Source organism: Eublepharis macularius, chromosome 8 (assembly GCF_028583425.1).
Source record: "Eublepharis macularius isolate TG4126 chromosome 8, MPM_Emac_v1.0, whole genome shotgun sequence".
NCBI classification, from domain to species: Eukaryota; Metazoa; Chordata; class Lepidosauria; order Squamata; family Eublepharidae; genus Eublepharis; species Eublepharis macularius.
In genome coordinates, this window is record NC_072797.1 from 89784433 (window position 1) to 89906328 (window position 121896).

Below are 121896 nucleotides of genomic sequence, written 5' to 3' on the forward strand. Positions count from 1 at the left end.
ACTCATTCACACAGATCTCTTCTAAGGCTTCACACACAGTTAGCCTCCTTCACTAGACTCAATAGTTCTCTCACAAATACTTCAAATATAGGCAGCACACAGCTAGCCTCTCTTTCTCTGACTCTCATTCACAGAAATATTAAACCTGCTCAGGCAGCACACAGCTGGCCTCTCCCTGACTGAGTGTCCTTTCACAAACATGCTCAGTTCAGGTTCCACACAGGTTATATTTCTGTCATAAATACTTCAGTATACTCAGGCAGCACACAGCTAGCCTGCTTTCTTCTGACTGAAACCTTTCTCTCTGCACTCTCAGTCTAAACTGCATTCACTCCGCCCACACTCTCAGTCATCAACCAATCACATCACTCACTCTTCCCTCTCTCACCCCACTCCTCACCTAGCTCAAACCAAGCATTTAAAGACACATGCACACATTTACTTGGAATCATTACACTTACATTCCTAGAAAAGAATATTGAGGACATGGTCCTTCTAGGTCAAGTCCAAAAAAGCTGACCTAATAAATAAGAAGGATATGTAGTAAATAACAAACATGCCACTTGCTGCACCTATTCAATGTCACAAAATAGAATGTTACAAGAGTGTTTCAAGCAGTTGCAACAGCATGAATACTTACTACTTTTGAGATGCCATTTTGTAAATCTGGAAGACATATTTTTACAAGATCACATATCAGAACCAATTCACTTCATTCAGTCAGATCCAGATCCAAGTGCAGTGGAGTAGAGGCTAAGTGGTGCAACTTGACTTCTTTCTTCACTGAGTACATGTTGAAACAGTCACATAATGCCTTCAATGTGCACCCAGATCCTTAATTTTCATCCTGCAGCCACATTTTATCAAACCACTGATACATGTGACATAGTCCAAAAAAATGGTGGGAAGAGGAAAGCAAGTCACATGTGAGCCAAACATACAATGGACCTTATTCAAATATTATTTGCTAAAATGCATTACATGGAAGTATATTCTGTAGAAGTCAATGGACTGAAGTTCCACCTAAACCTGTGGGACTTTCTTAAAAGTAAAGCTGTAAAACAAAACAAAAGTTACGTATGTTTAAATCCAACTGAAATCAATGGGACACTGTTCATATAAACTGTACTCTCTGTTTTAAGTCCAGAGGTTTGTACTCTGTTTTGCATTTATTTAGAGCCAATACTATGAAATCTGTGGACAGAATTTCAGTATGCAAACAGATGCACCTGTACCATACAGAGAGGCAAGAGCCAGTGTGACATAGCCATCAAAGTGCTGGACTGGAACCAAGTCTATGTGTTGGTCGCAGACTGTAATAATAAACCTGTACCTGTACCAAGTCAGAGAAGCCCAGGTTCAAATCCACATTCAGCCACGGAACTGGCTGAGTGACCTTGGTCCAGCATTTACTATCAGCCCAGTCTACAGAGTTATTGTGAAGATAAAATGGGAAACAAACAACCATGAATGCTGCCTCAGATACTAGGAAGATAGAGTAACGACAACATTTGATTTATATATCGCCCTTCAGGACAACTCAGAGCGGTTTACAAAGTATGTTATTATTATCCCCACAACTATCACCCTGTGAGGTGGGTGGGGCTGAGAGAGCTCCAGAGAACTGTGACTAGCCCAAGGTCACCCAGCTGGCTTCAAGTGGAGGAGTGGGGAATCAAACCCACCTCTCCAGATTAGAGTCCCACGCTCTTAACCACTACACCAAACTGAGAAAGGTAATAGGTGTCTAGATTTGAGGCACCATATCCCCAAATATGTGCCACGTTATATTTTGCAGTACAAAACAGATCAATGACCTGAACTGGAACAACTCAAGGCAGCTGAGATTATAGAAGAATTTAAATTAGTATACTAATTGATAATGTTAAATGTATTTAATTTTGTCATGGTTAATTTTGTTCTTTCTGTTGTTTGCCCCCCAATCCTTCACTGATAGGCTACTGGGGGCCAAGGTGGCCATGGACCCCTATTCACTATGGGAATCTGGGGTCACCACCCTGTGTAGCAGTCAGACATGAGTTTTGTTTCTTTTTATTTTGTTTATGTTGTTTATAGTCCATCTTTCTCACTGAGAATCAAGGCGGATTACCCAGTGTAATTTAATACAATCAACAGCTGAGGCGTTTAATTACAATAGGACATAGATTGCAGAAATCTGAAAACAAGCAGAAATCTGGTACAAAGCTGAAACAATGCTGAAACAACACATAAGCAATTTGATATGATGTAATAAATGGCAATAACAGACAGTGCACAGTAGTAGAAACTACAGTCCCTGACCCTTTACCAAAGGATCTCCCTCAGCTCTTTCTTACAGCATGGCCCTGGTATCTGAATGAAAAAGCCCTCCTGAATAATTTAGTTTTGCATACTGTGCAGAAAAGCCAAGAGAGTGGGAGCTTTCCTGTCCTCTTTATACTGGCCATCCCACATGTACAGGCAACAGCCAATATTGCCTATTTGCAGGGTGGTTGTCTGCAGAAGGCCATGTTCAGATGAGCAAAGCTGCCATGGCGGAGCATATGGTGAGAGGTGGTCTCATAGATATGAGAGACCAAGGCCATGAAAGGCTTTGTATGTGATGGCCAAAACCTTGAAATGAACCTGGTAATGGGCAGCCAAGGAGTGACTGCAGAATGGGAGTAATGCTCACGCTCTGGCTAGCTTCTGATAATAATCAAGCCACAGTGTTCAGCACCAGCTGGAGTCTCTGACTTTAAGGGGAGACCTATGTAGAGTGTGTTACAGTAGTTAAATCTCCATGTTATCATGCCATGGATCCAAGTAACCACATTGGCCATGTCAAGATAGGGGGCCATCTTCTGGGCTAGACTGAGTTTGCAGAAGAAAAGTGCATTAACTTGCAATTTGCAACTGCATTAACTTGCTTCTCTAGCAGCACCACTGGGTCCAGATTCTCCTCTATTCCTGAGTGTGTGTGTTGCTTAATTTAGATTGGGGCTGTGGCATGCATGGAGAAAGGGCTTCAACATTCCCCCCCCCCAGACCATTTTCTAGACCTGAAATGGCCTAAAGAGGTGCTTTTTGGTCAGTTGGGGAAACCAATATGAATCAGGCACTGCACGTTTAGGAATGGAGGAAAACTTGCAACTCATATCTAAATGTTACAGTGGGGACCTCAGACTCAACTTATGTGCTTCATAATGTATGGATCAGCCATAATATTATTATGTTGGGGCTTTCATCTGGGCATCCCCTCTCCTCCCAATCCATCTATTTGTAGTTAATTGAAGAAAGACTAATTGCCACCTCTATAAGGCACCAACGAAATAATACTTAACAGAAAACTTTGCAAAACAAAGGATGGTTTCAAATTCCATATTTCTCGGATAGCATCTTTTTGCACTTGATCCATAAAGAAGTGTTTGTCAGGATATTGCTCCTGGTGAATGGGGTTCCATTTGGTCTGTGATCAAAATACAAGAAAACGTACTAGTGACATGGTACTTAAAATACTTCCACTATTCCGGATGTCAGTAGTTGCCATACATCAATGAAACAAGATGACCTTTTTACATACATATGTATTCTAACATATTATTACTAGATGACTTTTTGTGTTAAGCATGACGTTTATATTCTCTGTTTTTCCCTCTAAAATCATAACCCTCAATGAGTTATAGTGTCAGGAGGGACAAAACCAACAATCCAATACCTTCTACAATTGTGGTAATCGTTTTTATTTGCATTGTGTCTGTGCCTCCTTGGAGACAAATATATTCCTAGTGGAACTTTTTTTTAAAAAAATGTACTGGTAAAGGTAAATCCTGCAGGGGTAAACATTTGTAAACCAGGCGCTGGATGGAATGGGTAAACATTTCAGGAGAGAGAAAACTCTGGTCCCCTTTTCGCTTCATTCTACATTCAACCCTCTATTTGTTTTTCCAAGGGAAACTGCATTCCAGCACCTGGCCACCCTCATGTTTTGCAGTCCCTCCCCCCAAAATCTTTTGCTTCCCAAATGGATAAGAAAGGGAACTGAGGCTAAAACCAGCTGCGCATAAGATGAAAGAGGTTGTATGTTCTGTTAAGATGGGAGCTGCTTTCCAATGAACGTGGAGAGAAAGAGAGAGCTGGAGGAAGGAGGGCGGCAGAGGGCTGTTGTAGCCACTTTGTCAATTTCATGCCTGGAATCGACTTTCAGGGACCTTCTCGGGGAAGCTTTCCTGCCTGTTTACCCAGGAGGGGATGTGCTGATAGCACGTTACTTTGGTTTACTTTGCTTTCCTTGAGTTTATTGTAAAAAGGGTAAAGTTTTTCGGATCCATCACGTGACCCTGACAGGTCCTGCCTATTGAGAAAGCCAGACCACCCACATGGAGAGGACGATGGAGCGCTTAATAGAAACAGGCAGGCAATTGTGAGCCTTCGCTGCACTCTGCAGAATGCCAGCAACCTAGAAGGACTAATTTTTTTTTTTTACACTTTCTGTTCCTTTAGGAGACCCGGGGTGGGGTGGGGGGAGTGAAAGAAGAGGGGTTTGGAGGAAAGCAGAAAAGGATCAGGAAAAGGCAAGCCGATGTACTCCTATCAAAGTCCTCTGCCTCGGCGGCACTGAATGAAATTTACCAACTCCTCCAGCAGCTCACCCTGCCCCATCAAGGGGCTCAGGGGGGAGATGGTAAGTAAAAAAAAAAAAAAGATGCAAACACCCCCCCCCCCAAATGGTCTCTGATCCTAAAAGCGACAGAGAGAAGGGAGGTGGGTAGGTGCGTGGATGTGTGCCTGAAGTGAAGCAGAGACTGTGGCAGATGGCAAATCCTTTCGCGAAATGGCATTTGATTCAGTGGTGGGACCGGAGGGACCTGGGGGGGGGGGGGGACGTAACAGGAGGCAGGAAATCCAGGGCGGCTTTTGGGGGGGGGGGGAGAGAGAGAATATCCCTCGCATCGCTCTTGTCACTGTAAGCAGAGCACGCTCACACACACACGCAAGCCCGCTCATCTTTTTTCCGGCGGTGGTGAGGGCTGCCGCCGCTGGGGGTGGCAGAGATGGAATTGATCGGCGATAATTCACGTCCAGGGGGGTCTCTTGGATCCCATTTTCACGCTTGGAAGGGTCGCCACCCTGCCTTCCGCTAACCAGTCCCCCCTGGGCTACTACAGATTCCGAGCGAGGAAGTGTGCGAGAGAGAGGAGGGGAAAGGAAGGGGAAGGGAAGGAGGAGGGTTTGCTTGCTGGGATAGAAATTGCTGGGCGCCTCGTTGGATCCCCCCCACCCCGCCGCCTTAAGGAAAGGGAACCCTGAAGATACACCCGAGCAAGCTCTGCGTTTGCTGCCTACCCCCCCCCCCATATTAGCTTCATTTAAAGCGGCGAGTTTAAAAGGGAACCGAGCTAGACGAGTTTCCAAGCTGCATCTGAGCTCTCTGCCTGCAGCATTCGCCTGCTTTAGCTGGGGAGACTTTTACCTATTCCAGTTCCTTTAGAATGGGCTGAGACTACTCGAGAGCCCGCCGTTTGGTTTTTGGTTTTCTAAGGGATGCGATCCTGAGAACGTTTCCTTCTTACGAAGCAAGACCCATTCCAGACAACGGAACTGAGTTCCAAATAGATCTGCTGAGGACTGGGCTGAAAGATCTCTCTTGATTCAGACCCGCTCAGAGCATCTGAAGAAATTCATGAAAGCTTGTGCCAAAGTGAACCGGTGTTAGTCTTGGAAGTGCCACAAATATCCTGTTTATGTTGGCTGCGGGTCGTGAGTTCTTCGGAACCAGCCTTCTGCACCCTCAAGGACTTCGCAGCCCGGTGAACAGTAAGGAGTGCCAGTCCCAGTGAGCGGCAGTGATCTTTGGAGCTTCTTTTTTAGGAGAGAAAAAGGGTAGCACGTTTTATCATGGAACATGAAGGCAAACGTTGTGAGGTAGTAGAAATCCAGTTACTGAAAAGCTGGTCCTTACAGGTTCCTTGCATTTCTTTTATTTAATGTTGTTTCCCCTGCTCCCTATGACCAACCACAGGAAACATTTTACATAAAAGGGATTAATATTTAATATGCAGTGGTCATGTGGCCATGATGATTATTAGAAGGAGGAGGCAGAGTTGTAATAATACTACTGGTATTGCATCTGAGTTGCCCAAAGGGCCTTGGATGTTAAACATGCCTCACTTTTAGCAACTTGATCCAATTACGTTTGCCGGAAAGTCAATTCCATTATGTTCCAGAAGATTCTCAAGTATATGTGCATATGGTTGCAGTTTCAAGCATTTCTACTGTGAAAGAGGCCTTACAATTCAGTACTCCTTTGCTATATCCTCCCAACAGCCCCAAGCAACAGGTCATAATTCCTATTTTACAGATGGGATACTGAGGCCTACCATAATCAATAGAAAATTCAGTTTAAATCAGTAAGTCAGTCTGACTTCAAAATAACAGAGTTTTGTGTTATAGACAGTGGCTTCTCTTGAGCCACCCAGGGAGTTTTGTGAGTACTCTTTGGACTTGGAACCCAAATGTCCTCCTCCTGAGTCTTAGTCCAACTTCTCTGGTGTGGGTTGTTTGGGAACCATTCAAAAGCTGCTAAATACTGGACCTTCATAACCAAGCCTTGGCTGTGGTGCTGCCTGCCTGCCTTCTTGGCAGCTGATCCCACTATTAGGACAGGGAACTTTTGAAGACAGGCTTGTCTTCCATCCTTATTTTTTGCTTTTCCTCCAGCAAACTGCATGTCCATCACTTACAGGCGATGGTGTGTTCAGTGGGTTGTACTCACTTCCCTCAATGGAAGTTTTGTCTGTAAGAAATCTCCATAGGACAGTCTGATCTTTGTTCCTGGTGAAAGGCACAAAAAGAGAGATCCAGCCTAACCATTTCAAAGCTGTTCATCAATAAAACCTGGAGCCCATTTTGAGGTCTCTATCATCTTGGGTTGATGGACATAAGCACATTCCAAGGATGTTTTTCTTCAGAGCATTTTCCTGATTGGTCAGTTGAATTTCTGTGTTAGAGGGTTTTTTTAGTGAATTGTGGGATGGGGTGGCAATAAGCTAACAATGTTCTAGCAAAAGAGGGATTCCCAGACACCCTGGCTCATTTTTCAAGGGAGCAGTGCAAAGGACAGGAAGCAATGCCCCCCCCCCACACACACACACACTTTGTTTCTAATTGTTTTCATGCAGTAGATAGAAAACTGACAAGTCAGAATCACTAGGAATTAAAATATCTTGGTCCTCTCTGGTTTTGTCCTTAGACCCCCACCCACCCTCTCTCTCACACACACACTTTATTTTCTCTGCCTTTGCCCCAGTGTATAAAGCCCTATTGAGACATGTAGGCGTGATGTGTAAACCGGATTAGCAGTATGAAAGAAAGGCAGACACTGAGCCTGAATTGTTTTACTTTCTTTTCATTTCTCATGCTTATATCTCTAATAAATTTGTTGATCCAGCAGTAGGTCAGAGGGATTGTGTTGCTCAGCTCCCCCCTCCCTTTACAGCCAGATTCCATGGCAGAGATCCTGAAAATGAACCACCTGCCTTATTCCCAATGGGAGGATGGAGGGTGAGTAAGCAAGGCAAAGATGCTCTTCCCAGCAAAGGTGTTGCCTTCTGGTTGGTGAAACTTTAACCTTCTTCTTGTGGCACACTTCAGCAGAACAATGGATTTGATTGAGGGTTCTCAGGAGATACTAATGCCACTATCTCCTCCCTTCCAAAGGCTGTATTTGTATTATATAGAAGGAGATGATCAGATTCTAGATTGTACTACGACAGGCTGATGGAAGGGTGTCAGATGTTTGGATGTAAAAAGCTTTCTGCATGTAGTAAACCAGCATTTGGGAAATGTCCATGCTAAACTTTACTCCCTACGGCGGTGATTTACTACTTGAAGGGAGGTGGAGATAACAGGGGGAAAACTTTATATGTATTATTATCTGACCCCCAACTTGCTGTTCAAATGGTACCAAATTCAGCCACTACTCAGTCAGCCACCACGTTTTTTGCAATATATATACTGGCTCTGCATGTCAGTCAATTCAGAGTGTGCTGAGCTCTCTGCCTTAACTCATGTCAACTGATGAGGCCCAGTTTATACAACCAGAAGAGTCAAACCATAAGCTTTCTCTGCATTCACAGAGACTGCTCCAGGCAGTTCCATGTTTGAATAGTGTAACCTCCAAAAGAAAAATGTCCTTGTACATAAGAAAAAACAGGAGAGATGCGAGTAAAGCTAAACCCATCCCCGTGGCTTGCTGGGTTTCTAGATGCAGAAAGCTTAATGTTCAGGAGAACCAACAATATTCTTCCAGCTGGGGGTGGGGTAGAGGAACAGGATGCCAGAAGTGTTTATTTAAAGACCAAGTTTCTAGTAATCTTGGTGGCAAAGTCTGTAATCCTAATGACACTTCCCTGGAAGTAAACCCCATTGAAAAATATGGAACTTGCTCCTCAAATCAATCTGCATGTGTTGAAGTAGGTGGAGCTTTGCAGTTTGGTCTAGAAAGACACAGCCCAGAAATAGTTTGGTTCTGTTGGCCCTGCTGGTGTTGGTGAGCTGTGTAGAATTGCCAAGGCCTTTCCACCTGACTGCGCTCTCTCTCTCTGCCTGTTTCAGCCCTTCCCTTAGTGTTCATAAGTGACTGTCAGGATACAAGCGGCTGCTTAGCATCCGCTGAGCCATCATTGTTTAACATACACAGGAAAGTTCAAGGCCCCCTTTCATATAGGGAGGTCTGCATAATAATGTGGGCTCCCGAGAAAAATAGGTTTGGAAATCTAGTTGGTCTCGAAGGTGCAATTGGACCTGAATCTTGCTCTGTTCTCACAGCTTTGCTGTCAGGGTATGCATGTGTGTGTACGCACATGTGCACACAAAAGAAACAAGATTCTGAGCCATGCAAAACAATCCCTAAACAATAATATGTTTTTCTACAGGTTCCAGAGCTTATGTCAAAAACTTGTGATATGATCTTTTTTAAAGGCTCTAATGCCTCTGAGCATGCACAAAGCCTTTCTTCTTCTAATTACCAAGTTACTACAATCCAACCTTTAACTAACTAATCCAAATGTTAGGTCCAGGAGAAGCTTTGCAGGACTAGAAAGGTGGCTTCCAGAAAAGACTGAGACTGCTTCTTACAAATTAAAACAAATATTTACTGATCAAATAGGAGCAGAATATCAGATAATTTTAAAGGCCAAGTTTCTAGCCCTGGTGGTGATAAGACTCTTCTGTGGCACATGGGGGAAGACTTTGCCACCTGGTGGAGATGTGATGCCCCATGGCCACCTATGCCCTGGAGCAGTAGCGTTCAGACTTTCCAGACCCAGGGCTGCCTCAGATCCCAGCTCCAAGGGGATCCCGTTGGAATTGCTTCCTGTAGCATGTCTTCCTCCACTGTGACCACATGCCAAAGAAGACAGAGGTGTGGTATTGTGAAGCACAGCAGTGGGATCTTTTTGTTCAGGTGCAGCTTGGGAAAGTCTCCTTTTCCAGTATCCCCCTTCTACACCCATTCTTTCTCCTCCTCAATAAAAAAACCCTAGCAAGCAAGAACGGTGGTGGCCCCACACTGGCATGTAGCTCAGGGCGCCGGCCGCGGGTGGGGCGCGGGCATCCTTGCCCGGCGGCTTCAGCGCCTCCCCTCGCCCGGCCCTGGGGGGGGGGCAATTCCCATGCTCCTGGGCGCAGGGGGCGGCCACCCGGACGAAGCGGGGCTCCGCGGCCTCCTGGGGGCACGTCAGCCCGGCGCTCTCTGCGGGGCGGGCTGCCTGGGCTGCTGCGTCTCGGCGCGGCAGAGGCCTCCTTTGTGGCGCGCGGAGCAGCTCTCCATTAAAGGAGATCAGGAGTAATTAGCCGCATTATTTTGACAAGCTGGCTCGAGGAGCTCCCGAGGAGGGGCCGCGAAGGCAGGCGGGAGGGGCCGTGCCGAGGCTGCCTCCATTCACGCCGTCCGGGGGCCTTTCCCAAGGCCCGGCTTGCACTTTGCAAAGGGCCTCCCTGAACGCCGCGTCTGCCTCAGCCGCGAAGGATGCTGAAGGGGAGGCCGGCCAGACAAAGATGGGCAAGGAGGGCCCTGAAGGAAGCGATTCAGATCGCAGGAAGCTCTTAAGGGCGGGTGTTTTCAGAGAAGGATCTCAAAGTGCCGCGTACAGATCCTGTCATCTTAAAGTCCTATTCGACGCACGCTTGCGCTTTAAATCCGTGAAACGTTTCTTCCAAGTAAGCACGTTTACTTGGAAATATGACTTATTGGTTCGAATGAAACTTATTTTCAAACCGTTGGGATCCCCTTCCAACTTAAAGCACCTTTGCTCGCGAGGAAGTCCCAATGATCTGAATAAGTTCCCCTCCCCCTCAGGTACCCCCCCTCCCCAAAATCATCCCTAGGTTGAGGTCTACAACTCCGCTTCTGTAGCTGCCTTTCTCTCGAGCCCGACCGCTATCCCTCGAGCTGAGTATTGTCTCTACAGGCTGCCCAACGCCTCCTGGCTGAGGTCTTTTAACGCGCAATGCCAGGGGTTCAAGCTGGGACCTTTTCGCGAGCGAGGTCTGTCTACTGCCACTGAGCCCTGGTTTAAAGAGCCCTTTCCATCAAGTGCATTGGATTATAAACGCCGAGAGGCAGTCTCGTTAAGTGGCTGTAGAGCTGTATTGGCAGATCTCAGTTAGCCGAGTTTTCTGCTGTTGAAACGGTGCGCAGATTGGTTCTTTCACTGTCTCTTCTCCATGGGTCCCCGCTGGCCGACAGGGGAAAAGGAGGGCATCATTCGGTTTGTTGGGGGGGGGGGGGATGAGGAAGCTTCTGTACTTTATAAATGACAACGCCCTAATTTACCACGGAGCTTCATTTCGAGTAAACATGGGGGATCGGGTTGCGCGCCTCTCTGGTCTGCTCAAGGCAAAGGACACGAAGTTTTCCTAGTCAGTTACACAATCTTTCGCTGTTGCGCAGACGCAACTCTCCCCCCACCCCCACCCCCACCCCCGCCACTTAACACCGGGCAGGTGGTTTATTTCAATGTCGTTTCGTGTATGAATGTAACCGGATGCCCCAGGCTGCGCAACGTGCTTTATGATGTATGGCAAGGACAGATCGAACCGCTTTAAACGCCTGTATGGCTTTCTGGACGGTTAATACACGAGCGTTTATGCGCCGTAAACTAGAGGTTACGGTGCCAGAGGAGCTTTCAAAGGGCAGGCGGCTTCTGCCTTGCAAGATCTGAGAAGATCTGGAGTGCCAACAAGTCTTGGGAGGAAAGGCTGGCTAAGGAGAGCAGTCTGGGCGCCTGAGGCCTTGACATTCTTGCCACTCTCTTGGGCCACGTGGAAAGGCCACTGCGGGCCGGATCTGTCTCGCCTCTCGCCAGGGCCTCCGTCCGCACAGAAAAGCAGCTCTTGCTCAGATCCGCAAGATCCTCGTGGTTTGCTGGAGCTGGCAAGGCGCAGCCCATGTGCGCCGGGCATGCATATTCTAGGTAATAATGCTGACAGAGGTAAATAAAGAGGACAGATTGATTAGGAGCCGCCTGATCGCTGGCAGGACAGCAACAGCCCTCTTTGGCGTGCCTCAGCAATGAGGCAAATTGGGGGCATCCTCCACTTTGACCACCCAAGTCGAGACGAGACTTTTACACTGACACTTCTTCTCCTTGGGAAAAAAAATACAGAAACAAGACCAATTAGATCCCCGGGTAATTCATCTCTTGTGTATGAAATGAACCAGACCACAGGGGGAGGGGGGGCCAGAGCCAGGAGGATATTAAGATAGGGCTTGTTAAATTTGAGCCTCCAGAGTGAGCTTTGGAAACGGACCTCGGATAAGGGCTTTGCAAGGGGTGGGGGGTGGGGGTGGGGTGGGGGGGTCTGTAACGTGATTTTCAAAAAAAGTCCCAGTCAACAAAAGCTGCTTCGCTTTTAAAGCTCAACCCTGGCCATGTTTACTCTGCGGAAGGTTCCACTAAATCTGCACGACTTCCTTCCGAGATGGGACCAAGCTGTAAAGCAAAGCGGTGGACTTGCAGTCATATGTTTCTTTATATCAAAACTGATGTTGTATCCAATGGGCAAAGGCGAGAGAGGTAGAATGTCCGTGCACGTTGCAAAGGATCCGCTGATCCAGCACCATTTTAAGGCCCCATTGATGCACTCCCGTTGGGCTTCCCTCTTTCCTGCTTAACTTTGGCTTCGTGGTGCCCCAAGTGTCAGCGTCGTTTCAATGCAATGGCCATAATCCAAATCACAAGGGCGCACATTTGTCCCACAGAAACCAAGGGACGGTTTAGCCCAATCCTGGGCGTGCTCAGTGGAAACAAAGTCCCACTTTGCTGAAGATGAAATTTACTATCAGTTTACAAAGATTGTAGCCATAAACATGCCTAGCTCCGCGCTGGATGCAGTCGGTCTATAGGTGCAAGCCGTGTCGTGCTGGAATCCGTAGAAAGCCTTCCATTGAGCCATTGCACTGTATGTTGTAGTACAGGATCTAGCATCGCGCTTCGGCTTAGTGCTGGGACTAGCAGCAGAAACCAGGGAGTGCCAGTGGGCACTGCCTTCTCTCAGAGGCCCTAAGTGTACCAACAAAGTACAAAAAGGGTGCTATCCTAAACAGAGCGGCACCCTTCTAAGCCCACTGATTTCCATGGATTCGGAAGGGCATAACTGTCAGTCACTAATTCCGTGGCTGAACTGGGAAACTCACATGAGGGCTCTTGGAAAGGTTTGACGGCCATCCCTTCCTCCTTGTTCCTTGTGGACAAATACTCGGTTCCCCCTACAGCTCAAGATGCAGAACCACCCCCGTCTTCCGCCCCTGCACTTGTTTACTCGGGAGGAGGTCCTGCTGAGTTTGTTCGCAAGCAAGTGCGCGGGGTTGAGGACTGTCCCTTAGCTAGGATGTGCCAAGGTGATATTTTCAAGACTAATAATTGATCATCAGAAGGAGGAAATAGTCCATAGAGATTCCTGATGTTCAAAGTGCTTTAAAGAGCGAAACTCTCCCCTCCCCAGTACTTGCGTGTTATGTGCCGTCACGTCTCCCCCGACCTATGGCGAATAGAATGGATTCTAATCTGCCTCAGTGATTGTGAATATAAACCAGGCACGATCGTTGTCCAAAATGAATTCATATTAAAATGATTTTGTGATGTTAGGGCAACCCAGACAGACATAGGATGTGTATGGGGGGGGGGTTGAAAAGAAGCTTCCAGGCTGGGGGATTTGGTGACTTCTCGCGATCGGTAGAACAATAAATTAGAAAAGAAGCGCGGATCTTGGTGACATAAACACTCCCATTAGCCGTTTTTTAAGAAGATGGAAACATTATTACAAGAACCCTTTTCTCCCGGGGCTTCTGAAGGTACCAAAATCTTCCTGTTGTGTTACAGGGTATTATTGCCTTCCCTCATTGCGATTTTATTCGATAAAATCAAGCAAGGGAGCATGGTCAAGTTTTATCAAATCGTAAACAGAGGTAAGCATTTCTCACTACTCCAATGCATGTTTACGTACTGAGAATTTTAGTCCACATTTAATGACTAAGACCATGACAGTTATTGCAGCTCAGTACATTCAGAATAAAAGGCTTGGGTATACGCTCCGGGGGTCTAAATGCCATTTGCCACAATGTCTCCATCCGCCTTCTGTGACGCTCAGGTAGATCTTGTATTGTAAATTACGTTCACTTGCTAATTGAATTCCCTATCAACACTCCGGAGTAAATTGCTCGGCTTAACCCCGGGGGCCATTTCGGACCCGAGAAGGTGAATTATAGTGGGTAGCAATTAAAAAAATATTCATCAACAGCATGAATCAGTGGTAAGGCTTGCATCACGGAAAGAAATGGGTAGTTTCCGAGTAAACGCGATTCGGATCGGGGCTGCAGCGCTGCCATTCGTACATCAAAGGACTCGACCGCCTGCGGAATGTTTACAGCCATCATCTGCAAAGCCTTACAGCGAGGCTGCCCTAGAACTGGGGAAATGCAGTCATACGGCTATGACCGCAACGAGCGTAACTTTCTCCAGAGTGATCTAACCCGAGCCCCACGCGGATCGCGGTCTGAAACGCGATTCCCAGTTAGCTCTCCGTTCCAACGTAACGCTTCTCCTGGGACAGCGTTTGTAATTCGGAAGAGGTTCCCCCTCTTGGCAGGACTCGAGCGCGCGTTTCAGGAGAACGAGGCTTCCCTTTAACGCATCGCTCAAAGGGGGGGGGGCAGCCGGCCTCCGCCAGGGAACAGGCCTCCTTTTCACGAGCTCCCTCCGCCTCCCCGAGATGACATTTCCCAGCAGATCCGCAGAAGGCGCACGTGAATGGGGCAGGGGCGGCGACCCGCCCCCTCCGACTCTCCGGGCTGGGCTGCCGGAGCGAATCGCCACCCCCAAGACATTGCACTGAGCTGAATGGAAACGTTCCCCGCCGCCTCCCTATTGGCTAGCGGTATTCGACGCGGGCTCCTATTGGGTAACGTGAAAGGGAGAGACCTCCTTTAGGAATGTACTATGGCTTGTCTGGCATTTTTCTCTCCCGGGGAGAGGGTTGGAGCGCTCAGCGGCGTCCTTGCTTGTTGCTTACGGCTCTGCCTGGGCTTTCGTCACGAGACAGATTAATAGCTCCCCTTTCCTCTGCCGGCTTTGTGGAGTCGCCTTTTCGGCTTCTCGCACCAAGCGAAGGGGCGGCAGCTGCAGCGACGGATTCCCTGCAGAAGGAAAGCCCAGCCTCGCTTGCACGACCCAGAGCCAAGGAGCCGGTCACGTGAAATTCCCAGCCCACCTCCACGGCCTTCCCCTTTTCTCTGAATGTAAGGTTCCCCCCCCTCCTTTCCTCAATGAATACACAGAAGCGCTCTTCTTAAAGTAATACTCCCCTATTTCACCTTAACCGATATCAAACAAATGCAAGGGGGGGGGGCTGGGGAGAGGGGGGGAAATCAGCAAACTAGAGGAGGAGGGGTGGACGGCGGGCGCGCGGGGCAAAATGCTCTCGCACTCTTTCCAAGCGTGGTTGTTTTCTTTCCGCGGATTAATTTCAGCACGGGGGGGGGGCATATAAGCTGGGCGGGCACGCGCGCTATTTCACTCATTTAAGCACACTAACTGCAGCCTCGCGCATTTTTATGCATAAGGTTATACGTTGTTTTATTCAGTGGTGGTTGCTCTCAGGTAAGTGTGCTTCTGAGAAAAAAAAGAAAATAGACTTTGTGACTTACATGTATGGTAATAGAGATATTACCGCTCTACTAGATACTACACAATTTCATTACTCAAAGTCACTTTGATGTTGTAGCACATGCTCAGGCTCAGATCAATCGTGGCTACTTTTAAATACATGAACATAAAGAGCACGGCTGCCAAATCTGCAAAACGATCTTCCGTTTAAAAGTATCCGCCAGCTGCACTTTTTGCTTTTTTTCTTGTTTGTTAAGCTGGAATTTCGCTAGCGTTTAAGCGCGTAGTTTGGCTCTTCCAGGTTTTAAATCTGTTATTTCAAGTATTAAGGTTTCACTGTGGTCTTCGCTTAATGCAACTGGTTGTTTGCTTGTAAAGGCTTCTCTTTGCTTCAAAGAGAGAGAGAGAAAACTGGCTCTGTGCGCCGCAGTATCCACCACCCTGTCATTATCTGTGCAAGCCTGGGAATTCAGCTTGGACCTCCCAGGATTCGTTGCAGCTTGAGGCCAAAGTGCCTCCAGAAGGGCTTGCTTTTAAGGACTTAGGAAATCATTCAGTCTCTCTCTCTCCCCCTCTCCTTAAAAGGAATATGTGTGTGTGTGTGTGTGTGTGTGTGTTTGCATGTCGATCGCAAGGACATTCTGTGTGTATGTTTGTTTTAAAAGCCTCTTTCCCTCTCGCGCTTTCTCCTCTCTGTTAAAAACGTTCTTGAAAAGAAGGGGGAAAAGAGAAAGGAGGGGTGGGGGAAAAGAGAGAAGCATTCCTTAATGGAAGTACTGCATGCAAAGAAGGCTGGATCTCTTTAAGGCTCCCCTGAAGTTGGAGATGCACACACAAGGCTTGCCTGCCTGGGTGGTCTCTCTACTTTGGTGAGCTGTTGCTAAGCAGCTAATAATAGTCATGTTTGCTGAGTAATTTCTGCCCTCTTTGAGCCAATCGCAGCCCAGAAACCCAAGCCATCTGACAGCCCCAGGGGCGGGATTTCAGCTCTTTTTTCCCTCTCTCTCCCCTCTCTCCCTTTCACCCCTCCTCCTCCTCTTTATCCAAATGGAGAGAGTTCCTCCCCCCCCCCTTCATCTCATCTATTGAAGCAAGGGAGCTGCTGCTTGCTGCTGCATACACGCCGAGGAAGAAAGAGCGAGAGACACACGCAGCGAGAGGGGAGCCTGTAGAGACAGCTCCGCACCCAGACAGAATGGTACAGCACGCCGAGACGGAGCAGCAGCACTGAGATCAAGGCTCTCAGTCTCCAGCCCTCCTTCGCTCGGCTCGGCGAGAAGAGAGACCGACCGGGGGGAGCCTGGCTTTTCTTCAAGCGGCCGAAGGCTGAGGGGTCTGGAGAGCGATTCCAGCCGGAGGAGAAACGGTGGGGGGAAGGCGAGCCCGCTGAGCTGCCCCGGCCCCGCTCGCTCACGCATACTGGATGTGGGACGCGGCAGCGGCAGAGACCTCCAGATCCTCGCGAAATGTTGCAATGGAAGGCTCAAGGTCTGACTCGCCGGGAGCAGCCGCAGCAGCCGCAGCAGGAGCAGCCAACGCGGTATGAAGTGGTCTGTCAGCAGCAGCAGCAACAGAGAATCGCCTCCCAGCCAGACGTCCCCCGGTCCCCCTGGATCGCCCCGAAACAGCAGCCCCAGCGCGCTGGGGGGAGCCACGGCGGACCCACTCCCTGGGTCGCCAAAACAACAGCAGCTCCGGCTCTGCGGCGGCAACATGGCCTCAGCTGTTAATGCCTCGGAGCCGGAGAACAGCGGCGGCGAAGGAGGCGGCTGCAGGGAGCCAGATCGGCCGGGCAGAAGCGGCGGCAGGAGGCGGAGAAGGACCGGCGGGAACAGACGCGTCGCGCCGCCTGATCTGGAATATCTGCAGCGCCCGAGCTACTGCGATGCGGGGTTCGCCTTGGAGCAGATAGCGAAGGTGCCTGGTCGAGCTCTCGCTTCCTCGCCGCGATTTCTTTTTCTTTCAGGCAGGGCGTATTGGGAGGGGAGAGGAGGCGGTGGGAAGGGGCAGGATCGCCAGTAAAATGCTGGGAGAAAGTGAGGCTTGCGTGGAGGGGTTGCGTGTGGATGGCCGCGGCTCTTTAGCGGTGTTGAGGCAGCCCTCCTTCCTCCTGGCCGGGACAAACTTCTTTTGCTCTCTCCGCGTCTGTGCTTTCCTGTCCTATAGTTAAACTGACCCGGGATGGCTGCACTCTTTTGCTTTGTGTTCATTTCTCCTGTCCCCACTGGTGATCCCTGAGTATCCTCCCCTCATTCCCTTCAGCTTTGATTTCTGCCCAACTCTTGTAAAAATTTTGATTTCTGCCCAATTCTGTAATGCTTCATTCATCCTCCCCCCCTCCCCTTTCCACACATCTCAAGCCACACCGCAGCCTCTGCTCCCTCTAAGCGCGGTGCCTTCCCAAGGTAACGTTTCACCTCCAGCTGCAGAGAGGAGAGTGAAAGTTGTAAACAGATTGCTTCCTTCACTCTCCCCTGCTCCGATTCCGAGCGAACATCCCTTCAGAATCCTATCCCTCCAGGAAAGTCTCCAGGCTGGAAAAAGAGAGCTCCCAGTCGTTAGATTTGCTGAGAGTAGAAAATACTCAAAGTAAACAGCTTTGCTTTCCTTCGGTGATCGTATCGTTTCAGTGAGCAGAGAAGGATTTTTTTTAAAAAAGCTTTAGGAGAAAGCAAGAAATCCATGTGGCTGCCCTCTTCCGTTCACAAATATTGTCGTAACTTGCAGATGGCTGCTCTGCTTCCTAATTCCGATCGCACATTGCCTCCCAACCCTTTTGAAATGAATAAGTATTAAACAGATGATGTTAACTGCGTTGCTGACCACGTGAGGTCGTGCATTTTACTTGGGGGGGGGGCTCTAGAGATAGGGGAGGTCAAGGTGACAAGTACTTTCTTCTGGCAGTCTTCCAGAGCAAAAAGGGGGGCATTCTCTGTCCCCCGAAACGTTGCTTGACAGGTTGCGTTTAGATCTGCATGTTCGGATTTTGGAGCGTCGGACCCTATTAACTAGAAATATTTTATTTTGCAAATGGAATCAATAGGGAGCATTGGCTAAGGAGACGTTAATTCAATAAGGGAATGGGTACTGTCTGTCTCATTTATCCAGAGCTCCAGCTGTGATGTAGTCCCACAGCCTTGATTTATGAATAGGAGAGCCATTTGCAAAAAGACGTGTTCCACAGAGTTCCTTACTGAGTACCTGGGAGGGTGTGTGGGGACTGAGGGACACAATGTGCAGAGATGCCTACCCAGTGCCCAGGTCTGCCATGTTACTGTCACTGCTGTGATCCGATGTAAGCTGTAGTGCTTGTGAATGGTTATCTCTAGAGGGTGTTTGTGCTTTCATTTGGGATAGTTCTCACAAAACCACATGCAACAGCACACACACTACCACAGACCCTTGATTTATCAAACTTTCCTTGCATTTCAGGGAAAGGCTACTGGAAGAAAAGCACCATTGTGGCTGCGAGCAAAGTTTCAAAGACTGTTGTTTAAACTGGGCTGTTACATTCAAAAAAACTGCGGGAAATTTTTGGTGGTTGGCCTTCTGATATTCGGAGCTTTTGCTGTGGGATTAAGAGCAGCTAATCTCGAAACCAACGTGGAGGAGCTCTGGGTAGAAGGTAAGATTTGATCCTGATCCTTATTGCTTGGGGTGGGGGAGGGAGCAGGGGGGGAGAGATAATTTTCAGCTTTTGTTTTACATTTTTTTTCTTAGAAAGTCCTCCTTTCATCAAGGAGGAATGGTTGGTTTTTCTGCAGCTTTGGCTGGAGGCCAGGTGAAGTATACTGAGAGCTGTAATCCATTCTGGAGAGCAATGTGTTTGTGAGGTGCAACTGGAGGGAGAGGAGGAGGGCTGTGGTGTGGGGTGAAAAGAAGGGTGGCCCGTTGTGGTGGACTTGTTTTGAGGGGTACACAATCTCCCTCTGTCTCTGTCTGTGTGTCCTGTGAGAAGGAGATCATGGTGTCAGGGCAGGGGGGTAGTTGGGAGTTGACTATTTATTTCCTCTCAAGTGCATGAAAGAAAAGTCTGTCTGGAAAGTAGTCCACCCCCTTCGCCATTTTGTGTGTGTGTGTGTGTGTGTCCCTCAGCAGCAGGAACAGGAGGAACGTGATCGGCACAGCTCGGTAGGGCTGTGCTTGTGTGTGGTCCTGTTTTTTTGGATAGCTTTCAGCTTTGAGGGGAAAAAAATTGTCTCAAGGTAAAAAAAATGGAAATGTGAAGCGCAGACTGGAACGCATGTTGGAATGTTTGCAAAGCAGATTACTGGTCTCCCTGGGTGGGGACTCTGTTAATGGGGGGTGAGGGTGTTGCCTTTTATTCTTTTAAGGCACAAATGGATTTTAAAACGAAGTATAGAAGAGTTTTGTTTTTTTTAAAAAAAACAGTCTTTTGATTATGTCCTGTAGTTTTAATCAGTAGGGAAGAAATGGTTGCTTCACGTTAGGAATAAACTAAATATCTAAAATTTACTTTTGCAATCTAACTTTGCTAAGCAGATGTGGGGGGGTTTCTGTGACTGTGTGTTTATGATTTCTTAGCAGTTTCTGGATTTTGTATTTGATGTGAATAGAAATGCTCTGGAATGCATTGGAATACTGTATGCTTTCAAAAATTGTCTGATGATGTTTACTGAGAAGTATATTGCATTAACTTACTTCAAAGTAACTGTGCAGCCCTACTTTGTCTATTTGTTCCACTGAAGTGGCATTCTGGTGTTAACTTTGGTGATAACAGTGAAGTTCATCTGTATTTATTACAATTATATTTACTAACTGGTTCAACTCATAAATGACAACATGGAGGGCTCCATCCATTGCAGAGTGGTTGTATGTGTGTGCAGTAACCTCTACTGTATCACAAAAGCCCCCACACTCAGGCACCTCAGTCCAAATAAGAAACTGTCCATTCTTCCTGAAGGGTGAAGATGTGAGAGCTTAGATTATACTTTTGCGGATTAAAACAATAAATGTTATGCTAGCCTTAATAGAAAGAAGCTCTAAGATTTTTTAAAGATAAATTATCTTTGGTACGAATGAGTTTAAGGAGAGAAAACCTTGATGTGTATTCTTGCAATGACTATTGCAACAGATCAGGTGCTGTAAGGCCTATGCCTTAATTCTGAATTATCTACAGTGTCTAGTTAATAATGTAGGCCTCCTCCAAATAATAAGAATGCCAGAGCTAAATGTGGGTTTTGCAAAGCACAATGGCTAACACACAGGGTGGAAAAGGACATGAGGGGTTAGGAAGATTTTGTAATTGTTTAGGTATCCTATAGCAACCACAAGCCTTCCTGTATGAATGGCAGGTATTGGTTGAAGTCAGGGGGTCATGAACAGATTCTGTTTGTTTTTAATGACATGTGTTGCAGGATATATAAAAACATCCTGGGGATACGACCTTCAATGGGGATGTGTCAGATTATCCGTGTGTGAAATTGGGAACTCATATATGAAGAGGATTGATATCCAGATGGCAGTGTGCTCATGAAGGCCTTGCAGTCCATTGCCAGAAGCTGATTAATATGTTACAGTTATGACTAGTTTTTAGAAAGTACTCTGTGCTTTTTATTTAGACTCTTTCAGTGGAGCCTGTACAATCAATTCATTCAGTTCTTAGTTTACAGTAGGCTAGCCATCACTCTTAATCACATGCTAACATTCTGGTTCCAGCTTTTAAAGGCTATAGTCCTGCACCACCTATGTGTATGTTAACTCTAGTTGACTGTGATTGGGTTTACAGGCATGCAAGTGGATTTAGGTCTGAAGTCTTCTTTTTGTGGCTGGTTTACATAATCTGTCCTCCAAGATTGATGGTCCTATCTCTTACCACCTACTTTCCTGACAGTTTAATGCCCACAACTTTCTGATTATTGCAGTGGCAATTCCTCTGTGACTGAATGCATAATATAATATATGGCTCTTGGGAAAATAAAAATATGGTTTACAAAATAACTACTTGGTGTTCTTCTGCTGTGATGTCTTTTTTTGTTAGTATAGTATTATTCTATGGGAAGAAGATCCCCACTTTTTTCTAATGTCAGGGTTAGATGAAGTTCTCTGGATTTTTATTTTCTAGGTTATTTTCCTATTACTCTTGCAGTACTATCTTAAGCAAAGTTACACTTAAGACCATTGCCTTCAATGAAAAAGTGTCAGTCTTGTCATGATTACAATGTTAGCCATTGTAGCCTGTCCAATTTTCTTATTTATGCAGGTTATTAAATCTTAATATGACGCCTAGTTTAAAAAACGTAAGATGCTCATTTGTTTCCAGATTACACTGGGGAATGAAGGGAAGTAATTAAAACAAGCAAGCACTCCATTTAAGTTGGTTCCCATTCATTTTAGCCTGCTGGTACATGGACCACAAAAGCAAACATTGGGTAATATTGTGTGTTTAAACTGAAGACAGTATGTAATAGAAATAATCTGGGTAGGAAATGGTATGCTCTATAAGTTTATTAGATAAGTAATAGTTGAACATTCTACTCTACAGAGTGGAGTGGCCAACACTGTTATGGAAAGTATGGCATACATGCACTGGAAATTATAACATCCATGTTTGTTTCCAGATCTCTGCATTGACACATTATACATAGGAACATCTTGAGTGTAAGCCTCCTTCAGATGAATGGAAAAGCTTCTGCAATTCCCATTCTTTTCAACAGAACATATATTGGAGGTGTTCCCAGTGAATTGTGTCTGCAGTCTGAGTAACCATGCAACATGCCTTCTGTATTAAGATGAAATTAAGGAGGTTTTTGCTCAGAATGCCTTAATGAAGTTGGGTTTTTTTTACCACAGCACTTACAACCTAACTAGGCTGCAGATGTATATTATTGAGGATCACTTGTGGGGGGTTTGCTTGATGCACAGATGCTGCCTTGTAGCATTGGTCCTGCTAGCTTAGTATGGTCTGCTATGACTGGCAGCAGCTTTTCATGATCGTTGGCAGAGAAGGTCTTTCCCCAAACCTTCTACCTGAGATACTTTTGACCAGGGATGTCAGGATGAACTACGAAGGCTTCGTGTTGTGTTCCAACTTGTGCTCAACCACGGAGCCATAGTCCCTCCCTAAGTGAATTGTGTAGCAGTTTCTTATGCTTGTGGTGTGCCATACAAAGGAGGAGGCTCTCTTCTTCCCTTATAGTGAGATGGCTGAACTCCAAGTGGGAATGAGGAAACAGTAAATGTATTTCATAGAAGGAAGGAGGTACGATATACCTGAAAAGAGTTAACATACTCGAGCTTCTTCCCCTTTTGCTTCTTTGTAGTGTATGAAGCTGCTCTTTTGCCCTTAACAGCATTCTGCTCATTATGCATGAGTCCTGGAGTTGTTTCCATGGGACTATGAGGATATTCTGTAAATTCCTAATTACTTGGGAAGAAGAGGTTCTAATAGGCATGATAGTGGGAGTACAGAACTAGTGCTTCTTTGAGTTAATTGATAGAGGGATACATAGCATCATCTTACACACAAAAGAGTGTGGGGAATTTCATCCTCAAAGGCAGGCTAGCCCTGCTTAAGTGTAAAGGACTGTTACGGAATTAAGTGTAAGCTTGCAGTTATTTCCACAGACTGCAGAAGGACTAGTCTAAGATTGTAGTACTTGAGACACGCAGTTTGGGACGGTCTTAGTAAGGCACTGTTCAGCAACTGATCTGTCAGCGCAAGGGTTTAAGAAGACTGTGCAGGCTGGCGGGCCAAAACCTCCACTTCCTCCTTTCCCATGCAGGAGGGCTTATGAACAAGTCCTGTCACTGGAGCTGCTTACCCCACCCCTGCCCTGTTACCACTGGCTGAGTTCTTGAGAGGCAGGTGATACCCATCAAAAGCTAGCTTTGACCCTGGGGCTACCAGTTGTTGACTTTTACACTAAGATGACTTCAGTAGAGAAGCATATTGAGGAAAGCAGCCATTATCTCCCCCTCTCTCTTTTTCTTTCTTGCTCAGGAGTTTGAATATGTCAAACAGTATTAGCCAAATAAGGTGAATACTTCAAATGACTTAAAATAGATGTTCATGATTGTTGCAATAAAGACACTTTTATTTTTGTTGTTTAAGCTTTTTGAAAATTATTGCCTCTCAAGGAATTGTCAGTATTTATATTAGAATCCAGTCTGTTTTATGTAATGTCTGGTGGAATACTAGGGAACACAGTGTCAGAAGATATTACACTCTTTAAGACTGTTGCAAGTAAACTATAAACTTATAAAATCCCAACACAAACTTTCAAACTTCATTGTGAGAGTAAAGTTTGAATGAATTTTAAGATCATCCAGACTCCAAAGTGAATGATTAGCAGTGTATGTTTAAAGCTATTAGAGTTGAAATATTTATATAAGGCTCTGCAAAAACCCACCTGGTAGTCAAGTTCTCAGAAAAAGAAGCGGGTGAAGGGGATCAGAGACCAAAAGAAGCAGGGCTCAGAATCCTTCTTGTAATGTTCTTTTTCTGCTTTCTAACTTGTGCCAATACACTTTGACTTCTGTAAACCTGTTGGTACTGAGTGGCTTTCCTCTGGATCACATTTTGGTACAGAGCGATTTCCCCCTGAATCACTTCTTTGCAGTTAGCAGCATCTTGGAAGGAACATATATTACTTTTTTTTTCAACAAATGTTCTTGCTTTTAAAGTTGCCACTCAAAATATTTTACTTTTCTATCCCTGCATGTCCCAAAGTCACTAAACTTGTTCTGGTTGTCATACTTTCTAACCTCATAATCCAATGTTCCACATAAGTTTTCAAAAAAATTATTTAACTGGCCATCTTTCATTACATTTTCATTAGAAATGTTAATCTTAGAAGGGTTAATGCATATATTTTCTCTTTTAGACTATGGAAGACTTTATGTTAGAGAGCTCCAAATGTCACATTCAAAGGGTGCTGCTATAGTGGATCCATCTAGTTCAGCATCATGTCCCCCACATTAGCTGACCAGATGACCCACAAGGTTCCTCATAAGCAGAGGAACAGAGGGTAAAGCCTCCATCCCTTGTTGCCCCTCCCACTAACTGGCATTCAGAGGTATATTGCCTCTGAACATGAAGGCTGTATTTGCTATACTGATGAATAGCCATTGATGGATCTATCTTCTTATCCTTAAAAAAAACCCCAAATCTATCTATGTTATATGTTAGCAGATATCACTATATCCTGTTGTAGCAAATTCCACAATTTAGTTATATTTTGTGTGACCAATAATTTCCTTTTGGCTATCCCTGACCTGGTTAGCCTAGGCAAATCCAATCTTGTCAAATCTTGGAAGCTAAGCAGGGTCAGCCTTGATTAGTAGTTGGATGGGAACACCAAAGTTGCAGAGGCAGGCAATTACAAACTACCTCTGTTAGTCTTGAAAATCCCAGCAGGGGGCGCTATAGGTCAGCTATGACTTGATGGGAGCTTCCCACCACCACCAAATCTATGGCACATCAGCTGAATTGGGTGTTCTGGAATTCTATTTGAAATGGAGGACCACAGTACCTTCCCATGTGATGCTGAATTTTATAAGCCTCTGTCCCATTCCCCTTTATTCATCTTTCTGAGCTGAAAAGCCTGAGCCTTTTTTGGGGAACATTCCCACCCATGATTACTTTCATTGTCCTCTTCTGATCTCTTCTACTTCTATGATATAGTCCGAACTGGACACAGTATTCCAAATATGGCTGCATCATAGACATGTTCAAGGGCATTTGCTTTCATTATTCTCCAGTGTACTAATTTCACATATGCTCAAAATCCCTTCCTGTGCTAATTGTTCTACTCCTTTAGTAAGCGTACTTGTTGCTGTTGTTGCTGAGGAAAGTGTATCTATTAGTAAGCATAAAGTGAGTTAGAAATGAACCATGCCTTAGGTTTTAAAAAAAGAAATTATATTTTGAGCCAGGATTTTTGTTAAAATTTTTTTTTAAAGCTGACTCCATTGTAAAAGTCAGGATGGGCAGCAAGGTGCTAAAATAATAAAACAAACAAAAGGAACTAGGAGTCTTACACTGGACATGAATCAGCAGTGTGGTGTGTTAGCTAAAAAGGCAAATGCGATTTTAGGCCTTATCAGCTGTAGTGCCCAGATGGTATCCATTTACTCTGCTCCGGTTAGACTTCACTTGGAGTACTCTGTTCCATTTGGGGCACTACAGTATAAGAAGGATGTTGATAAGCTGGACTGTGACCAAAGGAAGGCAACAAAGATGGTGAAGGTTCTGGAGACCATGTCCTATGAGGAAAGGTTGAAAGAGCTAGGTATGTTTAGCCTGGAGAGGAGGTGACTGAGAATTGATACAATATCTCTCTTCAAGTATTTGAAGGGTTGTCACATACAGGATAGACCAGAGTTGTTTTCTGTTGCCCCAGAGAGTCTAACCAGAACTAATACAATAAAACAAAAAAGCAGTTTTGGGCTGAACATTAAGAACTTCCTGACAGAGTGGTTCTTCAGTGGAACAGACTTCCTGGAGAGGTGGTGGGCTCTCCTTCCTTAGAGGTATTTAAGAAGAGGCTAGATGGCCACCTGACAGCAATGATGATTCTATGACTCAAGATGAATGTACACAGATCGGGAAGGCATGAAGGGATGAACCAGCGCCTGGCTCTCTTGGCCCTTGCTTACATGACCAGGATAATGCCAATTGCACTTTGGGATCAAGAAGGAATTTTCCTCCAGGCCAGATTGGCTGAGGATCCTGCAGGTTTTTTGCCTTATTTTGGGCATAGAACAGGGGTCACTGGGAAGGTGGGGTGGGGGGGGGAGATAGCTGTGATTTCCCACATTGTGGAGGAAGTAGGACTAGATGACCCTTGGGGGATTCCTTCCTTCTCTACATTTCTAAATATTGAACTCTGTCCTCATACTACTCTATCCTTGGCCATCAAAACCCAATAGAATCATTTTCTAAAATGTTTTCTCTGGTCCTGATTTACCTAATATGAAGAAAAATGTATTTCCTCAATTTCTGGTAAGATTGATCTAGTTATGGACTTCATATATGATCAATGTGATATGGGTCTTGCCTTATAAAATACGATGGCCTTAGAATGCTTTGATGTTCAAATGCCACTTTTGTAGCAGTCATGGCAATCTCAGCAAGAAGAGATTCTCTCTCCTGTGAAGAGTAATAACAAGCTTAGGTCTGAACAAGCTTAGGTCTGACTGCTGAAACCTAATAACTGCTGACAATGAAAGTCCTTTAAGGTGAGGAATTATTATTCTCACATCCCTCCCCTTCTTGCATCGCACACCTGACATGGAAAACAAGAAATTGTGCTCGCAAACAATGAGATGTTGCTGTTCAGGAAAGAGGGGGGGCAAGAGAGAGAAGGAAACAAGAGTGTACCTATTCAGCAAAGGTTTCTTAGTCATGTTGGCAGCTCTTTAAGCCAAGCACGGTTTTTCTGATCAGCCCTCCTCCTTTTTCCAGACTGGTTGCTCTTTCAGGGAGGGTCGTAGATAGATTTCCACAAGGCAAATTTGCTGGGCCCAGAAGATATCAAATACATCCTAGATCTAAATAAGTGGTGCCTGTGCAATGTAATAACGTGCACAAGTTATTTCACATTATTTCAAACACATTTCTTCTTCCCATTTTGAAATGTTATGGAAATAATCATCTTCAAATGAGTAATCATAGCATTGCTCTTGGACTGCTTAGCATCAACACCGGGAGGGTTGTAGTCGTACTAGCTGTTCCGCACAACCTTGGTGACAATCTGTTGGTTTTTTTCTTTGTTATACTCTTTAATTTTTTTCCAACGAGCCAAATTGATATTATATTCTTAATTTGTTTCTGTGGATTTTTCTGTATTAATATTCAGTTTATCCTTTTTATATATTGCAACTTATTGCTCTGCTGTTACCACCCAGCAATGCTGCAGAAATCTACCCCAGTTACCTTAACAAATGATTGGTACTGTAATCCCTTTAACAAGTAGTATCATTCCTCAGCATGTTGTTTCAGAAGGAATTTTGAAATTTTCAGCTACAGTTAACTGAAATTGGTGTGTAGCGTAGAGAAGGTTACAAGGGCACAAAAAGGAGCTAGAGAGCAGCTTCTCAGGTCATTGGGTAACTTTTTAATAATAGTTTTTGCTAGAAAAGAGTTGCTGGCCAATTTTATTTTACTTCATTTATATCCTGCCTTTCTCCCCAATGGGGACGCAAAGCAGCTTATATCATTCTCTTGTCTAGCAAGGTGGTAGATTGCTGTAGGTCTGCTACCACTGACAGGTAACCATTTGTTCAAATACCTGGATACTCTGTCTGGAGTTAACCTGTTATATCAGGAAATGGCCTAGTGCTCCTTGATGTGCATTCATTTCTGATATGTGTATTCATGATTTTGTAGTGATTGGAATCTTTTTGGAACGCTTCTTCTTGCTAAGCTGCATTAAACTTTAAGCAGATCAGAAAAAAAGAAATGAATGGCAAAGGAGTAGTTTCCTTATTGCTGAAATACAAGCAGCCCTTCATGTGTAACCTGTTGCAGCTTACTATTTCTATTTCCTTTCCTTGATCTTTTCATGCAATATAGGAGTGATTGAAGACTTGGCTGTAAAGAAATGGAGACAGTTAAGGCATTTGTTTCCCAAGGGTTGCCAACTTCCTGTTGTAACAGGAATTTTAAACAAATATTTCAGCTAACTTAATGAGTTTGGATGCATATTCAAGTATCAGGTTTCCTCGAATGCCATGGAAGATGTATCTTATAAGCTGAATGGGCAGAAAACATGCTTCATCAGCAACAACAGGTATTACATGACCCTCCAACCATTCCCTTTAAATTAGCAGTGCAGGCGTAAAGAGTGTGGAGAGTGTAGTACACTTCCTTGAAAGGTATGATAGAATTAGTCAATTGCATAAAAATTCAGGGAGAGAAGTAGAATAAGTAGTGGAGTCTGACCACTGAAAAAGACACTGGTGTAGATGAGGTAACTTGGTGTTTAAAATAGTTGTATTTGGGAAGGAATACGTACCAAAGGGTTTCTGAATGGAAGCAATGGAATGTGGAGAAGAGGCTTTGGGGAGTTGAGAACTCAAGTACAGAACTGCTGAAGGAATTAAAGGTGTGTGTATGTGGAAGAGTGGCATATTGGTTTGGATGGCGAAGGATCTCTTTAGAAATTAACCACCTCCATCTAAGACCCTTACCCCGGACATCTGTTGAATGGGGAACTTCACCCTTTACCTTACCCTTCACCACTATCTGAGGGCACAATGATGCTCCAATCTTTCCGTATTGTCAATCTTTTAAAAAGCAACAGCAAGGGAAACCATTTTGGATTGGGGCCATGCTGCATCAGGGATAACAGAAGTTACATTCTCAGTTGCCTAGCAGGAAGAAAAAAAGAGGCAACTTCTGTCTGCCTTGGAGGGAAGGATTAAAATTCCCCTGAACCAGTCCCATGGCCCCAGTCCAAATCAGCACCCCTCCTGCCACTGCTTATAAATAAAATGAAAGACACTGAGAAATAGCAGGATTTGCATCTTGTTTAGCTATATCCTGAACTTAACATGTGGTAATGTGCAAATACTGGCTATGCCAGACAAATGGCTACCTCTTATATAGTTAATAAGCTTGGGAACAATTTAATCATTCCTCTAAGTGACTTTGAGAGCCATTCTTGGTGCTTATGGGCAGGCTCCTATTGAAAATGTTATTCTCTGAGCCTGGAGAGAATTATGTTCATTTTCATTGGTTGTGGATAAATGCTAGAATGCATTTCTGTACTGTCAGTGGAGTTTTCTATAGAAGTACTAAATACACCAATGACAGACTTAAGCCTTGTTCTTAACTTTTTAAAAATGAGCCCCCCACCCAGACAGTAGAAAAACAGCCCTGTTGCTCAGTGCGAGCTCAAAGGCCCTTTATTCTTGTCACAATTAGACTTATTTAATTGCATCAACATGATGCTAAAATTGTTGCTCAGCTATGCAGCTCACTTGGTGGCCTTGGTCAAGTTGCTGCCTCAGAGCTTAAGATATTTCAGAGGGTTACAGTGAGGATGATATGGAACAAGAGACCTTTTTACAGTTACGATAGCCAGTTTTTTCTTTAGTCCTGTTTACTGGTGGGGTAACTGTGTAAGTCTGAGGCAGTAAAACCAGAAAGGACTTTTGAGGCACCTCAAAGACTAACTGATTTACAGTATAGACCAGAGTTACTCCCTTCTAAGCCCATTGATTCTAATGGCTTTGGTAGGACATAGCTTAGTACATTTTTATCCCTCCAAGAAGCTTAGGGAAGTGTATATGGCGCTTCCCATTTTATCCGCATGATACCCCTTTCTCGTTGGTTAGGTTGAGAGAGAGTGGCCCCACCCAGAAAAGTTTCATGGCAAGCAGGGGTGTGAACCTGGGTTTCCCCTGTCGTAGTCCAGCATTCTCCCCCCTTATTAGACGTTTTATATCTGTATTATTAGACGTTACATCTTAGACAAGTTACATCTGATAAGCTGGGTCTTTAGCCCATGAAGGCTTAAACTACAGTAAAATTGTCTGTCTTTAAAGAGCTGCAAGATTCCTCTTTATTTTAATTTACCAAGTGGTAAGCCCACCATTCTTGGAGTTCCACGTAAGTGGTGAGAACAATCCTCACCGCTAATCAGAAATCTGGAAAAGCAAAGGAATGGTAAAATCTGTGGAGGTGTGAATGGACTATAAATTGGTGAGACATTTAGACACACATTGCACTAAGTTACTACTTGGGACCAGTCACTCCTCATACAAGTGTCAAGCTTATTTTGAGAATAATTTTTCTCATAGTGACCCTGTGAAATCAAGAGTGAGCAAGAATGGGTGACACAAGTGTGCTCCATGACTGACACAGGGATTCTGCACTTGGTTCATCCCAGTCCTGGTCCAGTAGTCTTGCCAGTACAACATGCTAGACTGATGCGTATGTTGTCACAGTTAAAGGACTGGGAACAGGCTGTGGGACTGCACTCTCTCCTTCAGGCCTTTTTATCTCACACATGAATTTCTGCCTCCTCCCCTTCTGTATTCACCTATGGCTATTTCTGCATACCATTAACTGAGTAACAATAACAGAGGTTTGATGTAAGGTTAAGGTTTTGAAGTCCCTTTCAGTACTAACTTTGGATAATTTGGGTGTAGGCATAATAACTCACCATGGTTAACTTTGGAGAGGAAAAACTGATAATCTTATACTGGATTAGAGAGGCTGAAAGTGGAGCATGCAGTTCTCTATCCAGTCTCTTAGACATTGCTTAACTGGTGAGGGGGAGGAATCATAGCCCTGTGGCAAGGTACATGTTTTGCATGGAAGTCCCAAGTTCAATTCCTGACAATTCTGTTTAAACAATCTTCACTAGCAGATCTAGAAAGTATATTCTTCCTGATACTTTGGAGAATTGCTGCCAGTCAGTGGACATTTTGAAGTTAGGTGCATCAATAATTTGATTCAGTCTAACACTTGATGAGAAGATCTGTACTGTTATGGCTGAGCTGCCCGTTGGTAAATAATTGTCTGTGTTTACCTACCTTCAGCCACTTTGAGATGATGACATGCAATGGATCACTTATCATTAAAGGCATCTATTATCTATTATAAGAAGCAATGAAAGAAACTGCAAAGTTGAGCTGAAAAATTGAACTTGGCTTTTGTTTTCTGTGTTCTATTAATTTCTAGATTGAGTGGGCAATGTAATAGCTGGTATTCTTTCCTGCATTCAGGAACATGTTGTTTCTGAGACAAGAGAAGTACTGCCTTCACTCATTCATCTGCTCTTACGTTTGGTTTTCCTATTCTACAGAACATTTATGACTGCACTAAGGGATCGGAAGACATTTTTCCATTTCACTGTTTATTACAAAGTTTAGATTTTGCATGCACAAATTTACACATAATTTAATAAAGAGTGCAGTCCTCTGTAGCTGTTGAAAAGCAATCTTTGTTCCATTTTAAAAGACGCAAGCCTGATCCTCCAAACCACATTTTTGGTTTGTCTTCCCTTGTCCTGCATGTTTTTTTCTGTCATTTCCTGGTTTTCTTGTTACCATAATGTGGTGAGATGTCCATACTGGCAAACTGCAGTTTGTGTCCTGTATCCAAATCAAGGTTTGCAAACATGGTTTGAAGTGGATTTGCATTGCAATGCATGGTTGGGAGGCAGGTGCTAACTGATTCATCAATGTTTGTGCCACCTGGTTAAAATGGCAAGAGAACAGACAGAGGGAGGAAAAAATGGGTTCATGATGTCAAAACAGAAAGTTTTGAGAATTCTCTTTTAGACAAAGAACAGCTTATTTACTGGTTTTTGTTGAGTGATGCTTAATAGCTATATACTATCTGCGTGGTTGCCTAATGGAGCTGTTATCTCTTCTCTCATGAATTCTCAAAGATGTGTGGAAAACACCCAAACCAAACAATTTGTGACATTTACAACCACGCCAATATCCTTCTATTACATTTGCTTTCTTGGTACCTCCTATTATGAAATTCTCTATTTGGTGGTGTCTGAGGTACTTATGGTACTACTTGGAATCTCTGACCAGCAGGTTTGAAAGTGCAACTAGATCCTTTGCTTATGTGCTCAACTGTTAAGAGACTCCAAAATATGACAACTTCCAGATGTCTGAACTAACTGATCCTTTTGTTTAGATTATGCTCCAAAGCTGATGCCTAGATTAGTGCTGGCTGGATGAAGCTATGGGAGATTTGTCTGGTTTTCACAATCCCGTGTTTACATTTCATATAGATGTCTCCTTCAAAGCTGACCTTTCTGTGACCTGCTAAAACCATGCCCACTAGGATGCCAGCTATAACTTGCCCACAACTCTTCTTTTTTAAAGCATCTTGGGATAGATTGCTAACCTATGATCCTAGGTTAATTTTTCCAATAGACATGAGTTGCAATTTTCAGTTCTCATTCATCCAATCAAGATTACACTACTGCATCAATTTTTCTTTCTCGTTTGACAAATTTATGATATAGTGAGAAAATGGGAATTGTCCTCTATGCATTTTGCAAAGTCTATACAAAAAACATATTGGGTAATCAAAATAAAGTGGCTTGGAAGATCCTACCACAAACCTCTGGAAGGATATCTGTCCATTGATAGGAGGATATTGGTCCACAGAACATAACTTCTTTGCATCCCCCTCCCACTGCAGCTTGCGAGTTCCCCTGAAATGTTGCTTCTTGGTAGTGGCAGCCCCCCAGATAGAGTCAGAGTAGTCTGTAGAGAGAGTGGAAATCAGCAACCTCTCCCTTCTGTCAGGAAATCCTTCTCCGCATTCAAACCTCTCTCTGCTAACGTTGGTAGGGGTCCACATAGGGTTGCCAGATCCCCTTATCCTTCATGCACACACCTTCCTGTGCTTGTGCAATGATGTCATCATGCTGGCACTAGAGCTTGCATGTGCTTTGTAGCAGGCCAATTTGGGCCCCAAACAACCCATGCAGGGCCCAACTTGGCCTGCTATGAAGCATGAGAGTGCTTTCAGGGCTGCATGATGATGTCATTCCCGGGAAGCGACATCATTGCACCACCTTGGGAGTGTGCCTGGGAGGCCTGTTCCTGTGCCTTAACCCCCCCCCCCCACAGCCAGGTGAGTGGTAGGGATACCAGGGGACTGGTATCCCTAGGACCACATGGCGATATGTTCATGTTCAGAATACAAATTTTTTGGAGGATTGTTTCTGTTCTGTATCATATTATGATGCTTTTGCTGTTTTGTTTGATATTCAAACATTATTATTGTACCTTTTGAATATACCACACTAGGTTATATTGGCTTCTCTGAATTTAAGAGCTTGTCAGTCTTTTTTCTTAGCCTGAGTTTATGTGATGAAGTATTTAGAGTGTTAAACTTGAACTGAGGAGACCCAGGTTCAAACTCCCACTTTCTCATGAAGCTCACTTAGCCTAAGATACTTCACAAGGTTGTAAGGGAGACATGAAAGAGGGAAGAATGGCATGTACTGCCTTGGGTTCCTTGAAGGTGTTCTTGGTCACCAGGCACAAATCGCCACTCGGCCATGGAAGCTTGCTGGCTAGCAGCCACTGACCTATCTTCCATGAATTGGTTCTGTCCCCCTTTAAAGCCATCATTGTACCTCCTGGCAGTGAATTCCACAATTTAATTACTCACTGACTATATAAAGAAGTATGTTTGACAGGATCCCACTGTTTGGCCTCTTTAATCTGCCTATCTCACTTTTATCCATCCCTTTTTCCAGGGAGCTCAAAGAAGGTAACACAGGTTTCCTTCTTCACATTTTATTTTCACAACAGCCCTATGAGGTAGGCTAGAGCAAATGACTGGCATGAGGTAATTTAGCAAGCTTCATGGTAAAACAGGTGCTCGAACCCACCCCCATCCTAATTCAGTACCCTTAACCACTAAACTGTGCTGGCTTTCTGGCCATGATGACTGCTGTGCTACAGATTTCCCAACCAGCCTTAAAATGCTTTTTCTCCACATTATCTTATAAAATTTTCAAATGCTGCACTTTTGCAGAAGCAAATATTTTAAAGTTACACAGTTCATGGCACACACGAAATGGATGAAGTTGGAAGGGGACTTTGGATCTGTAAGCCCTTTTCATTCATTGACAATAAGAAAATTGTCTAGAGGAAACTACCCCCTCCCCATTTACTGAACCAGCGTATTTGTGCTTTTGAGCCAGTAATCAGAAGTGAAGTGCAACTCACTAGGAATGAGCACAGTTAAGTCAACTCGTAGGGTTTTTTCCCCTCCCCTTAAATCATTGCTTAAGGGCTTCTGGCCTCTAGCTCAGGAATCCTGCCCAAAAATGCCAGATGTATTACACAGTCAAGTCTTGCAATGTAAACAGTGCTCTGTGCCATGAGAGCAGGGTGGTCCATCTCTGATTTTTTTTTTTTTGGGAGAGGGGAAAAAAAAATCTCCTGCTCTGAAAAGAGCACAGTAGTTGTAGTGTTGTTTAAGTTCTTGGCTGCACAGCTAAGTTTCTGGGGCTGCAAAAGCCTGGATAAATTAATACTTGGGACTGGCAAGGAATATCAGCTGAAACTGAGATGCTGGAAAGCAAAACGTGGCATTGATTGTACTTTTTAGTTTATTCAACTTTTTAAAAAATGGATTTTTTTTAGTATAGTCAGAATAATTAAACATAAAACTAGCCAAATTATAATTACAGGGCTGAAATAAGAGCATTCTATTAATTCAGTTTCATAAAATCATTAAGATTAAATTCAGTGGGTATTGGCCCTTTGGAGAGTTTTTATGTGGGCCCATATAAATGGGGTAACATATAGTAACAGCTGCAATGAAATGAGGTGAGCTTCATTGTTACCTTCTTCACTTGAATGCTCTTCTATCCTCATTGCAAATAAACCCACATTTCTTCATGTTACTTTTAAAGCATGTTAAACCAATGTATCATGTTAAAACAAAACTGACACATGATAACTTTTGTGACAGTTCATTTTGCCTTTTTGTGAACAGCAGTTTTAGCCACTATGGAATGCAAGAAACAAAGGATGAGAATTGGGCCCAGTGAAGTCATAAGGTTTTCTCATCATCTTGTACCCTGAGTGACAAACCTGAGCAGGCTAGCATATGTTCTGATAAGTGCTGTCCTAAGCAGAGTTTCATCATTCTAAGCCCACTGAAGTCAAAAGGAAGTCTGCCATCACAGAGCTGATTCATGTGTTTCGAGGACTGATAGTAAAAAGCATTACAAGTATGTGTGCCTGAAGGAAAAAACCACCACGAAATCATTCTGAGTTTTGGGATATCTGGTGGGAAATCTCTAGCCATATCAGACTCTCCTATAAAGAGTAGAACATGTATGGGTTTGCTAGAACATATTTGTATGTGATGAATTATGTTTTAAACAGGGCTTTTTTTCTGGGAAAAGAGGTGGTGGAACTCAGTGGGTTGCCCTTGGAGAAAATGGTCACATGGCTTGTGGCCCCGCCCCTGATCTCCAGACAGAGGGGAGTTGGAGATCAGGGGGCGGGGCCACAAGCCATGTGACCATTTTCAAGAGGTTCCGGAACTCCGTTCCCCTGCGTTCCCCCTGAAAAAAAGCCCTGGTTTTAAATATCTGCAGGAAAGGATGCTGACTTGTGCCACTGCCAACAATCTCAGGAAGAAGGTATAGAAAGAAATTAGATATGAAAATGAAAATCATTTGCCCACTTCTCCATTTTGTCACTTTTCAAAAATGTCATCACATTTCAATTTAACTTCACTCATTGATCGTCTTTACTTTCTTGGCTTGTGTTTATGAGAGAAGGAAGAACACCATAGGAGGTTTATGAGTATCTGTTTGTTTTGGTTGCGTGTAATTGCTCAATTGGACTTTATTCAAATTTCATTTGTTTTCAGATGTAATTCTGATTTAATTCATTTTACTTTTACACCACCTTTAGGCCATTATCTTTTGGGAAGTTACTCCTATATTACCCTAGTACAAAAGGTCCTTTATGGTTGCACATTGGTCCAGGCAAGTAAATCCATGGGAAAAGATACTGTGGTGTCAGTTAAGTAGCAAACATAAGGTGGGGAGGGGAATCTTGATACTAGTTTCTAAGTGGATATTTTTAAAATTATCAATTTGAGAGAATTCGGATCCAGCTTAAATATCTGTTAACTGCTTTTTTAAGAGATTGTGGAAATAGGATGACCTTTTTTCCTTAAAAAAAACAGGCTACAGTTTCACATGACTTGCAAAAGAAATCTCTCTCCCGTTTTGTTTCCCACACCAATTGATTTATCATTTTGCTTGCAAGCAGACTTAGAATGTTAGGGCAGGCACACACTCACTTTTTTCTCGTAACTTTTTTGTTGCAGACCGAAACCAGTTGACTTGAATAAATTTTTCTGTGGCCTGAATGAAACCAGCAACGTGGAAAAATCTTGCCGTTCAAGGCTGTCTGAATGTACATTTCAGCCACACAGTAAGCTGCATTTGTAGGCAGTGGACTGCTAAATACAACCATTTTTTCACAGCAGAGAGTTAGACAGGTGATTAGCATAATTAGCACAGAGTAGGCTATACATATGGTAATGCTAAGTGTGTAAATGCCAGCTGCGGTGTAAAATTTATGTCAGGGGTCGACAGGGCTGTGCGAAAGTATTGTGTTACAGCTGCAGGTCAAAGCTTCCATTGCTTGCCTCCTTTTCTCTTGTTGGTGAATGTGCTAAACAGAGGAGAAAGACAGGCAGAAATATAACAGATAAGGCTTTGAACAGGCTAGTCCTGTGCTGGAAGAGGCTGCTGTTAAAAATGCACAAACACACAAATCCCCCCCCCCCATTTTTATAGAGGGTTTTTTGGGTCTTTTTGTTATTTCTGAATGTTACTGTTTTGATGGTGCATTTCACTACCGTAGTTTTAAAAATAGGTTAAATGTTTACCATCCTCCTCTGGCCCCGGCATTCCAACCATCACTTTCTTGCTCTCCCTCTTTTTTAAAAAAGTCCATGGTAGTTATTACACTTAAGGAGCTTGGAATTAAATGATCTTGAAGGTGACAGCATTATATGCAATAAAATCTCAACAGTGCAACAATCTTCAAGCTGCATGACCGGTTTTTAGAATAAGTGCCAAAAAGTTCCTCTGTGGTTTTATGTGTGGGTTGCTATATTTATTCCTTAGGTTCCTCCCACCTCCTAAACCACTAAATTCTTTTAAAATTAAAAATGACTAATAGAAGTTTCATGTTGTTGTTTGCACTTGTTTTAAAAAAGGGGGAGTAACCAGTGCTGATGCATACCTACCTAGAATGGCTGAGTGCAGGGGGGGGGGAAGGAATCTGTAAACTTCTGTGTTTCTGTTAACCGTTTCGTTCATATATTTCATATTTGCAACTTTTTTCCTTTTGTGCCTTTTTTGTGTGTCGTTGGCTATAAGGAGAGGTGGTGTTGACAGAATATAGTTCACACCACACTGACCTTGTGATGAAACTTCCTCACAGCCACAGGGGGTCCTTATGAATCAGCCCCCTAATCCAGCTAATCCTGATCGCAACAAAATCATGAAAGTGGCTCCCAGTGATTGTGTGTTTCCCTGCACAGATGCAGAAAGAAGGCACAGTCCTGAAAATAAATCAGTCCAGTGTGATGTTCCTCTCAGGCTGGGGGAGCCTGTGTGTGAAGCTGAGCACTTCCATTGTGTTCTGCCCCATGCGGCCTCAAGTGGAAAGCCAATGAAAAGGGGAGACTTGGCTGTATAATGGTGAGAAGAGTGTTCAGAGCTAAGAGGTGATGTCAGCTCCACAGAAGCTGAGAGAAGGGAGCTGGGGTTAATGTTATGCAACAAGCTGAATGCTGGCACAGAGTGTGTGAGGACTTATCTGGTGACTTGTGTGTGATTTCAAAGCGGAGTTGCAGGCATTTGGCCATAATTTTACTTTAACAGATTCCAGTGCAGTTTTACGTGCTCTGTTACATGCAGATGCATGGAATTAGTAAAATAAATGAATATGGAATTCTTATGTTATTGCACCAACACAACCTTGAAGGCCAAATGGGAAAAGAAAGTTTCCAACACTCTGTTGCTTTCTTTGAAGGGGGGGGGGTAGGAGAAATCTCTTGCTCACAGCATTTCTGAAAAAGAACTTCAGAATGTATTTTGCATTACTTGCCTTCTTTTCCACAGATTAGTGATTAGACATGAACAAGTGTGTCCCTTAACTAAACAAGTACTGTCCTGAGATCTGGTAGCATGTAAGAAACATTGAAGTGGAAGAAGTTGTGACTGGCCTCAGGTTTGGTTCTGAGGTGGGGCGGGGGGCGGGGCAGAGTGCTGACCTGACCTGATTGTGTCCAACAGTGAGAGCAGTTCTGCTTCTGCTTCAAAGCCATTCAGAAAGAAGCTGCTTAGGCAACAACAGATGGTACAGCAAGCAGCTGGCAGAGAATACTTGAAAGAAACTGTACCTTGTTCCATAATGGGCTCAGTTTCTTTTCATCCCTAGATATGTTAACTTTCTCTACCTGCTTTAAATGAATTTTGGAAATGTTGTACCCTATAAATGAAGACACTTACTGTACCACACAGATATTGTACATCTTGAATTTTTTAAAAAAGAATCTGCTACTAGTCCAGTCAATATGAAAAAAAGCTTTTTTAAAAACTACTTTTAACGTCACACGAAGAAATGACATTCTGAGGTTTACTGAGAAGTTAAGTCAAGGCGAAAATTTACTGCTGTAGTACAGGATGTATAGTGGTTAGTGCAGGACTGAGATTTGGGAGATCAAAGTCTGAATTTCAATACTACCATGGAAGTTTGATGTGTGAGCTTGGACTAGTCACACAGTCTCAGCCTAACCTACCTCACAGGGTTGTTGCTTTGGATCCACATTGGGAAGAAAGATGGAGTATAAATAAAGTAAATAAACTATAAGTAAATAAATTAATGAAGTAAATAAACTATGAAGTAAATAAATAGAAACTATGGATTATTGCCCAGCATGGAAAGAGAGAGAGTTTTCATGGTGAGAAAACACTAATTTCAACAAATCTTTATTTCTTTATATCCCAAATGTGATCACTACTTGGGCAAACATTCTAGTGTTTGTTCATTTAAGACATTTTTATCCCACCTCCCTTGAAGGAGCTCAGGGAGATATAAGTCAGTCTCCAAGCCTCTTATTTCATCTTTACAACGACCCTGTGCGATAAATTTGGCTGGAAGAGTGTGACTGTCCTGAGGTTAATCAAGAAGCTTCAAAAGGAACCTTTTGGAGCAAGTAAAATTTAATCTTCTCTACTATACTTGAAAGTTTTTTGTTAAAGTTATAAGAGATTCTGTGACACTAAAGAAATCTAGTCCCCTATTTGTAACAGCTAATATTGCTCTACCTTAGCCCTTTTAGGAATCCTCTATTTTATTGTATACCCAAATGTTTACTTGTATCTGGTGCAGTATGACCTAGTTGCCACTGTATTATGATTGATAATCAGCCTGGTGATTTATCTACCCATTCCAGAGTGTGGCTTTATTCAATCCAGAATGTCTCCAGGCAGTGTTAAGCATACCATACTGCTGGATCCGATACTATGCCTACAAATATAGTGCTGAGGAGTCTGGAAGAGCTTTCACTGGGAAAACATAACGAGTTGCCTTGTAGTAAGAACAAAGTAGCATTGCAATGACTGGTGGAAGGTTGATTACCTGCATACTTTGGCTTATATATTATGGATACAGGATCTTTGGATGCCTATAAATCAACAATCATATAGTACTAAAAACACAGTTATTTAACAGAGGCCAGTTCAAGGTATCTGAAAAAGAAATACTTCCTTCTCCTATGAAAGGAGGATATTTGTATATCACTTATTTTGTGATTCAAGACTAAGTAGTAATATTGAATGAGTAATAATTTTTACAGATTTACTGAGAGCATAGATGTTCCTGGCTCTTCACAGCATACAGCAGAGTTCTTTATGACTTATGTTAGTATCGCATAAATGTTTGATATGATTTGTGGGGCTGTCAGAATAAAAACAATGCAGTATGAGGGACTGTTGGTGCGAAGAAGTAATTATCAGGTGGATTAAATCACTTCATTTTGTTTAGAGTGCTTACCAATAATAGCATTTTTAATGCACCAGTAAGGTACCTAGTGTGGCTGTAGGGCTTGGTAATGAGATACAGAGCCTTTCATCTCTAGTTCACAGATTCAAATCTCCCTCAGGTTAAAAATGACTAAAAGCTGTTGCCACCTGACAGCTATTCAAGTGCCTGAGAAGTAATACGATGGCCTTAACGCAGCCTTTTGTGGGCAGATGTCCTCATCTCCATTAGTACTCTTTGTGCTCGTGGGGGAGAAGGTAGGATTTAACAATTGTCTTCTTTTTCAGACATTAGCGCAATATCATGATCCAGTATTTGGTGGTTGGAGAGGTCCGTTTCAAATGGACATGACCACTTAGTTGCCATGTGATAATCCATTGCTTCTGGATATACAGAGTTGTCTCAGAGTAATAGTTAACTCAGAAGCTTTTAATTTAACTAGAAATTAATCTGCATGATCTCCTAATTGTAGATAATTTTGTCACAATTGTTTCTGCATCAAAATGGTTATACATGAGTAGGGTTCTCCAATATAGTTCAGTGCTGTTAGACATAGAAGCTTTTTAGAATATAAACTGTATGTAATGTATTTTCCCTCTTGGTTTGCCATACTAAAAAGATTGGATTCAGTCTCTTAGCAAGAGCTTTTATTTTGTCTTCCAGTTCAGGTAGCAACTAGTTCTGTTCAAGGTTTCCTCCTAACGTACCTTTATTGTGACAATAAAACCACCTACTGGTTATGTACTCTCTGTGTTGACTGCTTTTCATGATACTTCATACTTGTGATGAAGATGGGATCCTTCTGAGGCACCCAGATAGGGTGCTTTATCTGCTTTATCTTTATTCTTGCCTCAGCTGGGTGTGGAGAGAATAGCCATTAAGGAAGCTTAAGGAGAAATTCAGGATATTTGTATCAAAACTCATAAACTATCAGTGCATAAAGCTTTTCTTCTTTGGGGGCAATAGTCATATAGCCTTCAGGCACTGTGTGTTTGAGTATATTCACATCAGACACCCTGGAATAGTGCAGATGAAAGCTCTTGCAGCTATATATGGTAGCCAAAGTAGACAGTGATGTTAAAGATAGTTAAGACACACAAGAAATGTCAGACTTTAAGACTAGCCCCACCATATATACCAGCAAAAAATCTATGGTCAAGACTTCCTATTGACTGCTGGTTTAGGACAGAACTCATTGATTGTAACTGACTCCTATTCCAAAAAGTTAGAAGTTATTCCTGTTTCATTCGTTACATCCGATGTTATCAAAGCTTATATCAACTCTCCACAAGATGTCACCTACAAGATGCTATCAATCCCAAAGGAATTTCAATAATGTCTTAAGAAGAATGGTCTGTTATGCTGTATCACGCCAGTCCCATCCTATAACAAATAGCCAGATTAGAACAACAAAGGAACATTAAAACAAATTGTTGATGGTGATTAAGAGCATTGTCTTGTACGTTTCCTCCTGACACAGAATATCTCATTGTGTACTGCTATGCAGGAGGTCTTCTGAGCTGATAATGTGCAAGTGGCTGTCAACTTTCCTATATTTTGTGTACACTGACATGACTAAGGATTGACCAAAGAATGCTGATGGTGACACTGCTGCAAATGCCCCTGCTTGTATTTGTCCCAGATGACCTTGGGAACTATGGATCTGGCTCAGCATGCCGACTTCTATGACCCAAGCTACATGGCCCCTTTCCTACCAAATTGAGAATGTGCTACAGTGACATGTCCTACAGCGACATGTGGACCAGATGAGGAGATGTGTACCTTGCTCACCACTTTCCTCTGTAAGCTGCAGTGATATTCCAGCAGCAGGCAATGTTTAGCTAAAGGCTGTCCAGAAACCCAACCCAAGCACCTTTTGACATGGAGCTGGCTACAAGCTGAACAGGGCCAGACCCAATTGAAGCATCAAGTGTCACTCTGTCAACAACACTGTATGGTCTGGATCAGCTACCTCACACTTGAGCCTATTTTCTCTGTTTTCAAAGCCACATGAGTTGGTGGGAAGGATTAGTATACTGGCCTTTCCATCCTGCTCTCAAGGAAGTCCTGGAATTCAGCCTCTTGGCAAGAACAGCTTCACTTTCCACCTCCAATTCAGTTCAAGATTTTCTTCTGATTTCTCTCTGTAGTTATAATAAAGTTACCTGTTGGTTGTGTGCCTTCTGTGTGGCTGTTCATAAAACTTTATTTATTTATTTAAAACATTTGTATCCTGCCTTTCCACCCAGTTAGGACCCTCCCTCTACATGGTTCTTTTACAGGCCAAAGCATTCAAGTTAGTGCCTTATTTTTCTAAATTTAAAGTTTGCTGATGTAATCTTAGAAATAGATATACCCAGGATAAATGCAGTTTATCCCTAGAATAATAATCTCTGGAACTAATAATCAATGTCTTAATGTATATATACAGTGCAGAAATGAAAATGGTATTTTCTGTCTTGATTCTGAAGAAAGAAAGCTTGGGTCCAAAAGACTTCACTTTCTGTCCGTCACATTTCTATCCTACTCTCTCTAAAGATCCTAGTGCAACATACATGGACCTCCCTGATACTATCCCCATATTAATCCTGTGAGGTAGATTAGACTGCGAGACTGAGTGGTCCAAGGTCACCCAGTGAATTTCATGACTGAGTGGGGATTTGAGTGTTGATTGAATTGACGGTCCTTGACTGATACTGTTACCACATCTCTGCACACATGTAAACATACATGTTCAGACTGAATGGGAATTAATTTGCTTGTTTCTGCAGGAAGTGGGAACAGGGATCTTTTATGTAATGTGGTGGTTGTGAGTAACTGTGAGGAGCGGGATTCAGTAGGAAAAGGACAATAAGAACAGATTCAAAGAGAAATATGGAGTTTATTGAGGTATTGGGTACAATATTAGGAGGGAGAGAAACTTATCCTGAGTAAACACTTGCAGATGTTAAAACAAAACACAAGCAAATAGCACTAGCACAGAAAATATCAACCAATAGTATTATAGTTTGCAACAGGAGTTACTTCTAAGCTTAAGGTATATCTAGGATTGCTTTGAAAATGTATAAAACAGTATACAAACAAAAATAAAAGGAGGAGAAAAATGGGGAACAGGACAGAAGAGAAGTCTTGTCTTTCCAGCTATGAGGTCCTAACTGAAAAAGAGAAGCAAAATGCCAGTTCTCTCTGTCGTACAGTGTGAATCAGGAAGTAAGGATTAATAAGATGGGGAACAAACAGATACTCCTTTCCTAGTCTGCATAGCAAGAGGAGGAAGGAGGGACTCGGTGATAGCAGCAGCAGTAGACCTGCAGTGGGGTTGGAGCAGCAGGTAGGATCCAAAAAAAGAGCTCCAAAAATTTTGTGGGCTTTTATGCATCTTTAGGTGTATTAAGAGCAGGGCTGACAGCCGTGCCCATCGCCCCCTCTTTGATGGCTCCGGGGCAGACTACCCCCTGCCCCCCACGTCGATCCGGCCCTGATTAAGAAAAAGATGGTGTCTCTGTAATGGGATTGAGTCCAGGCTAGAAACTTTGAATCTGATTTGGAAGATTTGAATTTTAGGGGAGTAGAAAGTAGAGAGAACTTCAAATATAGGCATGATTTTAAAAGTATTGGGAAAGTATGAAAAAGTTATCCTGGGGTAATTATTTCAGCTGACAGGTGACCAGCTCAGGCTTTTAAGACAAAGGCTGGTTAGTGACTTGATTATTTATCCAAGCGATGAGCTTGATACAAAGGCTAGGAGACGGCTGATATTCTAGCCTCACTTATAATTAAGTTTTCAGGGAACTCTGCATTGTAAGGCAGATTCTTTCATGGTACTAGAAGGTCAGTCATTGCCCAGCAGGAAGCCTGGCTACCTTCCTGCTTGTGACTCAACATTTATGTCCCTGCAGTCTGATCTTAATGTCTTGGTTTGATATCAAACATGGCGCCTCTCTTTCCTGCAATCCCAGACAGCATATGGCCTGAGAAGTCATGGAGGTGACCAAAAACATGTCTCTTGCCTCAGGTTGGTTCAGAGTTACAACTGAGGCATATACAGTTGTTGGGGTCAGGAGCTATTGCATTCAAGCTAATCAGGATTGCTTTGCTCCATGGCCTCTGAGAGTCTCACAGCTAAGCTACAAGTGACACCTTACACAGGTTGGACACTTGTCAGCCTCCCTCAAGTTTTGATGGGAAATGTAGGCATCCTAGTCTTGCAGCTGTAATGGAGAGCCAAGCTGTAAAACCAGGATGCCTACATTTCCCATCAAAACTTGAGGGAGGCTGACAAGTGTCCAACCTGTGTAAGGTGTCACTTGTAGCTTGGCTCATAGTTAGTCAAAAGGGCTAATTTCCGAGTACAGTTTGGGAAAACCTAGTTTGCAGGGAAATAATCAGAGGGACAGGGTGCTTACTGGGGTGAAGGAGAGATGGCCTTTATTCTTGTTAGAGACATCAGAGAAAAAGAGAGAGATTCAGGAAAGGATAAGAGCAGGGAGTCCTCACCAATTCCACTGGAATTATACTAAAATACTTATACTATTAAAACTATTGAATTTGCAATTAATCTCTTATTAAACTTATCAAAGGATTGGCCTTCATGACCAGTCATAAACGTACACGTAATTCTTATTAAAAGCACACACTATAGAAAATCACACATGCAGAAAATCTTTAAGCAAAAGGTCTCGTTAAGGAAGCAAGTAAAACTGACCAGGTCTTGTTGAGGAAGCAAGTAAAACTGCACCCATTTCTAACTGGCTGTAACTGACTCTTCACAGGCTCTCCTCAGCTCTGAGGAGAATTAGTGGCTCTGCCCTGGAACTACAGTAGTTCAAACAGTCCAAATACATAACACCCCTTCCCCCTTAGTTATAATAGTCCAGCAAGTGTCTGACACACTGCGACTGATGTGAACCATGGGCAAGGGTGTCTGACACCCCTAGGTTTCGCTCATGTGGACTTGCACCCTCCGGTTCATCCCCTGAGTCTCGCCCAGTCCCACTTGGTTCTTGCTCTGGTCATGCAGACTCTTCTAAGTCCCTCAATTCTACTGGCCCCTGAGCAATGGTGCTCATTGTTGTCACTGGCATCAGAAAGAATTGGTCCGGGCAATTGCCTCCTCATTTGGTCCATGTACCGGCGTAACTCCCAACCATCAGGATTTTCTGTCCTGTATGATACTGGCCTTGTTGCCCACGTGACATTGGCAGGGATCCATGCTGGATCAGTCTCATAGTTGTGGATGTACACTGGGTCTGATGGCAGGAATGAGTGAGTTCCCCCCATGCTTCTCCATCCCGTATAGGCTGCTCCTCCATCAAGTCTGGGTGCAATCGGTCCAACAGCATTGTCAACCTCCAATGCATTAGTAGCTCAGCAGGGCTCCTTCCTGTTGTTGTACAAGGGGTGATATGTTGCATTAGGAGGAAATTTGCCAACCATTGGTTCTATTGCCATCGATAATCCAAGTGGGGGCATCTTTGATCATTCTCACCATCTGTTCAGCTTGGCCATTTGTCGATGGGTGGAATGGGGTGGACATAACATGCTGTATCAACTCATTCACCAGGAACGACTGGAACTCTGCTGCTGTGAATTGGGCCACATTGTCAGACACTATAGTGTCCAGTAGTCCATGTGTTGTGAACAACCTACTCAGCGTCCGTATGACATTACGGAAAGTTGTGGAACCGACTGGTATAACTTCCAACCACTTGGAATATGAGTCTATGATGATCAGGAAGGTGTGACCCTGGAACAGACCGGCCAAGTCCATGTGCAGTCATGACCATGGTGATGTCATTGTCTCCCGTTGCTGTAGTGGGGCCTGAGGCAATGGCGGTCTCAACATATCTGGCATACACATCTCTGGACCCATTCTTCCATGGTACTGTCCATCCTGGGCCACCAAACATAGCTCCATGCCAGTGCCTTCATTCTCACTATGCCGGGTTGCCCGACATGAAGTGCTTCCAGCACCATGTTTCGCTATGCTGTTGGGACCACCACCCAGTTGCCCTACAGCAAACAACCTTTGTATACCAACATCTTGTGTTGCCTGGATGCAAAGGGTGCAAATTCCCCATCCAGCTGGCCCAACGGCCACCCCTCCACACCCAGTTGAATACTCAGGTGAGGACAGGGTCTTTGGAAGACTTAGCAGCGAGGTCTGATGCATGAAGGGTGGGCTCTGGTAAGGACTCCAACAGCATAACCCTGTATGCTAGGGAGGGGTCTGGTCTGGTGGACAGGAGAGGGAGGTGACTCAAAGTGTCTGCGTGGCTGCGGCCCTTGCCTGTCTGATGCACCAAGGTGAAATCATATGCATTGAGGAAAATTTCCAAACGGAGCACCGAGGGAGACAGGATCTGTGGTGTTTGGCGGTTGGGCGCAAATAGGCTTGTGATCCATGGTGATTATGAAGTGGTGCCCGTAAACATAGTTGTGGGATTTCTTAACCCCTGCCACAGTGTCCAAGTCCTCCTTGTCGATCTGGGCGTAGTTCTGTTCAGCAGAAGACAAGATTCTTGAGTAAAAAGCAATCGGGGCCTCCTAGCCATCTAGTAGACAGTAACTCAAGACTGCACCAACACTGTAGGATGACATGTCACATGCCAGGATTAAGGGTTTCCACTTGTTAAAGTGCACCAGTACATTGTCTGACAAAAGCAGTCGTTTGACAGCTCAGAATGCCTGATCATGGCGATGGGCCTAGTGCCACACAGCCCGCTTGTCCAGTAAATGGTGAAAGGGTTCTGCTATGTCCACTTTGTGCGGTAGGAAGGAGTGGTAAAAATTCAAAAGGTCCAGGTACACCTGTAGTTCCTGCTTTGACTGTGGTGTCGGCGCATTGTGGGTGGCCTTAACCTTAGCCAGTGTTGGGTGGAGTCCACTTGCATCAATCATGTACTCCAAGAACTCAATCTGAGGAAGCCCAAAAACACATTTCTCGTGCTTGATTTTCAGCCCTGCGACAGCAAACTGCTTGAGGACCTCACATAGCCAATCAGTTCCACTTCTGATTTGGCCACAATGAGTACATCACCAAAATAAGGGATGACCCCTGCAAGATTCTTTAAAGTATCTTCCAGGAGACTCTGGAAAATGCCAGGGGCTACTCCACTTCAAACTGGAAGCATTTCACCTTAAATGCCGCCTGGTGCGTCACTATGGTCTGGGCGTCGGCCATTTCATCATCCACTGGCAACTGTTAATATGCCTGGGCCAGGTTCAGCTTTGCAAAAAATTTTTCCCCAGCCAGTGACGCTGAGAGGTGGCTGACTATGGGGACTGGAAATGCATGTTGGTGCAGGGCCTTGTTAATGGTGCACTTATAATCTGCACAAATGTAGATGTCTCCATTTGCCTTTATCAGGGTCATAATAGGGGTCTCCCATCGAGCGTGGGGAACTGGCTCTAAAATTTCTTGGTTAATCAAACAATCCAGTTCAGCAACGATTTTAGGCTTCAGAGCAAATGGGATGCGCTGCGTTTTCATTCTGATAGGAGCCACCGTGGGATCCAGGGCCAGCGAAATAGTTGTCCCAGTATACAGGCCCAAGCCTCCATCAAAAATAGATTTGAACTTTTCGCAGACCTGGTCAAAAACTGAAATTTGTACTTGTTGTATTCCTGCGACATAGATACCTATGTCAAACCAGTCCAATCCCAATAAGCTGGCTCAATGCCCATGAGCTACCCTTAGGCATAAAAACCCATCAAATTCTTGATACTTTGCTGAGAATGTGCCGATTCCCCAAACTGGAACCTTGTTTCCCTGGAAATTGGTAAGCTAGGTGTTGAAAAGTTCCAGCTCAGGACCATCCCCAGGACACAAGGCCTTATAGGTCTCCCACAAAATGATGGAAAAGGCCGGCCTGGAATCATCTTCCATCACACATGGGACATTTTGGATCCGTACAGTCACTATCAGCTTGTGATTCGCTGGGGGCTGCAGAGAATATGGCCCTCCCAGCCAGCAGCTTCCACTGATAAGGCTGGGGGCCGCTCTTTGGCTCCCTGGAAGGAGAAGGAGACAGAGCATTTCCATGGTATCTGGGAGCAGAACCACAAGTGACAAAAGGCACAGATTGGACACTTGTCAGCTTCCCTCAAGTTTTGATGGGAAATGTAGGCAGCTTGGCGGAATGTTGGACAAGTGACAGTTGAAAAGTCCATTGGACAGCAGTCAGAGAGAGAAGCTGCGAGACCAGGATGCCTACATTTCCCATCAAAACTTGAGGGAAGCAGACAAGTGTCCAATCTGTGCCTTTTGCCACTTGTGGTTCTGCTCTGGGTCTCAGGCCAGAGGGGCGGAGAAAGGAGTCTTATGAGGCAACTCCGCCCAGCCGGCTGGCAGTTGCTCTGCATGCTTGGCCTGAGCAGAGCTCATCTCAAGCTCTCTCAGCCAAGCTCCTCTGAGGCTGTTTTCCAAAGGCCCTCATGGTTATGCAGTGCTAGCTGCCTTGGAGAAGTGGTGATATTCCCCTGCTTGCTACCTTCAAACTCCAGGAGGAGAGCCAGGGCCCAGCACCAGGCTCATTGGTTTGGCAGAGGCTTTTTCTTATTACATTTGGGACCTGTTGTCTATTAGTCAGGAGGGCTGAAGCAGGGTGAGGCCCAGTCCCTGTAGGCCTCTGGCCTACTAGGCTCCTCTCCCCTCCCCTCCATTTTACTTTATTGGGAGAGAGTACTTTGAGCAGCATCAGCAATAGGCTTTGCTGTAGGCCACAGGGGTGAGCTACAGCCATCTGAGGGGGGGGGGATTAATTCGTACTTTATTGCTACTGGCCTAGCAGAGTGGATGCTGGTAGCCCCCCTCCCCCCGTCTAGGCTTTTCCCTCCCCTGCCGTTACACTTACTGACCTATAGGATGGCTCGTACATGGGGCTTCGGAGCTTGCCCAGACAGGTCAAGGTGGAGGTCCAGGGGTGACCCCGTGGCTTGACCTGTACCGCTCGTTGGCCCTTGCCGTATTAATGGTTGATGTTACGTTTAATAAAGTGGCCCTTTAGTTCCAAGCCTTGTGTCTGTCTCATTATTCCGACTAGGGTGGCAACACTGCTCTCTTCTTGGCGGGCTCTGTAATTCCATTAGCCAGCAGGTAAAATTCTAGTTGCGCAGAATAGTTTCCCCACTTCCCTGGGCAAGCATTTCTGACTGGCTAATCTATAAGAACTTCTTGACCTGGATGGCCCAGGTGAGCCCAATTTTGTCAGATCCTGAAAGCTAAGCAGGGTCAACACTGGTTAGTTCTTGGATAGGAGACCACTAAGGGAGTTGAGAGTTGCTATGCAAAGGTAGGCAATGGCAAACCACCTTTGAAAGTCTCTTGCCTTGAAAACTATGGGCCATAAGTCAGCTGCAAATTGACAGCACTTTACACAATCAGGTTAGGCTATGATCAATGTAGGCTGTCAAGGTCATGACTTGGTACATTAGCAAGACACTTTGGAGATGCTCTTTAGCTCCCTCCTATGCTATTCTGAAGAACATTTGAAATTTTACTTGAAACAGAATAATTTGCACTTAGTCAACCCTGTGCTGAAGATTGCCATGTGTCCATTTTGCACAGGGTGTTCTGTAGAAAAACACTTGAGATCACTTCTCATGTTGCTTGCCAGCTGGCCTTTTTACCTAACAACAGGGATCGATAGAAGTCATCCTAGTTAGGCTTAATATGCCCCCACTATCAAAAGCCAGATTCTGTCTACATGATACAACTGTCTTACCACAATGTGCATAGCAGTTTCTAGTAGTCTAGTAGTCTCCTCTTTATAGTGTGAAATTAGCCTTTGTTCTCTCTCTCTCTCTCTCTCTCTCTACACACACATATGAATGCTTGCCTGCAGTATTAGGATATTTGGGAAGGGCTCTGACAATGTCAGGGCTAAGTTAATGTTTACATTGTGTATACCTTCTGGGCTGTGCTGGTGTACTTAGGGAAATAGATCTTTGTGGAACATCCCAGGACAAGCTATTTGTTCTTAGAAAACATCCCAGGACAAGCTATTTGTTCTTAGAAAACTTTTCTGTTTTGCCAAACTTCTTTTCAAGTCTTCTGCAGCTATTTTAAACAATTCATTACATTACAGGTGTATTGACTGTGTTTCAGCTGGATATTTCTAAGATTGTGTGTGGGTGTGTTTAAAACAGTTTAAGTTGCTTTGATCTCTCTAGTAGGATTAAAAAGCAGGATATACAATTAAATTGTAAGTAGAATCAATGCAAGGAATTACGTAAGATAGGATAGGATGCCTGCAGATGGCTCCAGAGTTATCAGATTCTTTATGATTTTTTAACAAATACTTATTACAAAGTTCCAAACAGTTGTTAGTACCTGTAAACTGAGCAATCTTTATTTTCATTTAATTACTTTTTAATGTTATTCTTATTACAAACTTACTGGCTTTGTGAAGGACATGAGTCCAGCTTTTGATGTAATGCTGATTAGCTAAATTTGCCTTGTTAAGTGAGATTAATGTAGTTTGACAGCACCTTGAGTAAGAAGCAATAATTTCTGTTGATACTAAACAGTTGGTCATTTTCAGTAGAGATGAAGAATGCTGTCTCTTGTCTTTCATAAGACTGACCTCTTGGCTGAGATTAGTGTTAAATTCCTGCAGTTCCCAAAATAAAGTGATGTGTATGTAGATTTGAGAATGTGATGCGAGAGCGTGTATTCTGCATGTGGGGATGTAGACTAATTTTTTAAAAAATATATATTACAAGCTACAATTCAAATAATAAAATATCATTGGTGGTTATTCAAGCAGAATTAAACGTTTGTTAAAATTGAATACAAATATTATTGGGTGATTTAATTAGAAACAGTCTGTTCAAATATGGAATTTAAAATCAATGAAGTGAATAGAAAATATTTTCTTATGTTGTTTTTTCATACACAAACAAAACATAGTGTCTTTCTAATAATACATTTAAATGCTTTTTTTTAAAAAACCATGTTAACTAGGAGAATAGGGCTGCAAGCCTGACAGTGCAATCCTAAGGAGAGTTACTCCAGTCTAAGCCCATTGAAATCAATGGGCTTAGACTTGGGTAACTTTGCTTAGGATTGCACTGTAAGAATACTTTCCTGGGAGTAAATCCCACTGAATAAAATGGGACTTGCTTCTGGTTGTACTTATTCTCTAGACTTTAGTCTGGTCAGTCAAAAGCATGTGATTGAATTTGATACAATTCTGGTGCTGATGTATCAAAATATGAACACTGCCTTCTCTTATTAAGGCTGGTCGCTGCTGCTGCTAATTGATTTTAGCCCAGTTAGAGCTGTTTGTGTGTGTGATAGGCTGCAAAGAAACTCGTCGAGACTTTTTTCCCCTGCAGGGTTAGCAATTTTGCTTTTCCAGGAAAAAGAGATTTGCTTCTTTGATTTCTACTATGAGTAGAGGTTTCTATAAACAGAAGGATTCCTGGCGTTTAAACATCCAGTGAACAGGAATACCTTTTGCTCTCTTTCTAAGCATACAGAAAACATTCATTTGCCAAAAATGGATTGACTGACTTAAACAGGGCAAGTTGGGAGAAATTATTTTGAGAACTTTTGCAAAATGACCATTTCCAGGGTTCTGCAGATAACAGTATGAGTGATTCATAAACTGGCTTTAAAAGCAAATCCTATAGGCTTAATGCAATACAAACCAACATCTTGTCGCCTGGTAGGAATAATTGGAAAGTGCCAATTATATGAATTTGCACCTCCATATAGGAGCTGTAGATGTGATTCCCACCATGGAGAATGATCAAAAAAAGACAGCTATAATTACACAAATGGCAGGGGGCTCTAGCCCCCATGTGAAGGTGCTGACTCATATAGACAGTGCCTGCACATGATTTCTACCTATTCACAAAATTGGTGGTGACTTTTCAAGCTCCAGTATGTGATTGTGTGGGGAGAGGTCTGCCACACATATGAAATGGGCCACAGATGTCTGTCCCAGTGTATTGTTTCAACATGTGAATTGAGCTTCAAATGCTATTTTCATTATATGTAAATGTTAAATGAGGAATAGAACATGGAAAAGGAATCAAGTGTGCATTTTAGCCCAAGCTGACTTTACTTTTGCATTATAAGCACAAAGAGGTTTAAAATTACACGTTTAAAAATGCCCTCTGCCTTTGTGATTGGTATCCCATTATCTTACTGGGCTATTGAATAAGTCACTAGGATTTTTAGTAAAAAAAGTGGTGTGTGTAGCATAGTTATATAGGATATGATATAATTAATTAATGTAAAGGCTGTGAGATAGTTATGTGCTGTCTTTTAAAATCATGGGCTTGGATCCAGTGTGTTCTTCACAGGTGCATGGGGTTTGCCATGGGTTGCATCCATCCAGCTCTAGCCCCCTTGCTGTACTGCTTGATCATCTGGAAGTTTTCCTGACCCTTAGGCAGGGCTCATTTCGAGGGAGAACGCGCAGGAATGCAGTTCCAGCAGTTCCCCAAAGAGGTCATATGTCAGGTGGCCCCGCCTACCTGACTCAGCCATTTTGGGCCCATTTCGGCCTGGATTGGGGCCGAAACAGCCCAGATCGGGCCTCTGATGGGTGGTGGATCACTCTCCCACTCATCAGTGGCCCGATCCTGACCATTTTGGGCCCCTTTTCAGTCATTTTCAGCCCCTTTTTGCCATTTTGGGTCCAATTTTGTCCCTGAATGGCCAGGATTGGGTCCAAAACAGTCAGAATAGTTGATGTCAGGGGGTGCAGCATATGCAAATCAGTTATACCAATGACACACTTCTGGTGATGGCAAGAGGCATGGCATATGCTAATTAGTTATGCTAATGAGTTCCTTCAGCTCTTTTTGTACGAAATGACCCCTGCCCTTAGGTATGGATTTTCAAGCAGTGGAAGGTGCTGCAGAAAGAACAAAGGAAGGCTGGGGAAGCCCCAATGTAAGCCAGGAACACTGCATGGTTCTTTGGATCCACGCCATTGGGACGTGGGCAATCCCATCTTAAGATCTTAGTGCATGCACCAACACTAGCATGGCACCAGCACCACTAGTCAGGAAGGATCCTATGGCCATTCTGCAGAGGGGAAATAAGTGATACATACACATCCCGGACACTGCCCAGTTCTGTGCTGGTATAATGATTATGCTTGTCTCTTAGACATCTTTGAGGTGCATCAGTATATCTCTGAGATACACCAGTGGAGCCCTTTCAGTTTGGTGATTCGTATGGGATTTTTAATCTTTTAGAATATTCCTTTCTTTTATGTTCTTCTACTGGTTGAATTCTCTTATTCCAGGCTGCATTAATGTTTCATTTCCTTCTGTTTATCATTAGGGGGGGGGGCAATGGACTTACCCTGGTTATTGCTCTTTTAAGACCTAGTTCATATAGGAATCCTTACTTTCATACATAGCAGTACATTGGAGTTCTTCTAGCTGATTGCTTCTCTGCAGACTCTTGTTCCTCTGAAACTGCATGTTGTTACGTGACCCTAACTTAACAGTATTTTTATGTTTTAACTAGCAGCAGCAAGACATACTAATGCTCATTTACTTTTCCCCTCCTACATCTTTTTTATGGAAGGTAAACATTTCCCCTTCTGCCATTGCCAAATTATTTAGGAGAAGAGTGTAAATTGAAGCCATTTATCTTGAAATGTGCCGTTGCAGCAGACTGTTTATACAAGTGTAAGAAATTGTAACATAGAAATATTTGGTCTGGTCTGCGAGGAAAAGGTTTCTTTCTTTAATAAACTTTGTACATGTGGAAATATTGGTATGATACTGAAAGAGCATGTGCCTAACAGGAATCAATTTAAGACCGGTTTGCTGTGTTTGTGGAGTTGGAACAATGATTTAAAAAATAAATAAAGGGAATGTATGTCTTTGTTGGTCTGTTGATGAAATTAGCTCACTTGAAGGTTGCTTCAGCTCTAAACTGGCTGCAGAACATTCCATGCATATGGGAAAGTTTATTGGTGGCCTGTGAGCTCTTAGAATGTGAATCCAGAGTAAGTTATTGTTGGCTGATCCCAAGTTGTAAATATTTGTCTGTCAGTTGGTGGACGAGTGAGTCGGGAGTTAAGTTACACGCGCCAGAAGATTGGAGAAGAAGCTATGTTTAATCCCCAGCTCATGATTCAGACACCACAAGAAGATGGTGCTAATGTACTAACAACCGAAGCACTCAGACAGCACCTCGATTCTGCACTTCAAGCCAGCAGGGTACACGTGTATATGTATAACAGGTAAGGCGAGAGGAGAGTAATGGAAAGTTCTTTTTTATTTCCTGAACTAAGAACAATCTGGGACATCTCAGGAAGCACTAACAAGCAGGCACAAATGTATGTTTTACTTTGACATTTTATTGTTTTTCTACTTAAATGCCTGCAGTGGAATTCATGCACATGAGGTACATAAGATTCAGATGCACATACATCTTGCAAAGTTTTCTTTGATGATACTACAGTAGAAGAACAATAAAGAAAAATGCAGTAAACGGATGCTTTTTCATATTCAATATTCGTTTATCTGAAAAATCACTTGGACAGAAGCAGGGAAGTTGAGTCACTGTCTCCGCTGCACTCCTTAAAGGGACTGGATGCCCAGTATTTCATTTTCTCCTATTTAGCATCTCTTAGAGCAAATATGTTTTATGCCTCTCAACTGGCAACTGGGATAGGAAACGGGAAGCATCTTTAGTGAACAGGTTAGGCCAGAAGCTTCCAGTTGCTGACTCTAATTTAAATTATCTAAAGATACTAAGTATTTGAGAAAATAAAACATATCTTCCTATACAATATGTTCCTATACAATATGTTAATATAGTTTACTAGTGATTTAAAGGAAGACAGAATTTTTACCTTTGAGCTTATAATTTTTTTAACATCGTACCTTTGAAATAGTTAAGCTACACATATATGTAAATATTGGCTTGTGGCAGGTTTTCGCTCAGGGTAATAGTATGAGTTTGGACCTATAGCATTTATTGTATGTAATCTTGTAAACTCAAAGAGTCTCTGGTACATTAAGGGTCAATATATGACATAAATTCTGCTTTAGAACGTGAATAGAAGTAGCAAAAAGCCCCTTGCATTCACCCATTAGTAAGATAATGGCTGCTTGAATGATTGTCAGCACGATTGCCCCTGACTTTCCAAAACTTACAGGGAATTATGAGGGGCTGAAATGAAATCAGTTCCATCATTTCTAAAATTATGTGTGTGGATAATCTGGAGCCAAGAAAATCTGTGTTAACTGAAAAATAGAGCTAAATGGGGACATTAAATGTATCTAGTATATTGCCTCTTCAATGTCATGCAGGAGCCAGTTTACAATTAAAAATACTACTATAAAACACAAGCCATTAATATACACAAGCCATTAGACATAACCAGGGCTTTTTATCAGCAGGAACGCGGTGGAACGGAGCTCTGGGCACCTCTTAAAAATGGTCACATGGCCGGTGGCCTCACCCCCTGATCTCCAGACAGAGGAGAATTTAGATTGCCCTCTGCGCTGCTCGGCGGCCTGGAGGGCAATCTAAACTCTCCTCTGTCTGGAGATCAGGGGGCAGGGCCACCAGCCATGTGACCATTTTCGCAGAGGGAAATTTAAACTTTAAAAAACTCCCCCCTTGTTCCAGCTGACCCAGAGTGACGTCATTGTGCAGTCTTGAGTTCCACCACCTCTTTTCCCAGAAAAAAAGCCCTGGACATAAATTGCACAAAAGCTATCTATACAAAAGAGCAGGCCATTAGAAAGTTAAGCTAAATTCCTAATTAAAAGCTTGAGTAAACAGGTAGCAGGAAAAGTTAATTTGGTCCCAGGGTATATTTGTTTTTGTTTTTGTTTTAAACAATTTTTATTGGATGGGTTGACATACAATTCATTCATATCTTACAAATACATTTCCCCTTTTGTCCCTAGATGCATCCCAACCCCTCCCCCTCCCCCCTTTTCTGTGCAGACTCCCGACAGCACTACGGTCCCATATTTTCTTATCATTTGTTCTATATTACTTTTCATTTATCCCTACTAACTAGAGGTAAAATCCTAACTTACCATTACTTAATACAATTCTGTAACTATTAATAAGCTATTAAAAAGCCATCAGAACATATTTCTTTTGCTCATATACATTTCTTCAAACCATTCATTTATCATTCCCGTTTTTTTATCTAAATACATTTAGCTTAATATTTTCCCAAATAACACTATAGATTAAAATTAACAATTTAACCTTTCTCTTATTTCCTTCTACAATTATATATAGATTTGCTTAGTATCAATTTGCATAGTTAACTTTCCATTACATTTCCCAATGGTCCCAGGGTATATTTGGAAAGCACATGATATGGTAATATTGCTGAAATTAGGCAGCTTTGGATCTAGTCAGTACTTGGCTGGGAGACTTTCTGGGAACTCTGTGTATATCACCTGGAATTCCATGAGTGGAAAAAAGCAAGATAAAAATGTAATAAACAGAAGTCCTGCCCATTTTCAAGAATAACTAGGCCCAAACACATGCAAAAATGGTGTTCTCAACAATTCGTGTGAACTTCAAGCTCTGTTCACGAAGTATTAAGACTCACCTGCACACGATAATGGGAGTTCCATGAACAGAACATTCCCAATTGGAGACAGGTGAGGTATAACTTGTACAATTTTCCTCCCTTGAAATGGCCTCAGGGAACTGCTGTTTGTGCCATCATATCAGTATCCATGTGCTCAATGTAACAAAGAGAAGCGATCTTTTTGGCTATTGCATTATATGATTCACATTTTATAGAATTTCAGAATGTCCTTCTTTTGTGGGCTACAGTTTCCACAAAACAGATTCTTTTATGTAGATGAAATGCAAATTAAATATATATAGTTTGTTTGTTTTTTTTAAGTGTTGATGTTTACTTGCTCTTCTTATTTCAGGCAATGGAAATTGGAACACTTATGTCATAAATCAGGTGAACTTATCACAGAAGCTGGTTATATGGACAAGGTAGAGATCATATGTTTGGTTTATGCTAACCCCTCCCCCACACTTGTTTCTTTCTATAACAGTTGGTCTTGAGCTCTTAGTTTGCTAATTAGAATAATACTTCCAATTTTGACAGATCATAGAACATCTTTATCCTTGTTTAATTATCACACCTTTGGACTGCTTCTGGGATGGTGCAAAGTTACAGTCAGGGACTGCATATCTTCCGTAAGTACAGAGTTTTTCTTGTATCTTCAGTATACATTATTCTAAACTGTATGGAAGTTCTTTACGTGCTCTGATGCTGACTTGGCAATAAACTATTAGAAGTCACAGAGGAGTATGTGTGGCACTTGCATGCATGTGTGTGTTTATGTTTCTGAAGAGTTTTCTTTTTTATTTATCATCACAAGACTAAGAGCCTCTAGAGAAATTTGTTAAGTCTCTATCCTCAGGGATGGAGATATCTAGAAGCAAAAATAAGTCTGACCCCAAATACCACTGTTGCTTGCCAGCCGCCTATAAAAAAAGTAGTATAGGTTTCAGCTGCCAATAGCTACCAAAAGCTGGCTCTGGGTCAGATGCTGCTTTCTCCATCTGGTTGCATGGGCATAGTTGAGCCATTCCACATGGAAGAACACTTTGAACTGGATGTAAAGCATTTGAATTGAATGCTAATTTCATTTGTAACTTTGAGTATAATCTTCCTTTAAAATCAAAGGATGTTTAACATTGATATAATTAGGATTTTAAAATTTGATTGAGGGATGTTTTCTACAATAGTCTTCTATATGTTATGATAAACAAATGATAATATTGGAAGGAAAGCAAGAACATATATTTCTGAGAAATAAATCATAATCCCATAATATGTGTCCTGAGTTTTGCTATGATGTCTGCTCTCTAATGGTTTATGTATTACTCATTGTATCTCAGATTTTTACACATCTGTGTGCATGGATTTTCTGATAGAAAGCAATCTTGCAAAGAACCCATACACTCTCTCTCACACACACGCACACGCGCACATGCACACACACACACACACTCAACATGTAAAAGAAAATTGAAAATAAGAGACCAAGAACAACTATTGCCTTCTAGGGTAAAGGAAGGCATACAGTCTAAGAATGCTATAAATTGTTTGAATGCTCATTCCCTACTTTGAAATTCTTGCACTTTAGAAATTCTTCCACCAGTTTTTAGAATGCCTGGCTGTATTCACCATTATGTGCTTGTCAATATTTTTCAGAAAATAAGCTTTCTTTGTTCTTTTAATTCAAAAGTACTGATTTAAAATGAAAACATTGACTGCTTGACAATTCTCTTTAGATGAAAACGTGAATTATACTGAATTTTTAAAAAAATCTCAGGAAGAAACTAATCTTTTGTTTATCAGTTCATTCAGAGACATAAGGTATCTCTTTTGGGAGATTGTTATATGCAACATAATGTGTCCATCAAAGAGTTAATTTTTAATCAGTTTAGACATTTTTGGTTAATTATGCAAGACCTAGCTTTTGTGTTTATTGTCTTTGCCCTGGTTTGCATGTCTCCGTAAAAGCAATTTGCAATGGCCATCTCTTAACCTTCAGCGTAGTGTTTTTTAGCTGGGAGAATAAGGGGGTTTGTGTTTTCTGGTTGGGAGAGTTTGAATAATGACTCAAGCCTGGTTAAGCAGCTACAGTAGTTTGAACCACAAAATAAGGCAGCAAAAAGCCTTTATGGTCTATCAACATCACAAAATCAAAAGTAGGGGTGTGTATGGAAGAAATGGCAGAGATACTTATGACAGTGGCAGCAGCAAGAGGCAAGAGTATGTTTCTTGATTTCCAAGCATGCATTTATGCTGCTAGATTGATAGTTTGTTGTTTTTAAAAACACATTTAAGTAATATATGAATAATCCCCCCTTTAAAATAAATCTAAAGATCAATTCAGATATTACATATCTTGTGCCCCTAACAGCATGCAGAAGAGACCTAATCTGATATTTTCCTGGATAAGAAATTTAATATCTGAAAACAAATCCTAAAATACAACTTCTGAGCAATCTTCACCTATAGGCTTTATCCAAAGAACTACCCATCCACTAAAACTGTCTAGCAAAATCTTAAATCTTTGCTCAAAAGTAAATTTGGCTGAGTTCAGTGAGAATTGCTCATGAGTAAGTGTGCTTACAGTGCAATCCTATGCAGAGTTACTCTGGTCTAATTCCATTGAAGTCAATGGAATTAGACTGGAGTAACTCTGCATAGGATTGTACTGTTAGGGTTGTAGCCTTCAAATGAATTATTTGAACTGTGGATATGTACAAAAGAGGGAACAAGGGAAGTGTTCATATGTTTGTGTGTTAGTATGAAGATTAATGCTTTTTCATCATTGTTTTTAATTTTTTTCCAGAGGAAAACCCCATTTGCAGTGGACCAACTTTGACCCACTGGAATTCTTAGAAGAGTTAAAGAAAATAAACTCTCAAGTAGATAGCTGGGAAGAAATGCTAAATAAGGCTGAGGTTGGTCACGGGTATCTGGATCGACCTTGTCTAAATCCCGAAGATCCTGACTGTCCTAGCACAGCCCCTAATAAAAACTCAACCAAAGTAAGTTAATTTTTGTAAATGAACACAAAGAATTTTTGTAGAAATTATTAAATTGTATAGTTTGTAATCCTCCGTTCCCATCAGTTACATATTGTTCAGTTTCTGCGTAATAAAAAGACCTTATTTGTGGCATACATGGGCAGTACATTGCCTTCAGCTTTTAGAATTAAAATGCTCAGCTTCTAAAAAAGGACGTTTCTAGTCCTTATGATTGCAGGTATACTTGACAGAGCATTAGCAAAAATTCCAAAGCACTGAGAACACGGAAGATAAGGAAGATAGGATAAACAGAATAAAATAGCCTCATATATGGTGCAAAGTGCTCCGTATTTGTTCTATAAAGTTGTCCCATATTTTAAAAGACGATATAGATTCAAGAACGCTTCCCACTCCATATAGCTCTGTAAAACAGAACACAGCCAGTTCAATTCTGTTGACATTTCTACTGTATCCACTAAGTTGTGAACTGCTGACAGTCTTCAGCCTGAGCATGGATCTCCCTCACCAATTCAGCAATGTGTGTTTTTGAATCTTCAAATGTAGCATAGTGTGAAAGAGGAAAAGAATTTTTTTGGGAAAGAGTGAAGTGTTGATCTGTGGTGGGTAACATTATGACTCAAGTTTTGATTGTAAGGGATTTTCAAGTAACCCATGTAACTACAATGGCAAACCCACCAAGTTAGATGGCAAGTTCCTACAGTTGTGTCCGTCAAGTGATAAGTGCAGCCATGGTATGAAAGTTGAGTTGTGTGAAACAATAGATCAGTTCTCATTTACAAAGCTTAAATACTACACCAACAGAAGAAATAATCTCTTAATTTTTCATATCTATTGGTTTTATGTGTAACTAAATAACATTGTTAATTAGGGTTACTAGATCCCCTTAGCCTCTTGCCGGGAGATCTGTCACTTACTGTTTTGCCAGGCCCATGATCCTCCTTGTGTGTGCGCGCCCACGCACCTGCGCAATAACATCACTTCCGGGAAGTGACATTGTTGTGTGGGGTGCACGCACGCTTTGCAGTGGGCCTCAAATGGGCCAAAACAGGCCTATTAGGGGACAAAATTGGCCCACTGCAGAGTACAGGAGTGCTCTTGGGGCAGAGTGATGATGTCTCTCCCGGGAGTGATGTCATCGTGCCATCCTGGGAGCACGCCTGGGAACCCATTCCTGTGCCTTTGTCCCCTGTTTGCCAGGTAAGTGGAGGCAGGGGGCGGAGGGTGAAAGCAGGATATCCATGGCTCCCACCAGGGGAATGGGGTCCCTATTGTTAACAGAGGCACTTTTTGAGTTAGGCTTACATATTATAATAATTTAAACTTGTGTGTGTGGATAGACAGATGGGAATAGAAACACATGTTTCTGAAGAAAAGCTAATTGTTTAGCTAAAGGAATATAAATTTGCAATCAGAATTTATTTTACATTTTAATTGCCATGCTTAATTGGCATGCTTTATTCTGAACTGGGCTTCGACCATAATACACAATTCAACATGCTTTATGCCAGTTGTGATATTGGCTTTTGGCTTCAGCAGCTTAGATCCAAAGCACTCATTATATGAGTAGAAATAATTTCCCTTCCTGCAAGGGATGTGTGCCTCTGATTTACATAGAACTCCCTGGCTGTATGTCCTACATGTCTGGACACTCAGGAATGATATATGAGCACAAGAAGCTGCCCCATACTAATATCCTCTGGTCCATCTAGCTCAGTAACTGGCTTACTGGCTCAGTAACTACGCTAACTGGCTGATTGACTTTTCAGGATTCCAGAACTGTCTCAGCACTCACTAACTTTTAGTGGGAGATACCTGGGATGTCTGGATGTAAAAGCATGAGCCGTGGTCTCTTTCAGCAACTTTTCAGAGGGCATGAAGAGGCACAGCGAGTGGGAATGCAATAAAAAAAACACCTTTCTTGTTAATGGAACTCCACACTTTTTATTTTTAAACCCAAGCTTTAATTTGTTAGAAGAGGATGGAGAATTTGAATTGTTGGCTTTGGGCTGGAACAGAATCTAGGGAAGATGTGATAGTTATGGAATAGTGAAGGACAGTGTGTAGCATCTGAGGTAGCATTGATACTAGAAGCCTTGCTGAGCGATTATGTTTGTTTAACACCGTGAGTTCTAGAATTTCTACTCTGCTCCTCTGTAAGCTGTTATAATGGCATTTTGAGAAGTCCTCCAAGTTTTCCAAATAATTGACCCCAGCCTTTTATGAAGGAAACCAAAGCATTCATTTTTATGTGTTATACAACTTAGGCCAAGAGGCCTTAACTGCAGCAATTCCAGCAGCTCTTAAGAAAATCTAGTATATAGCAGCGGGGTAGGGGTGGGGGGTGGGTGTTGGCTGTTATGCTTACACATTTGCACCAAAATAAGGAAAAGTATACTGAAGAATAAGATTCTGTTGTTCATCTCTCTAGGGATTCAGTCCACTGGGAGAGCTGTTCCACTTCACTGAGTCAGTTGGTCAATCCAAGTCAATTCTAGTTGGCCATTAATTGTAAGGCTTCAATAGGAGTTTTGCATGAATTAAAGAACAGTGGGGTCAGACTTTATACTTATAGGGCAGCTACTATTCCTAGCATTGTTTGGAAGGGACATCATAGAATGGAGATTCTAGACAGCATGAAAACTATGTTTTCATGATGTGTTTTTTGCAGTAGCAACACTTGGTCTGATAACCGAAATCAGTTTACCTCTGAAGTTTATTAGCCATTCAAGCCTAAATCTGAGTATACATCTTGTCATAAATTACCTTTGTTGTTATGCCATTCCAATAAATTAACTTCAAGATTTGTATTCTTTTAATATCTTTTAAAAGGAACTATTTTAAGCGAACTAGTTGCACTTTTTCTGAGTTGAATGATATAATTTTCAGCATTTCTTCACACACTTTTAAATGCTTGAACTCTTGAAATTATTTCAGTCTTCCCTTGTAATTTGTATTATGAGAAATAAAAAAGAAGAAAGCCTCATAAGAAGTTTTAGAAAATTTTCGACTAGATGTCTGTAGCACAAGCATTTTCTGCACAGCTGCAGTAATGAACAACATAATTGGCAATGGAAAATATAAAATGGCAGCCTTAATCATATAAGGATGGAATTAGACTATATGATATTTCAAAAGATCTGCATCTTTGCACAACTTTGACACTGCAGTAAGAATGAGATCGGTTACTCTATAGACGGTAAAAGAAGGATCCTGCTTTTAGAGTAACGATTAGACTCTGAGGCTTCAGTAGATAAGAACAGTTCCTATCACTCATTTTGCCCGTGGCCTGGCTACATGGATAGGCTGCACTTTGTTTCTTTCTGCTGCTTGAATCGGTTCTGGCTTTCTGTTGTTTCCTAGACAGTAGGAAAGTGGAGAAATCCCTAGTTATTCCTGACTGCCAGGTTTGATACTGGAAAGCATGATTTAATGGGTAGCGTATTCTTTGAGTTTCCTTACGCTTGCCAAAGCTTGCTGCAGGAGCAGGGTAAATGTGCAGGTTTCTAGGGACTGGCAAACTTGATTTTCTTGAGTCTCCAAATTAACGTTAGTGCCCCTTTAACCTGATTATCTTGTGGGTTGTTATAGTTCTGTGGTTCCATAACCTCTTTATTTATATTTTAGCCTCTCGATGTGGCTGTTGTTTTAACTGGAGGATGTTATGGGTTGTCAAAAAAATACATGCATTGGCAGGAAGAACTGATTGTTGGTGGCACAGTTAAAAATGGTACAGGGAAACTTGTCAGGTAAGTGTTCTGAGGCTTAAAGTAAATTCCTACCTGATTCACCTTGTTTGTTTACTTTTTATAAAATGATTACTGTGAAAACCACTGCCTCTTGCGGGTGGGGGTGGGTGGGCTCCAACATGAGACAGCGCTCGTTCAGCGTTTCATTGCTTTCTTGAACCTGCAGTCTTGCTGCATAGCATTTGAAAGCATTCATTTCGTGTGCTTTCTGTATTTGTAAAAAAAGCAAATTGCTAGTTTTGATGTGAAACAGTAACTTCAGTAGACATGGTCAAATGACGGACTACAAGATTTTGGCAAAAAAAAAATTTGTAAGAAAAAAAAGTACTTCATCCCTGTTATCTAAGAGCTAACTACATGAGACGAATTATTTGAGGACGCTCAAATGAATGGAGATGCAATGTTAGCTGGTAAGCGTAGTTTGAATTTCACCTCTCTACAGAACTGGCAAAGATCACTCCTCAGAGGGTTTGTTAATTCCCTCTTTGCCTCCTGGAAGGCTCTGTCAATTATTAAAAAACTCTCTGAGGAGCAAACTTTGTCAGCTCTGTAGAGAGAGGTGAGATTCAAACTACGCTTCCCAGCTAACATTGTGTCTCCCACTTGAGCATCCTCTGGTAATTCGTCTTGTGCAGTTTAGCTCTTAGCTTGTGCACGTTTTGGAAAGCAAAGGGCTACTGCCACCTGACTCTTCAGGAGACCTTATAGAAGGCAGATTCCTCAGACTCTTCTCATTTTGGCACATGGGTGTTTTATGAACCTTTAAGTGCTCAGTAATGCCATCTTTAGAACCTTATCCGAAGTGATGTGTTTGGATAGTTCTGGCCCCCAACCTGGGCCGATTCCAGATGACTAACCTTAAGGCGTTTCATGCCGCCCTCTTCCGGATCGCGATGGGGAAAATGCGAAATATCGCGTTTCCTCGCGTGAGTTTTGTGCGACGATGCGCAAAACTCGCGCGAGGAAACGCGATATTTCGCATTTTCCCCGTCGCGATCCGGAAGAGGGTGCCATGAAACGCCTTAAGGTTAGTCATCTGGAATCGGCCCAGATCACTATCTAGAGAACAGAGTGTCCCTGAAACAAAGTGAAGTTGGCTATCCCAGCAATAGGGAAAATCAGGAAACAGCCAAATCCTAGCATTCCAACTTCCCCAGAATCTGCACTAGGTTTATTTTAGAGGAAATGCCATTGGTTAAATTTCAGCTTGGGCATGTGCCAGTTATTTAGGTAGCTTTGAACATATGAATCTGCCTTTTACAAAGTCAGATACTGTAAAGCCCATCTGACCTCGTACTGGCTGTCCCCACCGGCAGCAGTTTCTCCAGTAAAGGGGGCTTTCCCAGTATTGGTAACTAAGTTCCTTGAAATGGCCATGAGTGAGCTTGGTATCTTGAAGTATATTTCTGTCATGCTTCTTTCTTCTTTTATCTCTTCTCGTTGCAGTGCTCAGGCTTTACAAACCATGTTTCAGTTAATGACTCCCAAGCAAATGTATGAGCACTTCAAGGGCTATGACTACGTTTCACACATCAACTGGAATGAGGACAAAGCAGCTGCAATTTTGGAAGCCTGGCAGAGGATGTATGTTGAGGTAAAATAGAAGCATATCTGGAGGCCCATTTTAAAATGCTTACAGAGAATGCTAGTCAGGGCTTTTTTTCTGGGAAAAGAGGTGGTGGAACTCAGAGGGTTGCCCTCGGAGAAAATGGTCACATGGCTGGTGGCCCCGCCCTCTGATCTCCAGACAGAGGGGAGTTTCAATTGTCCTCCGCGCCGCTGAGTGGCGCGGAGGGCAGTCTAAACTCCCCTCTGTCTGGAGATCAGGGGGCGGGGCCACCAGCCATGTGACCATTTTCAAGAGGTTCCGGAACTCTGTTCCCCTGTGTTCCCCCTGCAAAAAAGCCCTGATGCTAGTGTATGTTGCCTGGGCTATACCAATCCTTCACCAACACCTCTTAGAGCAAACTGATAGTTGGATTGGGAGTCTCCCCAATTCAAAACAATGTCTTGGCTTTAGAACTCCTGGTTTATTTAGAATTCTTGATGTGACTAACAATAGGGAGAAACATGCTTCTTATTTAATTTACAGATTTTAAAATGTGGTATGTTTCTCTGACTTGTTGATCTGGCAGTGAACTACTCTTGCTAAAAGAGCTAGGCTAGTTTAAAAAAACACTTGGTCAGTATGATTATTCAGCAAAGGTGTCTGGAAAACATTAGCTAGCCATAGAATCTGTTCACAGCTGCAGTCCCATTGGTGAGGTCATGTGACATTATCTGGCCTTTGTTTCCCAGGCATTGACCTCTGCCGAGCTGATTCTGACCCCTCTAAAATGTCCAGCCAATGAAGAAAGAGAAGATTGCTCTTAAGAATTTGTTGTTTTAGATTAGAGGCACAACTGATATAACAACAAATCAGTTGTAGACGAATGGATAGAGAAAGAGGGGGGAAGGGGGCAACAGGCACGAGTAAGCTATGAGCCTTCTTCAGTTTCACTATTTTAAATGTTGCTGATTTTTCTTCCCTCTGAGGCACACGTTCTTATTTGATCTGTTGCAGCCTGCTGTGTCTCTGTACCAAGTACAGCAATTATGTAACAAAGGGTCAATGACACACACTGTAGAGGAGAAGTGTGTGTGTGCACGTGTATAATATATAAATGTGTGTGCGTTTATATTATCTACTGCAGGAATGCCTTGTTTTGTTCTCCATTATGAGATGGCTGTTCCAATCTCTTTCTCACAGGTTGTTCACCAAAGTGTTGCACAGAACTCTACTCAGAAGGTCCTTTCCTTTACTACAACTACCCTGGAGGACATCCTAAAATCATTTTCTGATGTCAGCGTTATCAGAGTTGCCAGTGGCTACCTATTAATGGTAAAATTAATTATTTGTTCCTTATAAAGCAGTTGTGCACTATTTTATAGCAGCCCATCGTATAAACCATTCTTGTAGTAGTTTGAGCAGATCTACAACTATATTGTAGGCTACAACTTTCCCTCCCTCCACCCCCCTCTCTCTCTCGGTGGGTGGGTGGAGGGGCTGTGGTTCATTAGGGAGATCACATACACTGCATGCTCAGGGCTGTGAGCTTGATCTCCGTTACTTCCAGTGAAGGGTTCTTTGGTCACATAGTGGAAGAATTGTTTTCATTAGACTTTGTAGAGTTGGGGGGGGGGGTCACACCCAGGACAAGACTCGGCAACATGACACTGGAACCACAGCTGTGGCTCAATAACAAGGCAGCATAAAACAAAGCCTGTGTCCTGGTAAAGTGCATTTTGCTGGGGAGCTTTGGGCTAGGAATAAATGTGGCTTACTTCTTTTTTGGTTTCCAAAAATATTATCTTTCTTTGTTTGCAGCTTGCCTATGCCTGTTTAACCATGCTGCGTTGGGATTGTGCTAAATCCCAGGGTGCCGTGGGGCTAGCAGGAGTCTTGTTAGTTGCACTCTCAGTAGCTGCAGGATTGGGTCTGTGCTCGTTGATTGGGATCTCCTTTAATGCTGCCACAACTCAGGTATGACCAAACAATTCAGTGATGGTTACATTAAAAATCAGACCAGTTCATTTGTTAGCCTGGTCATATGAGGGGCATGGAAATGTCAAATGGACTGAAGTTTGGATATTAGAACTGCACCAGTTTTTGGCTGCTAAGCTGTTAACTCCTAATATGTTTAAAGTATGACAATAAATATTACCCGTGATTATTTGGGATATGGATCTGAAAGAAGGATATGTTTTTCTGGGATCATGTAGAAATACTTCAGCTTCACTGTGGGTTTGAGGGAGGGACCGTCACTCAGGGCAGAGCATCTGTTTTGTATGTAGACAGCCCCAGGTTCAGTCACTAGCATCTACAAGCTACATCCACATAGCCTTGGATGTTGTACCATTGTTGTATTGTAGTATCATGCTCAACTGGATTTTCCTGTGTAGACAGAACAATCCAGTAAATGAATGGTTGCTGTGATGCGGAGATGTTGTGGATTCCAATGCTGTGCAGATACACTCACTGATTTAAAGCATCAGGTAGCAGGTGATGTTACAGACCTTTACTGGACAGCCTACAGTGAGTCTGAGTAGACAATACTGACCTTGTCAGATCACGATTATAAAAAGCGACTCTATGCATTTGTGCACTCATTTGTATAATTGGAAGCATCCAGCAAGATACGTGGCAGAAGGAGGCCTTATAACATATTTTGGAATTTTGAAAGGGACTGGTTATTGTCTAATCTTTGTAATTATATAACCATTGAAGTATTGGGTTTGGATGTGGGAAAGGGCTTAAGCCTATGCTCTTCCAAGAACATCAGAGCTTTGAACCAGGCAAAAAGCCTTTGACTCATGTGCTCCACTCACCTAATTAGAAGATAACAAATGAAGAAACAGTATCTGCTTAAAAAAATATAATGGGTTGTATAAGGTAATGTATATTTTGTATTCAAACAGACCTAGGATATCACCCATGATGGACATATATGAAGCATTTTAATAGATTTTTTAATGCTGGTTTATTCTGCTGTTACTTTAGTAGGGAGCTTTAGCAGCAACATAATTGTGTTCATGGTTTTTAGTGGTTTATATTTACCTCACGATAATGAGTTATTTCAAGCATTTCCTTCAGGGGTGGAATAAACCTAACAAATATTTTAAATAAAAATAGATGTAAACAGAAATTCTGGAGTGAAAATATACAGTATGATATATTACCTAATTAATATTCAAGGCTTGTGACTGATCATAAGCCTCCTATAACTGTCCACTCTTGTTTCCTTTGTATGTAGGTTTTACCCTTTCTTGCTCTAGGAGTTGGTGTCGATGATGTCTTCCTTTTGGCACATGCTTTTAGTGAAACTGGGCAGAACAAGAGAATTCCATTTGAGGTAAAGGGGAAAGATTTGTGGCAACTCATATCAATCTTTCAAAGATAGATTATACATGTAATGCAGGTGTCTCGGATTAATAATTTCCCCTTTACTTTTTGTCCCAAGTGAAATTTCTAGGATCAAATGCCTTTAGATAAGGGGAGTTTTATATCATTTTTTGATCTTTTTAATAGCAACAAATGGCTTCCAAGTGACTTGTCATCACTAATGAAAACCATTTTTAATACAAAGATTTACCAGTTAAAAAACTATAGGTATTTTTTTAGAGCTTTATAACCAAATATATTACTGTTTTAATGGGTAATGCCAATGCTATCTAAACCAGTTGTCAGCTGGCTATATAAGTACCAGAAGTAACTGATTGTGGCAAATAAAGCATAACAGAATTGAGAGGAATTAGAATTTGCAGGCTGATAATGAACAAATAGTGGTACAAAGAATGGATGACAGTTACAACATGGTAAGACACAGTTATAAACTCTTTCTTATATTCCTATTAAATACTTTGAAGAATGGAGAAAAACTTTGTTATAGATTTCATTGTGTATACAAATGGAAGATCTCTGCTGCAGCTAATGAGGTTGCCTCTTTGACATTAGTGACTGAAGACAAATTTTCCTCAAACTTGTTTGTTGAAGTAGTGTGAATGCCGGATACTTGTAGGCAGGGCTTTTTTCTGGGAAAGAGGTGGTGGAACTCAGTGGGTTGCCCTCGAAGAAAATGGTCACATGGCTGGTGGCCCCATCCGCTGATCTCCAGACAGAGGGGAGTTGAGATGGCCCTCGGTGCAGAGGGCAATCTAAACTCCCCTCTGTCTGGAGATCAGGGAGCGGGGCCACCAGCCATGTGACCATTTTCAAGAGGTTCCAGAACACCGTTCCACTGCATTCCCGCTGAAAAAAAGCCCTGCTTGTAGGTGCTCGCAAAGTAATACTTTCAGCTACCAAACAATGCAGTCCTAAGCAGAGTTACATCTTTCTAAGTCTGACTTCAATGGTCATGGAAGGATGTATCCGCTTAGAATTGCGCTGTTAGGCAAACAAATCAGTCTATATACTGCTATGGAAGGCAATAACATCCTTGTGGTTGCTAATTTTCTACTTACCTGACTTGGGGAAAACTCATTCCCAGAACCAACAGGAAATAGTATCTCAGGTTGGAGAATGACATTTTCTTAATATTTTCTAAATTATTGTAGTACAAAGCTTTTAATGTGGTTTATATTGGTAGGCAATTGTTCAGGAAGAGTTAAAAGTCTGAGAAAGGTATCCCACACATTTGTCTGTATCTGTCTATCCTATTGGATCAACATATCTGCAGCTGTAATGGTATGCATGGTGGCTTGTGCTGACATAATTAATTCAAAATCCTCCTGACCCTGTCACTTGTAATACCATAATAAAAGTTTGATATCGGTTATTAAATAAGGAAGAAAGTGCTAGCACTGCTTTCTACATAATAACCAAATTGTCTTTCTAAGAGCCCCAAGGGAGCCTTTGCCTAGGTCCAAAGCAGACTTTCAACTCTAGAAAATGCCATTCCATTATCCAGACATATATTAAATATTTCTGAAATGGTGCAGGCAGACTTTATCACATTACACTTTCTGACATTTTTCTTGGCAAAGGGAATCAACTAAAGCAAATTTTTCTTTTAAGTTTTTGGAGAGGACAGGGAGATACTGGATAAGTGAGCTGCTGTGGAAAGAACTCTTAGTCCAATGTGAAGCCAATCCTTATCCAAACATTTTCACTTTTGCCTGGTTCTGGGAGTGGAGAAGGAAAATTTTCAGATTTGCAGGTCACAGGCAGGGCTAAGGGAACGGGACACCCCTGACAGCTCAGAAAGTCACCTTATTTACCCAGGTCAAAGAGTATCCAGATGGAAAACTACTTCATACAACAATGGGTGTTTCTTTTTGCTGGCAGCTTATTGGTCTAGCACCCCGAGGTTTCTCCTGTTGTTTTGCTTCAGGAGTTATAGTGTCTGTGGGCATGAGGCGAAACACAGTTTGTGTGCCTGATCAGAAATCAGTACAGAGATAGATATGAATATTTCGTTATAAATAAACAATCATAACTGTTACAAATTCCATAACGTAACCTATTTTTTCTCTTATAATGGACGTATTCTTTTGTGAGTACTTTTTCTGTGTGAGACCATCATAATTGTGCTCATTTCTACCTCCTCCTTTGGGATATTTCTGAAAATTGTTAAAAATAAAATCTGATGGATTAATGAAATATTTTGCTGAAGCTTTGCATTCTGCCTAAGCCTTGTGTAGTCTTGGATTGATTGTCCCTGCCAAATTTGCAACATTTTATTTTGTGCATGAATTTTTAATTCTGCTGTGATATTGATAGTCATATCAGTATCTGTGTTCTCTGTAGCTGTGCAGGCAGGCGTGTTCAGTCTAGCTTTTCAATGTGTAATGCTTGTGTCTTTTGTTCATTACATGCTATTTAACACTTCATGTCTTCTGCTGCTCCGGTTTTTCAGGACAGAACAGGAGAATGTCTGAAACGCACCGGAGCAAGTGTGGCCCTTACATCCATCAGTAATGTTACTGCTTTCTTCATGGCTGCCTTAATTCCAATTCCTGCTTTACGGGCATTTTCTCTCCAAGTAAGTTTATAAAGCATGTTCATATCACTAGAATTATTTATAATGACATTATGTTACCTGCTACCTGTGATTGAAAGCCTGCATGGTTCAGGCAATTGTGTTGAACTTAGACTTTGACAGCACTGCTGAAACTTCCATTCAGCCATGAGTAGATAATGATGATACACTTGATCATTCCTGGTCTGGGAATGATTTTAATCACAGCTACATCAGTGCTAATACAAACAATGTGTTCAGCACATAGGGTCATATCAGAGGTGTATCATAACTTGTAAGGCTCGCTTTATTTCAGATATTTTAGATTAGTATTTTTATGTACATGGTAGAGGAAAAATTGCAGTTGGTAGATACGTTGCTATTATAACACAATACTTTTATTAAAAAGGTACACTTTAAAATGTAAACTAAAAGTTGATTCAGCATTGATATATGGAATTTTAAAAATCAAGAAAAGAAGTGTGTGCTTCTTAAGTAAGTGTTACCTACTTAATTTCCAGTCCTTTAGTAATATTTTCTTCATATTTTCGATATCTGCAGCAGTGAGGGCTAGAAAGCTATGCATGGAGATCAAAGGTGGATTTCAAAGAGAAGCCAACAGGTCCCATCTTAAAGAAAATTGGGTTAGAAATATAAATATCTTAAATAAAATAATTAGTGTCATGAATCAAACCACCTGATAGAATTCAAGAGCATCGCTTTATATACAGGATTTTGCATATGCTGACTGAAATTTCTTCCTCTGGGATATTATACAGAGGTAAATAAGTGGCACCCCCCATGCTGTTTCTTCTCCAAGGTAGGAATCCTTCTTGGAGATCGCTGAGGTAGACCTATTTCGAGACTCTTTGTCTTCCAAATTCCCCTCCTGCATTTGTAATCTTCCCAGTCTCACCCAGTACCCACTAATCTTAAAGCAAGTAACATTATTTAAACATTTTTACATTGGATGTTAAATGTAACTTTACAAAGTAAGATCCTTTTTAAACCTTGGAACTCTTTCCACCACCACCCAATAAAAAAGTACAAGCAGGGGGGCCACACGTACTTGTGGAGGGGCATTTCATTTTCCCTACCCACTATTTCCTCATTCTCTTCCCTGAAAGCCCCTCCCCAAGCTTCTCATTTTTCTTTGCCTCTTTCTCTCCTTCCCATCCTCCAGCCTGATCTACTTTTATCTCCCCTCCTGCCTGCAATTTTCCCTCCTTTCCTACCCCTGTCAGCGTCTTCCTGGAAAAAGTCTGGCTGAGTTGCACAGTGCCTGTTGCTTGCACGATCAAGAACCTGCAAGAACTTATGAGGGGCGCCTCACTTCCTCCTGTATCTCTTTCCCCACACTGTCTTTCCCCCCTCCTAACAGCCTCTGTATCATCAACTTTACCTTCTTCCTTCTCTCCTTCCCACCCAACAACCAATCTACCTTTTCTTTGCTTCCCATCTTTAATTATATTTATTATTTATTTGCTACATTTATACCCTGTCTGTCTCCACAATTTGGAGCCAAAGTGGCTTACATCATTCTCTTCTGTTTTATCTTTGCAACAATCCTGTTAGTTAGTAGGTTAGGCCGAGGGTGTGTGATTGGCCCAAGGTCACCCAGCAAGTATGTTAGAGTGGGGATTCAAATTTTAGTCTTGCAGATCCTAGTCTAAAAGATTTCAGATTTTTATGCAAATTTGGAGCTTTCCTTAGGTTTGTAGAAGGATCTATCTTTTCTGGCTCAAATCTCCTGATTTTGAGTATCCACAGATTTGGCCACATTGAGATACATTGATTCCTGTTACTAAAATAGAGAAAAAGGCACCATCAATTACAGGTAGTTTAGGAAAGAAAACTAGAGAGGGATATAATTAAAATTTCTCTGCATTGATAGTAGTTTGTTGGACTGTCCTCAAAGACTAGAGATTCTACCAACTAGGATTCATGTACTCACAGTAGTTTGGAATAATAGTGAACAGTACTGGTGATTCTCTCTGATCATCACAGGAAATGGCTCTTTTTCAAATGGGCAGTTTTGGAAGTCGAATTTTATTTTGGAATCAGTTTGGCCAGTCAGAGCTTGGGGGTTGAACTCTATGTCACTAGTAGAATTAGAACCAGCCAATAGGGAAGCTGGCTCTTCTAAGCAGCAAGCTAATAAGTAACGCCTATGGGAAGGGAGAAAAAATTCTTCTATCAGAATGGAGCAGTTTCTTACCTATTATCACTTAGTAGGACATTTGGCCATCTGGAAGAATGAGTGAGAGAATGTTTACTGTTTGCTGATATATGATTAGAATCACAGACTCATAGAATCATAGAGTTGGAAGGGGTCTTACAGACTATCTAGTTCAACCTCCTGCCCACTGCAGGAACAGCCTAAAGTATCTCCAACAAGCATTCGTCTAGCCGTTCCTTGAAGACTGCCAATGAGGGAGAATCCACCACATCCCCAAGCAGCCAATTCCACTGCTGAACTACTCTTAATGTGAAGAAGTTTTTCTAATGTCCAGCTGGTACCTTCCCTCCTGTAGTTTAAACCCCTTATTGCAAGTCCTACCCTCTGCTGCTAACAGGAACAGCTCCCTTCCCTACTCTGACAGCCTTTTAAATACTTAAAGAGAGTAATCATGTTTCCTCTCAACCTCCTCTTCTCCAAACTGAACATTCCCAGGTCCCTCAGTCTTTCCTCTCAGAGCTTGGTCTCCAGGCCGCTGATCATCCTAGTTGCTCTCCTCTGCACCCGTTCCAATTTGTTCACACCCTTTTTAAAGTGAGGCCTCCAGAACTGCACACAATACTCCAGGTGGGGCCTGACCAACGCAGTATATAGTGGGACAATGACATCCTGCGATTTGGATGTTATGCCTTTGTTAATACACCCCAAGATTGCATTTGTGTTTTTTGCTGCTGCATTTTGCATATGTTTAGCTTCCTATCCACCCGTATCCCAAGGTCACGTTTACACACACTGCAACCCAGAAGTGTATCTTTCATCCAATATGCAGGTTTTGCATTTTTTTTACCCAGGCGGAGAACCTGGCACTTATCCATATTAAATCGCATCTTATTCAAATCTGCCCACTTTTCCAGTGTGTTCAGAGCTCGTTGACTTCTATCCCTGTCTTCTAGGGTGTTTGCTATTCCTCCCAGTTTGGTGTCATCTGTAAATGTAATAAGTAATCACTTCATGCCCTCATCCAGTTCATATATAACAATATTGAAAAGCACTGGGCACAGAACTGAGCCCTGTGGCACTCCTCTGCACACCTCCCTCCAGTCAGACACAATGCCATTGACAATTACTCTTTGAGTGCAGTTATCCAGCCAGTTCCCTATCCATCTAACCATCCTAGAGTCCAGTTCAGCAGTTTACCCATCAGAACATCATGAGGAACCTTGTCAAAAGCTTTACTGAAATCCAGATAAACTACATCGACACATTCTCGTGACCCAGGAAGCCTGGATTAATCCAGTATGGTGGGAACTTTATGGAGGGGATCAGATTTTTTGATCCAAAAAAGCTTTATTAATTTTATCTGTCTACAAGAAAGATATATTAAATGCCTGCACACAGGGAGTAGGACATGCTATTTTATCTGTTGTATTTACAAGGCTTGCATTATAAATAAAACTGTCCCCTACAGATAGGTTTAGTAGATCACAACCTGTCATTGTCTTTGTTGCAAATCACTGTAATGTTTGTGGGCTTATCTGCATCAGGAGTTGTAGAAAAATTAGGAAAGCAGACCTTTAGGAGCAGAACTAGCCATGCTTTCTTATACTTTTCCAGGGTTTTACTTAATGGGAGCTGTCCAGCAAATAATTTCATGTTATGTAGTTCATGGAATAATCCCAGGAATATGGTGTGAAAAGCACATGATATGGCAGCATTGCTGAAGCGAATGCAGGAAGTTTGGGTTGGTTCAATAGCAGATCTGGAAATCCCACCTATGACACTTTAAGTACCATACTGAGAAAAAGGACAGTATATAAATATAATAGTTAAAAATAAATAACAGTAGTTGTTATTCTTTGATGTAATACAGACATAATACTTTAATTTGAGTAGTACTTAGCTGGGTGGCACCATGATGGAGTCCAACTTCCCCATATATGGATAGCACTAGTCATGGCTAGATGCCTAAACTCTGGTAAAGATCCAGTAATAATGTAACTGTGGCATAACTAAGATCTTCCCATATACATTTCAGATGTAATGACTCACATTGTTCAAACAATTGTTTGCAAACCTACTTCAGACTTTGGGATTTACATCCTGGTTTACTGTGAATTCTTAATCATAGGTGTTTGGAAAACATACCATTGCTAGGCGTATACTTAAAATTGAGAAAATGCTGTTGTCAAACATGGATCATGTACTCATCACCTTAACCAAATAGCCCACTAATGAAGAGTACAGTTATGCACCAATTTGGGGATGGGGGTGGATTCTGGTATTGGTATTTTCAATATTTGGGTCCAAAAATACCTGTTTTATATTTGGATCTGGATTATTTTCAGGATTCTGAAAATAACTGTGTGTCCATTATTCCCTATTCCCCAAGGGCTGTTTTTTATGAAAACTGCACCAAAAGTGCAGTAGAATAAGTATCAGTTAAAGCCTCCTCCCCTCAAATTTGAAGAAGATTTGGTCAAGGGGTCTAGTGCTACATGCCCCTGAACGAGGCCCCCCACCTATTGTCCACTGTGTCCTATGGGGCAGAGGAATCCCAGGCCTTTTCCAGGACAAAGAAGCCTTAGCAAACACACGAGAACAGCCGCTGACCAAAGCCTCCCAAAAAGAATTAACAAAGTCCAGCAGAACTGGAGAATCCAAGAAAAACCAACTTGGCAGAAGGCATGCCCTCCTCACCCTGAAGCTGCAGCTTGGGTTTTGTTGTTGCTGTTGTATTGCCTTGCTTCTCATGTGGTCTATGAGTCATGAAAAATACAGTAGTGACTTCAATAAGCAAAATGCATTTGAATGCAGAAACCTATGTTTGTAAAAGTTTCTGCTTTGTCTTCTGTGAAACATCTTCTCACGTATCTGCCCTTGGTAGCACAAGGTTTCTGTTGCTGTGTGTGACAGCTAACCCCATGGGTTTGAGGCTTCCCCTCTTTTTTCACTGATAAAACAGAGTCTCACTGTGCACATCATCTTACTTTTCCATAGCTAATCTCTCTATAACAGAGCCTATGTGTCAGTCTCTTTTTCTGTCTCCCCTCCTCACATGTAAGAGACAAACAGTTCCATGAATAGTAATATCCATCTTGTATGTGTGTGGGCTATGTTTTCTGCTTTGTATTTAAAATCATATTTTTCTGAAAACTAAATGAAAAGGTATTGATGGCTGCTGTTTCTGCTAGAGAGGAACTCTTTTAAAGAGAGCTTTGGGAGGTTCTCCTCTGGCACTGTTCCAACCAAAAACGATTTATAGCATACTCTGACCTTGGTAAAGGCTTTGGTAACTGTACTTTCTCAGCAGTCATTTTTCTTCTCTTGTTGTCTGGATCACTAATCATTTTTCACTCTACTTGATCCTTGACCTAACTAGAGGAAGCAAGAATTACAATTTTTCTTAATACCTGTTGCAACTATTGTGGGGTTTTTTTATAAAAAAAAAAGAGGTTTGAGTACAGCATTCTTTAAGCAATGCGCTGAAAAGGATTTCTTACTCTTGCATAAAGGCAAGCATTTCTTTTGATCTCTTTTGCATGTTGTAAACCCATGCCCAGATTCTGTGGCCCAGTGAAAGTAGGAGAGACAGCATTCCCCTCCCTCTTCCATTATCAGTCTTTCTGCTCTTCCCTGACTGTAGAGCAATTACAGCGCTTTTCAGAGAGTCCTTAAGTATGCGTTCTGCATCATGCCACAAATAGCTGCATATGTTCCATAGGTGTAGAACCTTAATTGCTGATTTTTTTCACCCTGCAGATACATTTCTTATAATCAAGAGAAATATGTGTTGTTCTGAAGTAATAAAGGGTACTGTTCTCTGGGGCATCTGTGCACAAACATGTAATCTTTTGCATGTGCATTAAGAGTTTATTGTATTACTGATATCATCCTAATTTTTAATTGGATTTTTCTTCCCATCCCTATAAATTGATATAAGATGAAATAACTCAGTAACAGGTAATAATGTATGATACTCAGATCAGGTTTACAGAGTTACAGGCCATTATCTAGTACAGCCTCAGTCCATTGGAACACCAGATCATTCTTGTGCTTTGTCATGCTTTATTGACTAAATCAGGGCCAAACCAGATGCAGCTGGGGGTGGGGGGAGCATGAATGTATTTTCCCAGGATGGCTTGAAAGAAAATTGTACCCTGCTATTTTCTCATAAATAATGGCCTCTTTTTGGTGCACCATGCAGGTTTGTCACGGCAGGTCGTGATACAGAACCACTTTTGAAATGGTGTGGGGGGGCAGGGGGGTTAGGTGTTTTATACTCCAAAGTTAGGATTGCCATACTGAGACCCAACTAAAGAATTGAAGTGCTGCCAGAGTGCATGACTGAAACAGGGACCGGGAGTTGCTAGATCAGAGGAGGAGCCGTGGTGGAGCTGGGCTGGGAAAACAGAGTGAGGGGTGGAGTGGAGCAAAAAAGGCACCCTCACCCCACAGCAAGGCCAAGAGCTGGGGAAAAAGAGGCTTCTTTCAGTCTCTTTAAAGCAGCAGCAGCCAAAAGCACAATCCCAAATCCTTCCACACACTCTCCCACTCCAATCCCAGCAAAACGCTGACATAGATCAGAACAGGAGGTCTGTGGTTGGCTGTCAGACCTGCCTAACAGGGTTTGGAGGGGTGAGATTGGTGTGCCCATGACTACAGAAGGTCCACCTCCTTGGTTGCCTAGGGGATTGACCCCCAGCTCCTGGATGTATAGGGCAGGATGGAAGCTCTCCAGATGACTAGGAGAGCTGCCAATCAAGGGTAAGTGGGTTATGATTGGGGTTTCCATTGGCAACAAAAGGTCTGGGCCCATTGTTGCCTAGGGAATCAATGGATTGGTGTCAGCCTGTCTGCAATTACAAATCGTTCACAAAGCTAACGAAACAGGCCAAAAAGTCGTGAATTTCGTAATAATTTCATGATAACTGCGGCCCCATAAAACACTGTTTCGTGACACACGAAACAGCCTGTTTCATGATGAAATTTGTTCAATTTGTGCCCATGTCTAATGCTCAGCAGGGGTGGAGGAGGGGTTAAAATGGTCTGCTGGTAGAAACTGTGACGCTGGATGATCTAAAGAAGACTAGGAGACATCTAGTTTGACATTGGTGGAAAAAAGAGCATTGGAGGACCTATGAAGTAGTGGTGAGAGCAGCAAAGAAATCCTACTTATTTGCTTTCATGGCATCAGCTAATTTGCACCCAGCTCATTTGTTTACAGAATTTTGACACTTGTTGAGCCCAAAGTCTGAAACTCTAAATTTTCAGGATCTTATGAATAGTTGTGACACTTTGTGAAGTTTTGGCTGAGAAAAATCTTACAAATACATTCTGATTTGGATGCTGGTAGTAATATAATTCACCAGAAGGTGAATTATCTATCCATTACTGTATTGACACAGAAAAAGGATGTGGCCAGTTCTCTCCCAGTCTCTAATTTGCCCTTTCTGTATAAGATGTTGTCAGCCCCGGCGCCAGGGTTTCTAGCGCTGGAGGCGAGAGCGTGTGCAGTCCCGGACTGTGTGATGACGTCATCACATGATGACATCATCACGCAGCGCTGCTGGCAGGTGGCTGGGGCGGAGTGAAGAGGTCACCCGTGCACCGTGCGCCGCCCCGGCCACCTGTCGTTCCTGGCCTGTGTCTGCTGCGCCCGCTTGGGGGCGGGCAGCGGCAGCGGCATGAGGCTGGCCGGCAGCAGCGCAGGACGTGCGCCTCCGTCCCCGGGGCCCCCTCCAGCATCCCCTCTGCCCCCGCGGTGCCCGCGGCCCCTGCCTCACGGCCTCAATGGTGCCGCCGGCCCTGGATGTTGTCTGTTGTAGACCCCTTTCAGTCTAGTTTCAGACCAGGCTATGGGACAGAGAGTGCTGGTTGCTTTAATTGATGTTTGAATGTAGACAAGGGCCCTGCTGCCTCTTCGTTGCATTTACTGAATTTATCCACAGCCTTTGATACCATGGACCTTGCCATCTTTTTCAGGCAGTTGGATATAGAAATGGGGATTAAGGGAAACACATTGGATTCGTTTAAATTGTTCCTCATGGACTGGACTCAGAGGGTCGTCATTGGAGACCAGGTGTCATCAATGTGGGATTTGTCCTGTCAGGCTCCAAAGGACTCTGTCTTATTTCCCATGCTATTTAATCTCTGTGTAAAACCCTTGAGAGAAATCATTCAGAATTTTGGCGTAGGTTGTCATCAATATGCTAACAACAATCAGCTCTCTATTTCTTTTCCCAAATCCCCCAGAGATGCAGTATAATAAGTCCTGAATCACTGCTTGACTGCTATGTTTAAATGGCAAAGGGTGGACAAGTTACAACTGAATCCTCCTGAGGACACAGAGATCATGGTAACTGGGAAAGCTAAGGTCTTGAAGGAGTGCTTCCCACTTTTGATAGGGTCAAGCTGACATTCACTGACTCAGTTGAGAGCCTGGGGTAATACTGAACCCAGCATTATTACTGGAGAAACAAGTTAACAAAACTGAAAAAAATGGTTTCTTCCATCTTCATTTAGCCCAGAAAATGGCTCCCTACCTTAACCAGGCCAGTCTGGCCACATGGATCCATACCACAGCAACCCCCTACATGTGCATTCTCTGTTGTGGCTTCTGCCTTTTGTGCCATCCTGTCTGAGGAGATCAGGAAGGCTCCTACAAATCTGTCATTCTGCATAATATACAAAACAGAAATGTTCAGGAGGGCATTTTAATGAAGGGATTAGAATTGTAATACAATAGAACAGTCCAGGAGGGCACATTTATTAAGGATTAAGATTGTCTATTGCAGTATTTGTTGTATGTATCATCTTGGTTTTACTGCACTGTCTTTTACTTTTGTAATCCATTTTTGGCATTGTTATGGTATGTCAGGCTTTACATAGTTTTCTGTTTGCATTGTTCCCTAATACTTGTAATCCTAGCCCTGTTGCATTATTACTAGATGTCTTGTGCTTTCTGGTTCAATTGTTTACTTTATTTTGTAATCCTCCTTGAGTCTCAGTAAAAAAGGCAGGCTGTAAATGAAATAAATAAATAAACAGACAAAAGAGAAAAAGGAGGAGGAAAAGACTTCACAATGAAGAGTAGATCTTTCTCTTAATTAAACAATAATCAAAAGCAGTGATTAGCCAATACCTCTCCCCCAGCCCTTCTATGTCTGGTAAAATTGTTTGACTCTGTGACTTATTCATTACTGCCCATAGAATGTAATGTGTGAAGCAGGTTGGGTTGTTTCTGCATTCCTACCTAGCACCTAAAACTACCTTCTTAATGCTTTTCTCCAACTCCTAGTTGCCCATTAAAATCTCATGTAATTAACTTATTTCCCTGTCACAACTGCATCTTGGAAGATGATGTAGTGGGATGACTAAGAGCGGGACCACAAGTGACACCTGACACAGGTTGGACACTAGTCAGCTTCCCTCAAGTTTTGATGGGAAATGTAGGCATCCTAGTCTTGCATTTCCCTGTCACAACTGCATCTTGGAAGATGATGTAGTGGGATGACTAAGAGCGGGACCACAAGTGACACCTGACACAGGTTGGACACTAGTCAGCTTCCCTCAAGTTTTGATGGGAAATGTAGGCATCCTAGTCTTGCATCCTAATGTAGGCCAAGCTGCCTACATTTCCCATCAAAACTTGAGGGAAGCTGGCAAGTGTCCAACCTGTGTCAGGCGTCACTTGTGGTCCCGTTCTAAGTCCCTGTGTGCTTTGACTGTGCCTCAGTTCCTGATCTACAGTATGAGGTAGAGAGCCAGCATGGTATAATGAAGTTAGATGGTCAGACTAGGATCTGGGAGACTCAGGTTCAGATTTGCACTCTGCCATGGAGGCTGACTGGGTGACCTTGGGCCAGTCACCTCATAAGGTGGTTGTTGTGAGGATAAAATGGAAGAAGGAAGAATCATGTTGTAAGCTGCTGTGATGTTGTAAACTGCTCCCATTAGGGAGCAGAGAATAGATGATAAATACATATCTTTCAGAATTGTTAAAGATTGCTTTAAAAGAGTAAGCGAATTCTTTTTGTCATTGGAACTGAGGTGTATAAATGCGATTCTGATTATTAACTTTACTTTTCCTCCATGTTTTTGCCCAGAGTATCAGAGGTGTGGATTTATTAGCTTATAATTAATTTGTGCATATAACAGAAGCTTATATTTTCATTGTTTTTTATCTCAGACATTTAATAAAAATATGTGTGAAATAAGGAATACTTTTCTTAAGCAGTAGGAGGATGGAATATTACAGGGCTCTCTAGGATCTTTTAAAATTGCTTTCTCCTTCAAAGTAACGAAATCCTTAACGAAAACAAGACCTCAAGATGTATTTTCATGCATAATTTTCTTTAAACGGTTGATTAAAAATATTTTTGCCCTATGTGGGTGCATAATTGTACTAAGACAATCGGTGGGTTCCCCTTAGTGGTTCTTTCATGCTTTAGGGGCATTTTGCAAGCACTTTCCTTCAGAGTAACTACACTTGCAGAGGCTAATAGTAACTGAAATCACCCAAGGCTCAGATGAGACGAGACTCACGAGGGTCTCAATAGTTGTTAGAGACCCTGACAGAGATTTTCAGGAAGAAGGCACAGGTGTAAAACAGGGATCATGGTGGGAGGTAGGGGGCAGATCTTAACTGACCCTTCCAAATCTTTTATGTAAAAAAACCTTAAGGCTCAGCTAGTAAAACAGATGTTTGTTCCCCTGAAATAATCAATCCTTTCCAGCAAGGATCAAAAGGAGATTCTGAAGTCTTCTTGACTATGACCTTGCATACTTTGTGTGTGGGGGTGTTTATCAATCATAGATCAGCTGATCTCTTTCCTGAAAGACTAAGGGAGCAGTAAATTAGCCTTTCAAATTTGAGTACATTCCCGATAATGAAATAGCAATCTTTAATGCTCATTTTACTCTTCAGCAAAACCCTGACTAAAGAATGAGCTGTTGTGACAAACAGGGTGCCAAATGGGAATTGTTGTATTGATTTGCTTTACTTTTCTAAGGCTCCTTTTTGTAATGCATCAGGCTGGGTCAAATGATCTTTCTTTGGTTTCTAGGCTGCTGTGGTGGTAGTATTCAACTTTGCCATGGTCCTGTTAATTTTCCCTGCTATTTTGAGTATGGATCTATATCGTCGTGAAGATCGGAGACTGGATATATTCTGCTGTTTTACAAAGTGAGTTTGTTGGATTACTTCATAGAACATGTCACAAATCTTAAATTGTGGCATAACTAAAAGAATCAAATGAAGAAGGGCTAAGGGAGATATTTTTCACAGAAATGAAAAAAAGTATATGTAAGATGGTATTTATTGCTATTCCTTTGAAAAGGCGTTTTTGACATTGACTTCTCTGTTCTGTCTTTTTATGGTGGAATCATTGGGCCGCTGACTCAGTAGCTCTGCCCCCAAGATACAGTGAATATACATACAGTCTGTGTACAATGTACATTTCATTTTTCTTTATTCACATATTGAGTAATTCTCATGTTATGTTCGCTGCATGTACAGCTCAGCATGTAAAGAAACCCCACATTTATCCAGGTACTGTTCCCTGGGTTCATTTGTAAATAGAACTCACATTGGCTGTTTCTTACAAATCTTACTACATAAAAGGGTAAGCATGTTCAAGATGACTCACCCGTTTATCCTGGCACAGGAGCAGTCATGGTGAGCCTCTGTGGCCTCAGAAGGGCCCACAGATCAGCTCTGTCCTCCCCAGCCCCGATTGGGCCAGCCGGCGTGGGGCATACCTGGCTGAGCTGCACTCCCCTCCCCCCAAACCTCCATCTGCTGCGGAGAGGAGGGGGCATGGTGGGGGCAGTGTGGCTTGCCTGTGCTTCCCCCTCTCAAACTTTCCCCCCTAAGCCTCGATTTTTGGTGGGGGGATGTGGGGGGGGGCAACGTGGCTTGCCTGCGATTCCTCCACCTAAGCCTTCCCCCAAGCTTCAATTTTCAGCAGGAGGCAGCATGGCTTGCCTATGCTTCCCCCTCCCAAGCCTCGATTTTTGGTGGGGGGACCATGGGGGGCAGCACAGCTTGCCTGTGCTTTCCCCTCCCAAGCCTTGCCCTGTCAGCCTCAATTTGCAGTGGAGGGGGCACAGCATGTGGCATCTGTCCCCTGGAGGCCAGGTCTACTGCCCACAGCTTTGCAAGGTGGGTAGACCTGGCCTCCAGACCTGCGGAGGCCAGGTCTAGTTGCCATGGCTTTGCAAGGTGAGTAGACCTGGTCTCCAGACCACTAGATGCCAGGTCTACCCACCATAGCTTTGCATGGCTGATAGACTTGGCCCCTGGAGCTGTGGCCAGGTCTACTTGCCATGGCTTTGCAACATGAGTGGACCTGGCCTCTGGACCCACAGAGCCCAGATGTACTTGCCATAGATTTACAGGGCAGGTAGACCTAGCCTCCATCCTCTCAGGCCAGGCCGATGAGAGGGGGAGGGGGGAAACACACTTCCCCAGGTGTGCTCCCTGATTGCGCAGTGCACTCCTGTGCACCGCAGTAAGATGATTTCAGCCCAAAGCAGGTCCAATTCGACCCACTGCAGAGTGCAGGAGCACTCCAGGGTCCTTTCTGTCTCCCCAGGCAGCACTCCCAGGCTCCACAGCTGCCCAATTAGGCCCGAATGGGGGCTGAATCGGGCAGCTGTGGGGCACAGAAGTGCTCCATGGCCCTTTCTGCCCCCTCAGTAGTGCTCCCGGGCTTTGCAGCTGCCCAATTCGGCCTGAATCGGGTGGCTGCAGGGCACATGAGTGCTCCAGGGCCCTGTCCACCCCCACCCAGCAGTGCTCCCAGGCTCCACAGCGGCTGGAATTAGGCCCAGGATTGGCCAGCAGAGGGAAGGGCCCACCCACCTCCAAGCCCTCAGCTGCCCAGTTCGGGTGAGGAGGTGGCAGGAGGGACAGGCCCGCCTCCCAGTCCTGTCCCGCCACGATTGGCTGGCACTGCTGCCCTTCCCTGGCCCAGATCGAGGCACTGGGAAGAGGACAATGCCAGGCCTGGCCGCCCTGCCCTCCCCCCACTCAGATCAGGGCACAGCGGAGAGTGCAATGCCAGGCCCGCCCGCTCAGCTCTCCCTTCAACCGGATTGGGGTGTGGCGGTGGCAGCAATGCCTTGCCTGCCTACACTGCCCTTTCTAGAGCCCGTTGTATTCCCCCCCCCCCCCCACAATGGACTTTGTTGCTAGTAGATGTATGAACGTACATGCAGGATGTATGTGCATTCACTATATTGTGACCAGGACTAGAGACTGAATTTTAATACTGTCAGCGCTGTTCCGATTCCATAGACTCTGGCTGGGTCTAGTACTGAGCTTTATTACAAATAGCTTCTGCGGATTTCTGGGAATCTGTGCTCTGATTTTCTCCCAAATGCTGCAAACTTTATTTGATTAATTGATGGAAGATTTGAATGCAGATAAAATTTTGTCCCAAATTAAATATTCAGATAAAGTAGAGATATTCAGGTATTTATAACTGCCCAACTGAATACATCGATGCATTGGATCAGTTATCCTTGGACAACACTTACTGCATGGAGGAATTTGTGAAAATGAGTTTTCTTTCCAGTTCTGTACAAGGCTAGCAGATTAGCTTTTCAGGATGAAAGTATTATGGTTTTCACAACTTCTGATTTGGCTATAGGTAGCAAAGTTACATCTGTATCACATACACAAATCATGTGTGATAACTGCACATGTGCTTTTTAGCTATTTACACACAATGTACAGAAACGGGAAAGCATGTCCAAGTGTAATTTCATATTCCATATACATGTAACAAAATCTGGACACAAGGTTTGCTTGTCAAATATAATTGAGTACCAACTGTTTCTTTTAAACTGTTTCTTTTAACGGTGAAATTCTGTGGGAAATTGTTTTATATGAAGCGTAAGAACCAAAGGCAACTGAAGCCGAGAGTTAAATTAAAGCCCGTCATTTTTTAAAGTGGAATCTTTCATAATACTGATGAATCTTGAGTTTGTTTTTAAATTATGATCATTAATACTATTATTTAAATGTAATGGTTGGAAAGCCAATTACCTAAAGTAAGTTTAAACACTTCGTAGCTCTTTTTAAAAGTTTGTGGGTTTTGAATTGCATGGTTTTTTCTGTACATTGTTATCATCTTTTGCTTGCAAAATAGAACATTTCACCCATACTTCATTTATCCATTGATTGTTAAATTGGCTCTAATGATATTGTAAGAAATAATCTTCCACAGCTGTTGTTTCTGCAGTGTCAGTGAGCATGAAGGTTTTCCCCACCATTTTTCTTTCAGCCCATGTGTCAGCAGAGTGATTCAGATTGAGCCTCAGGCATACACAGATGCCAGTGACAACACACGCTACAGCCCTCCACCACCCTACAGCAGCCACAGTTTTGCACATGAAACTCAGATCACAATGCAGTCCACAGTCCAGCTGCGCACTGAATATGATCCTCATACCCAGGTTTATTATACGACAGCAGAACCTCGTTCGGAAATATCAGTGCAGCCAGTCACAGTGACACAAGATAACCTCAGCTGCCAAAGCCCAGAAAGCACAAGCTCAACCAGGGATCTCCTTTCCCAGTTCTCAGACTCTACACTGCATTGTCTTGAGCCAGCCTGCACGAAATGGACACTCTCATCTTTTGCAGAAAAGAAGTATGCTCCATTCCTTTTAAAACCGAAAGCCAAGGTAAAACCTTTGTTTTGACTACAGGTTGATTATATCTGCTGCCCATTCAGCTGACCAAAGGGGCATTATTTGGTATCTCTGGAAGATGGAATACAACTTGGCTGTGTTCCTAAAGATCCAGAATGAAAGTCCACCTCCAGATCCTTCATTAGTTCCTCTAAGGCTGCATTCAGACATCACGATAAGAAATGGTTGTTTAAGCAGTGGCTAATCACCTATCTATCATGGCTTCTTCCTTTAATTTTCTTCATGTTATCTCCCTTCTCCCCAACAGTAGGCTGACTGAGGTTCCATTTTCAGACCCTCAAAGTATCACCGTTCTCAGCCACACTACTATTTTCACATGTTTCAATGTGGTCAAGCTGATGCATGACTTCTGGAATATGGCCCCATGTCAAACAAATACCTTGAATCTACCTTTAACTCCCCCAAGTAGCAACATGGCACCCATTGAATTGCTAGCAGTGTGGCATCGCAGTCATGTGATAGGAAGAGTCCCCTGACACTATAACAATAAGCCCATTATGCCCTGTACTTTTAATGCAACTCCCAGGTAAAATCTTTTGCAAACAAAAAAAAGAGTGCCATGGAGTAAGGTGCCCATCAAACTAGAGCAACATGGCACAGAGACCCAAGCTTGAATGTTGCCTTTCCTATGGCTAGAGTACAGCCCAACAGGAATTAATTGGAGTCAGTACAAAGCATGAGCCACTGAAGCATCCGACCATACTGTGATGGCACATCAGCCAATCAAAATATTGGCATTGCTGAGAATGGTTAAGACGGCATGGGAAATCACACTGACCTTCCAACCCATTGTATATAAGCCATAGGGGTGCATGCTGGGAAAAGTGGTTCTATGCTTTCCTTATGAATTTTGCAAGCCTTAAGCAGATTCTGTAGTGTGAGATTTCTAAATGCTGCCATTTTTTTCATTAAGAGATTCTTTTTCTATTTCAGATCATAGTCATTTTTCTTTTTCTGGGCTTGCTTGGCCTCAGTCTTTATGGAACTACCTGTGTGAGGGATGGACTGGATCTTACGGACATTGTACCACGGGAAACCCGGGAATACGATTTCATTGCTTCCCAGTTCAAGTATTTCTCATTCTACCACATGTACATAGTTACCCAGAAAGCAGATTATCCCAACATCCAACACTTACTTTATGAACTTCACAAAAGGTTTAGCAATGTGACATATGTTTTGCTGGAAGAAAACAAGCAGCTTCCGAAAATGTGGTTGCACTACTTCAGAGACTGGTTACAAGGTAAGGGAAAACCTCAGCAAACTAACACAATAGTAATATTTTACTAATGTCCTAAGGAATCCCGTTACGTTTTATTTATTGCATGCCAGTAGCATAAATCCATGTTCACTATCTTTTAATGTACTTGAATTGGGGGCAGGGGGGGGGCGTTATGGGAAGGAAGGATTTGCATTTTTTTCACTTCCAAAGTCAGTGAGTCTGTCTGTCTGTCTGTCTGTCTGTCTGTCTGTCTGTCTGTCTGTCTCTCTCTCTCTCTCTCTCTCTCTCTCTCTCTCTCTGAGTTTTCCCAGCAACCCAAGTTTTCTTAGCAGATGCTTTGAAGTTGTATAGATGGTAGTAGAATAACAAGATTTCAATAGCTGCTCTGTGTGTCTGGCCAGGTGCTGGAGGACTATGTGTGTTCGATATTTTGCAGCCTTGCCTCATTTGCTGCTTTTTTGTTCAGACCTGTTAAGAAATGAACTACGATTGTGTCTTTTCTACATGGGAGGCAACTTTAAAGGAAACAGGGGAGGGCTTGTAAATGTGAAAGAGCATCCAGACCCTGAGGCTGTGTCATTTAGGCCATGTTTTCTCTTCCAGCCAGTCTTATCTCTTTATAGCTGTAGCTAACCTATCAGGGCTGTGATGATGGTTTTGATTACGGCTGCTCAGTGCAGCTGTGAGGTGGGTCGATGGATTCCTTCTCCCTTCCTTCCCCGCTCCTTTTTCCTATCCCTCCTTGGACATGCGGTTCATCATCTGTTCTCCCACAACCTCCTTGTTGCTTGGCTGCAGCTTCCTGTTCTAAATCTGATCCAAATTTGTGCTGTGAAGTATTTTGCCCCCACCCCACCCCCGCACCCTCTTGAAACGGGTGGCAAAGAGGAAAATAACAGTTAAGAGCGAATAGGTGTTGGCTGTGATCATTACACGTGCTGGCAGCAGATCCCACAATTTGTTTTAGCTACACAAGTTGAACAGATGGAACAAATTGACAAAATCATGTTCATTCATGCTGTGCTCAAAAAGGAGCTGGCTGGCTGTTTGAAGTTGAAAGTTGGAGTGTGGGTTTCTTTTTCCTCTGGCTTTGCGGCAGAATTTTTGGTCATGTTGTGATGTAACCTATGGCTTCAGCCCCTAGTGGTAGCTGAAACAACAGAGCATAAGATGTCTCTTCCCCATTGTGTAATTCATTTTAGAGGTGTGAATGCGCAGAGCTTTATTTCAGGCAGTGGTCTTAAATGTATCCCAGGCTCTGTTATTGCAGTCAATAGAGACAATCTGTTAGGAATGTCTTTTGCCTACTCCTGTTCTTTACAGTGATGCTTGTGCAAGAGGAGAGTCGTGTGCCAGGCATAAGAGTAAGAGCTTCTGTTTGATATTGTTCAGCCTGGAAAGAACTATTTTATCTTGGAACTGAGTAGTTTGTTTTGGGGTCTGTTCATGATAGAGCACTAAACTCAGATTTATAGTAGATTGTTCCACACTCCCTTCCATCTAGGTTAAACATTTAAAAAGCCAAGGGATAATCTGAGCCACCATGTGAATTGCAATTTTGGTATTATATATTCCTTTCTGGCACAGGGCTGGGAGGAGTTAGTGCAAAAATTATTCACAAATGATTCGCACCTCAGCAGAGCCACAGTAATATTCCTCATTAGGGCTTCTTTCTTTTTGGAGCAACATGTCCAGCATTACAACCTGTTTTGCATTGTTTACTTGATTCCAGACCATGATGCATGGAGCCATATTGTATATTAGGAAATTGTTTACCAAAGGACCAGTTCAAATTTAATAACAGTGTGTCATGGATCAGTTGATCCCTTTGAATGTAAACGTAGCTGTATTAAAATGTATCTACCTATGTGTATCTTTTATATGGCAACATACACATGGAATTTGCTGCTGGCTAATTTTTCATAGATTAGTTCCAAGTATGCAGCCACACACAGGCATGTTTTTTTTTTGCCAGAATGTTCTCACATGTGTGGTGGGTGTGGCTAAGTGGGTGTGGGAAAACTGGACCCGTTCTGAGGCAGCAGGAGGTCTGTCTGAGGCTCCAGGTTGGCATCCTTCCACAGACTAGCTGGAAGATAGCAAAGGCCGGGCATGCTGTCAAAGCTCTGGAGTTCTAGAATGCCAGCGTCTCCGGCCAGTGGCACTCTCCCAGACATCTGCTTGGGAGGCAGGTGATAATTCTCTAGCCAGGCTGCTCTTGTTCCAGGGCTGTGGGGAGGAGGCAGGACTAGGCAGTCAAAAAGAACCCTCAAAAAGTGATAGTCAGTGCTTATCCCATGACAGATAGCTCTAAAACACTGTGTAGGAACCATCCCAAGATTGTCCCCAAAGTTGCTTGTTTTCCTCTGTAATGCATCTGTTTATAATCTTTTTTTAAAAAAAAATTATGTTTCCTTGCTTTCTAACAGGACTTCAGGATGCTTTTGACAGTGACTGGGAAGCTGGGAAGATCACATACAACAGCTACAAAAATGGATCAGATGATGCTGTTCTAGCTTACAAACTTCTGGTGCAAACAGGCATCCGAGAAAAACCTGTTGATATTAGCCAGGTACTTTCTTAAATACTGTTTGGACTGTATTTGCTTAAATGGAACCATGAAAATAAGTCATAATACTATTTTGTTGCTTATTAATTTACCGACTATTCCACCAAAGCCCTAGTCAATATCTGGAATGCAGAAGTCATGATGGCTTGGGGGGGCGGGGGCGGTTTGACATGATAGCTCCAAAGTGCCCTCTCCCACATGCTAGAGTTCGTGGATCTCCTTGGTATTCCAAGGAACTGCAGACAATGAAGCTGCAAGGACAACACTTTGAGTGACAGTTACAGGAAAACTGGATGAATCCAGGCGAGCACGGGTAAGAACCCAAATGTGGTAGTAACGGTGATAAAGTAATCATATTTCTCCCCCACCATTGTATATGCTCAGCATCATCCAATGAAGATGTTCTCTCTCTCTCTCTCTCTCTCTCTCTCTCTCTCTCTCTATATATATATATATATATATAGAGAGAGAGAGAGAGAGAGAGAGAGAGAGAGAGAGAGAGAGAAAGGGCTAAAGGTTGGAGATGAGGCCGTCTGCTTTCTCCTGATGTCTAGAGGAGAAAGCAGAGTTAAGATGGCTGCAGGAGTTGTTGCCCAAGTTGTATTATATGTAAATAAACCTGTACCATTTACAAGCTGCTGGGATCAGTTCTTTGTATAATCTATAGGATCTTCCTAAATTCCCATTATAACACTTCTGCAAAGTACAGAGCAGTACAGGTGTTTTTCTTGTGTTTTCTGTCTCCAACTCTCTTGTTATGCTATCCGTTGCCCAGGCCTTGATACCTTTGAGATCATAATTCTGACTCCATCTTTTTCTGTTACATGACTATGATGTCATGTGACTTCCTGTCATGTGCTTGTAGTTTAGTAGGGCATATGCTCATTGAGTCTTAGATCTAGAAAGGCCAAACATCGCTTGCGTGAAACCTTTGGATGAGGTCGTCTTGAGATTTGGTGTGAGGTGCTAGCATTTCTAGGTGAAGCCGTGAAATTTCTGAATGGATGTTGGAGACTGGGCTGGACTCTGTGCAAGTGATGAAAAAGAAACTCAGGCCAGAAAATACATGGATATTAACTGGAGGTGAGAGTACAAGTGAGTTGGGAGGTGGTTGCTCCCCTAATCTTGGTAAGCTAATAGAAACACGTTACTCCAGAGCTGAAAATATCTGCATTCAAACTTGGTTTGCTTCCAAGAACACTTCAGAGTTAACCTTTAAAGATCTAAATGGCTTTGGTTAGGTTACTTAGAGGAACACCTTTTACCTTACCCACCACCCCCTATACTAAGGTCTTGAAAAGACCTGAAAGGCATCCCAGCTCAGAGTTTCATGTCACAGGTCAGGATAATGGGAACAAAGAAGAATACTTTTTCAACTGTAGCACCTTCTCTTTGAAACTCCCCCTGCCCAAATTCTGCCCCCTTATAGCATTTGATTTTTATTCTCATTTGGAAGGTAAGGTAGAGATTGATGGATTATTACTACTATTTATGCTTGTGTGGGATTTTTAAATTAGTTCAACAGTTTAATAATTGAGTTTTTATTAATATTTTAACAGTGCCAGATTTAACTGTTGCACTTCAATTCTATCAGCCACCAGTGTTTGAACCAGGGCTTTTTTTCAGCAGGAACGTGGTGGAATGGAGTTCTGGAACCTCTTGAAAATGGTCACATGGCTGGTGGCCCCGCCCCCTGATCTCCAGACAGAGGGGAGCTTAGATTGTCCTCTGTGCCGCCAAGCGGCACAGAGGGCAATCTCAACTCCCCTTTGTTTGGAGATCAGGGGGCGGGGCCACCAGCCATGTGACTATTTTCTTCAAGGGCAACCCACTGAGTTCCACCACCTCTTTTCCCAGAAAAAAGCCCTGGTTTGAACCATATGCTGGCACATAGATATAGGGGCTGGATCTCTTTTCCAGCACATCTTCACAGGCAGTTGTTGCAGTTGTTTTACCAGTGCTTCCTTCTTGAGTTGACTGACTCAGTTACTCCAACCCAGGCACCATCGATTTTATTCTTCCCTAATACTCATTTTCTAAGATGTTTGGAACTATTGCTGGGCCTTCCAGTGTTATTTTAAAATACGTTTCCACACTAAGATCTAGTTCACTCAAGTACTGCATGGAGTGACAAAACTGTTCCTTGGCTGTCATTTCAGATTGCAAGTGGAAGACTACTTGAATAAATGCTGCCCCATATAGAACCCATAGAAGTATAGAAAACTAAAAGTCTACCCTAGCCTCCTCATATCATCTAGCTATCTATAAGTAGATTTCTTGTACCAATTTTGTATACACAGTTAATTTTTTGAACCACTCAACCATGTACCTTCAGTCTAGGAACTAACACAGTCTAAGAATGCAAGTTTAAAGCACCTTAACCTCAGCCCTCTAATGTGATATATCAGCTAAACACCCATTGTCTGTAGTATATAATGTTCGTATTTCTCTGTAAGGAAAGATGAAGTGTTACTGTATCTTCTGAACAAGATGCTGTGTGTCGGGAATGATGACTCATTTTGCTATGTCCATGAGCAGCAATTGTAGTTTCTCCTCTGATGTTTAGGTATTGAATTCTGCTTCATTCTGGAATGGAGAGAAATATAATTTGGGGAGAGTCCTAATTAGGTATATTGGTCACCTTCCAGCTTTGGCTCACGTTCTGATTGCCAGTTGCAATCAATGAACCAATTATTTGACAGACTGTTTAGCTATTTACAAACAGGAAACTTCTTGCTGCATCCCAGCTTTGCAGGGACTCAGCAAGATTTTTTTGCAGGGGCTAAGGGGTACAGATCAGAAGATCAACTGGGAGTCTGCTTCTGACTTCCCCCTCCTCAGCTTCTCCTAGTATTACAGCCTTGCAGGGACAGGGAGAAACTTGGAGGAAGAGTTTCAGAAGCTGCAGGCTCAGATTAGAAGGCTGTGAAGAGCTTGGAGAAAGGAGAAGTGATTACTTCTGATCTGATTTCGCCACCCCAGCCTTGCTGGCACCCAGCAAATTGAGGGGAGTGATCAGAAGCCAGCTCCCAGCTGATTCCTAATTATAAAGTTGGGAAAGAAAAGTTTTACTGGAAAGGGCTCATAATCCAACCCAGCAGATATTGGGGTTCAGCTGGAATGCAGGTTCTGAACTCTCATCCTTCAAAAAACTCTCATGGCTGGAGGTCAGACATAGAGAGTACGGCTGCTTCATAGATCAACTGATAATCAATTTTGAAACAATAGGGCTGTGACATAGTATTTGGCAGCTGTTTGAGTTGTTCAGCGCATGCCGAAGATACCCTGGATCAGTTCAGGGCCTGATTGTCTGTGTCAAACATAGTGTGTTTAGCTGCTGAACAAATTTATTGAAAAGTTCATGGTCTCTCCTAGATCTAATGCAGTGTTTGGACATTCAGAATTTCAAGTCTCTTCAGTCTACTGCCTTCAAGACTATGTGGAAGTTCATCATAATCTGTCCTTCGACAGCACAAGCTTTATTGAGGAAGAGATGAAATCTCTATGTAGAACTTACCTTATTGTATATAATTTTATTCAAAATATCTTTCTGCACTTCTGAATATGTGCTGAAATGACATACCAAGATCTTTCCTATACCGCAGTTCTTCTCTATGGATGTCCTGGTGTTGCTGCAGCTGCTGATGTAGCACAGAGGCATCAGGGCTTCTAGATGGCAAGTTTCCCTGCACTTTGCTTGCCCCAGTCTCCAGGGTGGTCATCTTCCTCTCACCCACTGTATGGGGGGCACTTTTTACCACCAGTAATGGACATTGCAATATGTTATGGAAGCAAGCCTGACTTTGCTATGATCTTTCACAAAGCACCACAGCAAAGCAAATTTGGGAAAGATCTCAGAAAAGTCCAGGAAAACCAGGGTAGTACATGGTGTCACCACGATGCTGTGGGAAAGCAACAAATCTGGAACAAATTACCCATGTGGAAATTGTTCAAGAATGTGAAAGACCACTAGGTGGATATATTGCTAAGCTTAGGGTACGAGGTTCACGACAAGGTTTTTTTCTTATTATTTAATCCATAATTTTGTGGAAGATTTACTGTGTGATTGATGATGAAAGAGTAATAAATCTGAGTATGCCCCATTTGCATAAGATGGTGAATCACATATGATGACCTTAATTGACAGTTTTTTCCACAGAATTTTTTATTTTGGGCATGGACACATTGGGATAACTAATAAGGCTGTTTACATTGCAGAGGCATTTAGGTGGCAGATTTCCTAGCAATGGAAGAGCCAAGCTAGAAAATGTATCAGGGGTACCTATTATTGGGCAAGTTTGGTTTTACTTGCTAGTTTTGTGGTATAGCTGCTGTTCTGCTTGCACTAAATTTTGATACGTTTGTTTGGGCTAGTAGCAATCAATGGATAGAATGGCCCAATAAATGTGTGAATTGCAAGCTCAGTACACCACAAAGCTCTTTTTCTAGAAGCATCCAAGTAGGGTTTCAGGTTTATAAGTAGGGTTGCTAGGCTGAACCTGGCAACCAGCAGGAGGGAGGGGGTGGGGATGTGGGGACATGTGACAGCACTGATGTGCCTATGTCACTTCTAGCTACAACTCGGAAGTGACAATCAGCAGCCCTGGAAATCACCACAACTATGGTATAACTTTATGGTTTTACCATGGAGTTTTTGCCAATTCCTAGAGCTTCTCATTGTCACGCTCTGAGTAGTGGCATGAATGGAGACTCCTTGTCATAAGTGGACACACAGTAAGCATAGCTGTAAAGGATATGTTGTGCTGTTAGTTCTATGAGGGAAACGTCTTGTTTTTAGCTCCTCATCTCTGATTTATTTGTATATAGAAAATAACACTAGTGATTCTCTAAAGAATTCAGTTTTTTGTCCTCTTTCTATTTTTTGGTAGCATTGACTCTTTCCATACATCCTTAAAGGGACAGCCCACTCACCAAATGCTGGGAGCTTTCCCCCTTGACTCCAGATGTCTCCATTTTCAAAACAGTTGCAGACTGGTTGGCTTCCTTTTTCCCCATTTTTTTTTTGGCGCCTTTCTGGGACCACGGGAAAGTGCACTCCTAGAACAGGCACCGAAAAAATGGTAGCCAAACAGTCTGCAGCCGTTTTGAAAATGGAGACATCTGGAGTCAAGGGTAAAAGCTGCCAGCGTTCAGTGAGTAGGCCAGCCTTTTAAGGACGTGTGAAAAGGGCCATTGAAAGCAACTTTTGTTTAAGGCAATAGTGCGTATAAAGTGTACAACAGAAACAAGTTGCAATGTTATCATGTATAACACATTATTTATTCAGAAAAGCAAGAGACAAAAAGTAGAGACTGTAGTGAGATGCCCCACTAGGTTTTTTGTTGTTCTTCAACAGCAAAGACCAGGTATACTACAGAACAAATATGACTGGTTTCCTGATATAATTTCCTGTGCCTGGGAGGGAAGAAAGTGTGCTGCTGCACCCACGGGGTCTGGGAGCTGTATTCTACAGTTCCAAAGACAATTTGAAGACATACAGTTGTTGTATATCCTGTAAATTAATTGAATCCAGATCTCTGGCTTCCATATTTTTGTTTTAAAGACTGCTGTTGCTGTTGTTTTTCACATAATTAGAAAGATCTGAAAATGAGAGTTGGAAAAGAATTAAAAAAAAACAAAGATCCTGTTTCTCCCCCTCTGACATTACAGTCCATCCTGCATCTTCACACGATTTCTTTGGCAAGGCAACCTTTGTTCCCAAATCCTAGAATATCTGATTCCAACTTACACCCCAAATTCATTTGCCCACAGTGACCCCGGCAATAGAGTGCATTCATCTGTTTTCTTGGTGCTGGGCATTTTCTGAATACATAGGTCATAGGAGGCAAGTGTTAGCAAAATTTATACAGATGTTGTTTTATTTTTATAGCTCTCCTCCATTTACTGGGTGGCATTTCCTTCAGTGTTAACAACAGAGGTTAACTGCACACAGACGTCTATAGGAGTCCTGCCAGATTCTCTCTCTCTTTTTAAAACTGCCTTTTAAATACGTTTCTTCAACTTGGTTACTTTTCCCTTTTGACTGCAGACAAGCTTTCAAAATTCAGGTTTAATTGGCCCAGTCTTTGTCTGAACCATCTGTTGATTTAATTTTTCTAATGAACTGCATGCAAAGCATTTTATGCTGTACAGAAACAAAGAGCTTAAAATCTTGCTATAAAAATGCACAATTTCTCCCATACTGTCAACAATTGCCTGTCATGGAGTCTCAGTTTAACTTGTACAATTTTTTGTAGGAAGTTGTGATCCTGTTTTGCATACTTTTGCATGTTCTGTATTTCTGTTGCAAAGATTTGAGCAAGAGTCCTAAAATCCAAGCTTCATTCTGAAAGGCTTCTAAACTTTGTATTTTTCAGTTGACTAAACAACGTCTGGTGGATGCAGATGGAATCATTAACCCAAATGCCTTCTACATCTACCTGACAGCCTGGGTTAGCAATGACCCTGTGGCCTACGCTGCTTCTCAAGCCAACATCCGGCCCCACCGCCCAGAATGGGTCCACGACAAAGCAGACTATATGCCAGAAACCAGGTTGAGAAGTAAGGAACATTTCATTTTAATGTCTTATGGTTTATATAAGTGCCTCAGCCCTTCTTTCACAGCCCAGCAACTCTCGAATCGGCTGACACTGTACAGGACTCAAACTGTAAACAGAACAATATATTGTGTTACTTTTTAAAAACTCAGGAGACAGATGTGGTTGTGTAATGTAGTAGAAGAATGTCGTACCTCAGTAGCAGTTCATCATTTTGAAAAATGAATTCTTTAATAGTTTATATCAAAGGTTTAAAGCTTGCATTAGGCATTTTGTTTTAGTATAACTTTTTCATTTTATGTGTAAGGTAAGCCTTCAATTCCCATGATATGCTGCCCTTGCAAATGCAGAGTTTAATCATTGGGAATTATATCATGTTTATTCTACATTTGTCAGCCTGGCAAGCAAAGAATTTCTGGCAAATTAGGTCATTCTCTAACACCTGCATTGTGCCTGAGTTGTTTAGGTGAGAGAGAGATCTACGTACAAGTGTATCCTCTTTCCTCTTAGACCTCCCCCAAGTCACCCATTTGCATTATGAATGGCAATACCAATTTGATTTTATTTGCTTTTACACTGGATTTATTGGGTGGACTGCTAGCTGGTTATTGGGTGGCAGGATTGAGGAGGGGAGAGGAATGGTAGTTTCTGGAAATACAACGGGAGAGCAAACAAATTGTGCTTTGCTGTATCCGAACCCTAGAGCTCTTGGGCAGTCAGCCAACTCTTGTCTTAATGAAAATTTATAGTTGAGATTATAATAGGGCAAATCATGTTTAGCAAGTCAACTGAATGACCCTGCAGGGTCTGGAACACACAGCAACAGAGAGCAAATGCTTGTTGAGGAAAGGCTATTTTGAGAGGAGGGTGGGGATTGTTCAGTGGCTTAGCATCACTTTCAGAATATGAGCATAGAAAATTTGGATGTGTCAAATCATTAAAGGACAGAAATTTTGGATTTCCAGAATAAAGTATTTGAAATATTTGATCTTTCTGTGAGTGACTGTAACATGCTCTAAAGCTCATTTTTAATACTCAAGGAAAATGTAACAAATGTATTTGCCAACTTCAGCTTTCCAAGTAGTTAACTGAATAATTACAAATGTTGGCCCTGATTTATGGCTGTATTTCATGCTGCTGGGATTCTAGCACTGTCAGCTATACACCAATTTCAACAATACTACCCCTTACATTTGCGGAAACAGGAGGTTTTACAATTCTCTTTGATTCAAGCTTGAGGACCATGTTAATCTCTCAGACGATTGTTTTATTTATTTCTTGCTTTATATCCCACCTTTCCACTTAGCATAACATTCAAGGTAGCTTGCAAAAGAATAAAGTAGCAAATAAATAAAAACAACAGTTAAATAAAAACAGAACAAATAATAAATAAAAATAGAACAAACAGTAAAATAGCAGCAGCTAAAACTCCTCCAATGACTCATCCAAATCTGGCTTTAAATCCTGAAATTATTACAGATGGCTGTGGTAAAAATGGTAAAACAATAAAACAACAGCATTGCTCAAAACTAGAAACTTACTGAGAACAAAGAGCTTTGGGGAGATGGTTCACTTAGCACTCCTTAAAGGCCTTCCAGATAAGAACTGTCTCAGCCAATCTCCAGAAGGCTATCAGTGAAAGGGCCATTTCAGTCTCCTGGGGAGGGAATTCCACAGGTGAGGGGCAATAGTAAAGAAGGCCCTCCCTACCTTCTGCAAAGAAGTTGATTATATGGAGAACGCCAGTTCCAGAAGATCTCAAATTATGAGCAGGTTCCTCCTGGTGCAGGTAGTCCTGCAAGAACCCAAGCCCAAAACTTTACAGATCTGCACCAACATTTTGAATTTGGCCCAGGAACTGTCTGGGAGTCAGTGAAGCTATTATAGAACCAGGGACATGTGGTCCCTGCAGTGTACCCCAGTCATCACCCTGGCTGTCTCATTCTGCATCAGTTGCAGTTTCTGAACCATTTTCAACTATTGCCCCATATAAATCATGTTATGATATTTCAATCCCAGTGTTCCAGTACACAGGTGAGTTTGGGCTTGTACAAACTGCTATCAACAAATGCTAGCATGGTAGGCAGTGGTTAAGTCGCAAGGTAAAGTGCTCTGAATATATGTTTTGTGAGTATTATACTATGTTGTTAACAATATTCAAGATCCAGAGGAGTTAGCCATGTTAGTAGTAGCAAAATAGAAAAGAGTCCAGGGCCCTTTTCACACTGCTTACCTGCTCCCAGAATGTTGTGAAACATCGCGCAAAAAACGCAGAAGATAGTGTCTTTTCGCAAGAGTTTTGCTCAATGTTGCACGATGTCGCGCAAAACTCTCATGAGAAGACGCTATCTTCTGCGTTTTTTGCGCGATATTTCACAACGTTCCGGGAGCAGGTAAGCAGTGTGAAAAGGGCCCAGTAGCACCTTTAAGACTAACCAACTTTACTGTAGCATAAGCTTTCGAGAACCACAGTTCTATTCGTCAGATGATGCATCTGACGAAGAGAACTGTGGTTCTCGAAAGCTTATGCTACAGTAAAGTTGGTTAGTCTTAAAGGTGCTACTGAACTCTTTTCTAATATTCAAGATGCCAGTGAGTACTAAATTCACACTCAGCTAATGGTAGTGGGAATGCTTAGTTCACTTCATAGAGCTGAGGTCCCCATTGTGGAGCCCGTGGGCTCCATGACACCTGCCAACAGCTTTCCTGGTGCCTGCCAAGTGTTTTTAGATAGTGGGTATGGTAGACACCCCCTGAACCAATTAATGTGGTTCGGGATTCTGGCTTAGGAGTTTTAGCTGTATTCATACCTGTTTCTCTTATATAGAGATATTTTCAACAGAGGTCACTTTTTTTTCTCCCTAGTTCCAGAAGCTGAGCCTATAGAATATGCTCAGTTTCCTTTCTACCTCAATGGACTGCGTGATACTTCTGACTTTGTGGAAGCTATTGAAAAAGTGAGAGCAATCTGCAATAACTACACCAGCCTTGGTGTTCCCAGCTACCCAAATGGATATCCATTTCTTTTTTGGGAACAATACATTGGCCTTCGTCACTGGCTCCTCTTGTCCATTAGTGTGGTTCTGGCTTGCACATTTCTGGTGTGTGCCCTCTTCCTTCTGAACCCCTGGACTGCTGGGATCATTGTAAGTCTTTGTTGAAGTCAAATTCCTTTTGGCATAGCTCTTGCTACAGTCAGGAAGGTTTTGTTTATGTCTGGGCTACTGATGGAGTATGCATATTGCATCAGTCATGATATATTTATTCAACTTGTGTGTTAGGGGTGAGGGGGTAGGATTCATGGTAAATGTATAAACCTTAGTAATCCTTTGGATGACTCATTAACTTAAGTTTTTAAGAGTATGTGTATGTTTGGTGTGTGTTTGTTTGGTGTGTGTGTATAAAGGTTTCTAAATTCTTGCCCTCATTCTGATACCCAGAGGAGAAATCCAAAAAAAATTAAGCAGAGATGTGCTATTACTCTGAAAAGCCTAATTTGTTTGTGACAATTTGGAGTGTTTTAAAGAGCTCCCTGGGCAATTATGTGCACGCTTATTGTTATGTTCTGAAAATGAACCCTTAGAAACTCACTTTAAAAATAAGCCTCATGGATTCAGCAAGACTTACTTCTTTTGAAGAGAGTTAACACCACTCACTCCTATACAGCTTTCTTGTAAATAAGTCTTTAAGGTTCAAGGGCCTGCCTCCTCCCAAAAGGAGTATCCTCCTCACTTGCACTTCTCATGAGCTGTTCTCTCCGCTGAGCTCACTGTCTGTACACAACAAAGACCTTAGATTCCTACTAGGGGGTTGCACAAAAAAAATCCTCAGAAATCCAGACCTGAGTTTCAGGGATCCCCCCAAAATCTGGGATTCCTGAAGTCTGAGAAAGATTCTCTGATTCAGCTCAGACAAATGAGAGAGTCCCAGATGTATTCGGTCATTATTCTGTGTGGGGAAAACTATCCAGGGGTCTGAGGGGACATTTTTCAAGAAAACTCCACCAAATTTGCAAGGAACCTAATTCTAACTGCCCTGTAAAGAACTGCAGAGTTTCAAGAATATTAGATCCAGGGTCCAATGTTATGGGCCACTGAAGGAGCCCCCAGCCACTCTCCATGATTCCCTATGGGGAAAAGCATCTGGGGGATATCAAGATGAGGGCTGGGGAGCATTTTTCTAGCAAACCCCACCAAATTTGCAGAGAACCTATTTCTAACTGTCCTCTAAAGACACTCAAGTTTCAGGAGGATTAGACTCCAGGAACCAATTCTGTGGGCCCTAAAATAAGGTGCCCAGCCATTGTCCATTGTTTCCTATGGGGGAAACATTTCCAAGCAAGCTTTCAGGCAGAAACACACAGGGGCAAGGCTTCCAGCAGCCAAAAGCACACTCCCAAATGCAAGAGGAATCCCAACATAACCAAACTGAAGCAAGGGAATGGATAAAATTTCCCCAGAACCAACATAGATTAACATAAAGCCAGAGAATCATGTCAAAACAACCAATTCCAACCCAACCATACTGAAGCAAGGGACACTGTTGCAACTTAGCCTAAATGAACCAGACTCACTCGCGGAAGCCAGGCAGACAAGGAGAGCTCCTGCACAGATTAACCACTAATGCCCTCCTCCCTGCCTCCCTCCCCCTCCCTCCTGCCTCTGTCTCACTTCTCCCTCCCCTCTTGGACAAAACACAGATGCCCAGGAAGGAGCCAAACAAAGGCTGAAGCCATATTTCCTGGATTTATCTGGGGGGTTTGGATCCAGGTTCTCATATTGGATCCAAGATTCTCTGATTTGATTCAGGAAAGCCGGATATGGCTGGATCTGCAAAAATCTGTCTGTTTCCGGAATTCTGGATCCAGATCAAACTCTCCTAATCCCTACACCCAGTTGGCCTCTGCTGTCAGTCCCTGTGGGCTTTGCAACATCCTGAAGAGATGACCTTGTGAAAATGGGCAATCTGGCTATACAAGCAATAGGGGGTAGGGGAGAGAGGAGTGGGTGGAAATGAAGGGGGGGGAGGAAGAGAAATAAAATTATGAACATAAATTATATAGACTAGTATTTTATATATTCCCAGGAAGTACTTGAGATCTTTGAGTAAACAAATATTCTTTTCAAATGGAATGTTGATGTTACTCTGTCTATATTTTACGAACTTCTCCATAGCTTATAAAATGGTAGAATTAGAAAGCCATCACCATTTTTGTCCTATAGGATTGTACAGCAGGTATGTTAAAAGGTAAATGTTTAGTCTGGAATAGCCTTAAAAAGACATAAGCTGTATATGTTATCATTCATGAGTCGTTGGCTTATAAAATAATTTATTGTAGTGCCTATGGGGGAGTATTTTTTCCTCATAAAAAGGGATTTTACCTTTCTAACATAGACCTCTGCCTTCCTTCCTTCCTTAATTCTGTCTTAGTTGAAGAAGTATTTTGATATTGATTTCATGTTTTCCCTCTGCCTCTAACTTTTTTTACAATGTACATGAATGGAGATAAATAAAAGCCTCCCCTTAGTTTTAACTGTTTGCTTTTGCCAAGCCAATCCCTCTAAGTTCTTCAAAGCTAAGAGGCCCTTTGTAACTGGACACCCATCAGCTGATTATGGCATTTACTGTTTCTGTGCATTAAAACTACTCCAAGGTCACCTTCATTTACTCAAAAGGTTGGGGGGGAGCCCAAACCTGTATCTTTCCTCCTCCTAATCAGAAACGTTCATTGGCTTAATCACCATAGTGGCAATAACTCATTGTAAATGGAATACTGCAAAACAGAAAATAAATTGCAGATTGCATTGACAAATTATAAGCAAAATTCACATGTATACTTGTATCAATGGTTGGCAAGAGAGAGAATGATTTATACAGGAATTTCTAAAGAGTTCTACCATTAAAAAAACTGTTAAAGATCAATAGCCTATTTTTTCATGCTTCTGTATTTCTTGTAAGATTACTGGTTTGCTAATGACGACTTCTACTCTTTTAGGTGCTGGTGCTGGCTCTAATGACTGTAGAACTCTTCGGCATGATGGGTTTAATTGGGATCAAGCTGAGTGCTGTACCTGTAGTCATCCTTATTGCTTCTGTTGGCATTGGAGTAGAGTTCACAGTCCATATTGCCTTGGTAGGTGGAAGAAGAGAGGCTGAACATTTAGCTTGTTGCATAAGCTCTGTGTGTGTGGGGGGGGGGTCCTCAAGTCATAGCTGACTTACGGCAACCCCTGGCGGGGTTTTCATAGCAAGAGACTATCAGAGGTGGTTTGCCATTGCCTGCCTCTGCAACTGTGGTCATAGTACATAACTACATATCTTCAGAAAGCAACTGTGAAGCACAGCTGCTGTAGCATAGTGGTTAAGTGGCTGGGCTCTGAGCCAGCACTCTGCTGGTTCACTACTGCCATGAACTCTGCATATGGCCTTGGGTAAGCCACTCCTCTCAGCCCCAGCTCCCCAACATTGTGAGGATAATATTAACACTGACATTGTTAACCACTATTGAGTGTGGCACTAATCTGTCCAGAAGAGCAGTATATAAGCACTCAGTGGTTGTTGTGGTTGTTGTTACTCATTAGAAGGCAGTCCTCCTGTCAAAAATACTTGGAACATAGAAATCTGGTGCCTCCAGGGGAAGATCTCATAGAACCTTTCTCCTTGTACTTCTCGTTTTGAAGTGTGAAAAGTCATGGGGCACGATTTATTTTATCGTGCATCCTGTTCCTATCAGCATGATGATTATGCCCCAAACATTTGCTGGCCATTTGAAATCTGTTTCAAGGCAGCAGTCTGCAGTGTACATCACATTGGGTTGATTCACATTCGGCCAGTACCCATTACTTCTTGCCTTCTGCTTTGATTTTGAAGGTGCTCCATTTCCTGGACTATGAGATTGTTTAAGGTAGCTGTTGTTGTTGGGTTCCTGGTCATACCAGAATTAAAGGCAATGAACTAGATGTTCAGGCTACAAGAATGATAACCCAACTTACCCTTCAGCATGTAAGGATTCTTACTCCCATCTTGAAGTCCAAACTGAAGATACAGTGGCAAAAGTCATGGGGCAACCAGAGCAACAACAAACTTCTTGAAGTCAAACCAGTACTTTATAGTCAAATGCATCATACAGGAATAATAGGCAAGCAACTGTCCTGGTTTGGCTGAGGATCAGATATGCGGTCCAAACCATTGGTACCTGTTAAAGAGGAGGTATTACTCACCTGTTGCCCTTCAACATAACTTGACATTCAAGTGAATTGCTTGAATATCCATTTCTTCCTTCTGCTTGTCAGACTTTTCTCTGTACCAAGCCTTATGATCAGCACTTCATGGTATTAAGTCTTTTTACTGGGGGGAAATGTTAATATACATGCTTTTTAAAAATATTTGGAGACCATTGGTTGGCCACTTTTTAAAAAAGGTTTAAAAATTGTGGAATCTATTAGTTGCTGCAAGATGTGTTTTATATAGTTTTGTAGGAGTGTAGGCTGTTGTGTCCGGTTGCAATATAGTTTGGAGTATGGTGCAATATGGCCTAGATGCCACTGTATTTAAAAAACCCTAAGATAACCCACTGAATTTTGCAGATCTTTCACATATTATGAACTCAGTCCTACAGCTAATACTTATTTAGTGCTATGAAAATTATATAGGCCTGTGGTTTTAAGTAAACCAATACATTTAATTTTTATATATTTAAAATATTTTTGCCACCTCTTAACAATCAAAAACATTAAAATCAGCTTTAAGATGCACACACACAAACAATTAAAACAACAATTAAAAACACAAACAGAATGGAGGGTCAGTGACAGAATGTCAAACAGAACAGAAAAGCTTCAACTGCTGGTCCCTGGTGCCACAACTAATCTATTATCTGCATATATGGCCCACTGATTCTGTGTATTAACTTTCCCTCAAACACAGCTGTACCTATGTATTGTCTTGTGTAGTAGTTCTGGGGGGATCCGGGTTCAAATCCCAGCTTGCCTTGTGATCTTGGACTATTAATTCTCTCCCAGTCTAATAACGTACCTTACCAAGTTGTGAGGAGAAAATAGAAGAGAACTGTGTATGCTACCTGGGAATCTTTGGAAGAAAGACAGGATAGAAATGTGTGAAATAAATAGTTAATTTAGTAGCAAAGTGAAAATAGTAGTTATGCAAAAAGGAGTGGAGTCCGAATGGGCCAGTTGGCTCAGTATCAAGTAGTGGCATCCTTAAGTTTGTGATGGAGAGATGCATGGCAAGACTGTGAAATCAAATTCCAGCCAATGTATCTTCCATCCTTTTTTTAGAAAGCCAAACTTTACTACCTTTTCCTATTCCATGATGATGACAAAACACTTAGAAGTAAACTAGATGCAGAATAATGAATAAAATAAACCAGTTCCCACTATACTGTTATGATCCATGTGATACACAAGGAAAGGACAAAGTATGACTTCTCTGCCTCTCCTCACCCACGAATTAGATCATTAAGTAGGTTCCTCTTTTGTGACTTAGGCTCATCTTTACCCTAGTGGCATACAGTAAAGCAGCGGCTTCCATAAAAGGAAAATCAAAAAGAGTCCAGTAGCACCTTTAAGACTAACCAATTTTATTGTAGCATAAGCTTTCGAGAATCAAGGAAATCTGAAGTAATGCAAATAACTTCTAAAGCTATGCATTGCGATCTCTTATAAGGAAATCAATTTTCAGCTGTTAAACACTAGGCTGAGTGTAAAAAGAGAGAAGGAGGGAGGAAAATACCTGACCTGAGGTTAAGCATTATAAATGACACAATTAGCCATGTATTGTTTCCACTGGACTTGGAGATTAGCAAGGTATCACAGGTGCTCGGATCAAGAATATGACCCCCGTATGAATGATCTTTCATTCCTGTTTTGTTTTCTCTTATGGAAGAGTCTCTTGTGTCAGGGAAAAGTGCCACCATTAGCAGAATAGAGCCACAGGATCCAACTCATAATCTCTAAATAGGCAACATTTTGCAGTGCAAAAGGTACATGGGCGCTACGGCCAAATATTCTGAATCATGTGCCTAAATTATGCAAAAGTTTTACTTAATTGCAAAGCAATACATTTATAGCAATCAGTTGGTATGCATTCTTGTTTTGGAAATAAGTGAGCTTCAGAATAGGAAGCCTGGCCTTTTTTTCTAGATGACTTAAATCATTATTTAAACAGCCTCAATTTAAAACCAGTCCTTCCTGGGCTTACTGCATCACTGATTGTCCAGATCCTTGATAATGCTACCTTAGGAATGAACAGAGCTTAAGGAGCTCTTAAAGGAAGAAAAAAATGATACAGCAAATAGGAAGAAACAAAGAATTCCAGAGATGCATGCTTCACTTTATGAATGACCTCCTTAGTCATTGTTGAACTAAATACCCTTGGATTTTCATTGGAATACACAAGGAAAGAAAACAGAACATTATCAGACAATGTTTTTTCATGAATACTGTGGTGGTTCTGTGATATTTTAAATTCTGTTTTCTGTATCTAGTTGGCACCTGGATATATAGGAGGATGGAATCAGTGTAGACCATCTTTAAAGCATCTAGATTGAGTCTCAGCTGCCTATGATTAGGAATTATAGGACTGGGTAGTAATCCTTGTAATACTTTATTTGCAAGAAGAATTCTCTATTGGCTGAAGCAACTCCAAAATGAGTTAAGTACTTAAGTATGAGATTAGACATGCAGTCACCATGGTAATTCTTCTTATAATATATGAAGTGGAACTGATGAGAAATATACCTCTGCATTTATGTGGCATGCTTTCAATTTATAAATCTGTGTCCATAGCTTTCAAATTTTAGGAACTGCTGACAAGGCTTCCAGACAAAGTGCATGAATTCAGGTAGGGTTGAATCCTAGCTCCTGCCGGTTTACAGGTTAAGCACCCTGAATCAGCCTTGAGAGTTCATTGGGCAGTTGGACACATAGATGTAGTAAGAAACTGCCAGCTGTTGGATTTGGATTATGACAACTTTTTTTCCTTTCAGAAAAGAAATCTAGAATTGCATAAACTGTAATTGCTAATCTGATGGCATGAACTTCATTCTTTTCCAGGCATTTCTGACTGCCATAGGAGACAAAAATCGCAGGGCTGTTCTTGCATTAGAGCACATGTTTGCACCTGTGTTGGATGGAGCTGTGTCTACTCTGCTTGGTGTATTAATGCTTGCAGGATCCGAGTTTGATTTTATTGTCAGGTAAAACATGTGTGCATCCTGCATCTCCCCCTCCCTTTATTGAAATAAAATGAATGCAACAGAACCTCAGTTATCTAACTAATCAAGGATGTCTGCAAAGTGAATGGATAATTTTTAGGAATGGGATTAAGAGAAATATTGTTTCAACTGGTTTATACCTAACATTGAGTTATATTGGGATATCCCACTGAATCTGGGTAAATAAGAGATCATATAACTGCGATCTCTTTCATGGGAGCGCTGTTGTACATTTCTGTTTACCTGCTGTTGCATGATGTGCTGAGCTTGTCTGCTTCATGGTTCCACTTTCACTCTGCTTTATTAACTGCAAGTTTCATTTTAATAGCTGTTCTGGTTACAGGCACTGGAGTTTTTTTCCTGAAAAAAATAGACTCCAGGATCAAAAAGCGTCTTCCTAACCCATACTTCATTCTGTTAGAAAATAAAGTTAGTCCCAAAGTGCTAGTATTGTTCAATGGGTAACTGGAGGTGACCTTTAACCTACCACTCTTCCAAACTATTTACATGCAGAGCTCTTTGAATAGAGAAGTCTAAAGAACTATAAACATCCTGAAACTGAAACTCTCTTTTCCTCTCCCTTTCCCTGTTTTCCTGATTAAAGCTCAAGGAAATCTTTAGCTGACTGAAAAAACCTCCAGTGTAAAACATAAGCAGGCCAGTGTATACGACATCATCACAGAATGTAACATAAAATACATACAGAGGAGCCCGAAGGCCTTTCTGTCTGAAGCTGAATGGATCCTGATTTCTTGTGGATTTAATTAAGGATATGAATTTGACAGATAAAAGTGTAGAACAAGCTCTTTTTTTGGAAGAGAATTTGAGAGAAATGGATCTCATTCTGCTCCAAACAATCTCTGCAAAGGAGCTGAATAGAAAAGCCACGCTGCCTCTATGAGGCATTCCACCACTAAATAAATAAATCAAACAGGGTGTGATAGTAAGAGCCCCAAATAAAAATTGGCTGTTCCAGGTGACAGTGATTTTTATGATTGTGTGAGGAAGGATTAGTATATAACAGCTGAAGATGGGGATAGAGAACAGTATGGCGGCATATATTTTAGAAGGGTCCATTCATACATTATAAAGCCCTCTTGCTCCCTGTGTGCCTTGTCAACAGGCATGGGTTCCACACTCAGAACTTAATTCTCAGGTACAGGCATGATTCATACTGGGACCATATCATGGGGAGAGGAGGCTTAAGCCTCCCCCCCCCCCACACACACACACCATTTTCCTGACCTGCAATGGCCCCAGCAAGCCACTATTCACCCTGTTGAGAAATCCTGCATGTAGTCCATCAGTGCACCTTGTCTCCCCAGTACAGGTTCCTAGGGCAGTTTCAGTTTAGGGAAATGGTTTGTGGAGATGACAGCTCTTCTTCTCCCTGTGACCATCGTCCCAATTGAAGTAAGGCATATGTGTGTCTGAGAATTAAAGTTCAAGCACTGAACTCCTAGAAAGTACCTGATCAACAGGACTAGGGCAGATATGCCTGATCAACAGGACTAGGGACAAGGACTTTGTAACCTGTGGCTCTCTAATTGGCTCTAATATCCTCTTAAGTTTACCCCCACCTAGATGCTGTCTTACACCTAGTTACACTACAATCCCTCCTGCCTCTTACACCAACCCAACCAGCTACTGTGCATTAACCTCCACCACTAGATCCGTAATAGTTAGAGCCTCAAACTGGGCATTTGTTACAGTTGTTGTTAGGCCTGCTGTTACCAATAAACCATGTAAAAAGTGCTTGGCCCACTGTTGATGTCCGTGAGTGTGTGTGAGAGAGAGACAGAGAGCGCTATCTACCAGGCAATGATGTGCAGGCTCTGTTTATTTCAGTGGGGCTTCTGCTCATACTTTACTGAAATGAATGAATACTGCATAATACCAATGTGTGGTGGATTTTACACAGATTGTCTCTTTACTTAACAAGGATCATCTGCACCACATCATTTTCAAACTCTAATGGGATATTTGCTGAAAAATATTAAAATAGGCATGTCACATTTTAAAACTTTCCTTGCTCCTTTAGCCTTCTCATTGTCTAGCACAATCTGGCCTTACTCTGTCTGGATTTTTGTTTTGTTTTTGAAGATGAATCTAAAGTAAATGAGCAAAACATGGGCATTGTTTCAAGGGTTGAGGAAGGCTCCACATTTCTGGCAAGGGATAGATTTTAGCCCACAGTGCATCTGAGTAGAGAGTTTGTATATTCAAAGTGGTCAGGTCTGTAATCAGTCTGTTTACTCTACTGCTAGACTGATGAGATGCAAATGTGTTCAATGCCTCTTGTTGATGATGTGTCCTAGTATAATGTTCTGTTAGTTTACATTAATGTAAAAGAGTGCTCTCCCCCCCCCCTTTTTGCTAATGCAAATTAGAAATTTCCAGATGTAATCCTTCTGCAGTAGATGATGGTTGCTGTTTTGTATTGGAAAGGCTGGATCCGCTGTTGAACCACAGAGAGATGGTTTCCTGTTAAACCATATAAGTTGGCAAAGATGTTGGCAAATATGTTTCCCTCAGCTTTGCCTTCTGCCCCTTTCACCTTCAAACTGTTGCCTAAGCCCCCGTACTCAATAACTATAAAATGCATCTTTGAACTTAGCCTGTGTCATCCTGTTCCTCTATCCTGGTTACCAACTGGAAAGGCTTTCCTCTTGTTGGCTGGTTTGCCATCGTATTCATAGACGATACCAGTGGTGGGAAAGGACAACCACTTGTGCACTCTCCTCTTCCTCCATAGTTCTTCAGCCTTTATGTTTGAATTGGCTGACAAAAAACAAGAGCATTCAGAGATGCTAAATTGTTCAACAAAAGATTAGCTTGCACTGCAGCTCTGCTATTGTAGAGTGCTCTTACTCAGTACAATGCTCCAGCTTCCCATAGAATGGCCTGCGTTTTCTTTGCAATAAAACTGGTTCCTGTGTCTTAAAAGGTTGCAATTTGAGCTATTTGGTAAAACTGGAACTCACAGAATTCTAGGCGGAAAGTTGTGATTAATGAATGGCAAGGAAAAGCCTTACCTGATACACTAGAGATTTAATTAGAGATTCTGCTGTTAGAAGCAGGAGCATTTCACAGTGGATTAACTGCTGGGAGAAGTAGGCTTCTTTTTCCTTCCAGGCTAAATTGTTTAAATTCTACACCCTTCACTTCATTTGTTTGCTTCTGCTGGGTTTTTGCTAATGGGGCCCCCCTCTTCATTGTGTTTGTGCTTTCAATCTGCTCAGTCATTCAGTTCACATTCCATATTTTTGTGTTTGTGTAACACATTCATAAATAACTTTACATGCTGCAAGATTTTGATAAATTAACAAGCTCTTTTTTTCTTTCCTTTTAAAACTATAACACATTGGGTTGTGGAATGTAGCCTCTCTAATCCAAAAGGTAAAATGAAAAATAAATATATACTGCCTTTGTACATTAAACAGAAGTAATTGTGTTCTGTTGTGTTTGTGTTGAATGTTAATAAACAGTTACATTTTTATTTTCTGATTTTAATATTTATTTGAGCTCTTATCTTAAAACATTTCAGGTATTTCTTTGCTGTCTTGGCAATTTTAACCATCTTGGGTGCTTTGAATGGATTGGTACTTCTTCCCGTTCTTCTTTCCTTCTTTGGACCATATCCTGAGGTCAGTATTAGATTCATTGGAAATTATAGTTACTGCTACTACTACTTATGATCTTTTATGCTCCTTTCTTCTTAATGAAGTAATCAGACGTTTTAACTGAAAACACATTTGTATATCAACACTGGTTTGATCATCAAGATCTAATTTAACTGTTGATGATGGGGGGGAAACTATACTGTAGTTCCTGTCTTCAAAGCGTTAAATGTCATAAGGGTTTTTTTTTAAGTTACCCTTTTTTGAGTTAGCCACCCTTCCCTACTGATACCTAAATCTGTTTATGTGCTTACTATGTCACTGACAAAGACCCTGCCTAGAATACTTCAGATCAGAAACCTGGAAAAAGAGATATTTTGAAACTTTAAGATACATCTATTATTAAGTGTCATCATGATCCTGTCAGGCCTGCGAAGCTTATTGTAGGCAGGCAGGTGCTCCCTTTCTCAGCTAGGAGCAGTAAAACACTAAACGTCTCAATGTGAGATCCCCATACATGTATGAAACATACCTTTTATAACGGATCCTCTATGCACATAGGGCTTTAGAAAATGCCTGGGGCATCTAGAATTCTGAGCAAGTATTCCAGATTCCACTGTTAGACAATTAAAATTCTATAACTTGTAATAATATGAAAACCAAATTATCTTTTTAAACTATTTTCACATTTAATTTCAATGGTAGAATTTGTTATTTTTCGATTATTTATTCATTTTATTCCAATTAATTTACTCTTGACTGAGTAGAGGGGGCTGCTAATCATTTGAGACAAATGTTAGGAAGATAGGACAGTGCATGTGGAAAGGAAGATTTAGCAATCTGCTGAAAAGAAGCATGTCAGGGAGTCCCTTGGGGAACAACTCTTAGAGGACTTTTGTAAGGGAATGAAGCATTCTACTCATTCTCTGTCTTTTGTTAGCATTCAGAAAGATTTCAGTGGTTTGTAAAAGTTTTTCATGCATGCACAAATATGTTGAAACATTTAATACTGATAATGGATTTCCAAAATTTATTTGAGAAGAAACCGACTCTGGACCCAGGAAAGTTGAATAACCATTGTCCAGTTTCAAATGTACCATTCTTAAGCAAGGTGATTGAATGAGTGGTGGCTGGACAACTTCAGGGATTTTTGAATAAAACGAATTTTTTGAATCCATTCCAATTTGGGGTGGAAACAATCTTGATTGCCCTAGTGGATGACAAACTCTGGGAGATGGACGGGGGAGTACAACCCTGTTAATACTCCTGGACCTCTCAGCGGCTTTTGATACCATTAATCCTGGTGTTCTTCTGGACCACCTTTTGGGACGGGGACTGAGAGGCAGTGTTCTGAAATGATTCACGTCTTACCTTGAGGGAGGTTTCAAAGTGTGGTGCTGGAGGACTGCTACTCAGCCTCTGGGTGTATGGCCTTTGGGGTGCCCCAAGGTTCCCTCTTGTTCCCTGTGTTTTTCAATATCTATGTAAACATCATATGGGAAACATCAACCAGAGATTTGGGCTGAGTTGTCACCAATATGCAGATGACACTCAGCTCTGTCTTGCAATACCAGGTACAACGAGGCTGTAGAATCCATGAACAAGTGCCTGGAGACAATTTTAGGATGAATGAGAGCTAACAAGCTGAAATTTAATCGTGACAAAATGGAGATGCTACTGGTCGGGGGGGATGGTTTGGCCCAGGAATGGAGATATCTCCTGTTCTGGATAGGGTTGCATTCCCCCTAAAGGAGCATGTGTGTAGCTTGTGGGTGCTGCTGGACCTGGGTAGCTTGTATGATAAACAGGTGGCAGAGGTTGCCAGGGGTTCCTTTCACCAGCTTCGCTAGTGAACCAGCTGCAGCCCTTCCTGGGCAGTAAAGATATTGCCACACACCCTGATAACATGTAGATTTGATTATTGCAATGCACTCTACATGGGGCTGCCCTTTAAGACCGTCCCCAATCTACAGCCACTAATAAATTTTAAATTGTTATTTATAGATTTCTCCAACAAATGGAAGGAGCAGGTTACCAACACCTTCTTCTGAGCCTCCCCCAAGTGTTGTGAGATTCACCGTACCACCAGGTCATGCTCCAAATGGATCAGATTCTTCTGATTCTGAATACAGTTCTCAGACCACAGTATCAGGAATCAGCGAAGAGCTCCATCAGTATGAGACCACACAAAGATCTGGTGCACCTGTCCACCAAGTAATTGTTGAAGCAACTGAAAACCCTCTCTTTGCTAGATCCACTGTAAGTAGCACAAACCATAGCTGGTTTCTTTTCTGGCTGTCCTGTATAGGACTAAGATTCAGCTGCTTGAGGATGCTATATATATATATCTGTGTGTGGAATTGCTAGCTACACATCCCAAATTAGTGTATGTTATGAGATAATGCTTAGTCTGAAACTACACATACATGTGTGGTACTGTAATAATGAAACCAGGCTGAGTCTCACAGCTTGTATACACAGTGGAAGACTGATTTACACAAACAAGCAGCATTTATTTTTTCTAGATGGTGTATATTGGAAGATTTTTAAGGTTAGTCCCCCGTTTATATAAAGACAGCCTTAAGCATTCCTATTATCATAGTTGTCCTTTCTGAAGTTACAGTCATCAGAATGGCTACAGTGGCTTGTCTATTGCCAAGTTCCTCAATGCAGATTTGTACTCTAGTTCAGGATTGCAAATGTGAACTATGTCTGGTCATCTTTTATTTGGGCTTTGCTTTCTACTGATTTCATAAGCATTTCAGAAAGCAAAAAGTTGGAACCAATTCAGTGCAAGCAGATATTGATGTATTTTCTTTGAGTAAAGTATCTAATCACAAAAACTGAGTTGACTGGTTGCAGAATCTGGGGTTAGTTGTGAAGTGACTTGTTCTCCTAAGTTTGCTGATATTGTCACCAATAAAAGAGCCAAGATTGGCATGTTCCTCTTGCATTAGATTGGGGTTGTACTCTCCCTGGAGGTTTGGGTTTGCTATTGGATACTTCAGGTGGGTTTCTTTCATGGGAACGCTAATTAGAGAAGCCCATCTGAGGGCTTTCTCAGCAGCTGCCTCCACTGTTTGGAACTTGTTTCCCCTTGAACTGTGTAGGTGTTTTTTAGAAACCTTCCAGTGTCTCTTTGAAAGTCTCTTTGATAACTTATTTTTAAATAGAAAATCTGTTCTAATAAATAAAGTAAATAGATAAATAAATACAATCTTCTTCATTACCCTATGAAATAGATAATGGGAAATGGTTATGTTCAAACTCCTCCCTCCAGCTGAGCTCAATTCTCCTCTGTATTGACATGAAAATGTAGCCTTTATCCAGCAGTACATATTAATTGGGCAGTAGTTTTTCAATGATATCGAATTCTAAAATTTAGCACAAAAGTGTTTGTCATTCAGCAAGAGAGACAAAAAAGAAGCAATCCCTTTCTTTTCATGATGCTGCAGGCTGGGATGAAATGAAGGCCAGTAGAGGCCTAAAAATAGGTATGAGTAGAACCATGTTTGAAGTTGGTCACAGGTTTCTGAGTCATGTGGCTGCTGTGCTTCTTGCTTTTACTAGGATCCCAAAAGCCAAATTGTAACAACTTATGCAGACCATCTCACTAGTGTCCTCTGTATATATCCAAGCAGAACTGTGGTTTCTGCCAAAGCGCAACAGTGGCTGATTCTGCACATGTTGGATAATGCACTTCCAATCCTCTTTATAGATCATTTGGAATGGATTTTTTTGTGTGCCGAACAAAAAATCCACCTCAAACGATTGTTAAAGTGCATTGAAAGTGCATTATCCAACGTGTGCGGAATCAGCGTTTAGTTAGGAAAACACTTGAAAAAGCACTTTCATTCTACTATCTTCAAAAATACTGATAAACGTGTGGAAAATGTTTATTTTGCCCAGATGTACAGTCTTATAGTCAGGCATATTCACTAATAATTTTCAGACAGTTGTGTAGTAAAAGTATAAGCAAGTTACTGAATGCCTCTGTCAGGATTGTACAAAAAAAGCATGTCCTATTATCTCATAGTAGAGCCTCGGGCAACCATTTGTTATCATAGTCTGATTCAAAGTTTTCACTCTTTCATTTCCAGGTGGTCCAACCAGAGACTAGATATCATCAGTCAAGTCCAAGATTACAGACAAATCAAGAGCCTGGATCCCAACAAACGTGGCATCAAAATAAGCAACCCAAAAGGGAAGGATTCCGGCCACCGCCTTATCGGCCACGCAGAGATGCTTTTGAAACTCCTACTGATGGGCATTCTTGTCCTAGTAACAGGGACTTCTCTAGCCATAGAGGTCGCTCTCAGAATATCAAAACCCCAGTCTTCACTGCCATGGGCACTTCTGTGCCAACATACTGCCAGCCTATCACTACTGTGACTGCCTCAGCTTCAGTTACTGTCGCTGTACACCCTGCTGTGCACAGCCACAATACTCGTGCGGGAGGCTTTCCATCCTATGAGGGATACCATGAAACCCACCATGGACAATTTGAGGACCCTCATGTGCCTTTTAATGTCCGGTGTGAAAGGAGGAACTCTAAAGTAGAAGTAATAGAACTGCAAGATGTTGAATGTGAAGAAAGGACACGTGGCAACAGCTCAGATTAAGGTACGTCTTTCCTCCCTTGCCCAACAACATTGCCCAGTCCAGCTGCAGACATGCAGAAAGTAAAAAACAAATGCATTGTCTTAAAATACTTTGATCACAACTCACCACCCTGCTCTATCTTCCAAAAATTAATATATATATATGATGATTAATCATGTCAGGTGGGCAGCTGTATTGGTCTGTAGTAGAGGAGCAAGATCTGGGTACAAAAGCATCTTAAAGAGCAATTTGGTCTTTGAGGTGCTACTTGACATGGATCTTACTTTAATATTAGTATTAACAATAGAAATTGCAATAGAATACAATAGACATTTACTTTGAATAGAAATTCAAAGTAAATAAAATAAACAAGTGGGGGACCTGCAAGGACTTGCAGGGGGCTTCTCATTATCCGTACGCCACTATGTCCCGTTCTCTTCTCTGCCCCCTCATAGCCTCCTCCATTTCCTGCTTCTTTCTCCCCTTCCCACCCACATTTGTCTGCCCCCATCTTCACCTTTCCCCCTCCTACCTGGCAGCCTCCATATGCTCATCTTTCCCTACTTCTCTCCTTCAAACCCAAACTCCCCCATCTTCATCTATATTTCTTAATTTACTTCATTTATATACTGTCTTTCTCCACAATAGGGAGTCAAAGCAGCTCACGTTGTTCTCCTTACCTCTATATTATCCTCACCACAAGCCTGAGAATGTGTGACAGGATCAAAGTCACCCAGTGAGCTTCCACAGCAGAGTGGTGATTCGAACTTGGGTCTCCTGGATCCTACTGTGAAACTCTGGCCACTACTCTACACTGGTTTTTGTTGGGGAGGGGGGCTGTTGTTGAACAGTAGTAAGGAACCACGCCTCAGTAAGACAAGTCATGTGGTATCATCCGGTAGTTGCTTCCCTGACCCTGATGAGTCCTCCCTCAAAGGCCAAAACAGCCCTAGAAAGGGCCCTGCCTCTTCCACCTGCCTTTTATTGGCCTTTTTACCAGGCCTGGAATACTGGCTAAATTGTTATGGTTGTTTAGCAATCGCCACTGAGGGCATCTGGTTAAGTACTCTTTTTATCATTTGGGTTTTTTTTAAAAACCCAAACGTATTTTTTTTTTTTAGATTTCAAATTTTTCTGCAAACTCAGGGAATTTTCAGGTGTATAGGAAGATCTGTCTTGTCTGTTCATCACTCCAGTCTGTGGATTTAAGTATCCTCAGAACAGGGCTATTCGGCTATTAGCATAGTAGTGATAATATATTAGAGACCCAGTTTCTGATTAAAATTAATATTTTTAAGAGGCACAAAGTACCTGTAAAGGAGATTAATAAATGCACAGTTCTCCATAAGATGATGAAGCTGGGATAAGAAATGAAAGTTTCCTGATCTGGGGCAAATTAGGTGTTCAGAAAAAAACATGTGGCAAATATTCTCGTAGGACTGTGTAGCTTCAGAAGACTGAAGAACACTAGTCTGCACACTAAAAACTCCTTGTCCCACAAAAGTTAGCTTGCTAAGCTGTAGCGTTTTTGTCTGTCTTCCTCCCAAATATGCTAGTTTTTGATGAGGCGGGTATTCTCAAGTGTGTTATCTCCCCCTCATTCTACAGTGCTACAGCCCCAGGAAGGTCTTCTCTGAGCTTGCAGATTGGGTCTCTGATCTGTGATCATGATTTTTAGAATGTTCAAGTTTTGCATTTATTATAAAGATGGAATCACATCTGCAGTTCTTCTGTACAGTAGATCTGAGCCTAAGAAATGTACACATGCCACTGTCAGGATTTTTCTAAGAGAATTTTGCTTTATATTAACAGACAGTTTTTGTGTACATATGTATATACAAGCACATAACATGTCAGATGAATTTACAGATTTATAGATCTACTCCATGCAGCACTATTTGTTTTGTGATTGGTCACACATGGTACAAATAAAATAATAATAAAATTAAAGGAAGGTTTTATACCATTCCTCTCCTAGTGATGACCTTTAATGGAGGGTTACATAGTGACAGTATTTGTAGCCTGATATTAAAAAGAATATTTAATTGACTTTATTCCCTAATAAGTATATTTAGGATAGCCACCTTAAATATCAGAAAGTAATTGGGATAATGGGAATGGATGAAAATCCTCTATGCCAGACAAGTCTAAAATAATCTGTAGTCCAGCTTTGAGGCCTTAGGTCTTGGAGTGTTGTGATGTCCATCTTTCCAAGACATACCAAGTAGAAACTGGTGAACGAATGTTCTGGGAATAAGCGGAATGGAAGGGGAGAGGGAAACCAATTCTGTTATGACCTGTGAGTGTCCCTTGCAACGCATGGCAACTTCTTTCTTCTGAGCACCCAAACTCAGCAGCCATCACTGAATGTACAGCAGAGGCGTGGTAGGGCTGTGGCATTGGCAATAGGGTTGGAGCAATCCTTATCACCCTCAGTAACAGAAAGGTAGAGGTGGTGTAGGAAAGTCTCTGTTTGTGGCCACAATGCCACAACAAGCATTTGATACCTTCAGAGTTAACCTTACTGTGTGCCTGGAAACTTCTTAGAGGCTCCATGCAAGCCTAGTTCAGGATACACAGCAGTCTGGTCAAAAACAGATGGACCATCTGAAATCTGGTCTGTAAACTCCACACTTGGACTTTCCTAGAAACTTCCAAAAGGATTTGTTCACCCAGTCCATTGAAGTTAAAGCAGCAATAAATTTGAATTACATGATATTGGATGTAGGAAAAGCTGCTGCTCCAATGGATTATTTTTATGCTGGAAGAACTAAATTAAAGTGGCTATAAAGTTGCATTCCTAGGAACCCTCTGTACGAAGGCTGGTTAGGCATAGGTGAAGCGCTTGGGCAGAATGTTTTGGGATTCCCTTTCATCATCTCTAAGATTCTACAGAAGTGATACCGGACCCAGGAAAATCCAGCTGTTATATAGTACTGATTTGCCTCAGATTTTGGCGTTACCTTGAGAAAACCAAGGCTTGCTCCATCAGTTGTAATTGTAGATCTGGGCAGAGGTGCATCATATTAGATATTCAGGAGTGGGCATACTAAAAATTAAAGGTTTAAAAAAAAATCCTGTTGAAACCCACAGGAAGCCACTAACATTGCTGGAAAAAAGAACGTAGGGCCTCCTGGCTTTTAATTGCAAGAGTTGTCAGATGGCTTGGGGCTGAGGTGATTTATTTATCTTTCCTGAACTTTAGGTGAACAGTGGGTTTTTTCCCTCTATTTGTACAGGCAAATAACTGAAGCAAAGAAGAGGCCAAAGATGGGAAACCTTCTCTTTCCAGAACTGCTTGAAGAGAAACTGCTTGAAGTTATGGAAAAGGACATGCTGCATCAGGGCAACAGTTCACTGTTACTGTAACCTATTGTATTATTTGTTAAATATTTCTATAAATATTTAAAAGGTGTACACATATGTATTATACAAGAAAAACCATGTAAAGTAGTATAATCTGGAGTTGTGTTAACTCCTGTTTAACAGAGTGGGGACGATATTGTTTGTGCTCTGTAGGTTTTGTACATTAATACCTGTGCCACAACTAAGCTTAATCTAGTCATAAATTTCAGCATACGTTGCTGCTGCTTAAATATTGTATAATTTACTTGTATAATTCTATGCAAATATTGCTAATGTATTAGGATTTTTTTTTGTAAAGGTTTGTGTGTGTGAGTGTGTGTTAAAGTATTTTAAAATTTCCATATCACAGCCCTGTGGTAGTATGAAATGTTCCTGTTAACTGTCAACACGCTATGCGTGATAATTTTTTTTTAAATGAGCAGATATGAAGAGCAGTATGTTAACCTTGGTGACTGAAGTATGTGTAGATGTGCATGAGTTTTATGTTTCTGAGATGTGTATTTGCATACTATAGTGACTTTATGAAGCACAGACTACTAGGAACTTCCTGCTCGAGTCCCAATGAAACAAATGGCTTACATGCAAAAGTATGGCTTTTGTGCCAGTACACAACCAATTGCTCATGTGCAGAAGATGGTCTTCGAATAAGGGGCCCCCACAGTATAATCTTCCTTGAGCTTTATTTACCAGTGTTCACCAAGATTATTAACGTTAATGAAAGACTTCAGTCTTGCAAACAGTTACTTGTGAACAACTGCTATTGAAATCAATGGCACTTCCATGTGTGTAACTGTATGAGGGACTGTAACCAGTCTGAATTATCTTCTTGTAGGCAGTGAAAATATTACTGGCAAAATATAATTAGAATTTAACAGCAACTGCTGACATCATTGAAGGACAGAGATAAAGCAGAAGAGTGGGAATCAGAATTTGCATGGGTTCTAGTTCTGAATCTTCTTTTGAGTTGAGTTTGGCTTTAGTCAAATTATTTATTCTATTGTGGGTTTTTTTCTCATTTATTCAATGGTTATCTATTCTTGCATGGGGATTGTCCCCATGGGTAGACCAACAAATTGGTTAACGGGTTTAGAAAGAAATGTTTTTTTGCATCAGACCAATACGAGCATCAAATGTTAGTGTAAAGGAGAGCAGTCATTTTTCACACAGTTAGACCCTGATGGACCATGTTGGACTGTTTAAGAACTGTTCATTCCAATGATAACCATTATTTGATTGAAACTCATGTTTATCCCAGCATCACCTTTTGTCTTCACATAGCCCAGCTAGATACTTGTCATTGTAATGTGTGAATTGATATTTTTTCCTGCCCCTATCTTTAAAATGCTTTGAGATGAGGCAGCTGTTTACATGTATCTAATGGGAACATTCAAAAGATAGAAAGGTGCATATAGTTTCAGTGGTGAATAAACCAATGTATAGATGTGCAGCAAGACAAAACCAACTGGCTGAGTTTCCAGGCTTAGTGGCAAAAAGACATCAGGCCCCAACTAAGGATTAGCAGTGCAGTAATTTCAGGTTTAATAACTGTGATAGAACTGTATGATATTACCAGGTATCTTCCACTGACAACAATATGTGCATGAAAGAACACAGTGTCCCACTGATACTCACTTCGGACCTATTGTTCAGTCACTCCCACTCTAGTCCCACTGTTTTTTAAAAAAACCAGGAAGATAAGGAGCAAATAGTATGAGCATTAATATTAAATATCCTTACCACCTTAGTATGTCTGTGAGCGTGTTTTGTGTGTATGAAAGAGAGAGATCCTCCTTCCCTTTTTAATGTCTGCTCCTTGGTGCATAGTGTAGACCATTTTCTCTTATTGTCACATTGGCAAAAAGAGATCTCAGTGGCTGGCTTTTTTACTTGTTGTTGATATTTATATTTTTGTATTATAAGAATGTTTTCTTACAGTATTTGTCATGCCAGTTTATAACAAACACAGTGCAGGGATTTTATTTCTATTGGAAACACTATTACAGCTATGTTTTTACTTCTTAATGGGATTTTTATTTGTATAGAATGCTTACTAATGTTAAATAGGAAAAGAGTATATAACATTTACATTAAGGACTCATTTTGTAGCTTTTTAGTGCAAAGATTTAAAAGGAAAAAATATTCAAACTGGGTCTCATTGCCTGCTGGGTTTAGCAGGGATGGGTTTATGTTTCAGTTACAAAGATAAAAGTATGCCATATAATTTATTTATATGAAAATTTATTTTTGTAGTGTACATAGTAGTCCTCAATTCTTTTGACAGAATTATATTTTTAAAGAGTTTATATGTAATGATGATACCATTGTGTTTTGGAACGTTGCTGAAACATAAATACAATGCACACTTTTAATCATCAGCCCCATTTTACAAACAAAGAAAATGTTAACAGTGTTAAAGAGAGCGTGAATATTCATGTCATTCTGAACTGTTTTAGTTACCATTGTGACCTAGTGTGGTTCTCAGTTTTAAATCATGAGTGAGAATTTGTACAAACTCTCTAAACATTAATGTTCAAACACTGATAGAAATTCTAACATGAATAAAAAATATTATAACTTATTGGTTACGTATTTGGTTGGTTATGGAATGTTTATTTTTTTAAAATTGTATCTTTTAACTTGAGGCAAGAACTAAACAAATAGCACTGTTGATAACCTTCTAAGATAATTAGTATCACTATTAGCCATGAAACATTGAAATAACGGGCTTGAATTCTTTTTGTTTAAAAGATGCTTCAAAAGATGCAAGAACTAAGTTGCTCTGTGCCTGGCCATGGCCTTGGCATTTGTAATTTTTGAGCTGAGACTACTGTACCACTCAGAGCAGGAAAAAAACTCTGTGTTCATTTCTCTGGCACCAGATGTTATTCTATTGCAGTAGACTTTGGGAGGGAAAGAGTCTTGTGATACTTGGGCAGCCCAATCCTAAGCCCTGGCCCGGCTCCTGTGCCCACACGTCGACATAAAAGTGATGCCGCTCTGCCACTCTGTAAAGAGTGGGCAAACCCGCTGGGCCTGGTTCTGGTGCTGATAACAGCCACACAGTACCCCAGAAGCTCTCCCAGAGTAGTATGCCCCGCCTGTTTATACCAGACTCACCGGTTTCAGGGTCCTTAGCTGGAAGCCCTTGTGCACAGCAAGCAGACACTCAAGACACAGGAAGGATAATTATTTATTAGCTCAAGAGAACAGTCAAATTAACCATACTCACTCTTGAGGCAAAGCAATGGCAATAAAAAAAAGAGCTTGACCTAATCTGAGCTAAAACAAAGCCCACTAGACAAATAGGTACCCAACCTCCATGCTCCTGTGATTCAGCCTCTTCCTCCTTTCTTTTCGATCCACCCCGCCTTTTTTTAAGCCTGGGGGAGGAGCCGCCTAATCAAGGACAACCACCAGGTGCACTTAATTAGCCACTTATCCACTGTTCTAGACACACTCCCAATGGACTTTTGCGGGAGAGCCATGCCAGCACCCAAGCTCAGTAAGGCGAGGCACGGCCACCACCAAGAGTACCCGCCCACCATTCCCCTGACAACTCCACTCGCACCAGACAATGGCTGTACTGCTCCCTTGACAGGTGCGTGAGGGGTGAGCAGCGGCAACCAGCCAATGGGGAGGCTATCTGCACTACCCACCAACACTCCCCCTGTCAGGGAGCAGGCATCCCTGCCCGGGGGGGGGGCAAAGGTAACACCCATCCAACCCCCATTTCCAATGAGGACCAGGCTGGTGGCTGCAGTTCCATGCGCCTGCAAATCCCACCCACCCCCTGCTGCTACAGGAAACACATTCCCCCTCCCTGAAAAGTAGGACCAGAAAGGCTGGAAAGAGTTCCCCCTCCCTGAAAAGTGGGACCAGAAAGGCTGGAAAGAGTGAAGAGGGACCCAGCACCCAGGATCAGCCCTCCCAAGGTCCAGGAGAGGTAGCTATATAGAGGCGAGTGGGGGGGGGGTGCCGCAACAACTGACAGTGCTGCTCATTGGAGACCATCATGGAGACCGGAAGGTTCATTGGATGTCATGGAACAACCAATGCTCCTCAACTTGCAGCGGCTCCATTACACCATCTAATAGGTATAAGGAGAATGTGGGGTGGAGCCATGCTCTAGTCCCCGAATGACGCCCCCCAGAATGGAGTGAGGGCCTGCAAGACCAGAGAACCTGCTCCTGAGCCACCATCCTACTCTCAAGCAGAAGATCCCCAGAGTCCATCCCTGGCTCCACAAAGGGAAAACAGGAGAGGTGTATGGCCTCACAGGGAAAAAGCCCCTGAGATCCCAGGACAACATATTCTGCCCTGCACCCCCGCAACACCCTCGCTCCC

At 42.2% G+C, this 121896-nt stretch overlaps 1 protein-coding gene across 1 annotated transcript; it reads left to right on the forward strand.

The window, feature by feature from the left end:
• Positions 1-16291: 16291 nt before the first annotated feature.
• On the forward strand, positions 16292-120111 carry PTCH1 (patched 1). The gene is made up of 24 exons (XM_054987010.1): positions 16292-17063; positions 18579-18771; positions 53722-53911; positions 56592-56661; positions 56777-56868; positions 59043-59241; positions 62866-62987; positions 64434-64581; positions 65737-65868; positions 66355-66510; positions 67781-67879; positions 70382-70507; positions 81728-81846; positions 84953-85355; positions 86316-86625; positions 89034-89176; positions 95551-95734; positions 98596-98876; positions 101726-101863; positions 105804-105946; positions 109512-109611; positions 111589-111843; positions 113685-114207; positions 117426-120111. Exons 1-23 carry the CDS (start codon positions 16689-16691, stop codon positions 114204-114206), a joined length of 4500 nt encoding a protein of 1499 aa, XP_054842985.1. The 5' UTR covers positions 16292-16688; the 3' UTR covers position 114207; positions 117426-120111.
• The last annotated feature ends 1785 nt before the right edge of the window (positions 120112-121896 follow it).

Excerpts from the sequence above, each read along its gene's own strand:
- PTCH1 (XM_054987010.1), top strand. The coding sequence starts at position 16,689 with ATGAAGTGGTCTGTCAGCAGCAGCAGCAACAGAGAATCGCCTCCCAGC. Across the intron at positions 17,064-18,578 it reads CCTTGGAGCAGATAGCGAAG|GGAAAGGCTACTGGAAGAAA; the intron begins GTGCCTGGTCGA and ends CTTGCATTTCAG. Across the intron at positions 86,626-89,033 it reads CTTCAGAGACTGGTTACAAG|GACTTCAGGATGCTTTTGAC; the intron begins GTAAGGGAAAAC and ends GCTTTCTAACAG.